The sequence below is a fragment of the Aristolochia californica genome, unplaced genomic scaffold (genome assembly GCF_029961685.1).
Source record: "Aristolochia californica isolate CCGP_79_NKW_82.1479 unplaced genomic scaffold, dmAriCali1.0.hap1 SCAF_3, whole genome shotgun sequence".
In the NCBI taxonomy this organism is placed as follows: domain Eukaryota; kingdom Viridiplantae; phylum Streptophyta; class Magnoliopsida; order Piperales; family Aristolochiaceae; genus Aristolochia; species Aristolochia californica.
This window is the reverse complement of record NW_027181992.1, coordinates 4,296,940-4,431,519: the sequence shown is the minus strand read 5'-3', so window position 1 is coordinate 4,431,519 and position 134,580 is coordinate 4,296,940. Positions and strand designations below refer to the sequence as shown.

The window sequence follows — 134,580 nt, the reverse complement described above, 5'->3', positions numbered from 1 at the left end:
ATCAAGATATGGGTATTCCGATTCGTTGGACGCCATTCCGTCGAAGGACACGATGAGGCTCGGCAGCCACACTTTGTCTCTCACGTATTTTAGGGTCTGCGACGGCAGCAGCTTGTTTCCCATACACGTTATATCAATCTGCAACAGCGTGTTTCTGTTACAGGTCAGGTGATATTTAACTTCCAAAATAGAGAAAAAGATAAAAGGTTCTGTCTGAACTTTTGGCTTCTGGATTAGAGAGGTTTTGGACTCAAAACTTTCATCAGAATCTGGGTGCTTTCTGTGTAATTTCCTTTTTCTTTTTAAAGAAGCATGTTCGTGCAAGACTAGAGATGATAAAAATATGAACATCCTCCACCAAGAAGATCGCAAACAATTAAATTTCAAAACTGTTGCAGTTTGCTCTATAAAAATAATAGAGGAATCACCTTGATAAAGACACAAAATCATACCAAGATACGCAAATTTAACAGTTCTATTAGAGAGAAGCTGAACCATTTGTTATCAAGCTCAGGAGACGACCCTTGCAGCCTTCTCCATTGAAGAACACTGATTGCTTGTTCCGATCTCAGCAACTATCTCAATATATTCTTCCATTAATAGTTTCTGATAAAAAACCAATTTGAAGGATCGAGGACCTTGGAACTAAAAAGGAAGTAAAGTCATAATTTTTCCCTTTGTCTGCCTTATCGTGGAACGTAACGGTACTGATGAAACGGTTAGATAATAACCCATCCACTTCTATTGTCACTTTCTCAGTCAAGGCGAATCAACATATAAGCGTACTAATCCATGAAATACGTTACTATCAATGTTGAAATGAGACACAGATAAGTGAAATCGAGACCGAGACACTTTCGAACAATATTTTTTAACTTATCATTTTTCTACGTTTAGAAGATAATTTATAATGTATTACATGCTGATTTTAGGATCTAAATTGATCCTAAAATCAAGGAATAAAATCACAGGATCAAGGAAACAATCCGTTTCCTACAATCACGCAATAATAAACTTTTTCGTTTTGATTATACGGAAGATTTCCTCTTCTGAAATGAAGCTCAGATAGCTCACGCCAACACTCCCCCTCAAGTTGGTGCGTACAGATATCAGATGCCCAACTTGCCAAGTGAGTAGTATAAGTTCTTGCTGCATACTATGCTTGGTCTGAGACAAAAATACACCATATATTCGCTCTTCTTGAGCGCTCAATTGGGTGTGATCAGCGGAAGTCTATTTGTACGATCCGATTTGGATGTTCAGTTCAGTCCGGTTCGGTAATTTGGTTTGATCAAGTTTGATCCGAGTCAAATCTGGTCTCGTCGTCTTCTTCGTTGAGAGCACTTGTGAATCGTGCTTTCATGGCGAACCAGAGATTAATTCGAGACAGTTTTCGGTGACGGGTGACGACAGAGCTTCTTTGGTGACGGGGTCACGACAGACGTGTTCGGTAATGATGACATAGCGTCTTCGGTAATGTGGTGATGACAGAGCATCTTCAGTGATGGGTGACGACAAAACGTCTTTGGTGATGACAGAGCGTCTTCGATGACGGGGTCACGACAAAGCGTGTTCGGTAATGATGACATAGCGTCTTCGGTAGTGTGGTCTTGGGTCCTGTTTTCCAACTCCCCCTCAAGCTGGGGGTGAGTGAATAACATGAACGCCCAGCTTATTTTTTTTTTTTTTTTTCAACTCCAAATAGTAGAGTTTGCCCCGTCTAACCCCATAACCTAGAATCTTCCGGGTTAGAATGTCCTAGATGGGTAACATTTGTCGTAGGTGGCTGCTGATTCTCTTCCGTGGATGTCACCACAGCTTTCCCAACAATCTTTTTACGGGGTTTTTTGGAAAAATCCCACCACTCCGGATAACCAATAATCTTATAACACCATTGTAGCGAATGTCTTTTTTCTTCGCAGTGAGTACATACCCAGTTGTTACCTTTTTCAGAGGATTGAGTGTTCTTACTGCTTGATGATCTTTGTCGGTTTTGGTTGACCAACATCGCCGAGTTCTCTAAGACTGGACGATAGCTCCCCATTGTCTGTCTCTGTTGATATTCTCGTCTAACATATGCGTATGTACTCTCCAAATCAAGTTTTTTTCATAAGATTTCTCCATGAACTTGATCAAACTTGAAGTCAAACCCACTAAGAAAAATATGAAATTGAAGCCTAGCCATTGCAGAGTGCAACTAGATTAGCCCTTCGATCGTTCCTTCATGAGATATGGTTCTATGATCAATCTCCTGGAAAATAGCAACCAGTTCATTGTAGTATGTGGATAATGGTTTACCATTTTGTTTGGTAGAAAAAGATCTCTGGTTCGGCTCAAATAGACAGGTTTCATCTGATCCATCATAGAACGTTTTTTATACTGCATCCAATATCTCCTTGGCAGTGGAGAGGTGAATAAATCGCTGCATTAGTAATGAACTCATGGAGTTAATAAGCCAACTTTTGACTCTTTGATTTTCAGTAATCCATGCTAAGAGATTGGGATCGCCAAATGTTGGTTTTCTCATTTCGCCGGTGAGATATTCAACTTTGTTGTGCGCGCAAATTCGCATCTCCATGATCTAGGACCATAACGAATAATTGGTCTCATCGAGGATGATTCCAATTGAAAATACAGAATTATCTTGGTGGACTATAATCTGTGGTGATGGGATAAGTTTAGTTGATGCGCCTGTAGTGGTGGCCATCAATTAGGAATTTTTTTATTTTTTTTTGGTCTGGTCCGGTTCGATTCAGGTCTGATCCATTTCTGGTCCGGTTCAGGTTCGATTCAGCAGAATAATAAAATCAGATCTAAATTAAGCGAAAATATGTTTTTTTTTTCCGCATACCTGGTCGTCTTCGTCTTCGGCGACAACAAGCCTTCTGGTTTCGTCGGCTTCCCTCGGCGACAGCGGTGATCGGTGATAATAACGGGCTAGTGGTAAGGTCGGCGGCGGTCGTCTTCGGTCTTCGGTGATCGTCGTCGATCATCGGCAATGTTCTTTTTAGCTACGGGATGGCCGAAATACGGAGTTGCAGAAAAAACAGAGTTCTACAATTCCACAACGATTTTTTTTTCCGGCTTCCTCCTTTGGCAAATACAGGAGCACTTAGCTCCGAATTTCAGCTTCGATTTTCAATGACAGAAAGGAGAAGATAATTCTTCCGCTTTGATACCATGTTGAACTGAGACACAGATAAGTGAAACAGAGACACAAACACTTTCGAACAATATTTTCTGACTTATCATTCTTCTCCGTTTAAGAGGCAATTTATAATGCATTACATGCTGATTTTAGGATCATAGGATCAATTTAGATCCTAAAATCAAGGAAACGATCTGTTTCCTACAATCACACCATAATAAACTTTTTTGTTTTGATGCGATTGAAGATTTCCTCTTCTGAAAGGAAACTCAAACAGCTCACGCCAACAATCATGACATAATCCTCAAATGGATCCAACCTCGTCAGCTTATATCTCATATATTTTAAAGGGCTTCAGCCTCCATGTCGGATATGTCCCATATATTTCAAAGGAACAACAAAGCTATGACAAGCAGCTAGTCTTCTCGATCTACTTAAGGAGAGGTTAGTGCACTTAGTGGTAGAGAGAGGGCCTGTTAGTGCCCAACGTATTTCACTTACGCTGGGTAAAATATGTTAAAAGCCGTTAGTGCCCAACGTAAGTGCAAGGGGAAAGCAAATTACAAATATATTTCACTTTCCTCCGTTTTAGGCATAATGGAAGGGAAAGTGAATTCAGAGGTGTCGAACTCTGAATTCACTTTCCCTCCCCCAATTACATCGGGCTCGTGCTATTGATAGAGGGTTTCGAAGAAAAAAAAATTCTCTCTCACTCGCGACCGACCTTCGGCGATTTCAATCGCCCTCTGTGCGACCTGTCTCTGGCGCTTGACTCCCTTCCTCTCACCGTCCCCAGCACCAACGACCTTTGACGACTTCTCTCCTCTTTCTGCAACCTCTCTGACTCTTCTCTTAATCGCGACCTTTGGCGATTTCAATCGCCCCCTCTGCGATCTCTCCCTAGCTCATTACTCTCTTCCTCTCGCCGTCCCCAACATCGACGATCGTCGACGACTTCTCTCCCCTCTTTGCAACCTCTCCGGCTCAATTCGGAAGAAAGTAGGGTAAAAATTTCTTCCTATAAATCAATAGTTAATTGGCCATCGTAGGTCTTTGTTTAGAGTAGTTAGCTATTAAAAATCATTATTAGTCTTTAATAAAAGCAATATATTTTACATAGTTAAGCATGGATGTCTTTGATTTGCAATAACCTAGTCCTCCTCCGTGGTTGGCTTGACTGAATAGGGAATAAGGAGTTTTGCTGTGGTAACTGTAGTTTACTATAAGCATTGCAGTTTTCTTATGCTTCATTTGTAGTGAAAAGGAGTGTGCTAGTGGATCAGAGCAATTTTTTTTTTTTGAAGCCATCCATGGCTATAGAAAGATCGTTGAAGTATAACACTAGTAATTTTAGAAGAAAGTTAGTTGTTGAATTTGGCAAGTCAGAAACAAGTGAACTGGAAGTAATTTTGTTTGGGAAGCAAGATAAATGATTTCGTATCCAAAAATGGAATGCATAGGTCTTGATCCAAATCCAAAACTCACATTAACACTAAAATCCCTTCACTCCCCCCCCTCACCCCCCTCCCTTTTTTTAATTTTTTATTTAAGAACAACTTATTTTTGATTCATTGTCTACTTGTTATGAGTTTTAGATGCCTGGAAGGAGAAAATGTAAAGACAATATGGATGACACTACAAAGAGAGCATACGACACTTGGACGTGCGGCGAAGACAGTAAAATGCTTGATTTGCTCATTGAGCAAGTCAATACACATGGAAGATTACATGGATTTATTTGAAGATGATTCAAGTGATGATTCTGGTAGAGAACATTGTTAAGATAACAATGAAAGTGAAAATGAAGATAGTGATAGTAGTAACTAGTAAGGATGTTGAAGATAATGTGGACACTGAAAAAGTATTCAAAGGAAGTCTGCAATACAATATGCAAAAGCATCATATTATTGAAATGTTTTAGCAATTCAGATGAGGCAAAATTATTGACTATTATGTTTTAATGCCACTAAATATTTTTTATGTTGTATTTTTGTATGTACAATTGTAATTTTTTTATATTAAAAAGGTGATTGAGTTATATTTATATTATTTTTATTTTTATTATTACGATTTTTTGTGTAGTACGCTATGTAGTACTATGTTTGGATAATTATTTCATATTTAGATATTACAAAATTAAAATTTGATTACAATTTTAATAATATAAAATTAAGCATTTGTTTAATTGTTATATTTAATATATTTTATTTATTAACTAATATTAATTTAAATTTCTAAAAGTCAGATATATCAAAATATTTTATTTAATAAATAATCTATCTGCACTTTACACCACACTTTCCATTGTGCACACTAACACAAACAAGTACTTCACACTATACTTTACATTATGCACACTAACACAAACAAGTATTTTACTTTCCCTCCCACTTTCACCTAGCACTTACATTGTGCACTAACCCCCCCCCCCCCGCCCAAATGTAAAAGTGAATTACTTCGTAAAAGTAAAATAAAAAGTGAATCACTTTTTCGCATTAGTGTGCTCGATATAAAATGCACTGAAAAAGACTTTCTTGTATTAGTGTCCAAAATGAAAAAATATAGTATAGACAAGTGAATGAATTACTTTTTATAATATACCTAAATATATCATATACATAAACAGAAAATAAACCTAAACAAACATGGCTATTTTTATAATAAATAATATAATATAATATTAAATATATTAACATAATAATTAGTTAAATAAAACAGATTATAATTTAGTCTAAATTAATAGAATAATTACAAGTTAAAACTAACTAGTGCACTAATTAATTAAAAAAATAAAATACTTAAACATAAATGTATACTTTTATCATGTCTAGATACTTGATCAAATTCTTACTTTAACAATATTTTAATTATCACTAATTTAAAATAATAATGAATATAATAAATAAATAAATAAATAAATAAATATATTATTTTATTAATAACAAAAAAATAGATTTTAACATAATATAAATTAATAATATAATTTTAAAATTTTAAAATCATTATTTTAATTAATTATAAATAGAAAAATAAAACAAAAATACTCGATCAAATGCTTGCTTTAACAATATTTTAGTTATAGCTCTTAAATCAATAGTTTAATATAGTAATAACAGTAACAAATAAATAAATAAAATATTTTATTCATAGTATAAAATAGATTTTAATGAAAACTGATACAATACGAAAAGCCATTTGGTGCAAAACATTTGAAACGCTATCTTAGTTGTCCGATTATGATCAACGACTATCTCAACCATCTGATCCACAACTATTTTAGCCATCCAATCATGATCGATCAACCAAGATAACCATTTTGCATGTTTCGCACCATATGGTTTAATTAATATAGTGTAAATTAATAATATAATTTAAAAAAATAAAATCATTAGTTTAATTAACTATAAAAAATAAAAACAGGAGTGAGAGGCGAGAAAGGGGAAATAGAGAGGCAAGAGGTGAGAGAGGGGAAAACATAGAGCGAGAAGCGAGACAGGGGAAAGCAAAGAGGCGAGAGGCGAGTGAGAGGAAACAGAGAGCGAGAGGCGAGAGAGGGAAGGTCGATAATAGAGAGGGAAGGTTGAGTGAGAGCAAGACGCTAAGAGAGTTGAGTGAACAACTGAAAGTGAATGAATCGGGTTTAAGGTCAAAAAGTGAATGAACTTTCCTATGGGTGCACCCACCAAGTTTATTCACTTTCACTTTCCTCTGGGTGCACGCACTATCCTAAAATTTTAGGTAAGTTAGAGTGTAATCACTTTCATTTTCACTTACCCAATGAGTACACTAAAGATCGTGGACATACGGTGATCATCTATAGTATTCGAATTTCTTCGATAGCCACCTTACTCTCACCAGTTAAAAAGAGAAAAAAAAACTGCCTGAAACTTTTCTAGCTCATTATGAGCTTGGTGACATCGTCGACGATAGAAGCGAGTCAAGAAAAAGAGGCAAGTGGTAGCATAAAGTTTGGGAAGACGAAAGCCAGATGTGACATCATAGCAGTATGATCTCTACAATCTATGAGGGAAGCAATTCAGAAAGGAGATGGCATTTATCGGGGAGAGGAAAAGACAAGAAATCAAGGAAGTTGGGCTAAAATAAGATGACAAACAAATAAACTAAAAACTAAGTGTAGATGGATGATGAATCGTTCAATAAATCTAGAAAATCTCAATTCTTCGTTCACGAGTTTTCGGATTGACTAAAACAGTGAAAATTCGTTTCAGATCATTCCACTTCCAGTTTCCCAAAATAAACCAATGCAGAATGTTTTCAATTCCTTGATCTTTGTGCAGGTTCACTGGTTGAAAGATGCTTTTGTTCCAGTCATGGCTGTCGTTTTGATTCGCTGAGAGTATTCCTTTTCCCATTATCCTACATTCAAGATTCCTTAATTGCATCCATGCTTAAAAAAAAGACCTCTCTTTTACATTTGGAATCTCGGCCTTGAAACTTAGTTTCGGAGATGTAATTAGTATTTCTTCAAATTCACTTCATGCAGATAACAGTACATGAACTTACGCCCTGAAGAAGAAGAAGAAAAAGGAAGATATTACCTCAAGTTCACTGCTGAGGCCGAGCTTTCTAACCAAGTAGTTCTTCACCATCAACACCGTCGCACTTCCATCTCTTTAAATGCAGAAGAAGAAAACAGAAGAAGATACCCAATTTCGTGAGAAAAAATATGTTATTTCTTGTGGGAGGAGAAAGAAGAGCTGTGATTAATTCTGAGAAAGTTTATGCTTACTTCAGTCTAATATATGCTTTTGGAACTTGTGGTAAAGCTTCCTTGTCCCAACCCCTGCAGACAACTCGAATCAACTCATATTCGCACCGCCTTCCCTCCAACTACTTTCATGATGAGCTCGAAGAAAATGGCTTACCTGCTGCTGCATGAACGGAGACAGAACCAAACTCCGACTTCCCGTTTCTGTGAAGCACGTAAAGGGTTTCTAGAAAAATCTCCATGCAGCGGCCATATCCATGGCGATAGTGATGCCGATGACCGTAAGAATGGCAACGTTGCAGGTGAAGATGATGATGACGACGACGAGGACGACCCAAGCGGCTGAAGCCACCTTTCATGATAGCTTGAAGGTGGCGGTTCAGTACCGATGCCATCATTACTGTACCCCAACCCTAACCCTAGCTCATGTTCGGTCCGTAACTGAGAAGGGTCGGAAATGAGCTGGGGGTGTTTATCGACTGGTCCAAGACCGAGGCGAAGCCGTCCTTCGTCGTCCTCCTCGCGAATGATTCTCAACCTCGACGCCATCCAAACTGTCTTCTTCCCGCTCGCCGGCCGTGGTCAAAGAAGAAGTAAACGCGAGCGACTCCCGATCCTGCCCGCGATGCCGTTACTTCGACAATCATTCAAAGCTTAAAACTGAAAAAAAGGAAAGACAAACAGAGAAAGAGACAGAACAAGGGGGCAGCGTAAGATTGTCGGAGAGAGAAAGACCGTACACCTTTCCTTTGTCTCTTCGGAAAGTCCAACATATGTAGAAGAAGCTCACATCTGGTCCATACAGATGTCCGATGGGATGCGAAGCCGAGATTCATTTCACAAAATTTTACGCGAATTTCATTTCGATTTCTCCACACTTGATTGGGGCGTGCATGGGAGCCCTTCGTGTTGGAGTGAGAGGGCTTGTGATGGATGACCTGTGAAACGATGGCAGATGGAAGAGGAATGATTAAAGAGGGTTGAAACTCGACGCTCGGATAGAAGCAGAGGCACCTGAGCAGCAGGGAACGAGAGAGACAGAGAGAGGCCCGGATCGAGAGGCGGGTGGGTAGGGGGAATCACGAATGGCTATGAGCAGGTAGGGGCTGGACTGGAGTAGAGCTAATGATGCTTTATCCTCTGTCCATGCAAAACAAACAAAGAGATCATCATTCCCGGTCACCCCCTTCCCTTATAATGGGCGATTATAAGACCATTTTAATCAATTTTTTTTTTTTTTTTTATCTTTTGATCAATCAAATAGCGTTTATTCATATTACGTAATAAATTCGACCTGAACCCATTTATAACCAAGGTTAAAGTTTGGTCAAATAAATAGATCAAGTTCGAATTGAGTCTAAGCAAAGTAAACTAATGAAATCATCAAATCCGATTTAAGACTTCTCGAGAAGAGATTACTCGCCAACGAAAGCTTCAGCGAATCTGAGATACCTTGTCTCGTCAAAACGATCTTCATAACCCACCCTACCAAACTGCACGTAACGCTGATGAAATTGCTTGATGAAGAACAGTCTCATTTGCACTTTGTAAAAACCAGATTTCAAATCGAGAAGGATCCAAATCTCATTGTTTGTGCATCTTATGAAGCCGATAAAAAAAAAAAAACGATAGAGAAGAGGAGAAGGATTGAACTGTGTTTCGGGCCAGCGACTCGCATATCTGTTGTAACTGAGTCGGTTTCCTCTTTTGCCTCTATGACGCGAGACGAGAGACGAGAGACGAGAGTCGACTCGAGTGAATCAAATGAAGAAAGGCCGATGAAGAAAATTGGCTCATCTGCTTGTATCTCCTCTCCCTTCCCACCCTTTTCTTTATATGGATGTAAGGGGGTTAGGGTTTGGGAGGCTGTAGAGGCTCCATAGGAGGAGAAGTCCTTCCTCAATGGGGATGACATTGAGCCGATTTGTGAGCAATTCGAGTTTGGCTCAATTCGATTCAGTTTATGGTTTGAGATCCAGATCAGGTTTGTTTAAGTTAATGAACCAAGTTCGACTGAACTATGGTTCGAAAGCTCGTTAACTTAACGAGGGCATGAGCACGGTGGTGGAAGGTGTCTTTGACTCTTCGAATTCTTCTTGGGAATCAGGGGAAATAGGAAAAGTCAGTGTTCGGCAAGGTGATTGGGCAAAAAATGGGGATTAGAAGGGGGGGGGGGGGGTCCATTTCGTCTTCTTATTTTTAATTATTCCTCCCCCGGTTTGCCGTCGCTGATCCTTTGAGCTCCCCTCCCTCTCCCTATCGCCTCGTCTCGCACATGCAACTCAAACGTGCAAGCTTCGCACATGCAACTCAAACGTGCAAGCTTCGCACATGCAATTTTTTTATTATAAATACTATTATAACCTTGTTATGGTAGCAATATTGGAGAATCTGGTTCATATCAATGTATGGTGTGCATAGTATGACAAGTGCCTCAAGAAACTATATTAGAACACTAAATTTGTTGATTCTTGTTGTTTATGTTCCTATAATATATAGTAAAAATATTTTTTAAAGTGGGAACATTTCCTTATACCTCTCCCTAAGTAGGAGGAGTATTTCAGAAATTTATGCTACTCCTTGAAAAATATAGAAAAAGGTCTCTCAGCCTTTACTTGGTTTGTATAAACAATGGAGTTAATATGCTTATACCTTGGTACTTGATTCAACATTATCACTTGTTTTTAGGAAAGCTGAAATTTTTATGAACTTGTCTGATATACAAATTGGTAAAGAAACTGCATGATATAGGATGCAACTGTAATTTGTAGCTCCTCTTATTGTTTGAGGTACTTTCTTAATGCTAACTCTATTCAAGTTTTTCTGAAGAACAGATTAGTAGCGTTTAAGAACTGTTGCTGTATGAATCTATGCTTTGAAGAAAAAATGAAAAATGGACATACGATTAAGTCATCCAAAACCATTTTTCTTAAACTTTTTCTCTGTTTCGATGACTTGGTTTTTAAATCCCTCAATTAGAAAGATCAGATTGAGTACAAATGGATAAAACTAACGTTGCTTTTCAAAGGAATGTTTTTATGTTTGATTATTGAATAAAGGTTATACATAATTTTATGTATAGATATACCGAGTTTATGCCTAATTTAAGTAGAGATCATGCCTAATTTTATGTAAAATGTATGCATAATTTTATATATAATTTAATAGACATTTATTTTATGCAAAGTTTTAAATATAGGTTGGAGTTCGAACTTGGCTCGAGTTTGATTACAATTTTAGGCTAGAGGTTAGGCTCGGCTCGAGCTTGAGTTCGAAATATATCAATTAAACCCTACTTAAATGTAAGCAGGTTTGGGTCGGCTCGATTGGATGCCACCCCTATTCCTAATTTACTCTAAAAATAAAAAAAATAAAAAAAAATAATATTTTTTTATTAATATCTCTTAATAAATGGGTTGCCTTTCTTTTTGTTAGTCACCCTCGTGTGCTGCTTCAGAAATTTCAGACGAGAAGACAGAAATGGTTTTCTGGACCTTTCGGTCCAATTAATTCGAGCCACCCGGGTCTCCTGAACCGTCCTGTAAGTCTTAATGTGTTCTTTTTTAAGCTTTTGCCTGGCCTTAAATTTTGGGTGCGGTTCCACTATGGAGTCAGTAGACACTAGACACACTGTAGGGGCCCCACCAAAATACAAGTTGGCAATTTCATTTTACAATAAGGAGGGGCGTCGTGGCAACGATGTTGGTGAGTTTCGTGAGAGGACTTCGTCGTTGCTGGTTTACTTTCTCGGACCTTCCTCGCCGCAATGCTCCCGTTTCTCCACTGATACAGAAAAACCCTTTCGTCTTTTTTTCCTGGTGTAGCCATTTTCTTTTGTTTCGTCACATGGCGATTCGCTACGGTGGACGGAAGCTCTCTTTTGATCTTCTACCTTCCAGTGACGACGAAGAACATATTCTGTCTCGATCTGTGTCTGATCGGATATTAGCGAATGACATATTGAACTCCCCGGATCGGGGAAAGAAACCAGCTCGGCGAAGGAGGAGAAATAGAGGCTCTAAGAAGAAGATAAAAGCAGTGACGAATTCAATTGCCCAAAATCTAATCTTTGAACAGCTTATTTGTGAGGATGTCGATGATCTGAGCCCCTCGGCCCATCACAATGGTTCTTCCATGGAACAGTTGGACTCACCGGTACCACAAAATGGAGCGATTGTAAAAGATTTTGCCAGATTTTACCAAGATTGTTCTTCTCCTGCTGATTTGAGCCGCGAAAATAGTTGCGGCAAGATTGTATTGGAGTCTCCGGTTTCTGGAAACCAAGGAGATGTGAAATTTTTTCATCAATGTCTTGAAAGACGCGGTTCTACTGTTGAACTGGCGCGGGAGAACTGTTCTGAGGTAACTAGATCGGATTCCCTGATTTCAGAGAATATGCCGTATGCGGGAGGTGTTAATAGTTTGCTTGGAAACATTAGTACTCCGGTTGAGTTGAGACAGAGGAGTGTGAATGGTGTTTCATGGAAAGATGGAATGGAGGAGGAAGCTATTTCGAGGCCACCAAGTTCTTCAGTAAAATGGAAATCTGACGCTGAAAGACCAGTGAACAGACTAGAAACAGCAGTATCGTTGGACTGGAATCGGCTAATGGCCGAAAATTCTAATGGTACCTCTCTGCTAAGTTTCGGTATCAGAAAGTTCTTTCTCAATGAATCAGACCGTTATCTAGTATTGCATGTAATTAGCTAGCTTAAGATAATTAGTCCTGCATTGTCACATTTTTGAGCTTGTTGAAGTTCCAGTCCATTGGTTCTTAAGAGTTCTGATCATCGTATTAGCAAAATTTCAGTTGATCTCAATTCTCAACCCTGCCATTTGCAGTCGCGAGTTATAAAGTTAGTCATATGATATGGATGACTAAGAATATGGTGCTAAAAAATAAATAACTTAACTTTACTGTTATTTTTCTTTGAATAGTAGTATTGTTCACCATTCAAATGAAAGCCTGTTTTTTGTAGAGTTCTTGAGTTCAAGTCTCACCTGTGAGTAAAGAGGGGCGGGGTTTGTAGTCAACGTTCAAAAGAATTTGTTTACTCAAAAGATTTTTTTTTTTTTTTTTTTGTTGCATATTGTTCACTTGTACATTTTGGTGACAACTTTGCAGATCTCTCTTATGGTGAAAAACTGCCTTTGAGGTACTTTTTGGGAGAGATTAATGCCGGTAATGCCTTGCGAAGGACAATATCCATTGGAAATGAAAGGAACCGTCAAAGAGTGTATAATACCATGTTCCATGTGCCGTGGAGATGTGAACTGGTGCACTTTTTATTTGTTTTTTCTTATTTTCTCTTGGAATTTTGAACATTAACATCTCAATTTTATAGTGCTTTATGGAGGTCATATTGAAGTTGTTCTCCCTGGATTCTGGACAATGTTGATCTGTGTTCGTATTTTATCAATGCCTATTGCAAACAGGGATTAGTAAAACTTGTTATGCAGTAACTCAATATATAGGATAACAAGGCCAAATCTGCCCTGTCTGTCTGGTATAAGACCACAGCTTGTAAATCTGGTTCATGCTATCGTGTCTATGTTGTCTTGGGATACCTATCACATGTATGGTGTAAAAGAAAGTTGCTGTTAGCCATCAACTTTATACTTTCAGAAAAGCTGCTTAGTGAACAAGCAACGTTTTTGGCTGTCTTTAAGAAGAAGAAGACAAAGAGAAGAGTTATTATTGGTGGTTAGTGCAATTCAACAAATTACTGGAATCAATGCAAATCACCTCCTACAAATTCAATCTCTTACCTAAACAAAGGAGTTACATAACACTTCTAATAGGGGAAGTTTTATTTTTTTGGGAAAAGAGATTTCGGGTTCTCATGAAATACGGGGAAAGATAATTTGACCTAGAAAACTAAGAAAATTAACTGTCTAGTACTCTCTTTCTCTCTCTTCTGTGTGCCTGTCTTTTAAGTAATCAGTTACAACTGTGGGATGGTTATTTTCATTCTGTAGACGGTTGACAGGAAATTATAATGGTAGAGTGTTTGCCTTATTTTGTGTAAATTGAATTATAGCTGTCTCATCTATGAAGAAAATGAAATTTTTGAAAAGAATGCTGCTGACAATGATTTTTGAGGGAAAGGTGGTACTGTCAGTTTCAAAAATAGATTAATAATTCATTCGAGTAAAAATTGAAATTTTGAAAAGAATGCTGCTGATTATGATTCTTGACGAGTAAGGTGAAAGATATAGCAGATGCTACTGTCAGTTTTGAAGATAGATTGTTAATGCATTTGAGTAACATTTATGCTTTGAAGTAATTTTTTGTCTTAATATTTTTATGTGTCAGCCTTTTTTAAAGTTTGTGTTACATATTTTTTAGTCCAAAATGAAATGTTTGATAGCTTCTGAACTCCCTTTTTAGTTCCATTTGTGCTCAATAGGTCCTTCCTGTTCTTTATTAGTTATGGCATGTCATAACTGTGAACTTCATTCAGTTTCAAAAAAAAGTGTGAACTTCATTCAAAATAACCAACAAAGAAATTGTCCTAGTTTTAGTCGATAGGTACATCTTGCATTTGACATTATTAAATTATTTAAATAATGGGATGTCATGCATCGTGTCTAAATTTGAGGCAGTATGATGCTTCTTTTTTCATGCATCATTTCTGAACTATCACTATTTCTTGTATATTTGATAAATTCATCTTTTTTGCAGCTAATTGATGTGGGCTTCTTTGTCTGCTTGGATTCGTTTTTGTCTTTGCTAACTATCATGCCGGCAAGGATCCTGATGACCATTTGGAGATTCTTAACTATCAGGTGAAGCATCAGATCAGTAAAGTATTTAGCCTTTATTAAGATAAAATACTGTCTCGATGACAAATCAGATGTAATTTTCCTGAATCGGGTATTTTTGCTCCTCTTTTCCCTCCATTATTTTCTGAGACATGGTGTGGAACCATGGAAGTACTTCTCAGCTGTAAGTCATACGTCATAACTTGGCCCTCTCTTTTCTTAATAATTTCTTTTTTTTTGAGTGAAAAAATTTCCCGTTATTCTTGAAAGGAAGAAAAAATAAGGTCCTATTAAATTCGGATTGATTCTAACAAGACAATGAATGAGTTTAGGCAATGAAAAAGGGATTAACACACATATTTAATGTAGGGCCTTGCTGGAACTTGAAAAAAACAGCACATTTACCTCCTCTAATGGCTGGAATTTGATCTCCTTTGCATGCTTCAACACCTCAGAGCACCTTTGTTTAAAGAATCCTAAAATTCTTGCTCCGATACCTTGTTAAATTCTAGGGTTCCATCACTAGAAAGTCTAGGTTTAAGGAGGAAAAGAGAGGAGAAGAGAGAGGGAAGAGTGCAAGGAGAGGAGAAGAGAGGGGATAAGTGTTAGAGAAAACTAGGGTTTCAAGAGGGGCATAGTGAGAGCACGATTTTGAGCTCTCCCCCTCACCTCTTATTTATAGTTTGTGAGGGTAAAAACCCTAATACATGAGTAAAGAATAAGAACTTAAGTTATTACATAATTACATCTCATACCACTCACTCACTTAATTATATATAATGCCATTATTTTCTTTAACAGGTCCATTTGCTTCAAATTGCAAAATTGAAGATTTATTGTCAATTGGTTACGTTTTTTACTTGGCAAACTTGATAAACTCAGTTCCCTTGCTAAGAGAGGCTCCTCCCTCCAATCCCTTATTGTAAAGGGAGGGCCCTTCTAGTGAGGTTTTGTATTTCCTTCTTTCTTTTGCAATAAAGCTCACTTTTCTAAAAAAAAAAAATTGATGAACTCAAGCTGGATCAGATCTAGTGCCGCATCAATACTTCAACTAATTTAGGCCTGTCATTCTCTAAATAAAAGTGGAAGTGTGCATACTATGAAGGTGATGCTTGGGTAATGCCACCAAACCGCATCACTCAGGCAGAATTTTAACAAAGAAATAACACTATGTTTTATAAGAAGTTTGATGGGGCTGGGAGCACGGTGGTTGATGGAAGTTATTACATGCAATTTTTCTGTGGACTTAATTTTTATCCTTTAGTAACTTCTATAAGATTAGTTGGGATCCTCGAATTGGCAATTATAATCAGCTGGGCTTCAGGGAAGAATCCTTCCATGGGTGCTGCATGCAGATTTTTATGAGATCTACCTCAGTCACCTTGACCATCGCTTAGGCGGTACAACCCAAGAAGTGTAACTTGTCGTACTATTCCTTGGGCATGGTGGTGTTTTTTGTCAATATCTGTTGACGGAAGGATTTTCAATTCATTCGTTTTGTTTTTGCTTTATTTTTCTCTGACTTTTGTATATCTTACTCCCTAGTTAGCCTCCCTAAATTCCTGTCAACATCATGCTGAAATTTGTTTGGAATATTGTGTAAATACAATTAAATTAAGGCCTCAAAATTTGATGAGCAGCACTGAATCAACTCTGATCCTCTTAGTTCTGCATAAATGTTCTATTTGTAACAAATTATGGTGACCTCAAAATTGTACAAGTTTGTCTAAGAATGTCTTTGGCAGGCAGTTCCAGAGGCCATCAGCAGCTGAATTGTCTGACTTCGGTTGTTTTGTCGTTTTGGCTGGCGGGGTTGCTTGTTTGCAGGGAACAGGTTAATTACATGAAGTTAGTGCACTCTTCTTTTTGCCTGAATTTTTAAATTCTTGCTGCTAACAATTACGTTTTTGTTCATCAGATATCAGCTTAATTTATCACATTATTCGTGGTCAAGGAACTGTCAAACTGTATGTAGTATACAATGTTTTAGAGGTGAAAAAGATACAATGGAACTGAGTTTTAGAGTTTGCAATTGTCATTTCTCTGATCTAATAATAACTCTTCTTTGTAGATATTTGACAAACTTTGTCAATCTTTTGGAGAGGATGTTGTGCAAGTTTTGTTCAATTCAGCAGAAGGAGTTGCCAATTGTTTACCTGAGGATATGACATTTCAACTGATGAGATTTCTTGTTGAGCAATTGATAGCCGTGCTTGCATTTAATATCCTTATGATGAAAATGAATCAATTTTGTTATGATTTATTTGTGACCATGTTTGTGAAATTTGACTCATTTCCTTAACTTGTCATACTTGTTCATTCATTCATCTTGTTAGCTCAGGCAATTACTTTATCTACAGCCATTGTTGCTCACAACAATGCCTTACTGGCACTTCTTGTGTCCAATAATTTTGCTGAGGTCAAAAGTAATGTTTTCAAACGTCTTAGCAAGGATAACCTTCACGCACTGGCATACCATGGTAAGTTGGTGTAATTAAGTTGTTTGTTAGTGCAACTTGACATTGTTTTCCATTCACTGAAGAATCTGACCATTAGAACTCTATACTGTCCTATGTTATATTTTCTTCTCTAATTTATATTCCTTTCTAATTAAAATTTTTAGTTTTCATGATTCCTGTTGATTTGTTGATCAGACACGGTGGAGAGGTTCCATATCTTAGCGTTTCTCTTATTCGTGTTGGCTCAAAATATCTTGGAAGCTGATGGGCCCTGGTTTGGGAGTTTTGTCACGGTAAGTTTAGGTTGCTTTTAGCTTAATTTGTTTCTAGATTAGAAGTGGATTGAATTTTAATACTTACTGGCAGAGTCCATATTGATTATCTGTGTCATTTGCATGGTTGTCTCAGAATGCCTTACTGATTTACGTGTGTGAGATTTTGATTGATATAGTCAAGCATTCCTTCCTAGCAAAATTCAACGAAATAAAGCCTAAGGCTTATTCTGAGTTTCTTGAAGCCCTATGCAAACAGGTATGATGTTGTTCTAGTCCTGGTTTCCGGTGATATTTTTCATGGATGCACTTCTCTTACACATGTATATGCGGTATGTTACTCTTCACCATCTAGAAAGGCTTATATGCTTGGGAGCTGGTTCTCTGTTAGAGACTCGTTGTAACTGACAAAAATTAATTTAAAAAGGTACATTCTGTACTAGATCATTACAATTAAGTTTGTACAAAAATCTGCCCTCGATCTGAATGGGCCATTTACTTGATATAGGATTCTATTAGTGGAGAAACTTCATCCAACCCAACATATCATCAAAACTTACCTGAACAGATATAAGAAACATCGGCAGAAAGAAGGTTTGAATTTCTGTTAGAGTGACACTAGGATTCTGCTTAGAGGTCTCTTAGTCATATGCGACCTTTCGTGATCTAGGTGCTAGTTGGTGCAAGATATGTGAAGCACTTAACACCCATTCGAAGTGGATCTTAACATTATGTTTGAATAAAAATTCAAAGAATTAAAAAGAATGAAATTGTTTTTTTTTTTTGCAATATGAAAATCTGATACTGATAACCTAACTGGAAACGTTAAATTACTGAGTTGAGCTCATTTTTTTGCAAAGGTAATTTGTCCTTGTGGACTGCTTGACTACTTTTAATTTCCATTCGGCTGTGTTTATGTCTGTACTAGTAATGTGTGGCTTGATTGGCTGTGTAATCCAGAAAGCATTTTGTGGTTATTTTATCCTTGTCATGTTGATTCTACATGTTTCACTTGACAACAGAGAAAATTTGATCGAGAGAAAATGGCATAGCTAGAGTTAAAAATTTTCCTTTTTTTGTGTTATGATTGGCCTATGCATCACCAACCAATAGAATGAACCAAAAAACTACGAAACTAGATAAAGTGAGACCCTGTCTAACAGCTCTTTGCTTTGTCCTCCGAATCTTTTGTATGTAGTATACTGTTTTTCTCATATGTGTGTATATTTTTTTTTATGCAATTTCTCCTTTTTGGACCTTCTTTAATGGAATCTCATTTCTTGTTGTTTTAAAAGAATGTTTATACTCTAAAAAGCTGCATTTATAAACAATAAATTACTATGATAAGTAAAGTAAAAGTCAATGAAAGTGCATGTTTATGTTCCCCATAAAAATGCTAAGGGGAATATAACTCCTTCCAAGTGGTGCTTCACTTGTACAAATGAATATTGTTTGGTACTTGGCATAGTAATGCATGAATATTATTCTTTGCAGAGTATTTGATTATTCGCACACACACACAAACACACCCCCACACCCAGATACTTGTAAGCACATAGTTAGAATAAGCATGGGATCTTTTCAAGTAAAATGACTTGCTGAAGTTGGGAGACATCTTCTCAACTAATAAGCATTTTGTATTTTAAGCCCAAATTAATGTGGGACTACTCTCTCATCATCTACAGCAACTCTTATTCTCAGACAATTAGCTTAAGATGTGGAACAGATGGACAACTATAGATTGGTGGACTTTGAATTTTTTACCTTCCAACAGTCCCCACTTCTAGGACTGAACTAACAAATTGATTCAAGATGTGGAGAATATTCATACATATGCTATAAAGAACAAAAGAAAGGTCATACAGAATAATAGAAACATGGACTTGGCGGCTGTGAAATCACTAGCTGAAGATACGATGCCTCTTCTCAATTAATAAGTGTGAGATGTTTTCAAGCCCAAATTGATGTAGGATTATTCTCCCATACACAACAACTCTCACTCCCATATGACTAGCTTGAACGTGAGTACATGTACAATTCTAAGTGGACCTTTTTACCCACAAACACGCACAATACCCTCTGTCCCCCATGCCTTCAGTGTGTTGGCATTAAATCAAAGTGTGTTGGCATTAAATCAAAGGTCTTATCCATATTAACAGTTGTGCGGTTAATTTTGGTATCTTTGTTTCTCTAAGATGAAAAGACATCAATATCTTCCGGAAAGATTAACCAAAATTTGGTGGAATATCCTTTATAATATCCTCTACATTTGCAAGCTGACACTAGAGTACAAATCCATTTGCACTGCAATTTTTCTTGACCCCGCCAAAAAGGGACTAGTTGCAGAGGTTTATATCTTTCTTGTCTAACTAGTCTTGTAGGTTTTTTTTTTTTTTTTTTGTGGTGATTTGATACTGTGTAATGATTTTTTTTATGGGAGAACTTTTTCTCTGAATGACGAGAAGAATTATGGGGTGGTTCTTTATGGGATCGTGACATCTTAATTCCATGATCAACTCGGAGTTTTTGTACATTTTGTTTTTTTTTTCAGTTTTCTTTGGAAGACAGTAATTATCATTTTTCACTTACCATTTGTTTCTGTCATTCTTTTTCAGACTCTGAACATGGAGCCAGAGACTGGCCAGAAGAATCTAACCTTCGTCCCTCTAGCTCCAGCATGTGTGGTACGTGCACTTACGACTTGTGAGAATTAATCAGGTGTCATAAAATAATTGTAGATTGAGGCACTCCCTTTGCACATGACACTTTCTGCTGCGAAAGGGACTTTAGGCACCACTGATTTGATTGCTAATTTTACTGCTACCATGACTGAACAAATCCCTAGACCCATTAGGCAACAAACTTTATAGATCCTACGCAGTTCTTGGTGGCTTTCTGCACACCCTCTGCCTCTGTCATTTCCTTGTAGGAAAATGGATTATCTTTGCACAAGAGTGCACAAATTTAACTTACATGTCTTTGTATTTTCTGCAGCATTGGTTGTTTAATTATTCAAAAAATTTCTTCCGACAGGTTATTCGGGTAGTAACACCATTATATGCAGCCCATCTTCCTTATGGTCCACTTGCTTGGAGGATTTTCTGGATTTTTGTTCTATCAGCAATGACCTACTTTATGTTAGCTATCCTCAAGATCTTAGTGGGAATGGGTTTACGTCTTCATGCAACATGGTATATTAAAAGATGTGAAAGGAAAAAGCAGCACTTTGACTAGGGTGTGCATCCGAGTTAAAAAAATTCCTTTTTTGTAGGTCGTAAGGTTTTAGAAATTTTTTGGCTGGTAGCTGTATTTTTGAAACTTCAAGAGCTATATTTAGATTCTGACACTGCAATAAACATAAATAGTTGTCAAAAACAAAAATCCGACGTTTCCTGCTTTTCCATGTTTATGATGAGGCTCTACATATTGAGGAAATATAGTTTCAAATTTAATTAATCTCTGCAACTGAGAATGCTATTGTAATGGAAATGATGAGCTGCTTTTTATTTTTTGAAATGGCTATTAGGAATTGTACTCATCTTTCGCTTGTCCTATTGATTTCCCCTCGGAAGACTTGTTTCTTTGTCCAGACGCACGTAGCTGGTTTAGACCATGTTGACACACATGGCTCCAAACTACAGAAGCAACTCGAATAGAATCTTCTACTTTTGTGTCTTTTATTTTCTTTCTTCTTCAGAATGTCGATGCCTAGTTTACTCTGTTCATTTGCAGTTAACAGTAAAATCTTTTCGGCGGTGCAGCTCCTATGAATTGTCTGTCTTCGTTTTCTCGAACAACGTACCCTGTGAGTTATTTCTGACAGCACCGGTAATTTCTTGCCTGTCAACTCCATTTTCTAAGCGGATTGTTTGAAAATCATCTAAAGCAGGCAACAGTTCCTATGATTTTTTTTCTTCTATTTGTTGCTTCTGAGACTAGCATCTTCTCACTTCACCTAACTCCAATTTAGAAACGAGGACTTTCCCTCCATTTGGTGTCATCTTCATTAAAAAATTCCACAGCTCCTCTTGCCATAACTCAATGTACCCTGCTGCTAGTAAGGTTTTTACGAGGGCCATCATCATCTCACGAACTCCCGTCTCTTTTTCCTCCTTTCACTCCACTGGGTGCACCTTAGTCACACGATGCAACCGACGACCTGCTCAGCTTCTCATCTTCCCTGGTAAAACGCAGCCTCAGTTGAACAAACAGCAAGCGTTGACTCCCTCCTAAATTTTTATATTTCTTCGCTGAAACTTACAAATCAGAAACACATCAACAGCACGGAACTGAACAGGACCAGGACTACTCCATGGAATCTCATTCTCTCTCCAAAAATCTCTTCTTCCTCTTCCTCCTCCTCGCTACCAATCTCCTAACCTTCTTCTTCTTCTCCTCTTCCACCTTTACCATAGATACTTTCCCTTCCACCTCTGAAGAAAGCAGAATAACCGCTTCAACTCCTACCACTCTCCCCTCCGAATTCGTGGCGTCCACTGAGCCTCAACTGCTGCCTTTCGGCCACAATTCCAACTTCGACTCCGATACTATCCACCCTCCAGTTGGTCACGCATGCACTCTCTTCCCATCGGATCTCAAGCGCTACATGTCCTACACAGTCGGAGGATACTTTCCCTTCCACCTCTGAAGAAAGCAGAATAACCGCTTCAACTCCTACCACTCTCCCCTCCGAATTCGTGGCGTCCACTGAGCCTCAACTGCTGCCTTTCGGCCACAATTCCAACTTCGACTCCGATACTATCCACCCTCCAGTTGGTCACGCATGCACTCTCTTCCCATCGGATCTCAAGCGCTACATGTCCTACACAGTCGGAGGACCATGCCCCGACGACGAACTTCTGGCTCAGAAACTCCTCCTCAAGGGCTGCGAGCCTCTCCCTCGCCGCCGCTGCCGTCCCCAAGCTCCGGCCAACTTTGCCGATCCCCACCCGCTCCCGGCCTCGCTCTGGACGACTCCCTCCGACACCTCCGTCATCTGGTCACACTACTCCTGCAAGAACTACACCTGTCTTATCAACCGGATGCATCAAAAACAGTTCGATGACTGCAAGGACTGCTTCGATCTCAATGGCCGGGAGAAGACCCGGTGGATCATCCCCGAAGGTTCCCTCAGTTTCACCATTGATCAAGTCATCTCGTTGAAGAAGCCGAGCACCATCCGCATCGGGCTCGACATAGGCGGCGGCTCAGGCACGTTCGCTGCCCGGATGAAAGAGAGAGAGATCACGATTGTCACCACTTCGATGAATTTCAATGGGCCCTTCAATAGTTTCATAGCTTCCAGAGGAGTTGTCCCACTTTACATTAGTGTGTCACAGAGGCTCCCCTTTTTCGATAACACCTTGGACATAGTGCACTCCATGCATGTGCTCAGTAACTGGATTCCAACTCAAATGTTGGGATTTATCTTGTTCGATGTGTACAGGATCTTGAGGCCTGGTGGAATGTTCTGGTTAGATCATTTCTTCTGCTTGGAAGATCAGCTGTCAGAGGTTTATGTGCCCTTGATAGAGAGCGTGGGGTTTCAAAAACTGAAATGGGTAGTGGGATCGAAGTTGGACAGAGGGGCGCACCTGAAGGAGGTGTACATTTCCGCAGTCTTAGAGAAACCTGTCAAGAAACAAAGTTAGGAGACGAGACACAGCTTATTGTTTTGTGTTTCAAGGAATGTAATCGATGGGCCCCATGGCCCAGGCGCCTGTTTGTATATGGATGAGACTTGAGAGTCTCATTATAAGACGAAAGCTGTTTTCCGGAATTTTGTATTTGGCAGCGAAGGAAGCAAGGGCTGTTGAATATTTCCTATACTAAGCAAGAATTCGGGAGCTAAAAACTCAGTTTATTCAAAAATAAAAAATGGCTTACAAATAGCCTTACAAAGAAATAGAAAGTCCTTCCATTTAACATTATGGAAGAAATGGTCTAAGGACTAAAAATAGTCCCCCAGGAATGGTTCCTTCTAACAGTTTTAACATCCTCCCTTAAATTGAATGCTTTTATCAATCACTTTATACTTGGATCCGAACAAATACCCAATAGATAACGTATCTTCAAGAACGTGTCAAGCTTTAAAGGTTTAGTCATTATATCTGTAACTTGCTCCTACATATGACAATAAACCATCTTTACAATTTTATCTTTTGTTAGCTCACGAAGGAAATGAAAACGAACATCAATGTGTTTGCAACGACCATGCATCACTGGATTTTTAGAAAGCTTGATTGCTAATTGTTATCACAGTAAACAGGTGGAATCATGTTGAGCATGACTGAGATTTTCTAATATCATTCTTTTCCATATTGCTTGACAGACACATGTGGTTGCATCAATGAACTCAGCTTCAGTAGTAGACAAAGCGCCTACAGGTTGTTTCTTCGAGGACCACTCTTAACTCTGTGTAGGGAATCAATTCTTCACTTCCTCCCTTCTTGTAGAACAGACCAAAATCAATAGTACCTTTCAAATACCTTAATATCCTCTTTGCTGCTTGGAAATGAAATTCAGTAGGGCAATCCATGAATCTACTGATGAGACTCACCACAAACATAACATCTGGACGAGTGACAGTCAAATACATAAGACTTCCCACAATCTGCTTATAGAAAACATTGTTCATCCTCACTCCATCTCCATTTTTCATGAGCTTGAATCCAGGAACCATAGGATTGCAAACTGGGTTGCACTTGTCCATGTTGAACCTCTCCAACACTTCCTGTACATATTTCTTTTGACTAATAAATATATCATTTGATCTTTGCATCACCTCAATGCCAAGAAAGTATCTTTTTTTTTCCAAGATCATATCAAATTCAAGCATCATGTTTTTTTTTAAAACTCAACAAACATAAACTCATCATTCCCAGTAAATATAAGATCATCCACATAGAGACACATAATTAAGATCTTACCTCCATTTCTAGTCTTGATGAATAAAGTATATTCATGTTGGCATTTATCAAATATTTCTTTCATAAAATATGACTCTATACGACTATACCAAGCTTGTGGAGCTTGTTTAAGTTCATACAAGGTTTTTTTTCAGTCTTAAAACCTTATGTTCATAGCCAGGTGGTTGTTCGACAAGTACTTTTTCACTTAGTTCACCATGCAAGAAGGTTGACTTTACGTCTAATTGATAGATTGTTCATTCCTTTAGAGATGCAAGATAAATCACCAATCAATATAATTTACCTCATGCTTTTGAGTGTATCCCTTTGCGACCAACTGGGCTTTGTACTTACCCACTCTCCATTCTCATTGAACTTTATCTTATAAACCCATTTTACCCCAACCTTCTTTGCTTCAGCAGGTAAGTCTGTCAACTCCCACGTATCATTTCTCTCTATGGCTTCTATTTCTGTATCCATTGTTTTTCTCCACTTCATACTTTTCACAGCATCACCAAATGAGATTGGATCACTGCCTGCAAACAAAGCTTGGTGTGCAGTATTTTCTTCCTTAGAGAGACATTCTCCACTTTCGTAATCTCTCATCCAAGCTGGTGGCCTTCTGACTCTTTCTTCTTTGCCATTACTTTTATTTTCTTTATTTGACTCATATGAATGATCATCCTCTATATCTTTTGTTGAATTGTCACGGTGATCAACTTCAATGTTTCCTCCATTGTTATTTATTTGGAAAGATTTTTTGTAACTTTCTCCCTAGTCCAGATAAATTATAATAGATTTTTCATGACTCTTGCTCCAATCCCAACTGTTTTCTTCTTCAAACTTCACATCTTTGCTTACTATTATCTTTTGAAAAACTAGATCTTACAATCTGTATGCCTTCGATTCCTCACTAACTCCAAGTAAAATACATTTCACACTTTTATCATCAACCTTAGTCCTCTTATTATCAGGAATATGAACATGTGATATGCAGCTAAACACCCTACAATGATCAACTGATGGTTTAATTCCACTCCAAGCTTCTTCCGAAGTCATGTTTTTAACTACCAAAGTTGGACTTCTATTCAGAACATAGTCAGTCCAATTGACTGCTTTAGGCTAGAAAGTTTTTAGAATCTTTCTTCCTGAAAGCATGCTTCGAACCATATTCATAATGGTTTGGTTCTTTCTTTCTGCAACTTCGTTCTATTGTGGAGTATATGCTGCAGTCAGTTGTCTACGTATGCCATTTCCCATACAAAAATTTGTTAACTCGTGTAATATAAATTCTTCTCCATGATCAGTTCGAAGACATCTTATATATGAACTAGTTTATTTCTCAACACAACTCTTATAAGTCTTGAAAGTAATGAAAACTGTTAATTTATCTACCAAGAAATAAACCCAAGTTTTGCGGCTAAAATCATCAATGAAAGTGATTAGGTACATTTTCTTGTCGTTTGAAGTGGAGTTGATTGGTCCACAGATGTTGGCATGCCCCAGTTGAAGATTCTGAGAAGCCTTCCATGTGTTCTCTTTAGCAAAAGGATATCTGCGTTGTTTTCCTACCAAACAGTCTTCACATACCGTCGAAGGAGCTGTGAATATAAGTAGTCCATTCACCATTATTTTCTGCTAAAGAGTTTTTAAGCCATTGAAGCTTAAATGTCCATATCTAAAGTGCCAAATCTAAGCTGGATCCTCTCTAAGAGAATAAAAACTTTTTTTTTTTGTTTCTGGGCAAGTAAGATGAACATTTTGTATGAGATCATTGCAATCTCCATGATCAATCCTCTCTCAGGATGATAAATTTTACGTTTCACATGCTGTATGAGAATTGTAAGTCCCTTTTCTTATAGTTGTCCAACACTTAGCAAATTAATCTTCAGTTTTGGAACATAAAACACCTTAGTGATGACCTGCACAAGTCCATTCACCAGCATTCATATGTTTCCTTTTTCTATCACAGCCATGCTTGAATTGCGAAAACTTTCATCAAGCATGGAGAAAAACTCCTCTTGCCACACATATAGTTGCTACAACCTAAATTAAGGAACTATAACTCTTATTTACTAGTTTCCTTGGAGTCCACACATGCCATTAACAACATTTCTTCATTAACTTTTACATAGTGTGTCTTTGTCTCTATCCCTTTGTTGGGTATTCATATTGAAAGTGTCCAAGCTTATGGCAATTGTAATACTCAACGGTAGACTTGTCAAAATTTTGCCTACCTCGTCCTCTTCCTCCTGATTGTCTTTCATAAGTAACCTTCAATGCTTGTTATTCCACAACATAATTATTCATGCGTTGTTAATGCACTAAAAGACTGCTTTGTAACACATCAATGGACAAGGTGTCTAGATTATTAGACTCTTCAATAAAACACACAACATAGTCGAATTTTGTAGTCATAAATCTTAGAATATTTTCAATGACCACAATATCCTCCATTTTCTCACCATAAACCCTCATCTTGTTAGCTATAGTAAGGGTTCGAACAAAATATTCATTCACAAATTCTCCTACCTTCATGTTAAGCATTTCAAATTCCTTTCGAAGTGTTTGTCATTGTTGCACCTGTGCCGTCAGGAGTCCCAAATATTCTTTGTTGTAACCTTGTTCAAAATAGTATCCAAGACTAATCGATCAATGATTTGGAAGAGATAATATTTAGCCTTCAAAGCTTTGCATCTGCAATCAACTTCTTTTGTCCTTATGTGAGTTCTGTTCCTGCTTCTGTTGTAGAGATCCCTTCCCTCTATTAAGTCCCAATATTCCTTCAGAAGCATAAAATTTTCTATCAGCTTACACAAGTGATTATAGTGTTAATCAAGCTTTGGATTTGTTAGTCGAACAAAACTACTTTCAGTTGTTCGTTTCTCCTCAAAGCAACACGAGGCGCGCTCTAAAGACACTCACTGATCAGTCGTTAGGTCGGGTGAGAACCGAGGTGATGGCAACGTCGGCCCCGACGAAGAAATCAAAGACGTTCAAGAAGCAAACAGGGACTCCGTCTCTCTCGCCGTCTCCGGGTTCCGGGAAGCTCTGGAGGGATCTTTCGTTGAGTCAAGAAGGGTCTCACGAGCTTTCGTTGAGTCAAGAGGGGTCTCGCTCCTACTTCGTCTCTCTCGCGTCTCTAATTTCGGGATTTGCTTCCCCAACAGAATTTTATTTTCCGGAGGAGTCTCACTCTCTCCCTCTCTCAAATTTCTTTTCTCTCTCGCCGTCTCCTCTGATTTCGGGATTTTCTTACCTAACGGAATTTTCCTTTCCGGAGGGGTCTCGCTCTCTCCCTCTCTCAAATTTATTTTCTCTCTCGCCGTCTCTGATTTCGGGATTTTCTTCTCGAACGGAATTTTCTTTTCCAAGGGGTATCACTCGCTCCCTCTCTCATTTTTTTTTATTCTCCCGATGTCAGACCTCTCTCCTTCTACGGCTGCGGCGCAGGAAAACGAGGGGTCGCCGAACGGAATTTTCTTCCCGGAGACCCAGCTCTTCGTATACTAATAAAGAATTCAGGAGCTGAAAAATTAGTTTATTCAAAAATAAAAAATAGCTTACAAATAGCCTCCCGAAGGAATCGTTCCTTCTAACAGCTTTAAGAAGGGCGTTAGTCGTTTGCTTAGTAGCCGCAACCTAATAGTATGAAAATGTTAAGAATTCTTCAAGCTGAGTTTGTCTTCTTCAAATTTCACGACAGGATCCAAGTTTCTGAACCTGCTTTTTATATTTGAAATTTATCTTAGTTAGCGCTTGGAACAAGCAACGCACAAGAGCAACGTGGACTGCAGAAGTCCTGATAATCTGTGGCTTTTCTTTTTTCTTCAGTTCTTATGGAAAGAGTGAAATTCCCGGATTTGAAAAGCGACAAATGAGAGCTTGAACTCGGGAATTTCACTGGGGCGAGTAGCAGTACCTTGGAGTTGACCGAGTTATTTTCAGTGAAATAATCAAGTTACAGGAAGAGTGTGTTTTCTTGCCATTACTAATCCACTCTAATTAAAAAAATAAAAAAACAAAGAAGATTGATTAATTGGCTTCATTGTGGTTGGTGCAGTGGGATGCGGAGTCTAAGTGTAGTGGTTCGCATTCACATCAGCATCGAGCCCCACCCAAAGCAATAACTGTTGAATCTCATGTGTGGACAAAATTTGACCCAATTTTCTCCCTTAATTAAGGAAAGAGTCTTGGATTAGAGTCTAACTCAACCTTTCATGTTTCAAAGTTTTTTACAAATTTTATGTCATTTACAATATTATTTTATCTGTCATAATTATTATTATTTTGTCAATATAAATATACAAAATAAAAAAATCTCAAATGGGTGTTATCATGATCGCTTTCTATCAACGACTAAGAATTAAATAAAAATGAATTTTAAAGTTTTAACTTAATTTGTTAATAAACTAAAATTTTGTGTATTAAGATCCATGACTGGACCATACCAGTTACCTGGTTTTTCATCTTAGTAACTTTAATATTTTCTACTATATTAAGTAATTAGTAGTGGAAGAGTATTTTTTATCAGACAATAATAAGTTTTATTCTTTTGTTTTTTTCATAGGTAAAATTTTTGCTCATGTGAACAAGGATTTTGCATACTGTTTTCTAGCATGAAGAGATGAACTGGAATTTATAAATTTATATTGAATTTATAGTTTTTGTTTGGGTGATTATAAATTTGATATTGATTTTTTATTTAAATTATTTTATTTAATTATTAAATAAAATTTATGCGTAATATTATACATTATATATGAACAATTTTATGCATAGTATATAGATATTTTTATGCAGGGTTTATATACAGAAGTCATGCTGAATTTTAAGTAAAATCTATACATATTTTTATTTACAATTTATTTAATATATATTTTATACAAAATTTAAAATGTAAATTGGAGTTCGAACCCGATTCAAGTTTTTAATGGAACATACGAAAAGTTCGAATTCTCAACTCAAATACCACCCCTAGTCGTTACCTTGTTAAGCGTTCATTAGGTGTTAGAAGGGGTCAATCATGTCAAAAGGCTGATCAATATAACCTGTGAAAAATCACCGCTCACAAGAGTGAATGAAACCACTCTGACACCCATCCCGCCCATTCTCTATCGCCTTGCACAGGACGTGGCATGCCTCATAACTCCCAATAACCTATGTAGACCTGAACCACCTAACTCCAACAAATCAACCCTCTATACGTGATGGAAGGAGGGGTTAGACGAATGGATTTGGGTCGTAGACAAATTTGCCTCACCCATAACGGGGTTGATTATTCAACCCCCACCTCATAACTCCTACCAATCACCTTGTCTCCATGATGAGGTCGATTTTTCAACACCATATTTATATACATCTTTACACATAAAAAAACAAAAATAAAGACATGTTCATTAAAACAAGTGTCTATTGTTTTTTGAACAAATGTGTGCAATCGTTTTTATCTCATTACCATTTTGAACATTAAAATTAAGTTTAATAATATATTTGACTAAAAACTATATAATATAACCATATTTACATGGAAATGGGCTTTTGAGGGACAAGGACCTGAAAAACTGTCCCTACGTTGAACCTGCGTGGGAATTGGGGTTTCACCCCGTCTCTGCCACACAAGCAAATTATATAACCGTACGCGCATTTAGCTAGGTAGGGCAAGTTTTACTGGTCCCAGCTCTTGAATGACCCACTAACTATTAATGGTCATGTAGAGTCCAAGCTAGGGCATGGGTGTTGGGTTGGACCAGTCGAGTATGGGACAAATGGCCTTAATCAATGTCAGAGCTCTTGCCGTATCAGTTGGAAACTTAGTACTCATCTCTTGTCGGAAAATAAATTCATCCGTTAGTTCCCAAATTCTATTGCAGTTGGGGGGGAGGGAAATACTGAATAAAGTACTGAGTTAACTCACAACCAAAATCATTACGAAAAAGAATCTGAGTTAACTCATATCGAACTCACGTCCTTCTCTGAACAAATAGGATAGGGGAGGAGGTTGAGCGAAATATAGAAGAGTTTTGACTAAAAGAGTCAAAAGCCGACTTCAATTGACATAACTTGAGCATGATGGCGATGGGACCTGACTCATTTCCCCTCCGTATCCAATAAATGTGACGGCACAGTGAAAATTCTGTCAAAAATCAACCTTTTGTTTTTTGTCGTGGTTTTATGATTTTAAGGAGAGGTGCGTCGCGACTGAAAATTATTTCACTCCATTCTCGGAGATCGAAGAGGCGCCTCGGGACAATCCGATCTTTGACAAATCTGCGCAGGCCCAGAGGCAGAAGAGACACGAAACAATAGAATACAAAATTAAAGTGAAAAATTATCCCAAAAAACAGAGAGACATGTGCAGCATCATGAGTCCACTCTCACGTCCCCCGGCCACTCGCCCTAATTTTTTCCCACATTCCCATTACTCTGAAAACGCTTTTGTCTGCCACTCATCGCTTGGTTGTTCTCCGTCAAAAGAGCCAACAAACCGGACTGCATTGGCAAACGACAGAGATCACGACAAAGATGGGAGGTTTATAAAATCAGGCATTTGCGGCTGCCATTAGCGGTTAGGAATTAAGATACTTCACTGAACCATCTGGCACAGAATAGAGTATTAATCAATTATTTCTAATCGCTTTTATCATAAGATAGAGAAAAGGATTCTTACAATGCCCCCCAATATTTTAGAAACAAATAAATGTTTATAAAGATGGTAAGAAAAACCCAAGCGGAGAACAACCTTATACTGTACAGTCTGACTCCACGAAACAGGAGGGACCCAAAGAGGCGAAATCGATGACAAAACGGGTCCTCTGGCGCTTCCTTTGTCCTAGAAAATCCCTTGAAAATTATATCGAAATCTTAATTTCAGAAAACCGGAGCTCGGCGGGGAATTCCCTTCCTCTTGTGCAATTGCTTCTTGGGCTTCAGTGAATTCAGCCACGGATCGCTTTCTTCGGACGAATTGGGCGAGCATGGAGGAGGAGAGCAAGGAGGAAGCGGTACTATGACGATGTTTTCTTCATTTGAAGGAAACGAGCTTAAATCTGGTAGTCCAGAAATGAAAAACGGACGAGACCTCTCTGTCGCCATCTCCGCCTGAAATTCGCATTGCGCAGTATTAATTCAGTAATCTATGTTCATAATTAGCACGGAGAATTTTCAAAAACGTTTTCCAAGAACGTTATACTTTACCTTGCATGCAATAGAGCAATAACGATATGGCTCCATCAAGCACCGATCGCAGTTCTCGCAGACCGCTCCGCCATTGGATTTTATCGCTGGCTTAGATGCAGGGCGTGGATTCAGAAAAACGGCCTTTGCGCGGTTTATGGTATATGGCTGCAGCAAAGGAATTAAAACTCAGAATAATTAGCCGCTGAAAAGTAATTGGGAGAAGTAACCAAAAAAAATTATCTAGATAAGCCATTGACAGTCTTTCCAATGGACAATTTACCTATAGATTGATTAGTAACACGAGCGGAGAAAAGCAATACCTGAACTTTAGAACAGTCCAACAACTTCTGAATAACGTGCAGAAGAATTACGTCGTGGTAGACGTATCTTCGAATTTGTATAATCTTGTGAAGTTGATGCGAAGAGGTCAGGCAGTGTTGGCAGATACAACGCGCGCAGTCTATGCAGAATATGTTAACTTCATTCTTGCGGAAATTTTCGTGTTCGAGACAAGAACCAAAGAACTTGCTCTTCAGAAGCTTCTCCAGCCAAGCAGGCCACTTGTTCTTTATCTTCTGACGAGAAGCAAATCCAACCTACAAGAAAACAGAAAAATCCTCCCAAATTCACCAAAATTTCGTTCACTTCTCATAGGTTTACAGCAAATTCAGACGATTCAAACATCTAGACAATAAAAAACAACCAAAATCAGAAGGAAACTCACCATTTTCAGCGAATTCAGAGAGCAGCCACCTCTCAATTCAGAGAATAGACAAGAAAGAAGAAGAAATCATGAGAGAAGCACCGCCGAAAGGGAAATGACCAAATAGAGAAAAGCTTCCATGTAGCCGTGTATTTATGTATTTATATAGAACCTGGCATATCAGCGAGCGGGAAGAAGAACTTCCCTCGAGCGTTCATCTCTTCCAATCGTCCGTCACGATGCGTTGTTTTTGAATCACACAAGCCGTCAGATCGTTATCATTTCCAAAAAAAACAGCCGTCGGATGCGGTTGAGATGAAAACCCTAATTGCATCGCTCACACGTGTCAAAGAGCGATAGTTTTCTGACCGCGAGTCGTGTGAAGGCAATTTCCCGCCAAAGCGAGCGGGATTTACGGAGTCCAAAAGCGCGACAGTGTGGTAGCAGCGAGGCGCCGTTAGAGCACAGCCTCCTATTTTAGTACTAGCCTTTAGGCGGTATATGAAAATATATAAAATTTAAAAGAAATCACTAAATTAAAATAAAGTAAAAATTCGAATATAATCGGAAAACTGTAAATAAAATACGCTAAATCACTAAGGGAACGACTATTTTTTGGAATAATAATAATTAAATTCTTTTTTTTTTTCCGTGAGTTTCAAAAATACCCTAAGTCCACAATTGGTGTAATAGACGCATTACATTTTCTGAACGAATTTGGCCTTTCCATTTCATTTTTTTCCTGGTGAGTATCTCAGTGATAAGATCAGGTGTAATGGAAATCATCTTGATTGATTCTCAGTCAAGGACAGAAGGCTTGTTGGTTAACTGCCCTTCTGTTTAGGACTGTTGTTAGTGTTATTTATTCATGTAATTATGAGAATCAAGTTAAGTACTTGCGCACTACCCTTCATTCTTCAAACTATGGCGCAGTGACTCACCAAATCGACTCACAACTCGGCGGAGTAAACTTGGATTTGAGTATAAATGAGTCAGATGGAAGTTAGGGTCAGAGCTGAGTCCACCATCATGAAAACCTTCACATTCATCAAAGTAATCCACGACATCTTCAAGTTCTTATTGACACTTATCATCAAACAAATCAAATACATCTGTAAGTACCCTAAGCATGTCTTAGTAGTTGCCAATCCACGACAGAGTCAAAGAACGACAAATTTTCAACAATAATAAGCTCCTTTTCCTTAATCTCGGTTCATATTTCTTCACATGAGCAAAAGGGAACTTTTGACTTCGGATGTCCAACGCAGCACCAGCCTCCACATCAGACATAACGACGTGAGGCAATGAATATGAAGGGAGTAAATGAACAATTCCACTTTGATTCTGTCTTTCCAGCTTGGTACAGTAGCGTTTTTATTTAAAAAAACTTTGTTAGTAGAGAGACAAAACGGCGCGGAGGATCTGCCTTGGATTAGTCTTTAGACTTTGCAGAGGAAAGAACAAAGGCAGTTGGATGATAGAAACATGCAAGAAAGCGATGTTAAGAAATAACTTAGAACGAGCCGACCGACATGTCGTAGAAAATCTCTCTTATGTCTGGTCTCATCTCCAAACTGTGCATTAGGCACCGCATCTACATCTTTTTGTAAGCACCGGCCACGGAGGTGCAGCGGGCCTAGCAAAATCCGTGTGTACACGCGATATAACAAGGGCGATAGTCCAGTTAGAACTGTAGGAGAGGGTCGACTTTTCAGAACAAAAACTGGCCTTTCCAGTGTCGTATAACTCGGCCGTCCATAAGAAATAAAAAGCTTCTCAAAATTAAGGTGAATGAGAAAGACTGTTCAGACATCAAAATGCTGGTTGAGGTTTTCCCGGGACAGTTCTTGCCGACAATATTTTGGTTCATTTATTTTGGAGAAAGTCTTCTTTTTTAAATATCAAAATTGTAAATTTTGAGGACTGAAATAGTTAGACACGATTACCAGTAGAGTCTTATTATTTTCTAACATTACAATTCATGTTTTTAACCTCAGAAATATCAATACAGAACTAAAATGTAACTGTCAACAAACACGGAGCACTTGGCCGGATAGACATGAACAAGTTGGTGGTTTTGAAGCAAAATGGGCTTGAATCATACCGCACAGAGAGAAGGGATAAGCAGCAAGTAATTAAGGTCCCAACTTCTGTATCCACGACGACATACTAGAAAAAAGTGAAAAATCAAAGACTCATTGCTGTAGGAACACCGTAGGCCACCTGTAGCTCTAGACCACACGCAGCTAAGAGTTGCCGCTCATTGGACCTGCTTAAGAATCGAAGAACTGATGGCTTAAACAGCAGAAGCCATTACTAACCACCGAAAAGACAACTTGACGATCCTATGGATCATCAAAAAGAAGGCCAGACAGGAGGACTGCAACTAAGCAGTTGTTGAAGATTGAGGAGCTCCTTTGTCCAGATTCTGTATAATTGGATGGTATCTAAAGTGCTGAGCTGCGGCACAAGTACAAAAGGAATCTGTGACCAAGTTTAACATGTTATAACTCTATTTATAACATGTTAACAATTGATCTAAACATGGTAATTCATGAAGGAAAACTTTTGGATTCTAGATAAGCAGTAGAAGGCTTTACCTTTAGGTGATCTCTAATCAGTTGGCAGGGTTCAACAGATATCTTAAGTCCGCATCCTGAAATGCAAAAAAGAAGCCAATCTCATAAACTACTCCCATTAACTGAAGAAGCTACAATGCAAAAAGCTGAACATGCAAAAACTTAGTAGGAGACAGATGCCTACAACATATAAGCAACAAGAGCAGAAGTCAAACTATATGTCCAAAAAAATTCAAGAAAAATAAATAGAACTCAGAATAGGTCTCTTGGGAAAAGAAAAAACATAAACCACAGACTTTGAACAAAACAGACCACAAAAACCAGAGGCAACCAAATGAGACTGCCAAGTTTCACTGAGAAGAAATAATAAATCAAAATATATTCCTTTGCACCAGACACACTGGAAGTACTCAGAAATATTTGCATTGCTAGAGATACTCTTAAGTTTCATTAGTGAGAAAATTTTATTTGATTACTACAAATATGAATATGTGAAAAGCCATCTTCAAGTAGAACCTTTCACATTGTAACCACAAATATGACGATGTGAAAAGCCATCTAATTCTAATGAATAGGTAATTAACACAAAGTTCCGCAGGAAAAAGCTTTTATCTCTTGACTACAATCTGGCCCTGTAGGCCCACTATCTGGTCTGAGGTGTACTCATGGATGCTTCAATGTGTGCCTGCTATTTTAGATGAGAATCTATTGTGCTTGTGGCATAAGATGTATGGATACATACTCAAACACCAGTAACAACCCATTGGTAAAAAACTATAATAGCTTGTTAAAGAGGTAAGTCCATCCTTTTTCTCCCTCTGGTTTTAGTTAACTAATGGAAAAGATGACTAGGTTGTGTGAGAAACTCCAATAATTCTACAGAGGTTACATATAAATAAACAAATGCTTCATCTTTCTAACGATCTCAATAATTCTAACTGGTATTAAGCGGCCAAAAACTTCCAGTCTGAACTTGGGTGCATTGGTAGTTTAAACCGTAAACCCAACTGTAAAATATAGAATTTCAAGGAACTTAAGGTGTTGGGACATTTGTCAACATCTGAACAATTCTGCTATGCATAAATGGTGGATAACAACAAGTATAGGCAGCCCTCTCTTAATAAGGCGTTTAATATGGCTTTCAATCATATTTACCTTGATTTTGACGATGCATGGCTGGTTTAATATCCACTAGAGCTATCCTCTTTCTTCAATGAAGTGTTGGTTGTGCCTGAGACTTTTTGAAGCAAAATAAATATGGAATTTAGGAAAATCTCACTTGCAGCACAGAGTGAAACTGTGTAAAAGAATTTATCCAAATCTCTACAGAAAGTCCATGTACACCTATCCGTCAGTTTTATATGAACTTTATTTCCCAAAATCCTGGTTACTCATGCCGAAAGATTTCACATTGAAGGGTATCCTGTCAAACTAAGGTATAGGTGTCACAGTACACTGACACTAACATGTCCCAAGCTAATTCAAAATCTAGTGAGCATATGGTACCAGTAGATTGACCATGAGATAACTCAATCCATCATCATGAAAAATTGACTGTAAATCTTGTCCAGGCTCATGCAAACAGCATATTAACAAATCAAGGTAAAAGTCCAGTTTTGGGTACTTAGATCAGAAAACAGAAATCTTTTTATTAATGTTGACAGAAACATGTTGAACGTGAAAAGATGGTATGTAACTCACCACTCAGGGAACTCTCTCCAAAACTCTTAAAATCTTCCAACTTGGAAAGCAACTAAGAAATACAATTAAGTACACAAAAGTAAAAGGCAATATACATTGGAAACGTAGTGTTTGCAACAAGTATTAGAAAGGGAATATCAACCAAATCATCAGCAACAGCATAGGCATTCATAACAGCCAACTTTACCTGCTTATTGCGCAAGAGCAAACTTGGAGGTGGAGGTGGCAAGCGTTGATAATTAGAGTTTGAAGAATATGCTGCAATGTGATCCTTCATTAGGATGCTAAATATTACAGGATAAAATTATTAGACTTATTCATTTGCTGTACAAACAGAAGATAAAAATGCCAAGTAAACCAAGTGTCACTGGCAGAAGCATGAATAAACAAAGCAGAGAAGATGAAGAAAAGGTAAACCATCTGCTGCTGAAGCAGATCCCTCTGAACACCTCTGCCTAGAATGGCCTTGTTACAGTGAGTAAAGTTTGTACCCTGAACAAGCTATATCAATTCAAGCCTAAAAAAGGTGAGGTGTATAAAGGAAAGGAGCACCATTATCTTTTGCTAATTGTACTAACAAAGTATTGAAACTAGATAATACCTTCATCTATGTAACTTGGAGGTTCCAAATGATGTTTGATGCTTGTCTTTCCTTTCAAATGGATAGTATCATCGACCTCCTATAAAGTTATCAGAAAGAAATTATATTATAATATGTTCAAAATTCGTCTCTATTTTATCTGGGCACTAGAACTGAATTTTCAGTAGCTTCAATGATCTGAAGAAAGATAAGTAAGTTGATAGTTCTTTGATGAATGGAAGAGTAACAATTTTAAAATGCTTTTTTGTTAAAAAGAAGCAATATTGCACAAGTATAAACTTAACTGTTGTGTTCAAGAAAGAATTATAAACAGTACGAGACAAATGCAACCATCGTTAGCATTGTTTTATTTGAAGTTATAGTTTAAAGCTTCCATTTTACTGACACTAAATCAAAAAAAGTTGAACAACGCCAACAGTATTGAAGTAATCCTAATGCTCTTTCAAGTTGAACTCACCATATCTCCTTCTGTTATGAAAGTGCTTCATTACCTGGTTAAAGTATTTTCAAAAAATCATGACCATTTTGAAAATATACTGCTTAGTCTTCCCCTCAAAGAGGGGGGAGAGAGAGAGAGAGCATACAAGTTACACAAAAGGAATAGAAAGAAAATTAAGCAGCTGCAATGAATTGAATCTTTATGATCTTAGAAACAGGAGCAATCTCATTATTTACCTTTAACTGTTGCTCAATGGGGTAAAACTCTGTACTTGTTTCAGAGAAAAACTGAAAAAGCTCAAGAGTGCCATCTACTCCAAATTCCTATCAACATAGTGGCATTGGCATGTTCAGAATGGGTAACATTTCACTTTATGCATGAACAAAAAGGAGGGAGGGTGAAAAACAATTGTCGAGGCAGTCTAACAGGCAAATATATATTCCACAATAGCAATCACCAGAACCCTCACCCTGCTCAACCTTCCATTGAGTGACAGTTTTCCCACAGGCAGCCCTGTTCTTGATGCTTCATCCTTGTAGCTAAATAAAGACGGAAGGTCCCCCTCATTTATTGCTCTTGGATACCTTGAACACGATGTAACTGTTATAGCCTCCTTTAAGTGTGATAAAGTGTCAATTGTAGCCTGCGAGTTAATGGAAATCACATTGCATAACGACATCAGTGAAAACATTAATATCTTCAAAGAAAATGGTAACCGAGAGCAGTATCTTGCTCCTTTCTTGTTTGATAGATTGGGGTGGGGGAGATTGGTTTGAAAAACTCTTTTTACAAAGTAATACATGGATCAAATGGGATGGTGTCTACTCTGCAAACTGAGAAGAAAATAACAAATAACAACACCTTCATATCAACTTTCAGAAGTTCAGGAAAGCAATACAAAAAATTATGAATGGAAAAGCAATAATAATTGGTTACTTTCTAAAAGAAGACTGATCAGTAACATGATAGGCTTTAGGAACTTGGATAAATTTAGAAGAGGATTCTCTACAAGATACTAAAGAGAATAACACAATAATCTAGTTGGAGTCTTCAACAATATTAGTAACAGAGTGTAGGAAAACGTCTTCCTTCTATTTTGCTTTTGCTTAACATTTACCCTTTTCTTGCTTTTGTCCAACAATTCAAGTATTTATTGAAGACTGCATTTGTCTTTTTAAGTGTATTACATGATATATCAATATCAACTATTTCTATGGTACAAATGATTTGACAGAAAGTTTAGCTGCAACAGTCAACACACCATTGTGAAGATAATGGATGTTAAGGTAATGGTCAACACCTTTTCAGACATTAATTTTTCCTGTGAGGCATATTAATCCAATAAAATGAACGCATTTATGGTGCACATAATATGATTTAGGATGAATCTAATCCTGAGGTGGCCATCCACTGATCCACATCCAAGCCTCCAAATCATAGTAGTCAAGAGCAACATGCATCAAGCAAGGAGAGGAGTAAGTATCATGAGGTTACCCACCATAGTTCATTTAACAAACTTCATGTTCAAATGAAAGAGGAAGAACACAGGGATCGATTTTTTTTATTTTTTATTTATCTGCTTAGCTATTTGCTGTACTATATAAGACCTCAAAAGATAGTAAATAGAAAAAATAGCTAGTAAATGCTGATAATAAACAGGAAGATAAAACCAGATGCATAAGCATATTTATGAGACATGAAAACAAATGAACGTGGAGAAACAAATGTTATCGCACACACACAACTTTTCAGCAGCTGCCGCTCTAGTCTTCAGCTAATCTCTCCAATGAGCCATAGCAAGAAAGCTCTCCATCCTGTAATTCTCTATACCTAATAGGTGAACGTTCCTAGACCAAATCCAGATACTCTTAACTCAAATGAAGCACACCTAAGAGGTCTACCTTCGCCTTATCAATTCTAGCAGATAAATCCGTCAACTTCTCCCGCTGCTCAGCAGTCTGAAAAATGTAGTTGGAAGAAACTTATAGACACCAAATAAATAATGAAAAAGAAACTCGGAGAATGATTTAATCCATACAAAGCTGGAAAGATTTGAGTTTCAACATACTCTTTTGGAAATTGTATCGAATATAAGATCAGCAGCGATTTGCAAATCCAGAAGCGACTGACGCAGCTGCCGATAATTCCAGACGAATTCCTCGCGGCAGCGGTATCCTTCCTCTGAAACGCGCAGCATTTTTCTGTTTCTGATCCTTGCTAAGAAAATGAGATAAACAAAAACAGTTTCAGAGTCCAGACCAATGTATGGATATTTTCCATGATATTTTCTTTGAAAGTGGATCGGTCATTTTTACCAGGAAAATTTTCTCCCTTCCAACTAGTTGAAATGAAGCGTATGTGGCAAGCTAAAGCACAACTTGGCAATTGCATTTCGGTTTACGCATTTATTTAACTGATTATATGCACAATGCAAGGGTATTTAATCGAGGGTCAGTAAACAGGTTATAGAAGGGTTACAACATCTTCAGTTTTTAGCATATATTTCTTTTACCACATATGTAGACTCCTTCTAATCTTATAGACATTTTTCATAAATAATTATATCTAATTAAATGAAAAGTATGATATTAATAATTCATATATCCTTCTTTAACATTAATGACAAAAGAAATATTATTTTTATCATTCAAATAAAAAGAATTATAATTACTATGACTATAATTTATCATGAAGATTCCTTTTACAAAAGAATGTTTAGGCAAGTTATGAACCCGCGATTTATGACATGGATTGGTATTAGCCAAAGCCTTGTTGTCTCAACAACCTATTATTATCTTTCACAAAAAAAATCAATGAAGGGACACTTGAGAAAAAAAGATATGAATAATTTATAAATAAAATTTCATGATTTGATATAACTATATAATATAACAATATTATTTTTATCATAATAATTTTTTTTAATTTTTAATATTTTATTTGTATGTTAATAGGAAAAAAATCATTCCTAGGCTCAATTTTATCCACTTTTAACTTAACCATAAAATTTTAGTTAAATAACTTAAACATAATTTTTTGCTCTATATTATTTATTATATGTACATTCATTTCTGATTTTTTAATTTTTGTATTATTTTATAATAAAAATAGAGATAATAATATAATTATAATTATAAACCATAATGAGGTATATGATATTTTTTTCAATAAATTAAAAATTGGGTTGATTAATTTTTTTTAAAATCATTCTATGTATAATGGCTTAAACTTTAGTCAGTGAACGGGGCCAAGGTTTTTTTACTTGAACCCTAGGCTTAATTTGGATACAAAAACAAATTGAGTCAGAGTCAAGATTAAGACTCACCACTTCATGCTAATTTAGTGGGAACATAAAAATCTAATCTCACTTTTTGACTCGGTTCACCTATTTCGATCTAACTCGGCCGAGTCATGAGTCACCTCAACGAATTAAGAAAACCATGAAACCGAATTGAACGAAAAATAAGGGTGTACGATAAGGGTCCCTTCTTATCCACGAATTACAACAGGACATTATGGTATTTTTATTAAAAAGAACCGGTAAGTTTCCAAGTTTACCCCTAATGGAAAAAAAAACGGCGACCTTGTCGAGTGTCGACAAACTCCCACCAATCACGAATTACAAACTCCGAAAGGGCGATGTTCCCGCTGAGAAGTGATGCCGACGTGGCTGGTAGTTAACAGGACCCGAATTCTCCCTCCCAACATGTAGCGTAAGAATGCCATCCTTGTTTCTGTAAGAAAAATCTTATCGCAGGGAATTTCTAGGGCTGTCTTTCTCTCAGATTCCTGCAACTCCGATCTCTTTTTCTTCCACAAACCTCGTCCATTCGCGAGTTCCAGTGACCTCATTCAAATGTCGGTGAGTTAATTGGTGGCAATGTACGAGATCTGACAGTTTTTCGCGGTCTTCGCATATTTATTTACTCTATGCGATAGACATCTCTATTTGGAGTTACTTCAGGCTGGATGTTGGTTGAGTTGCTTTTGCAGTTTGTATTGAATAGTGTTAGCATTTATTTTTATGTACCTGCATTATACTGGTAAATTTGGTTTGGGATGAGAGGAGACTGATCCGGAAGTAAAATTAGTTTGCAGTTGAATGAAGAGATAGAAAAAGAGTCACACTATTGCCGTAATTATTCATTTGTTTTGGCCGTTGAGTCGATTTCGTAGGATTGTAAAGGCCGTCTTTCCTTGGCAATTAATTCATTGAGATCTCGCTGTTTTCAATTCCGTGTCGGATAGATCTTCATTGAGCGGATTACGGAACTTAGTCTTAGTTTTGATATTTGACTGTGTTATGATTTCTTTTTCTGAGGCGGTTTCACTTTTATTTTACATGTATGGTGGTTTCAAACCTTCAGTAATGGACGATCCCTGGACACTGCTTAATTTACTCTGGTCTTTCTCATGACAAATTTGTCGCTGTCTTAAATGGTCTGATGTAGTCTTTTACTCTTTTCACGTTTCCTTTCCTTTTATATTTCTCTCATAGGTGATTCAGCAAATAATGAGTTCTATATGTATGAGTGAAATAAGCAATAAAATGGAGGTCTTTCTCTGTCCCTCTATCAAACTTCAGTCGTCTCTTCATGTGAAATTTGCATCTTCATTTTTGGAAGCAATCGTGATATAGGATTCTTATTTCAGTTTTTAGTTTCTGAATTTCGATTGACAGGTCGAACACACAGTAGTAATTCAGGGAACACCTGCAGAGGAAGCATATTCTGTTTGAGATTTTTAACAGGCCTTTTGAGCTTGTCTACTGATACTGATACCAGTAGTAGAATCTAGTATTGGTATCCAGTACCATGAAATATTGTCAAGATTTCTGTTTTGTTAAATGTTGTTTGCCACAAGAGAGCAGTATAATGGATTACTGAAATCTTTAAATTGACTTATCTCGTTCAGTTTCACTCATAAAATATTGTTGTGGACAAAAATTTCTGTCGAAATTCCTGTAGTAAGAGATACATAAGCAGGCTCACTTTTACTTGAACACAATAGCTTCTCAGTGTTCAGTGATGTATTTATTCCTTTTGTTTTATTGTTTATATTTCTTCTGAGTCACATATTTGATCTGGACATTAATGAATTTCCTATATTATGTCATGTAGATACACTTGGCCATGGAATTCCTTTTGATTAGATGGTGAATTGTGGTTTTTCTTTTCTCCGCCTTTAGAAAAAACTGATTGAATATGTTATGTGCAGGTCCTAAAGGACCAGGTTGACCAAAGAATGGAATCAGAATCCCCGTTGACTGTTACTCCGAATTGGACAATTACTGTTTCAGATGTGAGACACCAGAACTTACTTGAAACTTCATTAAACCGGTAACAAGACTGGTCACTTTTAAGAACAGAGAGATTGGTCAAATTGGCAGTTTCATCCGCTGCACTTTAGTGTCTTGATTCCATTCCCGGTTTTCAAATTCTTTTTTGTAATTAAAATTATTGAACCCTATGCAATCTGAAGACCTGGGGAAACTTCTATACTATGTCCAGTAGTTACTTAAGTCAATATTTTCATTTATACCAATGGATGCATGATGTGCTGATTTATGAAGAACTCTGTTCTGAAATAGTTTTAGATGTTACTTTCTTTGTGAATTTCTTATGTTTTAACACCTTGTATCAGTTTAGCTTAACTCCATTTTCTTTTATTTTCAAAATTTTATTTAGCTCAGCACCTCTGCCATACAAGTCTTTATTTTTTTGTATCTTTTGTATTCTATACCTGAACAGATAAGAACCGTGAAAGTCAGCAATATTTCTCAGTCTGCTATTGAGCAAGACATTTGGGAATTCTTCTCATTCTCTGGTGACATTAGATACATTGAAATGCAAAGGTCTGTCCTTCTCAACAACTTTTTTTCAGGTTTTGTATAGTAAGAATATCTTAAATGTGTAATTACATGGACGTTTGGCAGTGAATCTGAAATGTCTCAGCTTGCGTATGTTACATTTAAGGAGTCCCAGGGAGCAGACACAGCAATTCTTCTTTCCGTGAGCTACATGTTTCACAATTAAAGATTTATTTTATTTCATGCTCAAGCATTTCTTGATGTTTGATTATTTGTCACTATTTAGGGGCCTCTTCTTTTAGAAATACCTATTATTTAAATTGGACCTTGTTTCAACTGGTATATGCAGGGAGCAACAATAGTTGATCGTTCTGTAAATATTAGTCCTGTTGAGAATTACGAGCTGCCTCCGTCAGCCTTTGCCTCAGTATGTTCACCTACACTTTACAAAACAACGGTTCTATGGTGTATATTTCTAAGTTGTAGTTTTTGCTATAGCCTATGATCTCGAAAGACCTGAGTATGTTGGTATCTCTCATTTTTTTATGAAAAAGGAAATAAGTATGTTAGAAGATTGATCTCTGTAACTTTGGCCATTTAATCTTGCACTTGATGTAAGTAAAATAGTTTTTGGCATAAAATGATTCAATGTGAAGAACATGATTTCCTTCTCTTTCATTTTTATCATTTCTACATACTCGTTTGATACTTCTTGAGGTGGATCATCACTTTTCTGAACTAAGTTTCATGAAATCATCATGTGTGAAGATTATATCTCTTTCTAATCTTCAAAAAATAAATGTAATTAGTATATGGACAAATAGTTTGGCCTCCACATTTGGATGGGGCAGATATACGAATGATCTCTTCCATATTAAGCATATCTCAATTCTTGGTCCATTTCTTTTGATATAGGAGAGGAGGTATCCAGCTGCTGCTGAGTCATTAATGGTTAAGAAGGCTGAAGATACAGTGAGCACCATGCTCGCCAAGGGCTTCATCTTGGGAAAAGGTGCCATTAACATGGCCAAGTCCTTCGATGAAAGACACAAGCTTACGTCAAATGCCTCTGCAACAGTAACATCTCTGGACCGAAAAGTTGGCCTCAGTGACAAGCTATCCACAGGTACAATGCCTGGTTTCACTTCCACTCCTGTAAGGCAAAAGCTAGAGAAAAACAGCCATGCATAAGCAAAGACCACATTCTCCTCTGCAGGTACGGCAATGGTGAATGAGAAGTTGAGGGAGGTGGATGAAAGATATCAATTGTTTGAGAAGACAAAATCAGCCCTTGTGGCCGCAGAGCAGAAGGCCAGCTCTGCTGGGTCTGTCCTCACGAGCAATAGGTATATCTCAACAGGGTCATCATGGATTTCCAGTGCCTTTAACATGATGGCAAAGGCAGCTGAAGATGTCACTACTCTGACTAAGGAGAAGCTAGAAAAGGCAGAAGAGGAGAAGAAGGAGAGCATTTACCTCATGAGGACAGGGATCGTCAATGACTTTGCTCAAATTCATCTTGATGATGAGCCGTTGATGGTGGTAGCACAAGAACACGCTCCAACAATCCCGGTAGATTCTCAGGAAGAGGGCGGACTTGGGATTATCTAAGTCATTGGATTTTAAATTTCGTTGGTCGGAGTTATTCTAGCTCGGTATAATCTTAATTGTAGGTTGCTCGATTGATTGATTGATTGATTGATTGGCTATGCCCGTATTTAGAACATAACCCACGTAAAATGGGTATTGAGTTCAAAGTACAGTATAGGTGAATCTTCGGATGACGATTGTGTTTGTATTCCACCTTTGTGTTCTTTTTCTTTTCTTGATGTTGGCTTTTGTCCTGTATTTTTCAAATGTGATGGCCAGAATGTGTTGTCGGTCAAAACAACTACCTCAAACTCTTTGAGGTCTCTATGGTGGTAGTGTAACACCGTCTAGCTTATTCAGGAATTAAGATAATAATAATAAGTATAATCCTATAAACATGTGAATTATGTAATAAATAATAATATTATATCATTAATAATCATATGTAGAAAGGGTCATTGGAGGCCCTCTTCCATAGGTAGGGTTAAACGGAAACTTAACCTAACCATATATGATTTTAGGGGGGGATGGAGATTCGGTTTTAAGGGGGTTAGCTTTTCCTGTCCAACTTCGAACTCTGTTAAATTCTTTATATTTTACAAAATGTATAAGTGTTTAATAAATGAGGAGATTTTTATTATTGTCCTTGTTATAAATCAATTGATATGTTTGCATAGTCACATCCCATTGTTAGGTTGTGTAATTTTATACTTTAATTTTTATCTTTTTAATAAATTTATGTGAAATACGAAATGAGTCATAGAGTGACGTTGGGATATGGGGGTAAGGTTAAGGAGTAGGGGAATAAGACATAGATGAGGTTGGATTTTTAACACTGTCATGGGTTTTCACAAAAAGGTGAATTTGTGTGTAAGTTCAAGTTTTCAAAAACTCACATCAGAGTCACTTGTACACTTACCTCCTCCTCCCCTCAATAGTAGAAAATAGAGCAAGGGGAGGAGGAAGGCCTCCCCTTGATTCCAGTTTACTGTCGCACGTACGGAGGGATGTAGGAGAGGCTCTCCTACACTTTGCTCGATTTACTCCATAAAAAAATGGAGCAAGGAGAGGTGGGACCTCTTCATCCTTGCCCTCCCTTCTCTATTGCACGAAGAGGGAGGTAGGGAGATTCCTCCTCTCTTTTGCTCCATTTTTGCTCTTTGACCATTGAGCATTATAATTTGAACTAAATATAAATTTAATGTAAAATAAAAATAAAATTATTATCATTTTATTTTTGCCCTATTAGTGTCTTTTCTAGGAAGCGCCGGAAAGGCATTTCTAGTAGAAATATATTTTCAGGGACAATTAGTTTTTAAAACACTTTTCTAACTAAAAATTCTTACCAGGATAATCATATGATTTTCCAGGTAAGATTTTCCATTAAATATGGGCCAGGAAACCGTATGAAATTTTTTTGAATAAGTATTCGATAATTGATGTTGCAATACTCTTAACACATGGGAGTTTTGAATTTGATATTTTATTTTACTGAAAATTTATTAGATAAATATGATAATCTATGAGATTGATTATTAATTTCTATTTATTTTTTGGAAAAAACATTTTAGGTCCAATTAATTTTTTTAAAGAAAATTTTAAAATTTTCCATGTAATTTCCTTGTAAGGCACTAAGGCCATATTAGTGTCATTTCAAGAAAAAGAAAGAAAAGTCTTTCCAGGTAGAAGTGTGTTTCTTGGATTCATTAGTGCCCCACTTTTTCCAGGAAACACATATCTATTTGGAAAACATTTCCTGGAATATCGAATGATTTTCCCAGTAAAATTTTTCGGCCATCAGATGCCAGAAATCTAATACCTAGAAAACTTTGGGTTCCAATAAGTTAGATGCCTCGACCTAATTCGTTTTTGCAAAACCGCTTCTTTTCTGGATTTCTCCCTAACATTCTCCTCTTCTTAGTGCTCTCTTCGGTCCTCGATCAGGTAATAATCTCTCCCTCTCCTCTTCACCAGTTTCCCCTCTCTTCTGTGAGCTTCATCAACCCTTCTCATTATGTGCCTTCCCTCCCTCTCCTCTCCCTTCTCTTTCTCCTCCTCTCCTTTCCTCTTATTATCTCTTTTCTTTTTGCTCATCGTCGGAGACATCTCATAGCTCTTTCTCAATGAAATGCGTTTGAGAAAGTATTCAATGAAAGAAGGGAGCCCCTTGTTGTTGTTGCTGGATACTGCTTCTTCTAAATTTCGAATTGGTTCTTTCAATTCTCACTCTCCAAGGATCCTCTATTTGTTAATACCATTGTTTCTTTAATTTGTTCCACTTAGTGGTGGCATCGAACTGAGCCAAGTTTGAACCAACATATGTTCGAGTTTGGCTTGATCTGAATACTTCGAATTGGAACTCAACCTTAAACCTAAATTTGGAATCGAGCTCAAACTCAAAAATTTTAACTGAGTTTGAGCCCAAACTTGAGTCGGGTTTGAGCTTCAACCTACATTTAAAACTTCAAAAATAAAAAAATTACAAAAATCAATAAAGAGAATATTGTGATGACCTTGGTACCATTGAACTGCAAGGTATCACAAAGTTGTCCAAGACTTTACACTGGAGCATATTAATGTATAATAACTAGCTTAATAGACCTAAAAGAAAGAGCAAACACCTCCATAAATAGTATTTATTCTATTGACAAACAACAACATTAGATGTTGAGGACCCAAAAGGGTTGAACGTGATCATCTTTGAGGTTTAAGGTAAATTAGAGCAATTATCAACCAACTAAAGAGGGAATTAACGAGTGAAATTAGAGTAAAGAGTGTTTTTATAAAAAAATCTATGCTAACGAGTCGGCTCATGTGCTAATAAGTTGAGCTTGGAGAATCTCGACTTTGGCTTGTTATATATACTTAACGAGCCTTATTTAAAGTTTGAGCTTGAACCGAATTCAAATAAAAATTGAACTGAGGAGAACTCGAACGGTTTGCAAGCCAGTTTGGCTTGGTGCCACCCCTAATTCAACTATTACTTTTGTTTTCGGTACTATTATCTCCTCAATTTTCTTCTTCAAAATCTTTTAATTTATGTTTTATATTAGTTATACATAACACATTTCGTTGAACTATGTTTTGTGGTTCATTTTTGGGGCAACAATCATATTTGGTTCTAGGTTTTCAACTTTGTAACATAAATATAAGTTTACTTTCTCTCTAAAGCTGTAGAATAGTACTTATGTGATCTATGTTGAGAATATCAAAGCAGTTAGATTTTTAGAAAATGAAGCTTTCCTGTCTATTCTATCTAAAAGTTAAGAGGCTTGATTTTGAAAGGAATTTTAGTGCCTCTGATGTGCTTAGTTTGTAGTTTACAAGATTCTATTTTTCTATTTCATGGGTTTTTAGTTGGATTTACCAACAAGCTTACACACATGTAAACACAATTGCAGGATCAGGAGTGAGAAATGTGAGTTTGTCATTTTTCTTTTTTAATGACGTTGATGTGCAAGTAACCGCTTTTAAGTTTTCTGTTTAGTATCCACTCAAAATTGGCGCATTACGTGCTCTCTCGAAAGGAAATTGATTCGAAATAATATGGAATTAATTGCAAAAAATGTTGCACTATTGCATTGGCCTTTCCATTGAATGGATCATTAAAAATCTAATACTTTCATATTTTCTTGAAGAATATTTCTATAAATTTATTTTTTTAGATGACGCGTCGAGCTCTTTTCAATCTAAAACTTCTCCCTCAAAGCATTTTATGTCAGATGTTTTCCCTCGAGGACATGATTCTCATTTTTTGAGCATACAAATGATAATTAACCTTTTTTTAATGAGTGATCTTTCTTAAACTCATGATCCACATATGTTGGTTCACATGCATTGTCTCTCTTGCCCCTACCGACTTATGGTTTAGAAATTGACATCCTCGCAATGGAATTGAACGTTTATGCTGTATTTTGGCTTTTGATACTTAACCTATTGCTTAGTTTAATAGAATTATGTTGTTGTCTTCTCAGGTGGTTGCAAACTATTTATTTGCATTGCAAGGGATCTAGAACTTAGAGGCAACTACTATTCAGGAAGCATCGAGTGAGAGTGAGAGAGAGAGAGGGGGAGAGAGAGAGAGAGAGAGAGAGAGAGAGAGAGAGAGAGAGAGAAGCTTTGCTTAACAAGCCAATAATGTCATATGTCCACATTTTCTGAATCGGTATTGATGTTATCAACCTTTTCATTCTACCATAGGTCCATAACTAAGTACCCGAGTAGTCCTGATTTGGTATGAGATGCAAGACATCTCATCCTAGTTGTGAAATAGTTCAACTAGATGTGGACCCGTGTGTGTATCCAAGATATTTTTCCTTAGACGCTAGATATATTAGAAGGAGACAGGCATTATATGGTGATACATTGACTAAAACCTACTGTTTATTTTCTTGAACTTCTTTAGCAAACAAATTGTATGTATGTATATATAGGGTAAATTGAAAGAGAATTTAAAACTCTTTGTGATAACGACTCTGGAGGATTAGTCGCTCTCTTAAGCCAAACATCTTGATGCTTCAAAACTGATGCAATTCCTTATATATTGATGAGTTTGTAGACTTGGTAATTGAGAAAAATGAGCAGGAAGAGTTTAGAAGAACTCAACTTGATTTACTCTCACTAATTTTATTATTGAAATGTGATCCTCTTTGGAATGTCAATCCTTTTATTTGAAACTTTTATAGAAAATTTAAATAAAATGGCATTCAACATCCACATTGATGACACCACATGTATGTTTGGTATTTGTACTTATTTTATATCACTTTCACATAATAAAGTAATTACAATACTGCAATAAATGGCCAATGGAGAAAATGATATCCCATTAGGAATTACAATACTACAAGAAATGGCCAATGGAGGGCATTTTGTAATTTATATCGCATAAATATAACAATATAGTAGCTCAAATATGGGACAATTATGTAGAGTACAATAGTTGATTTAACATGACCTTTTTCGAAAAATAAATTTTAAAATTTTGTATTTGATATTTTATTTTATCGAAGATTTATTGAATAAGTATGATAATGTGTGAGATTGATTATTAATTTTTATTTATTTTCCTGGAAAAAATGTTCTAACAAGTCTATTTAATTTTCCTTGAAAAAATTCAAAAATTTCCATGTAATTTCCTAGTAAGGCACTAATAGGTTTTTATATGAAAGTTTCTTGGAAATGTGTATCCTAGGAAAAATATTTCTAGCTTTTCCTGGGATATAAATTTTCAACCAGGGGCACTAATTGAGCCTAATAAGATTTTATTTGAAAATTTCTTGGAAATGTGTATCCTAGGAAAAACATTTTTAGCTTTTTCTCAGATATAAATTTCCAACCAAGGGCACTAATGGGTCCTTAATATTTTAGTTATTCTATTATGTCTCCTTAACTTATAAGCCATACTTATCTACTATATAAACATTATAAGATCATACATAGAAATATAACATCTATAATTACAATTATAAATATCCAAGATGCCATACCTTGTTGTTGTTGATTTTTATAAATATGGTTAAATAATTACTATTTTATAGATACTAATGAATTTGTCTGTCAATTTAACATAACCTTGTTGCTTATTATTTATAAAATATTTATCTATTTTTAATATCAACACAAACATTATAATTGATTTTGATATCTTTATGGTGGTAAAAACACAAAAAAATTAGGCAATGAGAATTTTACCCAATAGAAATTTTTTAATAAGAAAATTAGTCAAAATAAAATTGATTTTTATTTTATTTTTAATATATTTTCTTATGGCAGCACAAGGGAGACCGAAATTACTCCCTTCAGTTAAGTTATTCATTTTTCTCAATTATGATTAATAAAGATAGTAAAATCTCTAGTGAAGGAATTAGCCTCCCAATTTCCCTATTGAATCACTTATTTTGGTCCGAGTTACAAAGAAAAAGTAAGTTCATTTGCAAGTTGCAACTTTCCTTATGTACAAGCAAGTCAGATCTTTTCGTCCTTGACCAATTTCTCCATTATAAATGGGTTTTATTCAAATTCTTCTAGTCATGGAAGAGACTAAAGTATTGACCAAGCAAATCTGAAATGGTTTTTCAAACTTTTATAAAATTACGGATTCCGAAATTACTTTTAATTGTATAGCGTTGACGGAGCTAGGATTGCTCTCGAGCTACACGCGATGCTAATCAGCTGATCACGGACTCGAAAGTGAAACAATTTATAACATGATTCATAGCAGAAAATAGATGTAAAAAAACTGAAAACGAACAAGGCCTTATCAGGTTACAGGTAAAGTACAGTATAATAGGTTCTAATGGGCTGAGATCACCTTATGAATTTGCCCCTCATATTTGACGGACTACAATGAAATCGTACACGGTTACATTTGGAGAACAAAACTTTAATTCGTATTAGAAGGCTGTACGGAGTTTCACTTTTAACACACGTATTTAATCAACCACTCCAGGCTCTGCATATCACAATCCAGAAAATAAAGTATCTCAGTCTCTTATTCACCCACGGAAAATTAGAGTTGAGGCGGAAAGCTAACAGGAAATAGGAAATATAGCTAGTTGTGCCCGATGCTATCTATATTCTCATACCTCTATGCATTCTGGCAGATCATCGTTTTTGGTCCTCACGTGTGTCTGCAAGCCCGTATTAATTAGCGCATTTTAATTTAAATGGTAATCATGCCGTGTTTAAGAATGGGTTTATGTACCTCAATGACATGGTGACAGGAGGATTCGCAATTGGCTGCTAGGGAAGCTAGAATGACCAACCCAGCCGCAACTGTGGACGACCAGAAGGAAAGCCGCTCGTGGTCAAGTAAGGATAGCAACGCCAGGTATCGGGTGATTCTCTCTACCTCCGTATCCGCCTTTGCGGCCTTAAGATAAAACCTTGTTGAGACAGAAAAAGAATAAAAAAATCATTTGTCAGTTTTCTCGAAAACTGTTTTCCTGATTAGACGCAAGGAAATCCGAGAGGCAACAGATGGGTCTTACCATAAGAAGTTATAAATGGTCGGAAGCAAACATTTGAAATGGAGGATTTCCTGCACCAGCCATTCCATGGCCACTACCTCGCACCTGCTGTAGGTATTGCTCCCTACCTGGAATATCATCTCGCGGATACTGAAACATTCATGAAGACAGCGTTGAGTCGATGTATCTTGCTAAGTTGGTGTTCTTGATAGTAGAAATTAAAAAGAGGAAGGTAAGGATGATGTAATGAACAGCTTTGAGCTACTTCGCTCATAACGGCCAAGATCCGTCTTATTATTGTTGTAACAGAATGCTCTCTTATAGTGCAACACGCTGTTTTGAGCTCGAAAGGCACCGTAGAGGCGCAGATACGAGATGCATGTGTTGACGACACCTAATAGCTAGTTTTTCTTCTACTGTTCTACAAAGGCACTTATGCAGTTAGGCTAACAGACGTCTTCATCGTTGCGTCTCGAGGGAGTGCACAGCGGCAACGGTTACGTTACAAGAGGGAGACTTCACAAGAGAAGTATGCAATGTTCACGTTACCTGACTGCTGCCAGTAAGAAGCAAATCCCGTGACGGGCTGACAGCTGAAAATGACAGAAACAATCTGCACTTCTAACATGCAGGTATCCAGGTAACTACATTGTCGCTGCACAGCTCTCACGCTTGGTTTCCAAATAAATAGATAGCACTCAGAGCCATTGTCCCTTTCGAAGGTCGCAGGATATCGCTATGGGCTATCACGCTGGGTTTCTTTAATGTTAACCGGGTTCTACGGTCATGAGTGCCGTCTATTCGTGTGAGCCCCCGTCCGTTGTAGCCCGGTCACAGAGCGACAGTCTCTAGGGTAGAAAGTTTCGATTCATCTTTTCGGAAAATTTTATTAAAAAGTAAAAAACCATGCAATTCAAAAGAAAACGATAAATATTGGTGGATAAATGATTATTATCTTATTGTCTATTTTCTATTGTCTACTATATTTGAGCAAACTGTGGGAAAGTGAAAAATACCTGTTCAGAGGCTGCTTTTCTTCAATCCTAGTAGCAAGTGTGCAACAAGCAATCCCAAGTAGCTGTAGATTTTTTTTGCTTTGGAAGAATCCTTCCCTTAGAAATCTATCAAGCAGGCTCACCCCCAGGAATAGCGTCTCACAATGCAGCCCGTTCAAACCCGCGTGCTGCCAAAATCCACAATGATTCAGCTAAACGGCAGTTACAAAAAACAATAGGGAAACTAGCAAACTTACATTTCGGGTAATGATAGTTTCGTAAGGATGAAGAACGTGTAATTTCTGTAAAACTCCCGAGGTAGTTCCACCATCAAGAATTTGACGGTTGAAAATGTCTAGAATGAAAGTCAACCATCAGTTTGTGGGGACTTTGATTGGGACCTGAAATGGGAGTCCTACTTGAATAGGACCCACGTGAGTGTGGCCCTCTCGTGCTTCCCTTCTAACTATAGAGAGCAACTGTCTGCTGTAAATATCCGCGAATTGTTTTACGAAGTTGCACAATTCGACGCTGAGATACTGCTATCGTGTGAAGTCACAAACCCAATTTCTAAAGTAACCGCGACATTTCCGCTCTAAACAAACCCGTGCTAAGAAAGATAATGGAACCCGCTAAATGATTGATTTCTTTGGGAAATTGACGCCCAATAATCAGTGACCGGAAGAACAAATTTTCTGCGGTCAGCACTCAGCAGCCTCTCAGCTTTGCCTGCACGTGCCCTAGAGTCCTAGACTACGGAAGGAAAAGAGCAATGCATGCCTCCTGCGAGTACTACGGCTTCACACGTGCGGCTGGCAGAGTTGCGTCAGTCGAGGTAACAGAGGAATAATAAGAGTTCTGCGTCCCAACCTCGAACTCGCCTAATTGTCTCGAATTCATAAGAGAATAACAGTCGTGGAGGAGGAAGAGAAAAAACGTAAATAAAGGCGGCGGTAAGCAATAGCATACGTAGTCCGACACACTAACTTTCTCACCTGTATAATCCAGTGCACCATGAGAAGCCGCTGATGTAGCACCATTTCTCCGTACTCTGGCAGTGCTCTGTAGTCCTCCGTGTAATCGTGCGGAGGAACGTGTCTCCTCTCCCAGCATCTGAACATCTGATAGCTCTCTTCATGCTCTTCCTCTTCCAGCCTCAGCAACTGAGTAGTTTAACAGGTGAAATAAAAAGAGCTAACATCAATAATATCCTAAACACTATAGTAAAGTCAAAAGACTGAATGCGGAAGCTTACAGTAAACTCGTCCGAACATTCTTTTGTCGGTTTCGAGAGACCGGTCAATCTCACAAACTGTTTCGAGAACTGAAGGTTCAAAGAGAAAGAAGCCGATTGGACTGATGTTTCACCGGAGATCTTACAAAGATCTGAAGAAGAGAGTGATGACAACGAGAAATCAGAAAAATAAGTGTCTGCGTCTGGACTCCTTGGAGAAAGCTCCTTCTCGAGATCTGAAGACGTCAGCTCCTCGCATGTTTCATAATCAGTTTCATCTCCGACAGTTAGTTTTTCAGAACAAGCGAGATCAGAATCGCACTCGAAGTTATCTTCTAATTTCTTCTCAATAGTAATTTCGTCGAAATTTGATTGTGTGCTTCCATCAGGTCCAGTTTGGCATACATTTTGAGCAATTTTGTTTTGGCAAGCTGATTCTAGGCAGGAACTTTCAGAAAATGCGATTATGGAAGCAGATTTCCCTTGAATTTGAGGTGATTCCGGAGCTACTTTAATTTGATTGGTGAATGCCTCAGAATAGTCCTTTGCTCTGCGGAGTCTTGAAACGTCCTCTTGACGACTTAGTTTGAGGACTTCCAGAGTACTTTTTTCATCTTCCTCGGCACTGCGAACGATTTGGCAAGGATTCTCGTTCGGCTTCAATTTTCCTTGAGAAAGCACCTTCGAATTGCCAAAATTTCCATCGTCCCTTGCAGAAACCGAATCTACGCAGGAATTTTCCGACAAGTCGACATTGCAAACTTTCTTACCTTTGTTTACAACCGATCTTGCACTTCTCCTCTTTCTGCAGTGAGATCGAGTTCTTGTCCGCAAATCATCTGCTTCCGATTCAATGTCAAGGACTCCGCCTACATCATCATTTTCTTTCTCCTGGCGTGGATTCCTCGCTCTCTTTTTCGATTTCTCAGGTCTCACCCAAATTACGCCGGAGTTACATGACGCGCTCCGTAACTGACTCGAAGTAGACGATGCGGAAAACTCCATTTTCGCTTCTCCGAACTTCTCTTCCGAGGTTCTGTCCGGAAACATGAACTGAGGAACACGTTTCAGACGAGGAATCTTCGAACGTGGCTTTCTCGATAACGAAACTTGCTCGAAATTCCGCCATTTCTTCGGATTCTTTAGTCGAAGAACCAGATTGACGTTGCTAGGCATCGCGATGATTGAATTTTGGAGTAAACTGTTTACAGACAATGAAAATTTGTGGTGGAAAGAGACGAAGCTCGGGGAGCCAGAGAGAGCAACTGCCTGAGGTCGTTCCTTTTGTCTTTTATAGATATTGCGTGGCATCCCTGTTCTACACCCCTAACGACCACGTTGCTTCGTGTGCACAGCTGTTTTGCGTTTACCCTCGAGTTGCAGTCCTTTTCATCCGACGGATGAGATTGCGAGTAAGTGGACATGACATTGGCTCACTATATAGTAATAATTTATATTCAAATCCCAACAAATTACTAAACGGATCCGTCCATGCACGAGGAAGGGCTTCCTTTTAGAATCGAGGATGTTAACGAAGACGTTTATAGGGTAAATTTTAAATATTATATTTGTTTTTGGTTAATTACATACGGTCGTGACTGATAAGTATGTCCTAGAGGGAGAGAAAGCTGGGTTCAAGTCCAATTTAGTCTTTTTAGAAATTTTGATCTATTTACTATCATGACATATTTTTTTGTATTTATAATAATACCATTATCTTAATTTTATTATTAGAATACATTCAAATAAAAATCTCAAAAATACCATGTAACATAGAAGAAATCTGTTATGTTCCTAGGGTTAAGTACATAGACCTTCCGTTCCAAACAGGCCGGTCTTTTGAGTAGTATTGGCTAGGTGCTTAACATTTGGTGTCAGAGCGGGCTCTCACGTCGCGAATTTGAATCCCCAAAAGAGTTCCCCGGTGTGGGTGCAGCGAACCCCGGACGCGGTGGCTGTAAGGGATTATGGGATCTTGACCCGGCCCTCGTCGCTAAGTGTTAAGCCGTTGTGGACGTCGGCTCGCGAAGGTGGGGTGTGATGTTATGGTCATGGGGTTAAATATCTATGCCTAACAGGCCAGTCTTTTGGGTAGTATTGGCTAAGTGCTTATATCAAAATCAATTTTATTTTCTTTTTTACCTATTTATGGCCAAAATTTTACAAAAAAAAGAAATAAATGACCCTTTTTGTCCCTCTCTTGATCAGTATTACATCTAAACTATAGAGAACCCCTTTATCTTTCCTCTATTATTTTGAGTGTAAACGATGTTAAAATTTAAGGGTATTTTGGTTATTTTACCTTCCTCTTATAGTCCTCTAGAAGTAGCAATGAGTTGATTTCCTTTTTAAGAGTACAAGGTTCAATTTTCAGATTATTCTGAATTACATTTAGTGAGTTATGGAAGTTTTAAGTGTTGAAGGGCAATTTTGTAACTTTATTAATCTTCACTTAAATGATAATTAAATAGATAGGGTGTATACTCGTCCCCCATTGAGAGAATCAATGCACTCTTCCCCTCTTTCTCTCTATTTTCTCTTATCAGTTTCCTTTATTCTTTAATTTTATCTTGTACAAGGTAGTCCGGTGATAAGATCCTGTTGTGAAGCTTCTTAGGCGTTCTCTTTCAATCTTCCTAAAGTCTACATACTCCAAAAAAGAGGAGTTCCACAATTTTTTGTTGATTGAAGGTCAAGTTCAATTTTTTGTGTCATGACTCTAAGGTTGATAATTTATACTGCTAATACTTGAATAATTCTAGGTTGTGCCTTGGGTTTTATCATAATCAAAGTCTAGAATCAAAGTCTCCAAATTTATGCTTGGTCATCTTAGTAAATGTTGACTTCACCCTTGTTCTTGGTGACTTTTGGTCTATTTTGTTAAATTGCTTTTGTTGCTCATCTTATTGGATTAGTATGATTGGATTTAAGATTTGGATGCCCTACTTGTTCCTTGTGTGGAACTTACCTTACCCGCACATGCATCATATTATGTTTGTTGGTGATTGTTTTGGTGCCAATTAATTTGGTGCATTGTGGGTAATTCCGGTGAAGTATTTACACCAGTTAAAGAATATGGAAGTTCATGTGGCAAGGATAATATTATGATTGGTACTAAAAAATTGAATGACCAAGATTACTTAAGGGGGGGTAGTCTACAATGAACTTGAAATGAAGTGAATAATTCAATTTATCTTAAACGAATTGATTCAACTTCAACTCATCCTTGGGTGTTAGTGTAGACGAGAGATTCTAGTGTTAGTGCCCCCAAATGAAAAGTATGATATAAACAAGATAATGAGTAACTTTTTATAATATACTTAAATAGAACATATACCTAAATTGATACTTAACCAAAATAAACATGGTTACTAACTTACAAGTGATTTAACGTGTAGTATTAAAATATGTTAATATCCTAATTAACGAAAAATTATATTATATCACTTAATGATTATAGTTTATAATAAATTAATACAATAATTATGTGTGACTAGAATAAATAATTAAAAAAAGAAAAAAATAACATGTAGTATTAAAATATATTATTATCCTAATTAATGAAAAAACTATATTATATTACTTAATGATAATAGTTTATTATAAATTAATACAATAATTACGTGTGACTAGAATAAATTATTAAAAATAAATATATAAAAGTAAAAAATAACATAAGAGAATATAATAAATAAATAAATAATTTTTAAATAACATTAAATATATTTTAACATTAAAAACCACTAATTTAATACAGTAATAAAAAATTAATATAATAAATAAATATATATATTATTTTATCAATAACATAATATATATATTTTTATGTATTATTAATTAATAATATATTGTCACAAAATTTAAAAACATTAGTTTAATTAATTATAGCAATGGGATAATTAAACCAAAACAATTTATCAAATATTTATTTTAAATTTTTTTAATTATGACTATTAAATCACTAATTTAATATATTAATTATAAAATTAATATATTGAACAAATAAAAATAATTATTTTATAAAAAAAATTATAGATTATTTTTTTATGACGTAGTTAGGAAAAATTAAACTTTGTCTTCCTCACAACACGCGTCGTCTTCCTCAACGGCGGGAGACTATGGCGATGGAGGCGGCAGACCAGTGGGCAATAGTGACAGAGGCAGCGCTCCAACGGCACGTTGAGAGGGAAAAGAGAGGGAGGCCAAGAAGTTCGGCCTCTCGTGCTCTACGATGGAGGTCGAGAGGGAGAGGAGGAAGGCGGACATGGGGGGTGCGGAGAGCTCTAAAATTCAATTCTGGTTCGCCGTTCCAGTCGAATCGTGAGCTTAGCTCGACACTGTTAGCGAAGCTCTACACTACGACAGAGCATTTCCATTATTTCAATTATAGAGCCAATCACACAATTCTCTCTTTTCGGCCGTATGTAGAATTGTCGGAGCGAGCAAAGCAACTGCAGAGGGTGCTACCTTTGGAGCTGGAGAGGAGAGGGAGGCCGAGATGGAGAGGAGGAAGGCCGACAGGGGGGAAGGAGAAACGCGTGTCCCACGCTTCATGCGAATGATTCGGAAAAAAAGTTTGAATCCAAATTCCACGATTTTGCCTGATAGAATGAATTGACGTGATTCACTTAAAGTGTGATTCATTCTACACTAATCCCTTAATCTAATGAACTACGTAATACGGGAGTAATTCATCTCACTTCATGTTGGACTAACCCCCCCTAAGTTGGTCAAAGTCTCATAGGATCTATCTCAAAGCTAAGAAAAACAATAGATCTCTTAGAGATGATCTATTTGTCCCCTATTATTGATGATTGGTAAACAGAAGATAGATAGGTAACTATTTTATAACTAAAAATTATGAAATCAAATTTTAGAAGTCAGATTATGAATTATGAGATTGTTAAGGAAATTTGGTCGTCTTTCGAGTTTTTGTTTGCCTAGGAAAGTATTTGTCAAGAATTTATGAATTATATGTCAACTTGTTTAGTCTGAAAAGGGTTCACAAAAAAATTACTGATTATTACAATGAGTTGCAAAGTATTGTAAAGGAGATTAATATCCACCATCCTTTCCACTAATGGGAAAAATCTTCTGAAGCAATAACGACAAATTTATATAGCAAAGTTCTTGGACAATCTAGGATTTGAGTATGATGCAATTCAAACCTAGTTGACCATAGGTTGATTCCTTTCTTGTTTTTTATGACAAAAAACACTTAATAGACCTGCCAAATTAAAAATTAAGTATTTTGTATACTTTACCTTAAAGAGACATGCATTTCATGGTCTAAAGCTTCAAAACGAATCAACCCTACTCACGAGCTCAAGCATCATGGAAAGTCAACTCATGAAGAATTGGACTATTAGAACATACATTGTATTTATACATGTTTTTAAATATCATATACATATTTTCAAACATGTTAGAGCATTTAGGATTACTCGTTCTCATGCTTTTAAAGTTAATTTAAATGAATTGACACTGGAATAATCGATCAACATCTACCAATGGTCGATTATCCAGAAATGCACATGCCAAGGTTATAAAGCAAGATCAATCAACCTAAGTCGATTGATCGATCATCCAGAACATAAACATTTCATGCTATAAACTATGATCAATCATACCACTTGGATTGATCGATTAATACTATCCAAGAAAGTTAATTTTATATTGAATGATTGATCATCCTACATGACTAATTGATTAGACAAAGTATTGCCAATCAGAGACATAAAACTTTGTCAGAGCATCATATGGTCGGTTCAACCTTCTAGTGGCATTTGCAATAAGCTCATCATTAGCCAACCAAATTGATGTAATTATTTTGTCTTATCATTTGGCTTATAATTTCAATCTGATCCTTGTTTGGAAGTACCATCGAGCATCATTTTTTGTCTAGCCAAAATCAAAGTCATCTATTTGAAATAATCATTCAAATGAATGTGGACCTTGTCATATTCTTATTATCTTTGGTTTACCAATATTTTATTTTATTTATTGATGATTTTAGTCGTCTACTTGAATGTATCTACTACCAGAGAAATTTAAAGTTTTCAATTATTTTTGAATTCATACAATGAAATATAGACTCAATTTGGCGCTTCTCTTCACATCTTTCATACTAACAAAGCGTTTGAGTTCATGAACTATAAATTTGGTTCTTTTTTTAGATGAATTATATACAATTCATCAATATTTCGGTGTATACTTCACATCGGAATGAGGTGATAGAGAGAAAGAATCGTCATTTACTTAAAATTGCATGCACTTTCTTCCAAAATCTTATTGGGGTGATATTGTCCTTATTACCCATTTTCTTATCAACAAGATGTCTTCTTCAGTGCTTGGTGTGAAAAATCCTTTCCAAATACTTAAGCTTGCTGGTGAGTTGTTTCCTCTCTATCTCCATGTATAAAAAATTTGGATGTGTTTGTTTTATGCATGTCTTTGGCCAATCTATTGACAAATTATTCCCTAGAGATAATAAGTGTGTTTTTCCTGTGTATTCACACATGTACACAACAATGTTATAAATTCTATCGTCCTTCTACCAAGAAGACGTTTGTGTCTAACAACAACACCTTCTTTTAAGATGTTCTGTACTTCTTCATTAGACAAATCATCTAATCCACCAATTTTTTATGCAAATATTATTGGTCTAAGTCATGTGAAAGATTTCTTTTAGCCTTTGCTAAGTATTACAAAACCAAAGTCAATACAAGTTTATTAGTGCAAAAAACTCCCACGACAATATCAAAAACTCTCTTTCACTACCTTCACAACACCTTATTCATTTGTGGTTCCCGAGGCAAGTGATCTTAACCACTTTATTGGTATTTGGAAAGGTATCCATACTTGTACTAGATATCATATATCTCAGTTATTCTACTTTGCTTATCTGGTTCTTTGAAAAAATTTATGTTATTCTTTCTTCAGTATAGGAAGTCTTTGATAGAGATAGAGATAAACATAATGATAGATATAAAGATAACTAGTGTTTGTATTAGAGTTAGAAGTCTTGTCATCTCCTTAGTGGAATCAGGTTATGGACACAAAGATAGAAGCCTTTTGTAACGGAGGCACATGGGTATTAGGTGATCTATCTCTTCTGCCACTGTTGTGTGAAGTAGTTGATCACTAATGGATTTGTTGACATGCATAAAGCCAAACTTGTGGCTAAAAGAAAATTTTGTGGTTTTTCTATTGTAGTAAGTAAGATTGACATCTATTTGGATTATAGTTTTAATCGCATTGAACAGGGTTGGCCTTTATTTTAGTTGGTAATAAAAAATGCATTTTTATATAGGGGTTTGAAAGAGAAGTTGAACATGAAGCAACCTCTTGGATATTTTACTCATGGTGAGATTGTAAAAGTGTTTAAGTCAAAAAAATTCTCAATTTAAAATATCAAACAAAGTCCTTGAACAAGGTTTAACAAATTCGGTAAGGTAGTTATGTCATTCAAATTTTCTGGAACCATTGTAATCAATTCTTGTTTGTCATGAAGAGGCCCTCTAGAATTGTGGTGTTGATTGTATATGCAAATGAAAAAATAATTGATGAGGTGAAAAAGTATTTTGCCAAACACGTCTAGACCCAAATGTAGGATCACTCTATTGAATTTCTAGAAAAGAGATATACTTCTCTAGCTTATTGTAATTTGAGTACAATGAACCTCTATTTATAATAAAGAAAAACAAGTAGAATCTAATTACAATTAAACTATTCTTATCCCAGTTACACCCAAAGTTAAGGTAGCCAAAAGAGGACCGAACATAAATAGAAGACTAACATAACCAAAACACATTTAACTGAGGCTCTTTAGTGAGTCCTCCTCCTGTGAGATTCCTATAAAACTCCAATATTAATTTTGGCCTTGAGAGACTTCTTATTGTGAGAGTCATGTCAGGCACTTCCTTATCTGTTCTTCAATACTCCCCCTCAAGTTAGAGTTTATAACTTCAGCTTGCAATAAAAAAAATTATTGGTCTTCAATCTTCACTGGCTAAAACTTTTGGAGTTGATGATGCATAAAATACACAACCATATAACAAAAACTTGAAAACAACATCGAAGTGGGAAATTATTGCATACCTTGAACGAGCATGCCATGGAGCAATTAATTTTGAAAAAAAAAATCTGATTAGATGAGAAATTTGGCTAAAAATTTGGGATTTTAGGAGAAAAGTAGACTCAATTCATGCCAATCAATGGAGAGATAAAAGGAGAGATTTTTGGTACAACTGACCATCACAAATTGTTTGTTACTCAAGAAACTAGACTCAAATATATTGAAATTTATATCTAATTTGACATAAAAAGATTCTTTATTGAATCTTTTATGACCTCTTGATTTTCTTTGTTCTGTAGCTTGTCCTTACCGACTTGAATGTGAATATCTCCTTAAATATAGATTAGATTGACATAAAATTTTCTCCTTCTAAAACTAGACTTATATACCTTTCATATAAGTATAATTTCTTCATAAAATATATTTTTTTTGAGATAAAGAATCTAATAGATTTTGGACTCTTTAATTTGGCCGAACTGAGTACTCTTTCATGTACAAAAGGTTGGTAAATATATACTACAATTATGTGACTAAATATATCATTTGTTATGATTGTGGTCAATCAATTTATGGAGTATCCTCATAAGATTATTCTAAAGGGCACTCAAAGAACATTCAGATATTTGAAGGGACACTACATATAGGTTTGTTGTATAAACCACTTGGCCATTTGAAGATCGGGGGATATTTAAATTCAAATTTATGCAAGGTCCAAATGGAATCAAAAATCTACTATTGGCTAGAGTTTTTTTGTTGAAAATTTGATTAGTAGGAAAAACAAGAAATAGAATGTGGTGGTCCACTCTAGGGTAGAAGTAAACTATAAAGCAACATATCTCATCAGCTTATGTGGGTTAGGTTAATTGTAGGAGTTGAGCTTCTCCACTACACAGACCATGATCATGCATAATGATAATCAAGTTGAGAAATTTTTTTTTGGCTAGTGATGTAGTATTCTATGAATGGATTAAGCATGTTAAAGTTGACTATTGTTTCATTTGCAATGGTATAATGAGTGGGGCAGTGGTCACTCCATATATTTGGTCTATTGATCATCTTATTGATATATGTTATCAAGGCCTCAAGCAAACAATAATTTGGGAGTTTTTGTACAAATAGGAGCTTCTGAATATAGACACTCCATCTAGAGGGAGAATGTTAAATTCATGTGAGAAAATTATAGTCATTTTAGCTTCCTCGGTTAGTTGTAGGAGTTGAGCTTCTCCACTACACAGACCATGGTCATGCATAATGATAATCAAGTTGAGATTTTTTTTTTGGCTAGTGATGTAGTATTCTATGAATGGATTAAGCATGTTAAGGTCGACTATTGTTTCATTTGCAGTGGTATAATGAGTGGAGTAGTGGTCACTCCATATATTTGGTCTATTGATGATCTTATTGATATATGTTATCAAGGGCTCAAGCAAACAATAATTTGGGAATTTTTTGTACAAGTAGGAGCTTCTGAATATAGACACTCCATCTAGAGGGAGAATGTTAAATTCATGTGAGAAAATTTTAGTCATTTTAGCTTCCTCGTGTAGTTCTCTAGAAATAGTAGTAAGTTGGTTGTTCTATTAGAATCATAAAGTTCAATTTTAATGTTACTTTGAATTGTATTTAGGGAGTTTTTTTTTTGGTTGGGATTTATTAAAAACAATAAGAGCTTCTAAAAGATGAGACTCTCATTCTCAGTTGTGTATGATGAGTGAGACCCATTCAACCGTAGGAATACGTCCTTCGCCTTAGATGCATGCACACTTGTTCTCTCCTCTCTCACTTTTAAGTCTTCCGCTGATTCATTTGTCACTTCAAATGGCGAGGAATATTCGCCCTGTTCACAGCGAGATGAAGACAAGTCGCTGCACAGAGAGATGAGCACTGGAGTCAAAGCGACCGCTGTTGCTTGCGTACCACGCAGGCACGCACGTCGAATTACGACCGTCTTTCTTTCCATATAAGTCTTCTTCGTCGTCTTCTCCACTTGGTAAGGGAGTCACAGGAGTAGAGCAAAGATTTTGATCAGTACTATCGTTTGCATCTAGTAGATCGATGGCTGAGGCACTCAACACAAGCCACGGGAAGGAGATGCAGTGGGAGAAGTGGGCTAAAGCCAGATCTGATTCTTGCCCTCTCCTAAGCTGTGTCGTGGAGATTATCTCTCTTCTCTGCTGCCACGTCTCCGACGCGGAACCTCAGGAGAGTTTCCGTATCGTCGGTAAAGAAGGCGTCGTAGCGGCGCAGAAGCATTTTCAGCAAGTTCAGCATATTCGCACCAGTTGATCCGAGAATATGGAACAACGGTTGGTTGAAATATTAAAGCTTGGTAGGGTACGATCAAATCAAGGTGTGGGTTTCTTGTTGATGGAGCAGAAAGCCAGAAGCTCTATGGAGGACGAATGGATCAGTTTTGTGGTAAATATTAATATGTGTCGATCGATCGTTTACTTGCATTTACCTTTAGAAAATCATCGTTGCACTGGCCAGTGTGTTTACTATATGTATTACTGAGACAATACGTTTTTTTTATTTTCTGTTCTGAGCGTTTTCTTGAATGTTTGGTTATTTTTTGTTAATATTTGTTAAAAAAAGGGTAATTTAGTAAAATTTTCTGTCTAAGGTCCTATCAAACTAATGAAGATTATTATATATTGGTCATTCGTCATTAGATGACTAACTCGATGAATACAGATTTGAATATCGCGCATATATATATATATATATATATCCTCGACAGTCGACAGGACCTTAGAGGAAGTTATCTTGAAATAACCTCAAAATCTACAGAGGAACCAAAAAAAGAGAAAAATCAATTTTCATCTTGGAGTTAGCTACCGCGAGGCACCTTAGCATATCCCTGCTATGGATCCCTCTCACGCAGAAGGTAACTCGTGTATGTCTCTCACATAAGCTATAGATTTAGTTTTATTGTTTTTATCATTCCCAGAAGTCCTCAGCTTAGGATATAAAAATGGCAGGATGACACAATTATGCTAAAGGTGGGAAATTACCCAACATTTTCTTCATAACGCCTTTGTTACTATGTATGAATGAACAGAAAAAAGGAATTCTACGTTATCCATTTGCAGATGCAGGAAAATACACTTATATTCATATAGCTGTGAGACTTGGAGCCAACATGAAGTGAACTGGCTGCTCTACATCCCTTGTGCTATTGGTCTGGGTTTGGGCTTTTACGTGTCCGAAACAGTAGTCTGAGATTGTTTTTTGGCGCACAAATACAATTTCTGACCATCACAGATCATGTTTACATCGAGTATTTTGCCAGCATCCTCTGATATTATACCAGAAGACGAGCACCCCAACTGTCGATCCGCCGACTCAATGAGCTCTTCTAACGTGTGAGGGACCCAAAGTACCACCCCTTCTTTCCTTGTGTCCTTTGGATCCCATGGATGAAACGGAAACACTGTACATTTCTTTCGATGCATTGCTTCTGTTCAAGAAGATAAATTAGTTAGAAAATTATTTGCCAAAAAAAATAGTTTAGAAATTATGCAACATGTTAAATTGCACCGAGCACTAGCCTTGCCTAATTGGATCAATGGGTCTTAGCCCATCAAATAAAGTATGAGGCTCCCCAAGTTAATCAAAAGAAAAGAATTAACATAAGGGTCGTGCCTCGGGCTTTTGGTTCAATGGTCACATGGAAGGGGTTTCTAGCGTGAGATCTTGGGTGGTCTCAGAATTGTATAATCACCGTTCAAAAAAATTTACAAAGACTAAGCATAATATACTGAGTCCTGCCCGGACTCCCACTATATACCAAGAATGGAACCAGTATCCCTGATGCATGGAACCAGAACGAAAGGCCCAAGAATCAAACCAATATCCATGATGCATTTCTGCCCAGATTTTTAGTGAAAATGTTAACAGCATCAAGCTATAAGTCATCATACCTTGGTTTTCTTGAGGACAATCAGGGATTTGATAGAGCTGGGACTTTTTGGCATCTTCAAGTAGGTTAGTCAAGATATTGCTTCCACATAGCCGACTCTCATCTAACGGGGTCCTTCCCCACCTGTGCGGCAAGAAGAAAATGAATATGAAATCTAACTATAGCATTTCCTGAATTGCAAACTAAACAGGTCTGTTCACAGCTTAATAATATAAAATGACCAGTTGAAGAATGATTCTTGGCATGAGCATTTGATTCTTTTAAATGACACAACGACAGAAGATGGAAATGGCTCCCATATAGAAAAAAAGATTCCAGTTTCAAATGTGCTAGAGTTTGTACATCTATTATGGAGAGAAGCTAATGAAGAGTTGATGGATGCAGTGGCATGTAAAATCCATCAACATGGAGCCACTGGCAATTCATTTGGAAGCTGCTTGAGGATCATACTTATTGTAATAGCATGACTCCGTCTCATCTGTATCTTGATTTTCCAATTGGGACAATAATCAAAAACAAGATAGCATTGCATAAAACCGAAGGAAACTTTTTTTTTGTATTTATTTATACCTGTCCTTTGATAATACACTTGCACCAGCTTCCACTAACATTTTGGCCATCAAATATAAACCCTCTGCAGCTGCAACATGAAGTGGTGTCCGCTGATCATAATTCTTAGAGTTTGGATTAGCTCCATAGGCTAACAGCCTCTTCAAGAAATCAGAGTCTCCCTTTGCAACAGCCTCGCAAAAACAACTTCCTGCATCCTCAATATATAAGGAAGCTCCCTGTCTTACTAGTAGGGAGGCCACTCTATCGTGTCCATGCTTGATGGCTTCAAGTAGGGGAGTGTTTCCGAACGTATCTGGTTGGTGCATTGATGATTTTGTCATTCAACATTGACATGCATAAAGTGTCACTAAATACAAAAGCTCTGATATAGTTTTACCAGGAGAATTGATTTTGACCCCAGACTGGATGAGAAAATTAACGATGTCTTCAAAACCACTTGATGCTGCAAGATGCTATTTACAACAAGTCTAATGAATCAGTACGACAGAAGAAAGAATAGAAAAGATTTGGAACAGACCGCATAAGTTACTTATTTTGTGGATTTCCAAAGCATACATTACCTTCTGAATAAAATATATGGTTACATGAGAATGTTCATCCAATGTTTTAATTGCTTATGGTTTATTCCAGTATGAATAAGTTCATCTCAAGGAAGCAACTTCAAATACAGAATGGTTTTCCTAGTGTTCTTCAAACGCCTCCAAAATGTGAATAACATTAAGAGCCAATGGCTTTATAATGATGAAAGCAACTTGATGAAACAAGAAAAGCGTAATGGTGAATGGCATTACCAAAGGTGATCGTCCATTGTAATCTGTCTTGTTGGGATCAGCCCCAGTCTGAACCAAACCCTTCAAATGATGTAAATCTCCATGATGAGCAGCACTGTTTACCCTTAAAGCAACCTCCGATTCTTGCTTTCCAATATGAAATGAGATGTCTGATTCCAGTTGTTTGAACCGATTGTTAGATTCTCTTCCCTGTCAATGAGTAAATTATTAGTCATATATGTTATTTGAGTAATCTTTTGGGCATTGTTTTGAACAAAAGATATTTTTTTATGAATCATTAATTTTTTGCAGCCACATGAGAGATTATTCATGTCCACTTGCTGTGTGCATGACTGCATCAGTGTAAAGCTTCAGATGGATTGAAGAAAGCAACCTCCTAAGATAGTCACTATTTTCAGCTCTCAAGAAATTTCTCTAACCACAAACTATTCATTTCGATGACTTACTTGTAAGAGGTTGTTTAAGACCTTTCGAGCATCAAAGAAGTATATCTCAAGAATATTTGCGAAAGACTGTTTATCAAGTCTCAGAAGTCGACAGAGTTCCATCACATGAACAGTATGAGGCTGAGGAATGTTGCATAAAATAGCAATTTCTCCAAATGAACAATTAGTTCCCAAAGGCACAGGAATTTCTTCAGAGCCATCTTCAGCAATTCCAACCTCCTCCTGTTGAGAAAAATAACCATAATCAATCACAACTTAGATTTATACAGAATAAATTGTAATAATAAGACATCTTTTTACCAGGATACCATGACAAACAAAGTAGATCTGATCCACTGCATTACCCTGCTCCAGGATCACTTCTCCAGGTAGAAAATATTCTTCATGCAATCTGATCACCTAATTAATCAGATAATACTTCAGTGATTCCTTTTTTAAAGCATCAGTAATTACCAATCGAATAAAAAAATCCCAAAAAGTCGTTACTTACTATTTGATTAATGAATTCTGGCGAGCATCCTTCAAAAAGAGGAACTTTCTCTATAAATGGCTTGTACAAATTTTGTGAAATCTGAAAGGTAAATGAAACAAAAAATGAAAAATACTTCAGACTTTATGAAAATGAATGACATGGCTGCAATTTAGAGGTGATGAGCAACCAAATAGAAAAGAAAACATTGCACTTCCATAATGTGGGTAGAGAAAAATTAGAAGAGAGAGAGAGAGAGAGAGAGAGAGTATAATTTGTAAAGTTAGAAATTCAATGTTTTATATGTTTTTGATATATTTAAGACACAAAAGTGATAACAGTGGTCAAGTGGTGGAGCTGCAACAATATCATTTCTGAAAGGTGATTACTATAATGTCTAGTTTCTCCATTGAAGTAAATCTGCTGCCACTCAATATGTTCAGCTTTCACAAGCATAGAATGCTTCTACTCATACTGAGTAGCAAATGTTAATAGCTGCATCTGATTATTTAGCAGCCTCTTATGCATATTTAGACTAACTCCACATTTTCTTTTCTTCCTCTTTTTCAGATAAATAAGCCTAACCCCAGTTTGAAGTGGAAAGTAGTTCAGAGAAAAGAAACCTTCCAGCATGAGGAAGTCATTATGATTCGTCATTACTTCACTAAGCAGGTTAAAAATAGCCTTTAAAGGTGACAGAAAAATTATGTAAAATTTGTCTTTCCTCATACTTCCCAGTGTAAGACTACACTTTTTCAATATTAATCATTCTATGGAGTATGTTTCATAACTATATTACTATTTGAATTTTATTAGTCCTTGCTCAAAATTATGATTCTTTCATTACCTTCACTAAGCTGGTTCAAAATAAGACTATAAAGGTGACAGAAAAACTATGTAAAAATTTGTCTTTCCTCATACTACCCAATGTAAGTCTACTTTCTTTTCAAATGATACTAGTCATTGTTTGGAGTATATTCAATAACTGGAATGGCACTTTTATAGATAGCATACAGACATCTCTAAGCTTTGCAAAAAACTAGACATAGCTACAACAATTAATTAGGTTTGGGGTTCATATAGAATTAATGCCAGCTGTAGTGCTTGACAGAAGAGTCAGGACCAAAAATTGCAATAAGACCCATGAGTCTTCTTGCGTCCTAGTAAATAGCCAACTAAGATTCTTGAATACCTTGAGGCATGAGTGACAAAATGTGAGGATTGAAGCCTACTTTTTTTTTCCTAGAAAACTAAATGCTCTGAAACTGAAGGCTCCACTTGCTTAATTTTCCAGAGATAAAATTCAATGTACTGCTAACCTAGTTATATCCTTACCTTTGCCCGAATTGAGATTGGAATATCCTGAAGAACAGAAGCCTCTGTATAGTTGCTCTCATATTGTAAACGCACATGCCCTTTGATCTGGTCTCTTATATCTTTTCCCAGTTTATTTCTGTTCATATATTTAATGAGATCAGTCATTTTATCCCTGAATCTTTCTGTTTTTGATCCTTTCACTATCAAGGCTGTCATGTTACCAATCAGATAAGCTCCCAGAATCATGTCAAAAGAAACAAATATCATAATGAAAATCATCTCCCTCAGGTTGACTGCATGGATATCTCCATACCCTGCCCACATGAATCAGTAAACTGAAACGTCAGTCACAAAAATTAAAAGATTATGTTTTATTGACAAGTTGTCTTTAGCAGAAATGCATTTTGATTGAAATAAAACAATTTTACTTCTTCGTATAAAAGCCCATGTAAGCTCTCAAGGATGGTTTCTTAGAATCAATATGCCTTGGGACTAAAAGATAAACCATCAGAGAAGTATTAATGCTGGATTCTTTCAGAGGTTACATTTTTGGTGGGAAGAAAAAGCAGAAAAAAACTTACCAACAGTTGCCATGGTAACTATGGCAAAATATAATGACGTAATGTAGCGCTTAAAAAGATCAATCTTTCTGAAGTTTGTATAGCTGAAGTCCCCCAGCTTCAAACTTCCTATCCAGGTGTCGGCTTCATGAGAAGCAGGTAAAGTTGTAGCCAGATAGTAAAAGATGCAGGCAGCAGTATGAGTGCAGTAGAGCTCAACAACAATAAGTTTCACTATTCGTGTAAATAAGTAATTGATCCGGATATCTTTCTCCATCTTCCTCAAAAACTGTTCTACTTTTATCACTCGCGTTAAGCGAATCCACAAAAGGTATCTCACTTCTTCCTTTCTTCCAGAAGCCTGGTTTAACCATTAGCTTTTAGCCAGGATACAGGAAGAAAATTGTTTACTGAAACCAAGTATTCATGAACCATAAAAACCAGTAGAAATGGCAATTATTCTAATTGCAATGTAAGAATTAAAAAAAAAAAGCCAGACTCAGGATTCAGTTGGCAACATTTGTTAGAGAATCATAGCACAAAAGTTTGGTGGATGTACTCTCCTTCAGAAACTGCAGTAGTATTTCTCTGCCGGCTTAAAAGTATCAACAGTTTCATTTATATGATTGACTCCTAAATTTTGAAATGAACAAACACTCATAGTGAGCTCCGTTATACATGGAGTCAAATTTAACGATAAAGTCTGCCATTCAAATGTTATTCATAGTAGAAAGTCTGAACAAGTTGAAATACAACCAAATAAAGCATAAATAAATCTTGTGTAAAGAACACAAATCACTTAATAAGCCATGGGCATTTAGCAACAAGGTGGACTTTACAGTATAATAATAGTCCCATTGGCTTAGGGAGAGATGTGAGATTAATCAGTTCAACTGTATGAATTACATGTATGCAAAATGCATATAAAGATAAGGAATCTACTCAGTCTGATTTTTTTTCAGAGGACAATAAAATGTTTGAAATAAAACAACGAAATGTGCATGAAGTACAAAGTATTGAAACGTAGAAACATCAACGGCTAAGCAGGCATATGCGTGAATTAAACTTCTTGAAAGAGATGGGTGACACCTCTAATTCTATAATATACAAGAAGCAGCCACCTCAAATTATCTTTACTTGAAACGAGACGCAGAGAAAATGAAGACTGTGGTACAGGTGAGACCTTGTAAATGGCATCCCATGGAAAACACCCTAAGAGATCGAAAACGAAACTCGATTTCACGTATCTACAAAAAAAAAAAAAAAAAAAAAAAAACAGCCGTCATTAACTTGATATAAACAGCATCTAATTTTGGATTGAATAAGTAATAAAGTGAAAGAACTACTTACCGAAGGGCAATGAGGTCACGTCTGCGGACCATTCGGTAGGTATGGCTATCTCTATAAGCAACAAAGAATTGAACGGCAATGTCGATTAGAAAAGCTATCTGTCCAGCAATGTCGAGTAAGAAAAGATTTTCTGGCAGACCTCGAAAGAATCCGAACTCGAGAGGGGTGAAGAAGGAAGAATAAATAGCCCACAACACAATAAAGTTGGTCCAGGCATGATAGAACCTGAAAAGTGCGGGAAAATTGAAAGAATCATAAGAATTCAAATAACAGCGTTGTAAAATCCACACTTCACGGACGAATGGAAATCATACATGGGGCCAAGCGCTGCAAATATCCTTCCATGAGTTTCCTATGTGCGTACATATGATTAATTGACTAACAGATACGGTTTGATCGGGAGACACGCTTGTTAATTATAAGTTGCAGCCATGCTTGTAAATTCTCTTTGTAATTAGTGAATCTGTGTCGTATGACTAACAGAATTTACGCTCTCCCTGACTTGAACTATTAAATTCAGTTTCAGTCGAGATGAGACCACAGAGGTTAGGCAATTCCCGCTTTTCAATCCATTCACATCAGACACACAATCTAACAATACGCTTTAGCAGTAAGAATCGTCTCGGAATGAGTGGGTATCATCATCTGGCACACCTGATAGTCACTGGTAGACTGACAGATGATGACTTGCCATCGTCACTGCTGTTCCGAAAGTTATTTTCACAAGTCAGTACATAAAAAATAATATAAATAAAAGATTATTGGACTCATAAAAAATAATATAAATAAAAGATTATTGGACTCGATCTGAGACTAAGTACAGACGGAAATGTTCGAAGTTCATGGAGTAAAAAACAAATCATCAGCAAAATATAGGCAAAAATCAAATCATCAAATAAATACAGGAATTCAGTAATGGACGGACACGAACGAAGGAAAAGAAAAGACGTAAGGGGGGTCACTATTCCACGAAGTGGAATATGTGAAACTGAGGTCGGTAAAAACAAAAAGAACTTAGATACGCCTCCTGATTCCTACCTTGAGCCTCATGCCTCGTACCTTTTCCAGTACAAAAAATTGCAGGCGGCAAAACTCTCTCGAAATCAAAACAAATACCATCTTTCTATCAGTAGTGCTGTAGCTTATACAGTAGCAAAACTACGATATCCCTCCAGCATACTGAATAATACATGGTCCCACGATCTCAAACTCCAGCACATCATCAACGACCACTAATGAAGCACAAGGTGCGACCTCCCCTAGCACCTCTTATAACTACGGGGGGGAGGGCAAGCGTAAAGGTACGGGCAAAATTAGATTCCCCCGTCTGAGCGACATTTCTAATCCTCGAAAACTCGAGCCTTTCGAGCAGTCATACCTCCAAAAGCGATCCGTTCTGGAAATTGAATCAGTGGAGCAGAGTACATTAATAGCACCCTTTTCTCTTCCAAATCCTCCAAATGAAGATTCCTATCAGAACATGAAACTGGACTGTCGGCATGCACGAACTCCTCATTGATTTCCTGGAGTTTTTCCTTTTGCTTTTTGGGTCTTTGTCTTCTTCCTCTCAGGTTTACTGTGGTACTTACCGGATTTTCCACGAAGATCGGGTATACAGTTACCTTGGGGGAAGTTAAAAAGGAGAATAGCAGCTCGCGCGACCAATAACAGTCTAACAGACCAGATAGATCTGATAGTCCCCTGCCACCGGTTTCCTTTATTACGTAGTGTTGACATTTCTTTTGCAATCGAGCTCTGGAGTTTTTACGCGGGAATAGTGGCTCTCGTTTCGCGCTCACTCACCTTTGAAATCACGAATTAAAAAGATCGGATACATATCGCGATACCACTTTCACTTTTCCTAATCAAGAAAGCTAGCAACGTAGAGATTTCCACGTGAGTCGTGACAAGCATGTTTGCAGTTTCAAACTGCCACAAGCATGGCTGCAGTGAGTGCAAACTACTTTTACAGTCACATATTTTTCGATTTTTCCCGCAACAAGAGCGTTCTAATTTTAAACCGCTACACCAAGGCTGCAAGCTACAGGATTCATATTTACACATTTTCCGTTTCTCCCGCAACTAAATGACTAAAAATGAGATCCGCGCTTGCAGTCCACTTATAAAATCCCGAATCTACAGATACTTTAGACGGAAAAAAGACGCGTTGACGAATTTCCTGGGAAACTATAAAAGAGAAAAGAAAAAAAACAGAGAGAGAGATCTTACTTGTTTTCGGGGTAAATGACGAAGCCCTCGGAACATCCTCGGAGTCCATAAAGAAGGCGATCTCGACTGAGTTTACGGCGAGCAGGATCAAACTCACTCGCTATCACATCGAATCGACTCCCACGCGACGACCCTATTCTATCTTTCAGATCCTCCACTTCGAATTCCTCCTCCACCTCGTCTCTCTTTCGCCGAGGCGCCATCGCTGTCTCGATCTCTTGCTCGCCTAAAAGATCAGCAGCATCCATATCGTCAATCTCAAATAAAAAAAAAGAAATCGACATTAGTGTCAAACTCAATATAATCTATATCATGCTTTTTCTAACACAAAAAATGGAGAAGAACTAAAATAGCTAATTATCTAAAAAATCAAGACATCAAAGTCCTCCGAAATGGAGCCTCAGAAAAGCACGAAGCTCGATCTTTCATGAAATTAGAATTATAAGGCAAACTTTATCCGGCGAGAATCATGGGAGTTTGGGGCGTAAAATCGCTTAGAAACGGAATCAAGCCACTGCGAGGAAGGAGAGTAACGAAAAGGTACAGAAAAAAGATAGTTCTCGGGATCGTTAATTTCATCTGTTGTGAGAGCCGAAGCTCACCAAGCAAACGAGAAAAGGAGAGAAACTCACAGCAGGTATAAGGCGTAAGACTTCGGACGTCGCTCCAATTCTTCTCCTTCAGACGCCGACGTTCTGGGGGGGAGTCATACTGGTAGTATTCTGATTTCTTGAATGAAGTTGGGCTTTTATACCAGGAAAAGGGTTGCTTCTTATCGTGCACCGGAATTTTATAATGGTCTCTGTAGCGTATTTTAAAGGCTGCGCCTCACGATTCGCGCAAATCACCAACGCCGCAGAACAGAAGACAGAACACCGAAGCAGCGTAACATACACATATCAATCCGCCGGCTGAAAAGTTACCTTTTCACGGGACGGGGCCTGCCGGAAATCCGGCATTTCAACGGCCAGGATTGATTTTTTTTTTCTGGCGCAATGGGTGTCGATAATCGCGTTCATTTACTTGGGTGTGTGTCAATGTACAAATTTTATTTTGTTTCAGCCGATTGGAATCTTACTTTTAAGACTCTTAACATATGGGTCCCGTAACATTATTAACCCATCATGTCAGCTTTGTGCAAGGACGCGAAGAGAATAAGAACATCACCTCAGTGAAACCTCTGGTTCAGACTTCAGATACCACTCCATTTGTTTTCTAGGAAACTCACTAAAGAAAACCACGGCGTTTCTGGGGGGAAATTAGTAGTCTAGATTAAGGGCTACTGTGCCTTATTATAAGGAACTGATAGTGGGATTTAGGTAGATTGCGTTAAGTTAATTAAACGCACGACATAAGGCTAGAAGAGTGGCGTTTTTTCTATTACTGTTTCTTCTCCAATTAGTTAGAAGATGCAGAATTGTTGTTAATGGAGCCTCCATTTCGTTTCAGCGCAAATATTGTAGCCTTCCTTCCCCGTTTAAACTTTCCGAATCCCCTTGCATCCGAGTCAGAGACGTATAGATAAGAGAAGACTTCTCTCTTACATGGGATTCCCATCTCTGTATCGTCAAGTGATCGCCAGTGCAAAAGAAAAGCCTCCACGTCTGTATTTTGAAGGAAAAAAATAATAGTAACATAAATAGATTTAAGCTTAAGATTATGACAAGTGAGGTTATGTTGCCTGAAGAACGTACCACGTTTATGGCGTAAACGTCAATGGATGTAATATATATAGATTACTTTAGTTCCAGGGAACTTATCTCTTACGGAGTTGGCATAATCATATCGAGTAATCGGTGACGATGACGGAAGCTCCAGCCGGTTCATGTTACATGGTCTTTTCAGGCCTTAAAAGCCATCCAGGCTTGTCTAAAGTCTTAATTCCAATTAGGGCTAAGGGCACGACTGATGTCAAAATCGGATGACATTGAATATGTACTTATGTGTTCAACAACTTCTCATGTAAAGAGCATTTTCTGCTAAATATAAAAAATATATATAAGAAAACCAAGTTCACATCAAATTGCACGGAAGTCATATCATCTGCGGTTGGTAAAAGTAGACGACTATTTCTTATCGTGCATGGCTTTGTAAGCATTCATTTTCTCCATTTATGTCTTCTCCATGGCCTCCGTGCACAAAATTAAGATTGGCTCTTTACAGTTGACAAGGTGGAGTACTATCATCATGTTGATATGATTTTTGAAAACTAGTGGTGCGCCCAACAGCTCGATCAACTTGTATTCATTTTCTATTAGCTAGCAGCTTGCTTCATCTGAAGCGGGCACGACGGCATCAGCGATTGGTGGATATACAGCCCCTTCCGCAGTTGCACGTGGAGTCGTAGAAGATAGTGGAAAGAGTTTGGACACTTGGGGTTCCAGATTCTTCCCGAAATGTCTGTCCATTCGTAGGTTTTAGAATTTTTTCCCCCCGTCTCCATCGTTACAAGAAGCGAGAGGTACGAAGATTTTGTGTTCGGATTTTTTGGATTTAAAGTTCCGTGCATAAATCTGTTGTGTTGGTGAGAATAATTTCATATAGTTGTGTTAAAAAATCATTCAACCTTCAAACTAATTTATAAGCTAACATCCCAAAACAAAAGTTATTAGTGGTAGATTCAGGTTCGATGGAGTGGAGATGAGTTTCGTATTTTTTATTATGCACTTTAACAATAAAGAGTTTTCTCATGTAAAGAGTAGAGAGCCAAAATGGATTTTTTATTTTTTTTTTGTTGCCTTCATCCCCGTGCATGAGCCTCAAAGCAGGCCTGGCCTTTGTCCAAAGTCCGACCAGGTTTATTTGGGTTTTTATTGCAAATCTTCTAAGTTTTTCAGAGTGAAATTTCTACTGTTAGAAGTGGTGGAAAGGGAAGGAATGCAGATTTGTTAACATATATATCAGTAAAGGTATTAGCCCCCTCCAATTACATGGAGAGGGTGAAGGAAACTCATTTATGTAGATAAACCGAACCTATTTATACTCATTTATGCAGATTTGGTAACGGAAATACTCTATACTATTTCAAATTCTGTCATAGGCTCTTTGCTGATGAAATTGATGGACTGATGTGGAGAAAATACCAAACATAATGAAGAATTCAGCTAGTCCAAATGCCGAAGCCGAATGGTCACTTATCTGTACTTTTTGGTGGCTATATCTTAGCAGTTTAGACCTGACAAGTAGATGTCAAGAATCTGACGATGGTTAGGGAAGCTCAACTTTCTGTGATTTTTTTTTTCTTTTTTTGAAAAGGAATTTTCAGTGATTATCTCTAATAACTTGTAGTGGAATTGAGAGGAAGGTTCCACATCTAACAAGGTAAGTAATCAATAATCTCGGACGCAAGCAAGGGCTTGAAAGCTTCAAGTGTGTAATTCCTCCTAAAGATTTTATTTGAATTGGAATTTTCCAGTAGTGAGTGTAGCTCTATAAGTATGTTAGTCGTGTAGATAGCTAATTATTTGTAGGTTTGGCAAAAATTCTTTTAGTCTCTGTCTTGTTAAGTTTTTTTTTTTAAAGTTTCTCCTAAACTTTGTCAAATGGGCAGGCATTACCTTTTTTGAAATCTCTATTTACTTTCAAAGGAAAGAGGTTCATTCTTTTGTTTGTTGAAAGAAGAAAGGATCTTTCCTTCCACAAAAAGTTTAATTAAAAAAATGCAATGGGATAATTTTCTCTTTTTCTTCTTTAAAATAGTAGAAAAAAGAATTTTTTCCTTTTCTTTGAATGTTGGGTAGCGGTAGTTGCAACAGCATTGACAGTGGGTTTTTGTGAAGTCTTGGACTTTCAAGTTGGGAATATGCCTCATAACATTACCTAATGACTTTGCAATGGAATTTGCCAATTTATCATGGTACTAGAGTTAGTCCAAGTCCAGTCTCTGTTTCTGCTTTTTGCCACATCTTAAGTCTGATTGCCTGTTTGTCCTTTTGGGTCTAAATGTGAGAGAGAGATGTTAGTGGATAGAAGTCATGGACTATGTTCCCATAATTTCTGGTAGTAACTATGTTCATTTTTTGTATATTTCAATGCTTTATGTCAAATTTGTAATCCTATCATACCTGCCAGCATTATTTGGCTGCTAAGAAGTGCTTCTTTATCTAAAAAAGAAACTCTTTGTTCAAATGTAGACAACTATTTGGTCAATAAGTTTGTTTGTCTCTTTGAATTATTTATTTGGATAGACAAATACTCCGTTTTCCTAACATCATTTCCTTTTTTTTTTCTTTTTTTCTTGTGGCAGAGTTTGGTTGCTGCACGTCGTTGAACAGAAATTCTTATGCTTTTTATCTCACTTTATTGCAGGATTAGAGTGCTTACCTGGAAGAGAAATAATAAGAAATGATCTTTTGGAAGATGAAATAGTCCCTGAACAACTTACTAGGTATTGTCTCATTTTGTTAATTAATTTGAAATTATTCTCTGTGTCCTTACCCATTCATCTGCCTTTTTTGTTTTCTTTTATCATTTCCCATTACCATCTTTTCCTAGTCTTGATATCTCCAAATTCTTCAGAGAATTCTGTGTCATGTTCAGAAAAGAATAATGCTACTCACCTGTTTTTATGAGGTTATGAACAGCACGTTTAAATTCAGAAAAAGATATACTGCCCTAATTTAAAATATTTCATGGTTTCCTTTGTCATTCATAGGAGCATACAATTCTTTGGATAGGAGTCTCAGAAGAAAGTGACTGAATCTTTTGTTGTAACATGTCTCGGAGGAGTTGGGAGTCATGCTGCTTCAATGCTTTTAAGATCTGGAATTGGTTGGCTTCGTCTTGTGGATTTTGATCAGGTAGTTGTGTTGTATCTTTCACTTCTTGTAAAAATATTCCCTTTTCCAAGTTGTTAGTACTTATATTTATGAGTTTCACTGCTTTTCAATAAAAAACTTCTGAAAATGAAAAGAAAGACTATATGATCAACATTGATTTCATTTGCATGAAATGTTATGGCCAGTGGCTAATAGTTATCAGAGTCCTGAATCAATTAACTTATTGGTTTTTGGGGCGTCTCATAACTAAGATTTGCTTAGTACTCCATTCATAAAAATTATCATCAGGAGGACCAATAATTTATGAAGAATTGGTAAATCAGGTAGAAACTGAGAGAAGAAATGAAGAGAAGAAGAAAAGAAAGCCAGCAGGTTGATGTTGAAGAGGAGAAAGAAGTATGATCACTTAGTTGGCCCCTCTTCCCCTTGTATGCATCATTTTATTATCCAAGGTACAAGAATGCCCGTAACGTCTCACTTACAACCTTGTTATTCCATAAGGAGAGAAGGAAGAAGGGAGAAAAAGAAGAGAGGAGAGAGTATGATAAACGTCCAAGAGAGAAAAGAGAGAAGAATACGTGAGGGAAAAAGGAGGAAAAAATTAGGGTTTTGGACTTGTCCAAACCATCCCCCATAAGTTATTTTTATAGGTATCAAAAATATAAATATTACAAGTATACCCTTCACCCTAATAAGAGTGAATAAGAGATAGAAAACGTAAACTAATTACATCATACCTTCCAACAAACCTGTTTGTGATAAGTCATCGACTAAAGTACCCTTACTAGAGACTTCTGAATAAAAAATTTATTCTGTCCTCCTAATTACAACTTATGCCACTATTACATCTTAACTCAACAATTTATACAACAATGCTAAACAAATTTGTATCACACTATATACAATGGTCTAATCAGATATTGGATGGTTAGAGAATTCACAAAGTCATAACTTTTTTCTGTAACAGGATGGTTTTTTATGTGATAATGAACATGTTGAATGCTCTCACACTACTTGCTCAACAAACTGCTGAGCTGTCTCTCTGGCTGGAATAGGGTATCCCTGCTGCACCTTACAGTATGGGCATGTCCTCCCCTCCAAAGTAATGTTTTTTTTTTTTCTTTCTTTGTGTTTTATGCCCTCACCCATGTGTTGTTTTGCCCCTCACAATAAAATTTGAATTTTATTTCCTTCAAGAACAATGGGAAAGGTTTTAATAAGGAGAACAACAAAAGCTCCCAAGGCCTTGTCTGCACTCGCATTTTCCTTCAAGAACAATGAAATGGTGCTCTTCTTTGATTGGTGATCAGCACATATTGAATTTATAAAAAAATGGGGTTATACATTTGCCTGTTTTATGATTCTTGCCTAAAGTGGGAAGAACCGGTTGCTCTAGTTGCTTAGATTTTGAAGGAACCAGTTGCTCTTTTATCCATCGGTATGTTCTACTTTATTCTTCTTCTCTTAGCCGCAGATATGAGAGGCATAACATTGCCATTCCATTAAATGATTTGCCATTCTGCCATACTAGAACTTTGCTCCATTGTCTAACAGGTGGGATCAGGCAAACCCTGCCTCTTGTGTCAAATTTGATTCTTCTCACATTCAAAGAGGTATTATTTCCAATAATTTGAACTATCCCTTGAAATTTAACACAGAAAATTATCTCCTAGTTGCAAACGCTTCCAACTATGTTGAAACTAGTTATTAGGCTTTCTAGTTTTCTCGCAGAAAAGAGCATCCCCATCTCAAATTCTTGGGGATGATGGTAGTTGTGGTTGTGGCTTGATTTTATTTTTGCTGTATCTAAGAAGGGGGGTCTCATGAGCGCCCCTTTTTTCACAAAATCAGCCACTCCCTAGATGTCAACTCAGATCTGATCTGAATCTGTTCCAGGGACACGCAAGATCCTTCAGTGCAGGTGGCGAATCCATTTTGGAAGCCTAAACTTCGTGCCAAATTGGCAATGCAAATGCCTCCCCCTGATTTGAACGGCTGCAACCGACTTCCCTCGTAGCTTTCCGACAACACGTCTTAGCAGAGCTCAGCTGTCACCGCTCTCACTCCCCGGACTCTGATCCATATGTCTTAACTACCAAAGAATCACGTACCTAAACCTCTTTAAAAAAATAGAACAAAAATACAAAATTGGGCGTAGGTACCCTACATAGCCTTAAAGAAAGGCAGAGTATACGCATGAAAACAGCTCCAAGGGCTCCCACTCCTTACGAGGAACACCCCACGCTTCACTGGACTCACGTCCTATCGATTCCCACTGCGTCATCGGATTCTTCAACCTTAACCTTGTTTATAGTCAATTATGATTTGATTATTATTTGTTAAACAAGGCTGGCTTCTGTGCTGACACGGAGCTAATGGACGAGACTCCAACCAAACCATTTTTCTCCATCGTTTTTTCAGATAATGTACATAAAGACTTTCTTTTAGCTTTATCGGAATACTTTGAATTTGAGTTCAAGCTTAGTTTTAATCCTAAAATTAGAATTAAACTCGAGTTTAAAGATTTAATCGAGTTTGAACTCGAGTTCGAACTGGGTTTGAGTTCCAACTTATATTTAAAATAATAATAAATATAAATATATATATATTGTGATGAACTTAATAAATATAAAAGACCCAAGAGAGTTGAACTATCGATATCTTTCAGGTTTGAGGTAAATAAGAACAATTATCAACCAATTAAATTAACAAGAATAATTAAAATAAAAAGTATTTTTATAAAAAAAAAATTATGCTAATGAATCAACCAGTTAGTTAATAACCTGAGCTTAGAAAATCTCTTGTTTGAGTCGTTATACGTAACGAATCTTATTTCAAATTTGAGTTTGAGTCGTACTTAATTAAAAATTAAATTGAATCATTCTTTGTTTTTAGCGAACTTGAACTCAAATGATTTGTGAACGGGTTTTTTTCATCTTTTTAAAATATAATATAATTTAATTAATAATTTTTTAATAAGAACAGCCACCGTCCACGCGTAGAACTTATTTATTCATTTGTACGGGAAAAAGCCCCACACAATGAATAAAATTATGAAGATATCTTTAATGGGCCCAGCCTTATCCGGTCACAGTTTTTGGAGGTTAAACTAAAAAGAAAAGAAAGGAGCCGTTTGATAAGATGGATCTTGCTTTATTTAGAAGGTTAAAAATCTGCTGGCCCTTCGACGGCATGTAACGCCGACGTGGGGGCCTATCACCACTTACGTGCCTTCTGCCGCTGCAACTGTATAGTAACCCCACTTAAGCTCGGGAATCACGTGCTGGAAAAACATTAGGAAGTAGGAACCCGACGGGAACAAGACACTGGCGTCGGGTTCTATTTTCCCCCCTCCTCTTTCAGTTTTCCAATAACTCAATTCACCCACGTCACTAAGATGGTCAATGAATCTCAAAACATTCACTCTTTCCTCAGGGGGGATTAGTCAACTTTGACGCAGGAAACTTCAGCGCATTGTTCAATTCATTTTTTTACGTCATTAATGAAGCATCAGTATTTAAGTATATAAATGATTAAGATAAATCCAAAAATCATTTTTATTGTTTAATTTTAAGAATCCAGATTCCGTAATATATTGCGAATCATCCGGATGAAGTGGGGCACAGTATTTTGAACTCGTCAAATTTTCTTTTTGGTCTCTCTCCTGCACCCCTCGCTCTTTCGGTATTCTCTTTTGATTAGTCAACTTTGACACATGAAACTTCAGCACATTGCTCAATTTATCTCTTGACGTAGTTAGTGAAGCAAAGCATTTAAGTATGTAAATAACTAAAATGAATCTAAAAATTATTTTTACTATTTAATTTTGGGAATCCGGATTCCTTAGTATATTACGAATCATAGAGATGATGCAGGCACGGTATTTCGAACTCTCATCAATTTTTTTTTGTCTCTCTCCGACACCCTCGTTCTCTTAGTCTCTTCTTCTTTCGAAATTTATTTTATTTTTTACTTTTCACTTATATCTAAACAAAAAAAATCATATTTTTTTTCTATTTTTTCGCCGGTCCTCCCGAACTCTCCGCTGTTGCCTAACTTTGGAGATTTGTAACGGAAGACAATTTCACGGCCATCGGTAGTTTCATTACGCAACACCTCTGGATTCTCTTATATGAATCTTCCTAATTTGGGTTAAATCAGAACATTGATGGCTGCTATCAACAAAAATGATTTGTTCGGTAAAGTTTCACTTAATGGATAACGACTATATGACTTATCCCTGCTCAAAACGTCAGCTTCGTCTCTCTCCCTTCCGTTGGCACCTACAGCGTGGGTCATGACATGAGAGGCCGTCGATGTCTGCCGAAGTGATAGGTAGGATGCTGTTTGATTTGCACGAGTGAAGGGACCCTTTGCCTTCTTGTTTTTTTATGCCAGATTGATGAAGAAAAATAACTGTCAGATTTTATTTTTCTGAAGGTTTTAAAAAAATTTGGGTGTTTTAAGATTTTTAAGTAGCCGTGGCCCGTGAGCAAATTTGAATTTTAAAATGCCTGTGGAATAAATTAAATAGAGCCATGAAAGTATAGTGATCAGTGACTGTGATTTGTGTAAATGCGAAACTCCTCGGTAGCATCGTTCCTCCACTTGCCTCCTTATATAAGCCAGTCTTCGGCGCTTTTGGAGCTTAGGTGCCCGGAGAGATATGGCTTTGGTGAGAAATCCCAATCTGAAACTGCTACTTCCTGATACTCGCCCTCACTCAGCTCTCTTCCTCCAGCCTTCCTTCTCCTCGGCGGGCCTCGCCGATAAACCCTCCCCGGAAGTCGCCACTATTTCTGACTTGGAAACCGTTTCCACCCTTGGCCACGGCAACGGCGGTATCGTTTACAAGGTCCGCCACAAACGTACCTCCAATCTTTATGCCCTCAAGGTCGTTCAGATCCCCAGCTCCGACGTGGAGTCCGGCTGCCTCCTCCGCAGTCAGCTGACTCGCGAGATGGACATTCTTGCGCGCACCGATTCGCCTCACGTGGTCCGTTGCCACGGGATTTTCAAGAAAGATGTCGCCGGTGATGTGGCCCTTGTGTTGGAGTATATGGATTCCGGCACCCTCGAGTCCCTCGTCCAACAGAGCGGGACTTTGCCCGAAGACGTCCTCGCCAGTGTCGCCAAGCAGGTACTACAGGGGCTTAACTACCTCCATGGCCTAAAGATCGTTCACCGCGACATTAAACCCTCGAATTTGCTCGTCAATAGCAAGATGGAGGTGAAGATTTCTGATTTCGGAGTTAGCAAGATCATGGTTCGTCGCCTGGAGACATGCGCTTCCTACGTCGGCACCAACGCGTACATGAGCCCGGAAAGATTCGACCCGGAGACCAACGGCGGGAGCTACGATGCTTTCGCCGGCGATATCTGGAGCTTGGGTGTCACCTTATGGGAGCTTTATATTGGGTATTTTCCGCTCCTGCCGTCGGGGCAGAGGCCAGACTGGGCGACGCTCATGTGCGCCATTTGTTTCGGCGACATGCCTGATTTTCCGGAGAGCGCCTCCGGCGAGTTCATCGATTTCTTGAGATGCTGCTTGCGGAAGGACTCGATGAAGAGGTCCACCGTGTCGGATCTTCTTGGGCACCCTTTCGTCACCAGAGATGGACCGCGCGAGTTCCCCTGAATCCCCGTTCCTAAAGATCCAGCCGCCGGAATTTTTTAACCGTCGTCGCACATCAAAGATTAATTTGTAGATATTCTGTAGTTTCTTTGTAAGTTTACAAGATTAGATGTAAATGAAATGTCGTTTTCGACCACGTTTCATCCTCTCTTGCACAGTTTTCTGATTCTAATTGAAATTTGAGACTAATAATCAAGATTTAAACATGAATATATGATATATTTCACTTGATTATTTATCTAAGCCCGCTTATAAAGATGGACCCTAGTCTCCAAATGCAGCGAGGACTGGGCCCACTCAATGGTTACTTTGCTTAATGACATTTTGGACATTTGGCCCGTTAGTTTGGTCACGTTATCTATCTGGGTGACTTATCCAAGTCTTTTTTTTACGGATTATTTGGAGAATCTGAAATCGCACGTTTGGAGCTCCGGTGAGATTTATTTGTTCGGGTTGGAGGCTAGTGGGGATATTTTTTAGATGGAAAACCCGGCTCGAATTTGTCCTGTTACGGTTGTCGTGCAGCGACGGCCGCCCTGCGGTATTCCGCGAAAAATCGTCGGCCGTGACTTGGGTAATTTTTCGTTCTTTTTATTCTTACTTCTTGCTCGGTCCAGAAATAATCCACTCCGGCCGCCTAGGAAGTTCGAATCCACAGTATAACGGTACTGCTCAACCGACTCTCTTTATGAGGCAGCCCAATTGCCTGTAGATTATTAGATTAAGCTCATCTGGAGCTCTCCTGAGAGTGAGTGTTGCAGTTCCAGACAGTGTTCGAAAGGTACTTTTTTAACGCATCCTTGAAGAGTTATTCCATATTACGGAACGAAATTACGAATTTACGAAGCCCCGTCTATCTGCACTTTTTTTACATTCGAATTCTACCCACTAGAAACGGCAGTCTATGATTAGACGTCGCCGTCGGGCTTATTTGCTTTTGCTCGTGAGGTGCATGCATCTGTGCGTGTGTCGTCACTCGTCAATGTTGCAAGTAGGACGGAAATGGCGATAGCAGCCACGACGAAGGTGGGGTAACGATGAGTTGCAGCGATTCATTGGCGTTTTGTGGGTCGCTGCGATTGTGAGAGGTGATCGTCATTGACCTCTTGAGGTCCCGTAATTGAATCATAGTTTCCGGGAAGATTGAAATGGACAAATCCCAGCTTCACAGAAAGGGTGAAAGGTCAATGTGGAATGGAAATTGTGATGGAGTTTTCGGTTTTTCTTATTGGAATTCTTGGGGGAAGTTGAAAATACTGGAAATCATCTGAGGTTGCGTGGAGTCGAGCCAAAGTTTGTTCGAGATTATCTGAATATTTTAAATTCGATCTCGAACTCTGTTCAGCCTCGAGTTTAAAATTGGAATGAGTTCGAACCCAAAAAATTTAACCAGTTTGAATCCAATCCAGAGACAAGTATTATTTCAAGTTTGAGTTAAAACTTAAACTGAGCCTAAGTTTGTTTCCAAGCTGAGTTCGAAGTGCTTGCGACCCTGTTTCCCTACTTTTGCTGCTCGGGCATAAAGCAATTAAGCTTGAGAAGAACGAACGCTACTTTAGAGCGTTTGGTACATAAATCCGGAGACACGTATAGTAGTGGGCACCGTCTTAAAGAAGCCGGTTGATGTTTTCGCGTCGGCAGCTCACAGGCGATCTGTGCTTCCACATCACCACGAGTCATTTAGGCTGCAACTTTAAGGTTGTGTATGACGGGTTACATGTGGAACCTATTTGCCCCGTCTCTAAAAAGAAAGATTGGGTAATTGGGGATGGGCACGCCGAAAATTTATAAATTCGTAACAATGCAATAGCCAATAAAGGTCTGTCACGTAATAAAATATATGTAACTAGATCATATGGATCGTTGGTTACCAAAAATATAACATAAAACAATTTAGCACCATTGAAAATGAATATTGAAAATTTATGCATCTACCTTGGTTTCAAATGTATGTTTTAATTAAGCACCCTTGATTTGGGTGTCACTCAAAACAAATTATGCTTCAATGGAAATTTACTAAATTGAGGCACATATGTACACTTTTATAAACATGTAAAAATTAAAAAAAATTACACAAATTTCTACACCATAAAAAGTTTATACCCCTAAGAAATTTATAAAATTACCTCATTATTTCATAAAATATATGTCATTCATATCATTTTAAAGGGTATTATAGGTATAAAACCATGTGGGTTCAATTTGGGGAGACCTATCATTGACCCGAAACCCAATGGGGGGTTTTTCCCCCATTACATCCCCGACTTGCAGAGTGAAAATCTAAAACGCATCTTTGGGTTTTCAGGTCGGATCGAGTCAGGTTCCCTCTAAAACCCAGACCTGAAGCTCACCCTTAATTATGAGAATTCTATTCTAGGTGTAATTAGGACTTGATAGTTTAATTTTATTACGATTCTATGTATTTCCTCTAGTATACAGAGAGAACCAATATACTCAAATTAAACAACTCAATGAATTATTTAATTTTCTAGACATTTAATATGTTACTAGAGTAGGTTACGTGAGTTGACTCAGTCAACCCACATTGAAAATATGATCATTTTCTAATCTATTATCTCTAATAGTTTGGATGTGTTTTTTTTTTTTTCCTTATTGATGTTTTTCAATCCCAGCACTCATTCTGTCTTTGACGTTTTCACTTCTATACTACACTTTCCATACTATAAATTTTATATTGATATAAAGGAATTTGAGTATGTTTTCCAACTTAAAAAGATTTTTTATCAATTGGAGTTTTCTACAAAGATAAATGACATCTAAAACAACAAAGGTTTGACAATAGGAAATGTGACCTACAACAAAATGCTTAATTTTTTTAGGCATTTTATGTCAGAAAGAACGAGATTTTATATAGAGAATTATATCTCTAAATAAATCTATGTATGTCTAGTTTCTAACTCAACATACCATTTGTCAATCCGATATTTCTAAAGATAGATATCGATATTGGAAGACTCAGGGGTTATGTTGGAAATATGTTACTAACGAAAATCAAAATTTTAAGTTCTTTCATAAAAAACAAGTCTTTATGTTTTAGTTTTGGTTGTTTTTCCTTTAGAACATAAATTCTAGGCTTTAAAGTTTTTTTTTTTTTAATTGCATACCTCATCAATTTACAAGCATACACATCATAGTCTTTTCTTCTCTATCAAAACCTTGTTTTGCATGTACTATATAGGAGCCCTGCTTGCCAAAGTTTTTCATTTTTTTATCCTACCATTACCTTCAGTTTGTCTATGGAAGAAAATTTCTTTGAGATTCCATCTTCAATAAACATTTTTTTTTTTATAAAATTAACTTGTCTCCCACATGGAACCCTAAAACAGGGTTTGAGGTTGTTTCAAAAGAGAGATAAAGGGAGAAAAAGGCATGTTTTTCATGTTATTTTCTATTGGACTTTTTCTATTTTATTTTATTGACATTCTCTTAGGCTAATCAAGTCCTTTTATTCAACTCCTTTTACTATCCTTACGTGCTCTTGAGCTTCCCCAAAACATTATTTTTTGGGGTTTAACTGTGTTAAATCTTTTGCTCCCACTTAATCTTACTTCATTCTTTTAAGAAGATTTCAAAAGATATGGTAGAAATTTGGTCTTCTAATTTGTTTTATCATTTTTTGTGTGTCAAGACTAATCATTCTCATTAACCTATGGATTTGATGAACACTTCCTTTTTTGGAAGTATGAGTATTGCATTGTCGACTACTTTGGTTTGAAGTATAGGTGTTGGTATCTTTGTGTTCCTCTAGTATTTCTTTAATTTATTATTTTTATCACTTCAAAGCATTGCATATAAATCCACCACCTGCAAAGTATAAGAGTATACCCAGCATCCAACATGAGTAAAATCTTTTTATACATCCAAGTAGTCTTATTTTTAGCTACATTTAAAAAGCCAGTAGTCTATTTTTCATGCCTACAATTACACTCTTTTTTCATTTGTAATTGAATAGAGTATTTTTTAGATTATGATCATTTTAACTGGTGTATGAAGTTTTATCGTACTATTAGGAGTGATTTTCTTCTTTCATATTTATTTTATCCAAATGGGTCCATATGTTCATCCACATCTGGAGGGGGACAAGTAGAAAAAAAACACAAAAGAATATGTATTTTATTTTATGTGACAAATTTTTTTGCATCTGTAATAAACTTTTTCTGCTAAATAAGATTGAAGACTAAAAATATTTTTCCTTGCAAATTGAAGTTACAAACTCCAATTTGAGGGGGAGTATTGAAAAATAAATATGGAAGAGTCTTACATGACTCTCATATAGATGCATCTCAAAGGAAGGAGCTATAGCCAAGGAGGAAGTTTAATATTTTCAAATTTATACTTTGTTAAAAGATGTTTAATTATTCTAAGATTTATCTTTAAGTAGTTGTTTACTTTGATTATGATTAAAAAATCTATTATGGGTGTAATTAGGCCTTGGATAGTTTAATTTCATTATGATTCTATGTCTATCATTCTATTATAAATAAATGCACAATATAATCAAATTAAACAAGTCAATTAATTATCTCTTTAAAAAAAATCTAAAATAGACAAGCTTGGGGAAGTAGGTGAGGGAGTGATTAAAAAGAAAGGAAGAGTCGAGACGAGAAAAGGATGGTTTTCTCATCCTCTCTTAACACTTGTGAGAGGAGAACAAGCCCCTCTACATGGCAGTCTCTAATGCCAATCCCTAAACCTTAGACCCTATGACAAAAGGAGAGGATAATGGGGAGCCTTGCTCCCTTTTTCTTCCATGTCGATAGGGGATATATACATATATATATATATTAATTTTAAAATAAAACATATTATGATAATACATTTTCTTGTTATTATGGACAAGAATATAAATTTTTATGTAGATTTTCATTATATTTAACTATTTTAAAAAATAATCTCCTAGGATCATATTTATAAATGACCGTTATATTTTGAAAGGAGGAAAAATGATCACTTTCTCATCGTAGAAATTGCAGAGGTTGCCGTTGGGAGATCGAGAATAATTTTCTTATGTAAGTTTTTATTTTTACATATCAATTAAATTGACTTTTAACAACAAGATAACAAAATTTTATCTGATTAAATTTATATATATTTTTTAAATAAAAGACCCCTAGAGTCAAGTTTGAAGCAAGAACATATATTCTTATCCCTGGACCATAACAATATATGAGTTCTTCCCTTAACCATCCTTACCCTATGAGTTAGGGAGAAAACTCCATCCTTAAAAGGTTAAATGGGGTCAAGTCGAGTTCTTGCTTTGACCCAACTTATACCTACCTCTTTGGTGGTACCACTTCCTCTCATGGAGGATACTGATTATGCTCAAGTTATGTATTCGTCTAGTTTTGTTCATCAATAATGATTGTTTACTGTACCGTTTAACGGCATCAAGTTAATTGCTCATTTGGTAACGACTATTGATTTGTAAAGGTCCAATGACGTAAAATTGTTCATGAGCTTAATAGGTTTGAACAGATGGAGGGCAAACGATTCCCATGGGTCTGTGCTCTGTACCGTAGACTGTAATACCCAATCAGACTAATACACCCTACTCGGTTCAAGGTTTCGGACTTCGGCCTATCAGGCTCTCAGCTAGCTCATTCCAGCGCTGCCATGGCCGCGAAACTTTTCTTCTTCTCCGTCGTCGTCGCCTTATCAGTTAGTGTTTGCTTCTCTATCGGCGGTGAGCTTCTTTTAGACCAGCTTTTTTCTTTTCCTATTCCTGTTTATGCGGGTTCACCTCAAACCTCTTGTATTTGGGTCTTCGTGGTTCGATTGACTTAATCGAACCACTCTTGTTAACATAATATTGGAAGTCACTTGTTTTAGTTTTTGTACTTGAGAGTGATATCATTATAGTCCTCTTCATTGAAGTTTAAACTTGGAAGAGCTGCTCGTCTTTTTTGTGAACTCTAATGCCTTTGTCCATATTGGAGCGCCGGTGTCTACATATGCTTCTATCTACATAATTTTCATTGTGGACATTGAGAAGATTTCAGGAAGAGGAAAACACCCCTTGTCTGTAATTTAGAAAACTTTGATCTGCAGTTAGATTTTCTATATTAGTTCTGCTTAAGGGCTTGTGTTGGTACAGTGGTTTTATCTGCTATACTTGGCTTTAGAGTAGGGTAAAGATAGTCTTAGTAAGACAAAAACAGAGCAGCTGTTACATGCGTTTTTGCTGTTTTCCGATGCATATTGGCATCCTATAAACAGAATAAGACATATAATGCACAATGGCAGTGCTTCTAACAATTCCACTTCCTGCCTCGCCCCTCTCATCAAAAAGGAAATTCTATAAAAGGCAAAACTGTTAATTAATTGTTTATTTTTGCTATATAAAAGCTTATGTGGTGGTTGTTAAAAGTTAAATCTTACAACTAAACATTTATTTGTTCAAGTATAATGCCGTCAGTCAGGAAAAAGTAATTCGATTGTGTACTTAAATGGTCTCTAAGAGTGCTGTGCAAGTGAAAGTTGTGCTTTATATTACTGAAAGTACATTGCAGCATGCTACTTTATTTCAACTGCACATAGGAGTTAAAGGAGGAGGATATGCAGCCCTTGTTGTTTCTTTGGACTTCTTTTGAGGATGCTGATGGTTAATCAACAAATTCAGGAAATACAGATTCTCTAGAGTCGGTCCCAGACCTTGAGAAGGCTATGTACTTGGTTGTTGATGGATATCCTTGTGTGAGGCTATTGAATCTTTCTGGTGCAATTGGTTGTGCAAGTAAATCTTCCTTTTTGCCTATTTATTTATCTGTTCTTTTCACTCACAATCCTTTATATATGATACACATATTTCAGTCAATTGAGCTAAATCAAGCAATTTATCATGGCAGATGTTTGCTGTAAATTTGCTTATGATCTAATCGTGACTGATTCCTGCAGATCCTGGCCGTAGTAAGGTTGTAGCTCCCCTTGTAAGACTAAAAACTTCAGAGGACAAATTGGATCGTCTATCTGCTGTTATGGTGTCTTTAGATACAATGAAAGATTTCTTGGCCAGGTATGACAGTTTGCTGTATATCTTTACACTTCCATTTATTCCTTTTTTTTTCTCTAATTTTTTTTTTTTTTGGGTTTAAAACACTTATCATATGAATTTGTTGAAGTATTTTGTTTATTCCAAGACCACTGAGAAAAAGCCATGTGGTAATTGGCTTGGAAAATAGCCATTAAAAAAGAACTAAAGAAAATGTGACTTAGATGTTTTCTTGAAATAGTGAACTGCAGATTAGGGTTACATCCTGGATAGAGTTTTATACTGCATACTCTCAAGGTAGATGACACGGAGGATGGAACTCATAGAGTTGTTAATAGACCTTTGATGTGGAGGAGTGCTGTGAGACCTTGTGACTTAGGATGCAACTAATGCCAAAAAAAGGTGAAGACATTTTTTTTCCACAAAACAGCAGCCACCGTTTGTTCAGGGTGATCTTGGGTGTAAAGAAGCAATGATTTGAAAAGATGAGGGTGACAGATTATACATGAGGTGGTTTTTGGCTCTGACAACACCTTGGTTTGGGGCTGCTATCTTTTGCCATTATGCATTTTTTATACTTAGTAATCTTTGGTCTTTATGTGTCACTTCCCATTATATCTTCATCTTCTTTCCACCTTTGCAGGTCTCCCTCTAATAGTAGCTTCTCGAACTGTTGTATACTTAGAGAACAGTAACAATGAAGAATTCATTTAGAAAGGCCTGTAAGGGCCAAAAAAGTACAAGGAAGACAACAGGGAAAGACAAGGTGTAGCTAAACTACCAAAACACACAATACAAGGGCAACAAGACAATTAAACAGATAGCATCATAGAGGGAGACAGTTGTCAAAATGGAGCTGCTGGCGAGTAACTCCCTCCCTAGCGAAACTATCTGCTACTATTGGCACCCTGAGAACATGGTAGCAGCTGGAAGATTTGGATCTGGCAATGTCAACAATCTCATCAAAGTACTCCAAGAATGCTCCAAAAGGAGGGACTTCTTCCCAGAGGCCCAAAAAATGACCACCTGCTTGTCAATATATTCTGAAATCAATAATAGACAGCGAGGTTTTGGTAAAATTCCTGCGCAGTTTTCTTCCCCGTTCTCTTATATAGTCCCTTAAGTGATAAGCCAAAGAAAGTTACAATAATGCTCCTCCCCATTTAAACTATTATATATATACGATAACATCCCCTCTGTCGAGTCATGGCTTTGGTGAAGACATCGGCCACTTGGAGATCCGAAAAAATATAAGGAAGAGATATCACGCGACTCTCCAAGGTATCTTGGATAGAATGACAATCAACCTCAATGTGTTTGGTGCGTTCATGGAAAACGGGATTGGTGGCAATCTAAATAGCACTAGTGTTATCAGCATAAAAAGGGGTTGAAGTAGTCTGGGGAAACTCAAGTTTCTCAAGAAGACCACGTAGCCATACAATCTTAGAACAAGTAGTAGACATGGCACGATACTCGGCCTAAATATAGGATTTAGAAACACGATATTGTTTCTTACATTTCCAAGAAATTAAGGCATCACCTAAAAACATACACCAACCCATAGTAGATTGATGTGTATCCGGACACCCAGCCCAATCAGCATCACTATAGGCAACAAGTTGAAGAGATGAGCCTGTAGGAAAGAATAACCCACGAGTAGGAAAACCTCGAAGATAGCGGATGATGCGTCGAACTGCAACAATATGGAGATGCCGAGGAGAGGACATAAACTGACTGACCTGATGAACGGCATAGGAGATATCAAGGCGAGTAGTGATGAGACTGCCAACCAGGCGCCTATAGAGAGTAGGGTCATCTAGAAGGTCCCCTTCATCTTTCTTGTATTTGACATTTACCTCCATAGGAGTATCAACAGAAGAAGTATCCTCCAAACCAGCCAAGGTATTAATATCTTGAATATACTTATGCTGGTTTAAGAAAATACCATTGGCCTGATGATGTACTTCCAGCCCTAAGAAGTATGTGAGCTGGCCAAGATCTTTCATATGGACAGTGACATGCAACAACTGTTGAACCTTAGTAATCAAACCACAGTCAGTGCCAGTAATGATAATATCATCCACATAAACCAAGAGAAGGACTATACCCAATGCAGATTTGTGGAAGAAGAGAGAAGAATCATACTGACTTTGTGTAAAACTGAAGGTAAGAAGTGTACTGCGAAATCCTAGCCCAGGGAGCTTGCTTGAGCCCATACAGAGAACGCCTTAGCTTACAGACATCATGAGGTGAAGAAGTAGTCATACCAGAGGGAAACTTCATGTAGATCTCTTCTTGAAGATCACCATGAAGAAAGGCGTTCTTCACATCCATCTGATGCAGTTGCCACGACTGGGAAGCACCAATAGCTAAGATGGTTCAAACCGTGGTTATTTTGGCAACAAGAGCAAATTTATTCTCATAATCAATCCCATATTCCTGTTTGTTGCCCAGAGCTACTAGGCGAGCTTTGTACCGATCCAAAGAGCCATCAAAGTGAATCTTTACAGAGAAAACCCATTTACTCTTAATAGGCTTGATTGTAGGGGGACATGGAACAATATCCCAAGTGCGATTCTCCTCAAGTGCTTGAAGTTTTGTTTGCATTGCATTTTGCCAACACTCATGTTCCATGACTTGTTTGTAGTAAGAGGGAATGAAAATAGAGGATAAAGTAGCTACATGAGAGACAGTGGAGGAGAAACCATATAAATTAGGGGGTCGAGAAGGACGAGTAGACTGGCGAAGAGTGGTGGAAGCAAGAGCAGGAGTAGGAGCAGGCGCCAGGTCAAGATTGTGGGGGGGCACAAAGGAAGTGGAACCAGACTCATGTCAACTACATATTCCATACACAAAACCAGGTTTGAACCTTTCCACAATTGTCAGGGAATTATAAAAGCTAGGCAAAAGAGATAAAGATGCGGATGACAACTCAATCTGAGATGGAAAGAAATATTGATTTTCAAAGAAAATCACATTCCTAGAAACACGTATACGACGAACATGTGGATCATAACAAATATAACCAAGAAAAACACACTTAACAGATTGAGCTGTAAGTTTATGTCGTTCATGAGAAGGGAGATGGACAAAACAAACACAACCAAATGTTCAAAGATCAGAATATGAAGGAGAATAGTCAAACAACTTAAACAAGGGAGAAACATGATGTAACGTAGGAGAGGGTAAACGATTGATCAAATGAACCGAAGTAGAAAGTGCTTCACACCAAAAACGAGGAAGAACAGATGATTCAAGTAAATGGGTTCTTACCACATCTAGAAGGTGACCATTTTTTCTCTCAGCAACACCATTTTGTTGTGGTGTCGAAGGACAAGAATATTGAGAGATGATCCCTCTGCTTTGAAAAAAGTCCTGAAACTCATTAGACATGTATTCGCCGCCAAAATCAGAGCACAAGACCTTGATGTTGGCAAAGAATGGAGTCTCAAGAAGGGCAAGAAAGTGCTTAAAAACTAAAAAAACTTCGGCCTTAGCCTGTAGGAAGTAAACCCAGTAAAGCGACTAAAGTCATCAATAAAAGTAACAAAGTACTTGTAATGCACATGAAAAACAACAGGTGTAATCCCCCAAACATCACTATGAAAAATACCGAAACATTGTAAGGCATGAGATGCATGATGAGGGAAGGTAGAACTTTACTTTTGCCAAGTTTGCATGATGGACATTCAAAGAAAAGATCAAGAGAAGAACATGTGTTATGTCCTAATAAACCAGAATTAAATAACGTACGAAGTATATCAGAGTTTGGGTGGCTTAGACGTTTATGTCACATCTTAGTTCTAGAACCAACAACATTGCATGCAAAAAAAAGTAAAAGAAAACTAGGAATAAAGGTGGAAGGAAAAATGTGAAGAAGAAAGAGTCGTCCCACTTTAGGCCAAGTCACGATCATCATCCTTGACTCTTGATCCTGCACGACACAACCGGAACGAGAGAAATGGACATTACAATTATTATCAACCAATTGACCAACAAAAATAAGATTTGTGGAGATGTCAGGAGACACAAAAATATCAGTTAAGGAAGAGGAACGATGACCAACAACACTAATAGACAGAGAATTGCCATCAATGGTGATAATTTTCAGTTTTTCATCATAATTTCTGACATTGGAAAGAGAAACAATAGTATTGTTCATATGGTTAGAGACTTCGGAGTCAAAATACCATGACTTAGAAGAAACTTTATGATTACCTGAGAGCCCAAAAGCAGAAAAAACAGAAATGATCATCTATTGTACCATTTCAGGAGTGAGTATGTTCGGGTTTGCTAATGTTGTAGGGGCAGGAATAGGAACAACCGGCTAGGCAGTAGGCAATGCAGTAGAACTAGAGGCACCAACGGAGGCATGATAAGCAATACCCTATTTCTTTTCAGGTCGAATGAGACAAACAAAGATGATATGATCCTGTTTCTTGCAGTAGTTACAAACCTTCTTAGGGCAATCCCGAGCAATATGACCAAAAGCTTTACAACTAAAGCACTGGACAACACGCATGTCTCAACCCTTATTCCTCCCCTGTGCTGCATAAGCCACAGTAATAGGGACACTAACATTAGCCCGATGTTCAATGCCAGCCTGAGTTACTATACGCTGCTCCTCACGAAGAAGTTCACTGAAACAAGCATCTAGAGATGGTACAGGATGACGATTCCTCAGATTAGAACATGCAATTTCAAAATTGGAACAGAGCTTCATAAAAAATTGATCTCTTTTGCTAGTTTCATGCATTGCTTGAACAACAGAGAGAGCTGCAACGGGAACATTAACATAAACAATGCTTGAATAGTCAGCCCAAAGATTTTGAAAACTAGAAAAATATTCCTCAATGGAAAGACTTCCCTGTGTGAAATTAGCCATCTCATACTCCAATTGAAAATGCCAAGCCGTGTTGTCTTGATGGTAAACCTTGTTGAGGTAATTCCACATGTCAACGACATTTTTATAAGGCCTCAGATTGAGAACAAAGTGAGGTTCAACCAAGCCAAGGATCCAGGTTATGACCCTAGCATCCTTGACTTTCCATTTGGACAAAGCCTCGGCCTCTCGAGGTGCGGGATCATTCCCATCTATACGACTCCATAACTCTTTTCCCATAACAAATAAACGAAACTGAAATTCCCAGGCAGTGTAATTTTAACCCGCGAAACGAATAGGGAACGAGTCTAACTTATCAGATGACATGATAAAATTCAGATGACACCGAAACCTCTCTGGACAGAAACCCATGCCGAAATCCACAATAATCCACAAGGAAGTCACGTCGATGACACCGAAAGCCACAAAGAACTCCACACTTCAACCAGACAGAGCCAAGAACGTGCATGGAAAGCACCGAAAGGGCTCCAATCCCATAACCTAGATGACGCCGAAGAAGAACCTTGCTCTGGTTTCGAAATCCACTCCAGACAGCACCGAAAATGTCGAAGGAGTACTTAGATGGCGCCGATGATCTCTGAACTCAACTCAGATGGCACTGATAATGCAAGAGAGGTAAAAAAATTCAAAACTATGAACCTCGCTCTGATACCATGTCAATATATTCTGAAATCAATAATACACAGCGAGGTTTTGGTAAAATTCCTGCACAGTTTTCTTCCCCGTTCTCTTATATAGTTCCTTAAGTGATAAGCCAAAGAAAGTTACAATAAATCCCCTCCCCACTTAAACTATTATATATATACGATAACACTGTTGTCTCCCTCAACCTCTCGAGGGCTAGAAAATTGCTGAACATAGAGTTCCTTGTACTGTTATAATGTATATATCTTTAGATATATTGATGTATAGAAAATAGTGCACTGACAAGTAGAGCTTATTATCATTGGTGGAAGAACTGGTAAGAAGCAGAAAAATGGAAAACAATGGATGGAACTACACAACAAAGACTTGAAGAAGGCTAATGGAGCAATGAGGGTAGCACATGATATATTGTGAAGGAGGTTGATCTCAACCTAGTGGGAAGAAGGATTTGATGGTGAATTTTGTAAACATACCTTTACCCTTTGTAACTCTAGATGGTTACTGCCCCAATTGTATTGTTTTCAATTTCTTTTTTGTGAATGCTGTTACCGTATACAATTTGATATGTATTTAGGAATTATAATAGTTAAGTGGGGAGGGGTATTATTGCAAATATCTGTGGCTTATCATTTAAGGGATTGTATAAGAGAAAGGGAAGGAAACAGGGGCACGGGATTTTTGACCAAAAAAACTCTCTCGAAGCATTATCGATTTCGAAATATTTTGACATGGTCTTAGACCAAGGTTCATAGTTGATTTTTTTTACCTTTCGTGCATTATTGGCGCCATCTAAGTCCTCCTTTGCCATCTGGGTTATCTTCCCCCTCTTTCTCAGTTCGTCAGTTCTCGGTTTGTCTTTCCTCTTTGCATCTCCTCTGCAGTGAATTTCAGAGGTTCTTGCGGCGTCATCTGGGTTTGGCAGTGGATTTCGGAGGTTCTCTGCGGAGGTCCTCATTCGGCGTCACCTGGGTTTTTGGATAGGAGCCCTTTCTGTGCATCTTTCTGTGTTTTTTGTGCACGTTCTTGGCTCTATATGAGTTGCAGTGTGGATTATTGTGGATCTCGGCATGGGTTTCTGTCCAAAGAAGTTTCGGTGTCATCTGAATTTTATCATGTAATCTGATCGGTTAGACTCGTTCCCTATTCATTTCACTGGTAAAAATTATACTACCTAGGAATTTCAGTTTCGTTTATTTGTTATTGGAAAAGCGTTATGGGGTCATATAGATGGGAGTGATCTCCCACCTCGAGAGACCAAGGCTTTGTCCAAGTGAAAAATCAAGGATGCTAGAGTCATGACCTGGATCCTTGGCTCCATTGAGCCTTACTTTGTTCTCAATTTGCGGCCTTATAAAAATGCCACTGACATGTGGAATTACCTTAACAAGGTTTACCATCAAGACAACACGGCTCGATGTTTTCAATTGGAGTATGAGATGGCTAATTTCACACAGGGAAGTCTCTCTATTGAGGAATATTTCTCTGGTTTTAAAAAATTTTGGGCTGACTATGCAGACCTTGTTTATGCTAATGTTCCCGTTACAGTTCTCTCTACTGTTCAAACAGTGCATGAAACAAGCATGAGAGATCAACTCTTGATGAAGTTCTGTTCCGATTTGAAATTGCATGTTCTAATCTGATGAATCATCATCCTGTGCCATCTCTAGATGTTTGTTTCAGTGAACTTCTACGTGAGGAGCAGTGTATCGTAACTCAGGCTGGCATGGAACATCGGGCTAATGTTAGTGCCCCTGTTACTGTGGCTTATGCAGCACAGGGGAGGAGTAAGGGTAGAGACATGTGTTGTTCAGTGCTTTAGTTATAAAGCCTTTGTCATATTGCTAGAGATTGCCCTAAGAAGTTTTGTAACTACTGCAAGAAATAGGTTCATATCATCTCTGCCTGTCTCATTCGACTTGTAAGGAAGCAGAGTACTGCTTATCATGCCTCCGTTAGTGCCTCTTGTTTTGCTGCCTCGCCGGTTGTTCCTATTCTTGCCCCTACAGCCTTAACAAACCCAAACATACTCCTGAAATGGTACAACAGATGATCATTTTGGCTTTTTCTTTTGGGCTCTCAGGTAATCATAAAGTTTCTTCTAAGCCATGGTATTTTGACTCTGGAGCCTCCAACCATATGACCAATACTATTGTTTATCTTTCCAATGTCAGAAATTATGATGAAAATCTGAAAATTAACATCGCTGATGGCAGACAGTTCTCTGCCTATCAATGCTGTTGGTGATCTTTCCTCTTCCTTAACTTATGTTTTTGTGTCTCCTAACCTCTCCATAAATTTTATTTCTGTTGGTCAATTGGTTGATAATAATTGTAATGTCCATTTCTCTCGTTCTGGTTGTGTCGTGCCGGATCAAGATGATCGCGAAGGGCCTAAAGTGGGACGACTCTTTCCTCTTTACGTGTTTCCTTCCCCCATTATTCCTAGTTTTCCTTTACTTTCCTTTGCATGTAATGTTGTTGGTTCTGGAACTAAGATGTGGCATAGACGTCTAGGCCACCCAAACTCTAATGTACTTCATAAGTTGGTTCATTCTGGTTTATTGGGACATAAAACATGTTCTTCTCTTTATCTTTCTTTTGAATGTCCATCATGCAAACTTAAAGTTTTACCTTGTCTTTATCATGCATCTCATGCCTTACAGTATTTCAATATTATTCATACTGATGTTTGGGGGATTGCACCTGTTGTTTCTCATGCACATTACAAGTACTTTGTTACTTTTATTGATGACTGGAGTCGCTTTACTTGGGTTTATTTCCTACGGGTTAAGGCCAAAGTTTTTTTAGTATTTAAGCGTTTTCTTGCGCTTCTTGAGACTTAATTCTCTGCCAGCATCAAGGTCTTGCGCTCTGATTCTGGTGGCGAATACATGTCTAATGAGTTTTAGGACTTTCTTCAAAGCAAAGGGATCGTCGCTCAGCGTTCTTATCCTTCAACACCGCAACAAAATGGTGTTGCTGAGCGGAAAAATTGTCACCTTCTTGATGTGGTAAGAACCTTTTACTTGAATCATTTGTTCCTCCTCGTTTTTGGTGTGAAGCTCTTTCTACTTTGGTTCATTTGATCAATCGCCTACCCTCTTCTATGTTACATCTTGTTTATCCCTTTTTTAAGTTGTTTGGTCATTCTCCTTCATATTTTGATCTTCGAACATTTGGTTGTGTTTGTTTTATACATCTGCTCATGAACGACATAAACTTACTGCTCAATCTGTTAAGTGTGCTTGCTTTTCTTGGTTATGCTATACCTCAAAAGGGTTATGTTTGTTATGATCCACATGTTCGTCGTATACGTGTTTTTAGGAATGTGGTTTTCTGTGAAAATCAATATTTCTTTCCATCTCATGTTGAGTTGCCATTTGTATCTTTATCTCTTTTGCCTAGCTTTTATGATTCCCCGACAATTGTGGCAAGGTTCAAACCTGGTTTTGTGTATGAAAGACGTAGTTGACATGAGTCTGGTTCCACTTCCTCTGTGCCCCTTCACGATCTTGACCTGGCGCCTGCTCCTACTCCTGCTCCTGCTTCCACCACTCTTCGCCGGTCTACTCGCTCTTCTCAACCCCCTAATTTGTATAATTTCTCCTCCACTGTTTCTGTTGTGGCTACTCTATCCTCTATTTTCATTCCCTCTTGCTACAAACAGGCCATGGAACATGAGTGTTGACAAAATGCAATGCAAGCAAAATTTCAAGCACTTGAGGAGAATCACACTTGGGATATTGTTACTTGTCCCCCTACAATCAAGCCTATTGGGAGTAAATGGGTTTTCTCTATAAAGCTTCGCTCTGATGGCTCTTTGGATCGGTACACAGCTCGCCTAGTAGCTCTGGGCAACAAACAAAAATATGGGATTGATTATGAGGATACATTTGCTCCTATTGCCAAAATGACCACTGTTCGAACTATCTTAGCTATCACCTATTCCCAGTCGTGGCAACTACATCAGATGGATGTGAAGAACGCCTTTCTTCATGGTGATCTTAAAGAAGAGATCTACATGAAGCTTCCCTCTGGTATGACTACTTCCTCTGTTCATGATGTCTATAAGCTAAGGCGTTCTCTGTATGGGCTCAAGCAAACTCCCCGGGCGTGGTTTGAGAAGTTTCGCAGCATACTTCTTACCTTCAGCTTTAAGTCTGTATGATTCTTCTCTCTTCTTCCACAAGTCTGCATCGAGTATAGTCCTTTTCTTGGTTTATGTGGATGATATTATCGTTACTGGCATTGACTGTGGTTTGATTACTAAGGTTCAACAACTGTTGCACGCCACTTTCCATATGAAAGATTTTGGCTAGCTCGCATATTTCTTAGGATTGGAAGTACATCATTGGGCCAATGGTATTTTCTTAAACCAACATAAGTATATTCAAGATATTATTACCTTGCCTAGGGTGGAGGATGCCTATTCTATTGATACTCCTATGGAGGTAAATGTTAAATACAAGAAAGATGAAGGGGGCCTTCTAGATGACCCTACTCTCTATAGGGGCCTGGTTGGGAGTCTCATCTACTTGACCACTACTCGCTCCGATATCTCTTATGTTGTTCATCAGGTCAGTCAGTTTATGTCCTCTCCTCGGCATCTCCACATTGCTGCAGTTCGACGCAGCATCCACTATCTTCGAGGTTCTCCTACTTGTGGGTTATTCTTTCATACAAACTCATCTCTTCAACTTGTTGCTTATAGTGATGCTGATTGGGTCGGGTGTCTGGATACCCGTCGATCTACTATAGGTTGGCGTATGTTTTTAGGTGATGCCTTAATTTCTTGGAGATGTAAGAAACAAGATCGTGTTTCTAAATCCTCTACTGAGGCCGAGTATCGTGCCATGTCTACTGCTTGTTCTGAGATTGTATGGCTACGCGGTCTTTTTGAGGAGCTGGAGTTCCCTCAGACTACTTCTACCCCTCTTCATGTTGATAATACTAGTGCTTTTCAGATTGCCACCAATCCCGTTTTCCATGAACACACCAAGCATATTGAGGTTGATTGTCATTCTATCCGAGATACCTTGGAGAGTCGGGTGATCTCTTATTTACATTTCTTCGGATCTCTAAGTGGCTAATGTCTTCACCAAAGCAATGACTCGACAGCGGCATCAATTTTTGGTTGGCAAATTGTTGCTGGTTGACTTACCAACATCAATTTGAGGGGGGATGTTATCGTATACAATTTGATATGTATTTAGGAATTATAATAGTTTAAGTGGGGAGGGGCATTATTGTAAATTTCTGTGACTTATCACTTAAGGGACTGTATAAGAAAAAGGGAAGGAAACAGGGGCACAGGATTTTTGACCAAAAAAACTCTCTCGAAGCATTATTGATTTCAAAATATTTTGACAAAGGCTTCTTGTATTTGTAAAGCCAAGCAATGCTTTTAAGGAAGACTTCTTTAAGGAAGGTGGTGCAAATTACAAAAACACTGTTGATTGCAATATCTGAAGACTTTTGAATTGCCTTGAATTAGCCTGTTCTATGTAAAATTCATGCTAGAGCAAACAATTGAGTCTGTCTAGATTTTGTTATTCGTTTGTGCTGGAGATTGCTAGAAACTTAGCCTTTAACTGCTTTCTTGAATAAAAAGATGCTCAACTTGATCACTTGTGGGTTGGACAAAGTGCTGTCAAGATGTTAACCAAGGAACTGCTTTCAATATTTATATCTATTGACGTTTTCATTTGGTAATTCTTCTCATCTTTTATTCAGAGTCTCCAGTGATTTGGATTTTGCAAAAAAAGTAGCGGGAGTTTTGGTTGAATCAGAGGCTGAAGCTCAAAATGAGTTAGCAGGTCTGCTTGTTAGTCTTTCGCTTTCTCCCTGTTATTGCATTATGTGGTAAAGTTAGGAGCATTCTTTGGGATCATGCACTGATCATCTGTTAAAAGTATCTTCTCCAGGGGGGTTCTCACCAGATGACAAGTTCCCACAAGCTGAATTTGCTCCATACAAGAAAAATAATTATGAATGGAATCCTGTTGTAAGTCACTTGTGCTAGTCACTGAAGGTTTTTGTGGGACTGCCCATTTGACGAACTTGCAAAATCAACGCTTTTGTCAATCATTTCAGGGATCTGGTATTATGTGGAAACGTTATGATTTTCCAGTATTTTTGCTCTCTAAAAATAGCACTTTTGTCCTGCAAAAGGTAATCCATTGATCTATACTCCTTACTTTCGTTTGTGGCTGTGTGAAATTTGTTTTATTTTTATTTTTTATATTTTTTGTACTTTAGTTTGTCTTCTTATGTTTTGTGCTAGTTACTAATTGTACCTACACTACTAACTGGATTTCCTTTTCTTTAACTGGGTTTTCCCTACAGATTGCCGAGAAGAATGCTAAAAGAAACAAAGCTTATCCCACAGATGTTGCAGAATTTGATTTTGTCATGCAGGTAAAGAGTGTTCTGTTTTCCTTCATACGTCATCCTTTATATCTTAACTTCTCCCTACTTTCATGTACATTTCTAGATTTTTACATGAGTATGTAAATTTTCAATGATAAAGTGTTACGAACCCCATTTCTCAACCCCAGAGAGCTCACATGGGCTGTGGAGGATGGTAGAAGGATAAGGCAGGAATGCCCCTGCATGGGTCCAATAAGATCGAGTCCTAAAATACTAAGTCAGTGGGGCTTGATTTTCAGCAAGTATTTGAATTTATGTTTGAGCAGGAGATATACGATGTAAGGCTCAAGGAGTCTTCTCCACCAGTAAAGCATCGTGTGAGTACGAGAGAAGTGTCTAAATCTAGTGTGCTTGGGAGGTAGAGTAGATCACAAGTCAGTGGGCGTCCAAACTATTGGGTCCACAGAGAGTAGAGAGTAAAAGTTGCTCAGTCAATCAGAATAGACAATATAAGGTCCCTGAGCTTTTTAATCAATCAATCAAATACAAAGTTCTTTTTATCTAGTTTCGACTAACCTAAGGTGTTGGACTGACGATTTAAAGGTCATGAGGCAGCCAACCCCCGATTAATAGGGTATTTATTTGGTGTAACCAGTCTCACCAACTGAAGCACAGCCTAAGGAGGATGACCCTTGGCAATGATAAGAGTCCTTGGCATTATCTTCCTTTCCTTCCATTATTTATCATTAGCCTTTTTCATTCATTTGTCTAGCCACCCTTCCTCCCTCTATAATCTGACTAAAATTCGGTCTACCCTAATTTCCGTTTGTAGTCCATGAGTCCCTTCACTTCCCTTCCCTCCATTTGAGTCCACCTTTACCCCATTACCAAGTCCCCATGAGTCCCACCTAACCCTAAAGTCACGAGTTCTAGTCTCTCTAACTATATACCCCCACGTCTAGCTTAGAATAGGAAACGTAGTTTGGTTAGGAAATTGGTAATCTCCTTTCTAGACTCATTTTCCTATCTAAACTATTCTTCTCCTAGTTCCTCACGTCCACTGTAGTCTACCCTAATCCCCACTCAGCTAAATGAGTCCTAGTTTCCCACAATTCTTTCCTTCTAACGTAAGTCACCACATACTAAATCTAGTCTCCCTCTTACACGCAAACCCTAATCATTCTCTCTTTGCTATTCAAACCCCTCCTTTCTTCTCTAGAGAACTCCACTCCTCTCTAGAACTTTCCTACTACGTCTCCAATCCTCTGGAGTTTATAAATACCCTTCTCCTCACACCCTAGAGTCCCACGAGTCTCTCTCCTATTCGTTCTTTTTTCTCTTAACCCAACCGATCCCGACTCTCCCTAAAATTCCCTCCACTCGCCCTAACTCCAGAAAGCACCTATCCTACTGTCTTCTCTAAACCCTAAACTACCTAAAATGAACCCTAGAACCCCACCTCTCACTCTCTCCCTCGTTCCCCAAGCCTAAACATCCTAAAACCCTAATTCTGCTCTATTGTTGTCTTCACTCTCCCTCAAAATTCCACGTAAAAACCTTTTCAAAACTCACATGTGAAACATCCATTAGTTCCCTAGGCTTCTCTCCTAGCCTTTGGAACCTTTACATGTTATCGAAGTTGTAAAATAAAAATATCCTAAGAATGCTTTAGGATTTATAAAAAGTTTATATATTTTTCTAGTTCAAGTTTTTTGTCAGCAAAAGAATATCATAACAAAAGAAAATGGGAAAAGGACAAATAAATAAAAATGAGGTGTCAGCCTGAGACTTTTTTCAGTTTTAGGATTTTCAGGTTGTGTTACTTGTGCTCTTGAGTTTGTAATTCCTAGTATACTGTGATTAAATCCAGAGAAACCAGTTTTTGATATTTGAAAAACTATACTGAGATTTGTAACCATGGTGATGGTGCATTTTTTTGTTTTAAATTTTAAAAATTTTTATGGTTGAATTTTCTCCCAAAATAAAAGACTTATGTTCCATTTAATGAATGTCCTAATTAGTAGATTTTGAATCTTAGACTACGACAGCTGGATCACATAATTCCGAATCTTGTCTCAAAGATCAGTCTTGTCTTCCCCTTGGTGGATACAGGTGAGGTTTCACAACTTTTGCATCATATGTTACTATTAATGTTTCCTTCTGGCCATTCCTAAAGAAATTCTGCTTTGTTAAAATTCTTTGTTCTGCACAAAGTCATATGTAGCTAGCTAGGCCTGTTTTTGTATCTATCATGTTCTGTGTTCTGAAAATGTAAAAATTTGCGGTTGAGGATCTATCCGGATATGCCCCCATATTGTTAGAACTAAACAAACTATCATAGTGGTGGCAGAAAAGACAAGGACTTGTGAGATCTTGCATTCAAGCTGTATCTAATGTCAGTTATGTAATGCAGATTTTAACTTTTATCTATTTTACACTACTGTTACCTTGTTGGTTTGTCATGCGTCGTTTATCAGGTTCCTTTCTTGTTTTTTATATGCTTTCTGCAATAAATCTTTTGGTTTCAATAAGTCTCAATAGGTCTTGATTTTTATTATCCTCTCACCATAATGTTCGGAGCCAAAAAAAAGTGTCATCATCTTACTAATAGCAAAATTTCCAAAACTTTTTTCTCTCCCTTGAATTTTGCATGTCTGACAAGGAAGGTTCAACGATTAGCCTTCTGTTGTATATTTCTGACATCTGAAAGACAGTGTCTGGTCTTCTTTACCACCAATTAATGTTTCGTCATCAAAAACATCCAAGCCTATCCTCTTAGCTGTGGCATCTCAAGATTCTTCATCATTTTTCCATGACAAGAGTCTTGGTGCAGATTCCTCTTTATCTGTAAGTCTGACCAGGTGGATGACACAGTTGTTTTTTCCTGTCTGGTGGTATTCAAATGGGGAAAAATGTTTCTTAAAATGTTATTTGACTAAATTTTTCAGGGAATGATTTCACTCTTGGCAGCAGTTGATGCTCTTAGTCGTGTTGATGGTTTACATGAGCTGAAAAAACAGGTATTCTTTACCTTCTCTCATAGCAACTATACCATCAAAATGTCAATCTCTGGTTACAAGAGACGATTTAATGCAATTCTTGTAAGTTTTCTTTGTTAACATCATTTTTATCACTAACGGGCACCTTTTTTCCCTTATTATATAAAAACCTTTTCTGAGTGCTGTTGTCTGTGCTGCTTGACTAGTGATTGTACTCATGGTGGATTTGATATGGTTTGTATCTAGGCACATAACTTTTTTTATACTTGAATAACTTGTCATGTTCTACAGCTTGTTTTTCTATTTCCTACTGGAGAATCCTGGGGATACCTTGGAAGCCGCAGGTTTCTAGCTGAATTGGATGCAGGTACAGATGCTGTTACTGGTCTTAATAGCACACTTATAGAACAGGTATTTCCTGTACTTTTTGAATTCTGTTGTTTGGAGCTTTTGTCAGTAGCTTTAAACAGTTTTTTTTTTTTTTTTTTGTGTGTCAGCACCTAGATTGCTTTCACTGATACGTAGCTGTTTGATCAATGGTGGTTTATGTTTTCTTGGCTGTGTCATTGTTTTCTTCCTCAAAATCTGTCAACTGTTATGTCTTTCTCTGCAATGTCATTACTCATGAATTTAAAAATGAAGGGGTTCATTAGAGTGAGTAATGCTACGTAAGATTATCTGTCTGCTGAATATGTTGTTCTCCTAGCTCAGAGAGACATGTACCAAAAATGAAATTGGATTTATCATACCTTTATAAAAGAAAATCTATAACCAGCGAAGTGAATAATGGGCACTACAGCAGTCATATCTTGCTCTATTACATTACCTAGACCACTGAAGATTTGAACCAACATAGTAAGCTGATTTTTCTAATATATTATTAAGTGGCCATTTACTAGGCGTTATTTTGTTTGCGGTGATGGATCCACTCAGCAGCATTTCTGGTGGCCTAGAACTGCTTCAGTAAATAGGGGTATTTTACTATATGGAGGTAGATTTTCCATAATTATGCTTCTCATATAACCTACTTCTTTGCAAACAATTGCATGGGGTGATCTGCTTCTTGCCAATTGGCCATTGCTTTCACAGTTTTCTGTTTCTTTAATTTAGTTTTGTTTATTAAACTTTATGACCGCCCTCTTATGTTGTATTTTGTGATGCACTCTGCCCACCGTCCACATCTTTCTCTCTCTATCTAAAGACCCTCGTCCATTTAAAAAATAATGTATTTTGTGCATTTGTTTCATATTTTTAATTGTTGATTGGAACTTAACAAGCTTGCTGCTGAATGAATTTTCCATAGGTATTGGAAATTGGTTCTGTTGGGAAGGGTTCAACAAAGGAAGCAACCAAGTTTTTTGCTCATGTTGGTAAGGTAAATGGCTCTATAAATGATTGTTTTTACCGAGCATTAATGTGTTTTTTTGGTGAATATCATGAGATTCAACTAAGGTTAGCATTTTTTTTTTTTTGTGTGGAAGACAAACTATTGATAAGGTATATAGCAAAAATGGACCGAACCTGGTTATTGTGATCATTGGAGCTTTTTATTTATTTATTTTTTTGAGAAAGGCGAGTTTTATTCCAGAGCAAACAACAAGAGGAACAAACTAGGACATCCCATGACAACAAGGGAATAGGTGGCATTTGCTGAATAGAGGATGCCAATGTAAGGATGGAATACAGTCAGCTCAATAACATGCCCCAGCAAGTTACTCTTAGGCTGAAAACGTTCTCATGTTTCTTTCCAGCCATAGATTCCAGGATCTTCCAAACTTTTGGAGGGGCCAAGGGCAGCACTGATTGATGAAGTTTGAGAAGGATTTAAGAAAGCCTATTGCTATCCCAAATTTGTTGAGTACACACCTGATATGTATTGGTGATACGACAAACTGTGAACGTTAGCTTGATCTTACATATTGTGAAACTCTTCTGTGCTCTCTTCCATGTGGGGCTTGTAATTGTCTTCAACCTTTAGTGATCATGAATTGTGCGCATTAGTCTTAAGGGAAATGAAAATATATCATGGGCACGCCTGGAAATGTTAGGAACCAGGAGGAAAATAAACTCTTTAACTATAAGCAGAAAAAAAACAAAGAAAACCTTGTTGAAACGGTTCATGATGACTTGTTTGATGCATACTTAAGTAGATCATGCGAATTTCTTTGATAAAGGAAACATGGGAAGAATTTTGATTATCACATTTAATTATAAAGTTCAGAGTAGTTTGAAATAAGAATTACTCAAAACATTTGCATGTTTTTAAGCATCTTAAAAAGAACAATTGCATATTCCTACTCCTGGATGAAATTATACATTGGAAAACATGTTAAATATTATAGAAAAGTAAATTCAAACAAATATGTCAATTATTACTTTTTTTGACAGATGTAAACTTATAAGTTGCATATATAATTTGCATTGCCTTAAATTCAACAAAATAGCAATTTTCTTTTGTATAGCTTTTCAAATTTAACATCTTTTGCCACTGAATATCCAAAACACATTTTTGAGGTTATTGGAAAAATAATGTCTTCAAACAAAATTCAAGGTTATTGCACAAATGTTCTGTTGTTGATAGCTAAAGGTAGAGTTGTACTATGTTGGATTAGAACATCAGCACTCATGGATACATCAGGCCAAAATCACCAAATGTTTGAAATAAAAACTGTGAGCTCTCTTCTATAAAAAATATTACAGGCTGGAACTATGCAGCTAACAGTGGCAAGAGAGTGAGAATGTTAACTTATTTTCTAGGTGAAAGTCGCTGAGAGAGAAGGCACTGTGCTCGCTTCAATGAGAATGAGAAATATACAGTAGTCCATTTCTTTATTGACTTACATGTTTATGAAGTCTTTAGGGTCACTTACCTTAATTATTGATGAGGTAGAATTTTCATTTCTGCACCCAAATTTCTTGATTTAGATATTTCATTGTATCTGATTAGCTCTAATTACGAACAATTATATTTATTTGATGTGCATTTTCTTCTTTACCCCTCCTCTTAGATCTCTTACATAATAGCCACTTAATATAAAATTATTGCTTGTCATAGGATTTATCTGGAGCAAAAGATATGTTGACTGCCCTGCAGTTGGCTTCAGATTCACTTGGACCAGAGGGAGTTAAAATAGAAAAGGCTAGTAGTTCTAATCCAGGAGTACCTCCATCCTCATTGATGGCATTCCTAAGCAAGGTATTGGAAACATAGCCTAGGTGTTGCTGCTCTGTCAACTGCATAGGGCATGATTCATATATCAACAACCACTTCGTATGTTTAGCTTTCCTATTTATATTCCTTGACTGAATATGTGTTCTAAAGTATGCAAATTTCTAGGAAAAGCTCTATTAGTGGACTTGACATGTATTTTTTTACTATTTGCAATTGCTTGGCATTTATTTCCTTTCTTTTTCCTAATGGTCATCGGTGTTACCCTTCTACCAAATTGACCCTGGCTTCTTCCAGGTATCAGTTAATCTATCTTGGTAGTAATATTCATACTCAACTGTTACAACTGAAAGCGTGTAAAGTCATGAGCTTGAAAGCCACCTACGTTTTAAGCTTTGTTCTATTTTCCAAGACCAACACTTTTCGAGGCTTTTGTCACCTATCTGAAGGCAGGCACAGTTGAATACGAGTTTGTTGATGGTTCTTGTGATACAGGTCATTCTATGGTGATTTTGGTTTGGGATGATGGTACCACAGTGATGAATGGTCGCCAAATTGATAAAACACAATTATGCGGCTCAGCTACTCACTTTTTATATCCCAACAACAAGCTTTCAAGTGTTTGCAGGCCAAGTTAAAGATTCTGTTTTAACATTTTAGGTTTGACAGCTTGAGTCAACTTGTACCTAATCGCCTTTTTAGAAAACTAAAAACTCTCATAATTAGGTAAACCTAACAGACAAGATTATAGTCCGGTTCAAGCAATGGATCTTTCTGGGTTTTACAACTGTGACTTTACTTGATGTCTGTGAAATCAGAGAAAAATAGACAGTAGAAGAAGTAAGACATAGAGAGAGGAAGAAGGAGAAAGAGAAAGCAGCGTTGAGGCTGCCGTTCAATCAGGGGTGAAATTGACCCCTAATCCGTTTTATTAACTCAACTGAGAGAGGGACTAAAAAGACAGAAATGCCTCTCTTCTATACTCTTACATAATACACTTAAAACCAATTAACAAAAGGATAAGAAAGAGATCAGATATTAAGATAATCTTGTAAGCTAGCTCCTGCAAGATACCTGGCCACTAGAGATATTATTACATAGGTAAAATTACCAATATGCCACTGTACCATGTTTTTTAATGCTTCCCGCATGCTGGAGTGTAAATATCTAACAACTCTAGCTTGTTACAAAGCTTAATATGCTCTCATCTCCCAAGGGTTTTAGTGAAGCTTATTACAATCATGCCCAAATAAAAACATTGTCGTCCACATACACAACTAGAATCACAATACCAACTTGTCTCCGTAGTATAAACATGAAATGGTTGCAATGGCTCCTAGTAAATCCAAACCCCGTAACCACTTTATTGAATATCTCAAACCATGTTCTGGGACTTTTTTTAAGGTCATAAATGGTTTTCTTCAACTGACAGAAATGCCCCTCAAGCATAATATGCTCGCCATGGTGGCACTTGTGTTGGAAGAAGGATTGACGTCTTCGGAAGTAGAGGATGTGGGCATGGACATCAAATGACCTAGACGTTGTAGCAACTGCTGAAGACATTATAGATTGTAATCTCTTGTCTAGTCTAGATAGAATTAGCCTATACTGGTTTACCAAACGTCTCCCAGCATTGGTTTGAGAAATGATTTATTTGACCACAGTGAATACATTTCCTATCTCCTCTATCACCTTGTCCACAGCCTCGAGTGGAAGAGTCTCTTCCACAACCTCTACCATTTCCTCTATTACCATGGGATTACTCAAATTTGCTTTGGGAATGATTCAGATTGAGAGCAGTTGAATTAACAGTCTTTGCATCTTTCTCACTTTTAGGAATCACTTCACCTTCTGTACGATTACATGATTAATTGCTTGCTCAATAGTTGACATATCATCAATTGCCAACAATTGAGCTCAAACCGCATCATATTCTGGTCTGAGACCATCAAGCAATCGAGTCATCTGAATCTGATTTTTCTCTTTTTGAAGTTTATCAGCATTAGTAGTAAATGGATGATAGACAGTTGTTTCCTGTAGAACCCCTCACGTCACAGTAAAATAATCAGTAACTAGTTGATCATCTCTTTTCATACTGAAATATTTTGCATACAATTCATATACTTTTGATAAGTTGTTTTCTTGAGATAGAATAGAGGTGAGTTTAGTCTACATAGCTTGAGAGGTTCCACAACTCTTAATTTGATAAAAAAAACCTGGGCTCCATGCTATTCACTAACTAGTCATAACCTGATTATCTTCAGCCTCCCAATCCTCAGTTATAGAGTCAGGAGGGTCTTTTTTTCCTGAGGTATTTTGCCTTTAAAAACATGAGTACTAATCTGGACCAATTTGCATAATTCTATCCATTTAATTTCATCGAAGTAACCTGAATTGAGTGGGACTCTTTACTCTCTGAAACCTCAATTGGTTTAATAGAAGCAACAGTCTTTGCAGAGTCAGCCATTATACTGCTTAACAATCCCAAATGCCACTCCCACTCGATGCTAGAATAGCAAACTCAACTAAGTAAACCTTATTTCCTTCTTAACTCAGCCTGCGCACATCAAGTGGGCCCCACAAGCTGAAAATTAGGGCACTTTCCTTCTAGCTACTGTCCATTCCTCAAAAAACTATACCAGGAGACTGTAATTCAAATATTCAGCATGCTGATGCATGCACTGAGATGATAACACAGGCAGTATCTCAGGGCAAAACGTAGAAATCGACCCTCATAGGGCAGTAACAACATGATAGGTAACTCAATGAGCGGTAGTGGTCATTAATGTAACAGTTATGGCAGGAAAAATAGGAAAGATCTAACCGTTATTAACTTAGCAGGACAAATTTCGAAGAAAAACCTTCTTGGAGAGATTGAATCTTGAGAAGAAAGAAAAACTCCGCACAGAGGAACTCCCAAGCCAGTACCCTGTGAAATCAGGGAAAAATAGATTTGGAGAAGAAGTAAGAAGAAGAGAGAGGAAGAAGGAGAAAGCAGCGATAAGGCTGCTGTTCAATTAGGGGGGGAATTGACCCCTAATCCCTTTTATTAACTTAAGTGTGAGAGGGACTAAAAAGACAAAAATGCCCCTCTTCTACACTCTTACATAATACAATTAAAACCAATAAAAAAAGAGATAAGAAAGAGACCAGATATTAAGACACTCTAGTAAGCTAGCTCCTACAAGATACCTGGCCACTAGAGACAGTATTACATAGGTAAAATTACAAATATACCCCTGCACCATATTTTCTAACAATGTCCATATGCTGTTGTAGTAGGTAGGATAAGCTAGATTGAATCATTATGCAATGTGTTCGTTCTTTGCTATTTGCTCTGTTGTTTTATGTACAATATCATTTGAGTATGAGAAGTTGTGGCTTTCCTCTAGAATCTCTTGCCATGAGCTAAAGTAGACCATTCTTAATTTCGAGTTTTGTTTTCTTGGTGTTGCCTTCCAAAAAAAAAAAAAAGTTTTTGCAGCTAAAACTAGTCATATTTGCATGTACTGATCACTTTGATTTTCTGAGAATTTTTTGTGTTCATCTAAGCTGATTTTGTACTGATCACTTTGATTTCTCAATTACACCTATCACAACATCTACTTGTGGACGTTGCTCATTGCATTTAAGAACTCTTCAACTTCTGGAATTGTCCTTGAAGACTTTGATTCTACGTTTACCAACAAATTCTACCACAGCCATCTTGATAGCCTATGTGAGTGGTAGTATTTCAAACTTCCATGCATTTTTCTTCCCATCAGGTTCTCTTTATGACAGTTTTACTTTTTCTGTATGCAGCCAATATTAACTCTTCGTTGATTGTGAGGGCAGCATCAGTGGTTGCCCGGGCCCTGTACATTCTTGCAAATGATGGTTCACAATTGAATACCCAAGTCTTGAACTTGATCAACATTAATGCCACTTTGATTGAGGAATTACTGGAATGCTTTTTGACTTGTGACCCAGGCTTAGCTTGTGGATTGGTGAAGGACTTCATAGTTCCAAGTAGTATTTGCTCAAGGCACTATGTGGGTGTCCTACAAGGATCCCCTTCACCTTATCCACAATATGTGGATGATACATCTCGGTTTATTTGGAACTTTTTGTCTGATAGGACCTCTATCTGGGGGAAGAATGTAACTTCTTGCTCTCAAGGTTGCCAAAATCCTGGTGAAGTTTGTGTCAGGGCTGAAATTGAAGGCAAGAGTTCTTGCATGATCTCTTCGACCAGGTGGGATCCCAATTTTATTTGGTCTGTGTTTCACAATTTTAATCCTTTATTTTGACAGCAAATGACCTAAAGAAAATAGGTGAGCTGATCTGAGTGCTGGTGACACGGAGAAAGATGAAATTGTTTTTTGGAAATAAAGAACATTTATTTTATTTCATGTTTATTTTTCTATTTGTTTCCTTATTAGTGAACCTTCTTTTGGTTCACTAAGACCAAAAGTGCAGTGTATATCGAGTATGAAGTATTGACGTTGAAGATGGGTTTTTGATCTTCATTTTATGTGTCTCGTGTAATTGAAATTACACTTGGTCATACTCTGGTCCGACTCTGAGCTCTGACGAGTCAGTATTACCAGAAGTTTCAATAGTGGGAAATTGGACAACCATGGGCCACAGATGGTTGAATTCTTACCAAGGTAGAATTTCTTGGGGACTGACTTCTCTCATGCAAGTTTTTGGTCAGTGATCTGATAGACAGGTGGGTGGGTGATTAGCCATTTACAGTTCTGGCTGTTCAAGGTTTTCTTTAGTTGAGATACTTGCTAGAGTGGGAGTTGATAAGCAAACTCTTGTTGTGTGGCAGCCGGATCCTCCTCTGTTTTCTGTGCTCTGTTTTGCTGTATTGCCTCCCTTCGAATTTTAGTAAAGTTCTCATGTCTAAAAAAAAGTGTTCTTTTAGCGGCCTTCAGAGTTTGTAGATGGATTTTGCCATCAGTAATCCTTTGGTACTGCTCATCCATTTAGTGGATATGGGATAATTCAAGGCACTGGGTTCTCGATACTGTTTTGTTTGACTAAAATATTTGACTGCTTTTAACCTGTGAAACTATCTTCGAGTTATGTGACTGAGGTTTATGTATTACAGGTATGTTCCAGCTTACTCAACCCGGTTAAAATTTGAAGGATCTTGGAGATTAATGCCACCTAATGTTTCTGATGAAATGGGAATGGTTGACCCCGTATGGGCAGAGAGCTATTGGAATACATTAGGAGTACGTGTTTATACATTGCAGAGTTCATCTTATGATAATTTGGTTCTTCTGTGTGGAGTTGGCATCACTGCCCTAGCCTACCTTTTGATAGTAGCTGTAAGAGCACTCTTCCTGAAGGCCCTGAAACAGGATTAGTAATTCTGGCATGTTGTGGTTTCTGCTGAAGATCTGTAGCCTTTTAGGCTAAAGGGGAGGTACAAAAAGTGCCAAACTTAACTGATCCCAAAGAAGAAATTATTTCTTGACCATGTTCTTCTTCTTGGAAGCTCACATTTACGTTCTAATTCTTACCAGGACGATGTAAATTCATTGATGAGAAAGTGTAGTAAGCTTCTTGTATAAATTTAAGGTCACTATGATCCTTCCAATAGGCAAACTACGGTACAGTCCTGGGTGGTCTTGGATAAGTCACTCACATAAAAATGTCAAAGTCTATTGCAGGAGCAAAGTTCAATGTTATTTGGAAGTTGATTCCAATTTTTATTTTATTTTTTATAGTTCACGTGGGAAAATTGAATGCCTATTTGGAAAGGAGTGGTCTCCCTCTGCCTGAACGCAAACAAAGGACCAGGAAATTGTTAGAGCTAGATGTCTCTATTTATTAGTATAATATATAAGGTAATAATACCATAAATCAAGGTATTTATGTAATTGACTTTAGACAATGTTTATTTATTTTAGACTCTGTTAGTGCATTTTTCTAGGAAATGTTCGAAAGATACTTTAGACATATTTCTAGTAGAAATATATTTTCAGGAACTATCAATTATAAGGATTTTTTTAAAAATAAGAATGATAATTAATATTGTAATACTTTGAACACAAAATAATTTTTTTATGGTTTTTTTTATTTTAAAATTTATTTTACTAAAAATTTATTGCATAAGTATGATAATGTATGAGGTCGATGGTTAATTTTTATGGATTTTTATAAATAAAAAATACATTAATAGGTCCATTTAATTTTTCTTGGAAATTTTTAAAAAATTTCAAATAAAAAATACATTAATGGGTTTGAAATATTTCAAGAATTTTGAGTAAAATAAGGTAGTAAAACGGTAAACAGACAAAACGTCCACATAATCACCACTTGATCAATATATTTCTATTGAAAACTACCGCCGGATTGACCGTCAGATTAACTAATGCTGAATCATTTGGTAAACGTAAGGGCCTAATCGTAACTGCGGTTCCCTCCGAATTCTCGTATATATACTTCTTGCCGACTCTTGCTTCTTCACTCGCAAATTTGCCGAAGTTCCGATTGTTGCAGGGCGTCAGACATTCGGTGCGAAGAAAAAAAGGAGGGCTTGCTGAATCGGTTGTGATGGGGGATGCAGGAGTTTCCACCATCAAGAGTTCACTCCTTGATAACCACACGGAGAACCATTTCACGGCCGGTGAGGTCGTCCGGGACATCATTATTGGCGTATCGGACGGGCTGACTGTCCCTTTCGCCCTCGCTGCTGGTCTCTCCGGCGCCAGCGTGTCATCCTCGCTAATACTCACCGCCGGCCTCGCTGAGGTCGCGGCCGGTGCCATCGCCATGGGATTGGGCGGGTAACTGTCTCCAAACTAATATGTTGTTTTCCGGTTTTTCTTTTACTTTCGATCTGGATTTGACACGCGAGGAGTTGGAGGGACTGATTGTGATGCCCTTCCAGGTACCTGGCCGCTAAGAGCGAAGCCGACCATTACATGCGGGAGTTGAAGAGAGAGGAGGAAGAGATCATTAATGTGCCAGATACTGGTCAGGCTATTTTCTCTCTCAATTTAATTTTGTCGCTTTTCTTGTTAGCCTTTTCCGATTTCTGTTTGTTTTCAATTTTCACTTTACTGCTATCAATATGACAATAGCGTGCTTCAACTGCAGAAGCTGCTGAGATCGCCGAAATATTATCTGAATACGGATTGGAGCCGCACGAGTATGGCCCTGTGGTGAAGGGCCTCAGGAAGAATCCCAAGGCATGGCTCGAGTTCATGATGAAGTGAGTCGTCTCATCTACTGCCTTTATGTGATTTCACTCATGATTTTAATTCGTTCATCTCCCGTGTGGTTAGGTTACTCTAGCAACCTCCGAGCTCTAGAGTTATTTGTTTTTGAAATGTTCATTAAGCAACTCTTTTTAATATTCTAAAGACGCCGGTTCGTTTCCCCTTCGTTACAGAAGGAAAACCGCCATTTCTTATCAAAGAAATCATCTGAAACTACCTACCAAGGTCGATTTGCAGTTTTGCGTGCCTGCGTTTTTCAACTCTTAGTTTAGGATTTTCAGGTGGGCAATTCAGAATCGAGATCCTTCCCGAATAAGACGACTAATGAGTCACCGCACACTAGTCTTGTGCAAGACAGGTGTACAAAAAAACAAGCACTTTATGATGCGGGGCATGTGCCCAACATACTACGCTCCTCTGAATCTCCATGTTTTTTTTTTGTCCCGTATTGCTTGACGTGTCTAATCTAGGTTTGAATCCTCGGAGGCAGAATTTGGACTTTTATTACGTTCAGACCGAAAAGAAGGTCGAAAAGGTTGACAAAAAGATTTTGTGAAATGTGAATGCAGGTTTGAGCTGGGGTTGGAGAAGCCGCGGCCTGGGAGAGCGCTGGCGAGCGCATTCACCATTGCATTCTCGTACATCGTAGGGGGTCTTGTGCCACTCGCCCCTTACATGTTCTTCCCAACAGCCCAGGAAGCACTCCTGACGTCGGTGGGCGTCACCTTGGTGGCCTTGCTCATCTTTGGCTACGCTAAAGGTTATTTCACCGGCAACAAGCCCTTGGGAAGCGCCCTTCAGACAGCCTTAGTGGGTGCAATGGCCTCCGCCGCGGCCTACGGCATAGCCAAAGCTGTTCGACCCTGAAAGAGAAAGAGACGCTCGTCCATCTTATTCCAAGCCGGGACGGGTTATTTGGTAAGATTCGTTAGTAAAGTGACACATCTGTAGTTCTGTACCCTTTGCTTTATGCTTGAATCATTCTTTCTCAGCATTATTTTTGGCTTTCTCGTTCACTTTTTTGGCTGCTTTGAATGTGAGCGCTTCTCTTGTTGCACGCGTGATGCAAATTGGTGTCCGAAGAAAGAAAAAAGGAGGTACTTTTTCTTTTCCCTGCGTCTCATGTTCCCACTTACCAGTTCCCACTATGCAAATAGATAAAGGGCGTCGGAGAGAGGCCAAAAGAGTACTTCTATTGATAAAATATGCCAGGGTCGTGTAAAAAATATTATTTTTATTAGTATATGAATATAAAATGGATTGAATACGAATCTGAGCCGTAAATAACTTATTTTATTATATTAATTTTTTAATATATTAATAATTTATTTACATTCTTTAGAGAATGAAGTAAATGAATTCATGACTTCTAATATTTAGATTTCGAAGTAATCTGACCCCATCTATAAGATCTGTGAGTGAATAATTTTTTTTAACTAAGCCAACCAAATCCAATTTGCATTATTGTCGGGGTAAAAAATTCTTAATACCCGACCCACAATGGATCACATCTAATCTTACGATTCCCCAACATGGCTCAATCTATTTGAAGCACTACCCTACTTCATTTGCATTTAGACAACAAAACCCGAGTTTAGATACGCCTGGAAATCCTGACTCAATGAAAAGAGGCCTTAGTCCTTCCCAAAGTCCTTCATCTACAATTTTTTTTAATTCTTAATTGTATTCATCCAGTTGACAACCTGATTGAGTTGAGTTTGACCTCATTCGGTGGGTTCCTGACCTGATTGGGTTCAATTAGATTGGTCTAAAGATGCATATTTAACATTTACAGTGAACTAATCTCAAAAGAATTTGTTTGGTATGTGCATCGCAACAAGAAAATTCTTAAACTCATATTAATGAACTTCTAATCTGCTAATTCATACCCTACCAATCGTAGATGCCAACCATTTATTTGTTTATATATGATAATATCTTGGAAAGTAGACAATTTTTTTTTTTCGTTCATCCTAGTTGATTTGAGTTGTTTTATCTTATTAGTTCTAAATAGAAGATGGCAGAATGGAGCTAGAAGGAATGCAGGTTATTTAAAGGCCGGTTAGGCCTTCCAGCAAAGAACTTGTGTTGTTTAAGATTTTAAATTGCAAGAACAGGTGATCATCTATATGCTCTTTTTACCTATCCAGGGGGACAACTCGTGTCTGCAAATCTAATGAATTGTGGAACTCACGTTTAACAGTCATATATCTATCTATACATTTGGTAGACATGCCACATATGTGAGAAAGAAGCGAATTTTATATAGACAGAATAGACCAACGTGATTATGTATCATATCCAAAATTTTGCTTACCCTACGGTGTGTAAAAGTTACCTTTCATTTCTGATGCCACAAGTCCTGTCTGCTCTGTGAGATCCAAAGGCCGATATGTTTCAAACAGATTGGCATTATATTTAGTTGATTCAATCTGCATCGCACTACCAAAATGCTCTGGGGAATCTGACCCACTTTCTTCATTGTTCTCCGACATTGACACATCCAGAAGAAGCTGCTCCCAAAAATTGTTTGGTATATCAGCAACTGTTATCATCTCGTCGGACTCTGAAAGGAGCAACTCTTCCCCTAATGGAATGGGTAAGTCTATTCCTAGTGATTTCAGATCCAAATTTGTGGACATATCACTGATTCCATCTAAGGATGGCCCAGATTGTGGGGGCGTGGCAGGATTTGGGTCTGGCAAGAGCAGAGGCTTGTGGCTGTCATCTGTTAGAGGCTTGTACTTCACTATCGCCCCACTGGAATTGGCGTCATGGTTGTCCGTGTCAGTTTCTATTGTTGGCATACGCCTTTTCTTGGTAACTTCCACTATATGCCTTTTAGCTCCGTTTTGCTGCAATAGCTGTGCCAAAAACCCAGGCTTTTGCATGGCCATAGCAAAAAACGACAGCATCTGTTGCTGATTCTGTTCCATTTGTCGGAGCTGTTCTATCACAACACCTAACTGGTTATCTACATTCTGCTGGTGCTGTCTCACTTTTACCAACTCCTGCATGAGCACATTCTTATCCCTCTTGAGCATTTCAACTTCCTTTTCTAGCCCAAAATTTCCAACCTCTACGCATGGGTTAGTGTATGGATACTTTTGTTGAGACTGGCTCTGCTGGACATGGTGGTTCTGAGCAGATTTTTTGCGACTAATGGTTTGAAGTAAATGTCTTTGGCCCTTCTGAAATCCATCATTTGCAAATTCCCAGCGGTCTGGGTCAACTTTCCCAAAGCCCTGAAAAAAATTATTGAGAAAACTATAAAAGTTGAATGTAATTTGATGTGGCATATCTCCAAATGAATAAAAGGATACCTCTGATTTTGTATAAAGTAACGTATATAAACCAGTGGTCTCAAGTATGCTGAAAATATGTGAGGGAAGAGGATATCCCTTTTTGCCTTTATTTGAAATTAGTTGCACAAGAATTAAAAACTAACATAAAGACAAATCCAATAATGCATGATAAAAGAAAGGGTAATTCCTTCAGTTTAAGTGTGTACAGGGAGTGTGGGACAGCCTCCAGTTTCAATAAGCCTTTGCAGTTTTGAGGCCATATTTCAGATCTAACAAAATTATGCCAAGGTTTCAGTTGCATTCTATGACAGCATCTAAGAAGTTCTCCACAGTGAACATGAGAGAACATGATTTCATTTAAGATGGCCGAAAAGATATACTCTGTTGAATAGAGCAACACTGGCTTTCTGCGTGTTGAATAGAGGAGTACAAATTTAGAAAATCCAAGTGCATTGACCCAACAAGGTGCAAATGTAGGATTCATCCCCCCACTTTTGTTTATGTACTCAAAACTTAAACATCCTCAGCTATTCTGTAGTCTAGAAGAAGACTAGCTTCATAAAATAATCACAAGGAAAAACACTATCAAGAATGTGAGAAAACAGATACAAGTTTTGACCAACTTCTTTCTTGCGGAGTAAGAAAACCTGACTAGATGCAGTTAATTGTGACCCGAGAAAATCGTTCTAAATTATAGAAAGAGAAGATTGGCAGAACTTGCAGTCCCTGATGTCATTTATTACAAGAGAAGGGGAGTTTGGTATGAACCAAAGCTCTGATACCAACTGATATGAACCACATCAACCCGTGACGAAACCCGATATCAAATCTGGAAATCGTCCCCAAGACCTTTCAAGTTGATGGAAACCGCGACCTGTTGCTTAGCAAAGCAAGAACCTTGGTATGATGAAGATGCCACAAACGGGGATGAAAATCCGTTTGATAAGTCGTTTGAACGCCACAAGGAAAACCCTGATAAGTTCGAAAAGTTTCTTCAAGAACTCAAGAAGAATAACTCTCAATATGAAATAAAAATCAAAGACCCCTAATCCGTGTACCAGGTCCTCTATTTATAGTGGAGAACGTGGTAGAGAATCCATGTATAATTAAATTCTTTCTCCTAATTACATTCAATAAGCTTAAGGCAATTTGGCGTAAATAGAAGTCTACTATAATTCCAACATGACCTCTAGGATAAGTTGCTAACTCGTGGCTATCCTTGTGGGTCCCACGAAATCTTCTAACTACATGCCCTTGCTCAATGTACGTGTATGGCTGCTGGGCTCTCTTCCGGATCAACTTTGATGAGTAAAAACAACCTTTGTTGTAGAACTCTCCGAACTAAGTTATTCAGCATTTCTTTGAATCTTTTAGTTCGCGCCCTCATCACAGGACCAACTGGAACTTGAATTGGTTCGTGAGTATTCCGTGCAACCTCGATGTCCTCATCAGAATTTAAAACAGCAGTTTCTTAAACATGGCAAAGGCCAAGTGATAGTATTAGTGGCATCATAAGGGATCAGGGCTTGGTCTCACATATGCCTCTATAAGAAATATGAAATGTATATTTGAATGCTTAGTGCTGTGGCTCCACATCTCCAATATATAAGGGCAATCTCTAGTGTTATCACTTATCCTTTTACTATTGAAAATTTTTCCACCTTTGATATAATGTATAATCTCGGAAACCACTTGTCAGTATGCTATGAGTTTGCTTAATACTACTAATTTGCTTCAAAATGTAAACCAATATCTACTGCAAGAAAAAAAAAAGTACAATGAATAATTTGAACTCCTTAAACAGCTCAATCTCTTAGACAATTTACCTACTCATCCATATCTTTTCAAAAAAAGACAATTACCTACTCATCCATATCTTTTGCTTAATATAGCCCATTCAAACTAAAACCTCATCTTAATGAAATTACCTTCTTGAATAGAACTCTTTTCCTAAAGGTATTCAGAATGTCTAACTTGGAATATGATCTTTAAGGCATAAAACTAACTCAAATCCAATTTCTTCATAGAACCAGGGAAACCAAGTGCATTCAAAATGTTTGGAAAGTAAGAACCAAAGAGGAAGTGAAATATGTGGAGAAGAATTAAATAGAAGCGGCAACACAAGGGCCACAGATATTATCAAATAAGCAGCTACAAGGTCATCATTTGCAAATGTCTTTTATGTCAAACAAAAGTAAACAGAATGACCAAAGCAACCTTATAAACAAAACCTTAGTCCATCTAAACCAAATCGACTCAAAAGAAAATTTTCTATGTTAAAAAGATAGAGCCAGGAATGGCCTTACCAAGAAAAGTAGTGGGCAAAAGTTGTCTGTGACTGTCTACCTTTTGCTTTTGCTATTTCTGCCTAAATGTATTATCAAATTTAGCAAACACCTCAACAAATACTTACACTGCTTTTAGAGGCATCACCGGACAGACCATTGAAAAACCATTCCAGAATAGATATGCATAAGAAAGTAGGAAACCTAGCTGATGCTAACAACCTAGGTTGCAATGTTCGCAATGGAATTTGAAAGTGTCATGAACATGATTAAAGTTAAGTAGCCACTCAGTGTGAAAAGATGTTAGCTTCTTCCAGTCAGATATGCTGCAGAAGTGAAATTGCAGTTGCTGAAAAGCAAGAAGCAAATGGAAAGCTGAAGACTAAAAAAGGATAAAAAAATAAAAAAGAAACTTTCATATTCTGCATGCTGGCAAACAAGAAAAGAAAAGAAGTTCTGTTTGCTCTCAATCTTCATTCTGTATAGTAAACCATTCTTTTTCTCATCAAATCCACCAATTACTATATTAATGTGGTTTGAGGTACATGATGCTTCACATGAATAAAAAAGCAACATGGTCATAAAAAAGCTGCACTTGACCCTCACGGATCACATGCCAGAATGATAAAGAATATGAAGCTAAAGATTCCAAATTATGTTGGATAAGTGGTGGACATTAACGTGTTGCTTAAGGTGCCAAGAAGTTTCCACCTTCTACAATAGAACAATCCTCCCCAGAGGAATCTTGTGGTAGAGCCGCTTGTTTCCATCTTCCAACACTTTTCAGTGGGTAATGCTCTGGAATACATTCCAGCTAAAAATTTAATACGAGGTTTGAACAAGCTTCTACTGCTACTCATTTTTAACCCAAGCCCGGAGGAAACAGGGAAAGAGTAAAAGGAAAAGGGAAATACGATAAAATTCTAGCGTGTCTATTGATGCGAATATCATTACTCATCATGTGGTTCCTGGCCCTCGAAAGACTGCAATTCTTTACAAACTAAATTAATGTCATGAACAATGGCATGGGAAAGAACAAAAAGAAGCTCGCTTCGCCATCAAACAACCACGTTATATCAACGTGCAGGAGCCCGACATACGGGGGTATTCAAGACGAAAGACTTACATAAGTATTGAGCTGCCTGACGAAGCTAGAAAAATTGCTGTGCTTGAAATATTTAGGCAGCAAATCCCTCGAAAACGAAGGCGGATCCCACACCACGAAAGTGTCGCCGGTGGCACTCCATGAGATGATGGCGTCAGTGGCCGGATCATTAACCACGTCGTAGCACTTGCTCAGAAAGGGCGTCGGAGAATTACCGAACCCATTCGACCCTTCTCCCATTAGCTCCCGCTCGAGAGACGATTGGAGACGTTGTTGGAAATCTTGAACTAGGGCTTTTGGTCTACTTCAGGCCCATATCCTACAACAGAATTCTCAGTTTTTTCCTTTCGGGCAGTATGGAGCAAAATTTGAAATCCGATAAAAATTACCCCACCTGAAGAAAATCTAGATACAATTATGAGAAAACCTGAGCAGAAATCGAAAACGAAGGTGCCGTGAAGAATCGAGAAGGAGACTGTAGAACTGTGATGCTTCCGCGAGGCCGTTAACGTACACCGACCTTTCCCACCGAAGCTGGCGGGCGTCTCCAATAAAGTAGAAAAAGAAGAAAATGGACAGTCAAGACCTGGGGATGATCGTACGGTCGTACATTCCGTTTGTGTGACATCCATCCCACATCAGCCGGACCAGATCACTCCTCTAGGTTTGGTTATATAACATTTTTAACTATTAATTCTAAACCCTAAATTAGTTTAGTGATCCTAACACAATTCGAAAGTGTTCTTGATCAAACCTTTACAAAAATGAAATGATCTAACAATGCCAGTCTTATGACTAGGGGTGCACCAAGCCAAATTGGCTTAAAAAAAACTCGACTTGTCATCTAAACCGATTCGTTAGCATATATTTTTTTATGAAAATATTTTTTATTCTAATTATTTTGTCAATTTCCTCTTTAATTGGATGATAATTACTGTTATTTACGTCAAACATCAAAGATGATTAATCGTCCAACCCTTCAATATCTAACTAATTGTAGTTTTTCAACATTTAATATTGTTGTTTGCTAATAGAACAAATACTATTAATGGAGCTATTTATTTCTAGTTTCTTCTGTTCTCTATGTCATCAGGGCATTTTCAAAATTTGTTTGGATTGGTTAGTTCCATGCATTTGATGAAATTCTTTTTTTGTTCACCATAGTGACCTTCACATTATCCATCTAAGGATAATAAGACTAACCCAAAAACAGAGAAGGCTTCAATTGTACTGATCTCCCTATGATAATTTGCATATTTATTTTCCTTTTCATTAGTAAACTTGCTTTTTCATGAAGAAGAAATAATGCTAATAATCGAAGCTTACCTGTCTGCAGCTGATAGCAAGCAAGATAAAATGATTCTCTCCTAATGGCTGGGTGGAACCAAAATTTTTAAAATGTATGGACAAGTTCATGCTCCAACTCAAAAGGTGTTACAAACGTGAAAAGCCAAGATGCGGTCTGATAATTTGTTAGTTATTGTCAAGGGTATATAGAATGGGCTCAGCTTGTTCAAGCTTCAGGGAAATATCAAGACTCAAGCCTCTGTTCTGGGATCTCTGTGATCCTGAATTCACCCTCAAATTCTTCCATCTGAATGGTTATAAACCAATGAACAAGCTCCAGGAAGATCATATGAGATTGATGGTCAGCAGTGTGAAGTGGATGATTGGATCTTCGAAACTGTTGGAAGAATTGCCATGTTTGCAGAACATTAAAATGTTGAGATTGTTTATCTTCTACAGGCATACTTGGAGGAAGTTGGTTCTTCATTCAAATACCTCGATTGCCATCTGTGAAGGCCAACATTTCAAATACAAACTCCATTTAGAGATTACTAAGTGGCTTCAATTGTATTGATCTTGTTTAAGGAATCAAGGTTGGTGTATAGTTCCTCAAACATATAGCGATCCTGTCTAGTACTAGAACATGGAGGAGAGTAGCAAAACATTTAGGACAGAAGAAATGACAAAATCATGAATGTATAGTTCCTCAAAATCATGACAAAACCCATACTAATTCTTCTTCTTTTGATGTTTTTTTTTTTTTTTTATCATTTCCAGCTGAAGATACATTCACGAGATTGGACACTTTGGTTGGTGCCGTAGAAGCTGTGGCAACTGGCCTGGTACAAATAATCTTCAAGAGAAGAATTTGAATATTCAATTCAGCAACAAATACCATTATTGGCTTAATATGGATGTCTTGAGCATCTGTTGCTTTACAGCCTCGAATCAACCTCAACAATGCCGCAATGGGTAATACTGCATCATCTTCTCTTTCAATGAAAATACCATATAGAGGTTCCTCAGAGTTCTCGTACGCTATTTCCCTTTCCGTTGTGTTTCAGGACATGAGATGGATGGTTGGACATAGGAAAGATTGACTGAACATAAAAATTGCCCTTTCAACGTCTTTCGGCTTCGGTGGCCTTTACTTTACCCCTTTCCAGGAGTGAGCTTCCTGATCTTGCCAGAGCTAATCGTGTTTCAATGGGTGAGATTTTTCTTTTTTTCGAGAGGTTAATATTGGAACAACTGAATCTCAACAAACAGATAAAGCTAAACAAATAGATGAGGATGAGGATTATGGAAGATAATCCAAGATATAACCAAATCTGTTCAAATTTAAATATTTTTCAAATATTTGTAACAGATGTATCTTATCTACAAAACTCCTATAAATACAAGTGCTTGTAGTCCTCCAGAATCAAGGAAGGAAAACATTGTTTCTATCTATCTTGTTTTACTTTTACATGGTATCAGAGCTTCCAAAGACATACGTCGCTCATCCATGGCTTCCAACGTGTCCTCTACAAGCCAACCTTCTTCCAACAGTTCTTCTTTGTCTACAGCCAGCTCCATTCTCCCCACCCAACTCCATCATATCATTACAATCAAACTCACCAAAGACAACTATCTTCTTTGGCGAGCCCAATTCATTCCATACCTCCGTGGTCAAAATCTCTTTGGTTATCTCGATGGTTCCATTCTTTGCCCACCTCTCACAATTCCTTCATCTTCCAATAGCTCCATACACATCCCCAATCCTGCATATATTCACTGGTCACAACAAGATCAAACCATTCTAAGTGCTCTCCTCTCTTCCCTCACCGAATCTCTTCTCACCCAAGTTATTGGTCTTACAACTTCTAGAGAAGTCTGGCTTGCATTAGAAAAATCATTTTCTTCCACTTCCTCTGCCAGAATCCTCAGTATTCGATTCCAATTATCTACTCTTAAAAAGGCCTCCCTCTCAATCACCGATTACTTCACCAAAGTAAAACAACTTTCAGATACTCTCTCCGCTATTAGTCATCCCCTCAGCCCCTCAGAAATCACCTCCTATCTTCTTGCTGGTCTTCCTTCCTCATATGACCCCCTTGTTACCTCTATAACCACCAGATTAGATCCAATCTCTATTGATGACCTATATGGTTACCTGCTCACTTATGAAAATCGCCTTGAGCACCAAAATCACTCCAATGACTTCACCTTACCCTCGGCCAATATTGCCACCTCCTACCATGGTCGAGGTCATCGTGGTTCACCTTCAAATAGAGGTGCTCCTCACTCTGGAAATCGGTTCAGAGGTAGGGGGCGTGGTTTCCAAAATACCTCACCTCACCATGTGTCAAATTCAAACAGACCTCAATGCCAAATCTGCTCCAAAATTGGCCATACAGCTACTACTTGTTGGTATAGGTTCGACCAACAATTCCAACCTCCCTCCACACCAAATCCTCAAGCAAACATAGCTCAATCACACCCACCTCCTACTCCAACTCCTGCACTAAAATATGATCCAAACTGGTACCCTGACACTGGTGCAACAAATCACATTACCTCCAATCTCGACAACCTTTCCCTCAATGCAGATCCCTACCCTGGATCGGATCAAATTCAAGTGGGCAATGGTCAAGGTTTGAAAATTCTTCACACTGGCTCTTCTCTTCTTCATTCAGCTTCAAAATCTTTCGTTCTCAACAAAATCTTGCATGCTCCTGAAATCAAAAAGAACTTATTATCAGTTTCTCAATTCACAAATGATAATAATGTTTATTTTGAATTTCACCCGTCCTTTTTCTGTGTCAAGGATCCATCCTCGGGAGCTATCCTCTTTCAAGGACCGAGTAAGAATGGTCTTTATCCGCTGCATCCTCTCTCATCTCCCTCCACCAGTCCAGCTTCTTACATTGGCGAAAGAGTCTCGGTTTCACAATGGCATGCACGCCTCGGTCACCCTGCTTTACGGACAGTGAAAGCAATCCTTTCCAAGCATCATCTCGCAGTCACCAGTAATAAAAGTTTTTCAGTTTGTCATGCTTGTCAATTAGGGAAAAGTCATAAATTACCATTTCATTTATCCCCATCTAGTTCCTCTACTCCTTTTGAGTTACTATTTATGGACGTATGGGGGCCCTCACCCACCGAGTCTTTTCATGGAAATTTCTATTACTTAAGCATCATTGATGATTTTTCTAAATTCATTTGGCTTTTTCCTATCATTGCAAAATCAAAAGTTGCACATACCTTCATCACTTTCCAACTTCAAATTGAACGCTACTTTGACTGTAAAATCAAAAGCGTGCAAACTGATTTTGGAGGTGAATTTCAGGCTTTAAAATCACATTTTCTCACCTCTGGCATCATTCATCGTCTATCATGTCCCCACACTCACGAACAGAATGGTACTGTTGAACGTCGTCATCGTCACATCGTTGAAACGGGTCTCACTCTCCTGGCCTCTGCGTCTGTTCCCCACCAATATTGGGACGATGCTTTCACCACTGCCGCCTACCTCATAAATCGCCTCCCCTCTCCCGTCATTCAACACAAAACTCCACTTGAACGCCTCTTCAACCAACCTCCCGATTATACATTCCTCCGTACCTTCGGGTGTGCCTGTTGGCCCTATCTTCGCCCATATAACTCACACAAAATGTCTTACCGCTCCGACCTCTGTGTCTTCCTTGGTTACAGCCCCAATCATCGAGGATATCGGTGCCTGCAACAATCAACAGGCCGAATATTTATCTCCAGGCACGTAATCTTCGATGAATCCCGTTTCCCGTTTCAGCAACCAGATTCTTCCTCTCCCGCATCCCAGACCCCTCTCCCATCACTACCCTCATCTCTCTCTCTTTCAGAATCTAACTTGTCACAAACACACCCCCCATTGCAAAATCCCCTTCTGTCGCAAAATCTTCTTCAGTCAACGACAAATCCCCTTCCGTCGCAACCTCCCCTTCCATTGACGGCAAATCCCCTTCCGTCGCAACCTCCCCTTCCGTTAATGGAAAATCCCCTTCCGTCGCAACCTCCTCTTCCGGCGCACAACAACCTCTCATCGCAAAATACCCTTCCGTCGCAGAATGAATTTCCGTTGCAAAATCCAAACCCGACGCACATTCCGAACCCGTCGCCACATAACCCTCCGTCGCAACCAGACCTACCGTCCCGCCCAAAATCTCAACCCGAACCCCATGTTGAAAATCAAAACTCCCATCCCATGATCACACGATCCAAAAATAATATACACAAACCCAAAAGTCTCCCCCCAGATATGACTCCCCCTCCACGGGCCTTAATCACTGAAACCCAGGAAATTGAACCTACTTCATTCTCTACTGCCTCGAAAAATCCACATTGGAGACAGGCCATGATTGAAGAATTTCAGGCCCTCATCGATAATGGCACATGGGCTCTAGTTCCTCCACAACCCAACATTAACCTCGTGGGCTGCAAGTGGGTTTACCGAATCAAGAAACGGGCTGATGGGTCCATCGATCGCTACAAAGCCCGCCTCGTTGCAAAAGGCTTTCATCAATTGCCAGGTATTGACTATGATGCTACCTTTAGTCCAGTGGTCAAGGCCACAACCATTCGCACTGTTATCTCTTTTGCAGTATCACACAGTTGGCCTATACGACAACTAGATGTCAAAAATGCCTTTTTACATGGAAATCTACAAGAAACGGTTTACATGACCCAACCTCCTGGTTTCTCAGATCCATCATGTCCTGAGTTTGTGTGTCATCTCCAAAAATCTCTTTATGGGCTCAAACAAGCACCCCGTGCTTGGTTCTCACGACTCAGCAATAAACTAGTAGAAATGGGTTTTACTGGTTCCAAGGCCGATACTTCCTTATTCATTTTCAGGTCAACACATACTGTTATTTTCTTACTCATATACGTTGATGACATTATCATCACTGGGCCTCACCAATCTTTTTTACACTCAATCATCACCAATCTTCAGCAAGATTTCGCCCTAAAAGATCTTGGGCCGCTTCACTATTTTTTGGGTATTGAGGCACTACATGATGATCGTGGACTTTTTCTCTCACAACAGAAATATATTTTTGACCTGCTCAAGAAAACCAATATGCTACAAGCTAAGCCAGTTAACTCCCCCATGTCCACAACAGCCAACTTATCAATATTCAAAGGTGATCCTTTCAGTGATCCTACTCTTTATCGCAGCACAGTTGGCTCTCTCCAGTATCTCTCTTTTACAAGACCCGACCTCGCCTTTGCAGTCAGCAAAGTATGCCAGTTCATGCAGCGTCCAACTACAGAGCACTGGACCGCAGTCAAACGCATTCTTCGATATCTTAAGCAAACTATTCACCATGGCATTCTCATCCGCCGTAACTCATCCACAGAAATACATGCTTTCTCTGATGCCGACTGGGCCGGTTGTCCCGACGACAGACGATCTGTAAGTGGTTATTGTGTATATCTTGGTTCTAATTTAATATCATGGAGCTCCCGCAAACAACCAACGGTTTCACGATCCAGTACCGAAGCAGAATATCGTGCCATTGCTAATACCACTGCAGAAGTTATGTGGCTCCGCTCTCTTCTCATTGAACTCGGCATCTCAAGTCAACGTACAACTACACTCTGGTGCGATAATATAGGGGCCACATATCTCACGGCTAACCCTCTCTATCACTCACGCACAAAGCACATCGAACTAGACATTCACTTTGTGCGCGATCAGGTTGCCCAACGTCAACTACAGGTTCGGTTCATCTCCAGCGCAGATCAACTAGCTGACTCATTCACAAAAGCGCTTCCCACTGCACGTTTCTGCCAACTTCGAGCCAATCACAATGTACACGAGCTCCCATTGCGATTGAGGGGGCGTATTGGAACAACTGAATCTCAACAAACAGATAAAGCTAAACAAATAGATGAGGATGAGGATTATGGAAGATAATCCAAGATATAACCAAATCTGTTCAAATTTAAATATTTTTCAAATATTTGTAACAGATGTATCTTATCTACAAAACTCCTATAAATACAAGTGCTTGTAGTCCTCCAGAATCAAGGAAGGAAAACATTGTTTCTATCTATCTTGTTTTACTTTTACAGTTAAGACCGATCAGAAATCCTCCATTCTACATTGAAACCAGAGGAGGATTATTTTATTTTTCATAGTTCATGCATTAAAATTTTGCAAACTGCAGGAATTCTGCAAAGGAAGAGGATCAGTATAACAGAGGTTTTGTACAATCATGCCAGCAGCATTGTTAAGGGTGGAAAAATGTTTAAGAGCCAAGATTTCATTTTTGAGTAAGCCCCGAGATTTAGATGCAATTTATTCTTAGCTCAACAACACTTGAATGATATAATGGCAGCCAATGAGGAGCAATGAAAAGGCAAATATACAATGAGAGACAAAATTTATAGAACAGCTCAATCAAGTTCATCAAACCAATCATCCGAAGAGATTCGCCATTCACCACACCTGTACAAATTCCTTTAAAATTTATGCATCTCTCAACAACAGGCCACGTGAAAATATAGCAATTATTGGCCTTAGGCTAATGGTACAGAGAACATAAATAAAAGACCCAAACAAGCAAACTCTGCGACAGACATCTCATCTCTAAAAAAGGTCTAGGACTAACGAAAAATAAACACTATGAGAGTTGCTCGTAACGCTCAACAAGAAGCTCGTCAAAGTTCCAGTCTCTAACGAGGTCACGTCTCACTGCATGGCTCCGAACCAAACGTGGGGGGCCTGTAATAATACCTTGTGTACTTGCCATAATAGGTTGCGGGGTCACCTTGGATGTCATTGTCGAGTTTGTGGTGTCTGACAGAGCCTTCCGGTTCAAGCAGTTCACAATTGCAGAACATCGACCCTCATTATCTGAGTAGCTTCTAAAAGATTGTGATGGGCTATCCACACTATGACAGACAAGACACGCCAAGCTCATGGTTCTCAAACACTACTCCAGTCCCAATTTAGCTGCAATTCCAGAAGAAGATACAATATAACATAGGCTATGAAGATGCTGTGACCAAATGAATTTCTTAAGTCGGCAGACTGCTACAAAACTTCGTTTCATCAAGTAATGATTTTGGAAGGACCTAGTAGTTTCGAGGGGACCAATATGGAAGGAAGTTCTTTGCATTACTTAGAAAATGAATTGGAGTAAACAAGGAAAGCTTGGTTTTTTATGTGATTTAACAACCAAATAGCTTCATCCTAGTTGAAGCCAAGGAAAAAAGGGAGACAGGCGCTTTTGAAAGGAACAGAAACTAATATAAAAAAGATTTCCAAATCTGTCAGCAAATGGGTATGTGTCCTTGTATCATCTGCCTTCTACATGGCTTCAAAGACTGAGATCATGTCCTCACGATATTATACCAGAGTCGCATCTTGTTGTGTAGCATAAATGCAATAGGGGATATCTACCTCCAACTTGTAGTCATGGAGCCCATCATTTGCTGGAAACGGTTGCCCTTCTGCATTCCCAATATAGCCTTCTATCTATTGAACACTTTTTCTTCGTTTTGGATTTAGGTAATGGAATCCAAAGATCACCGAGCACCCAGGAAAATCAATGAGGCTTATGCATCTTCCAGAAGAGTCAAAAGGCATGCTAAATTCTTTCAGTAGATTATTTATCTTCAAAAGCGTAGAACTTAATTTAAAGGTATAAATACACTTATGCAGTATGATACTCATAAACATTTTGTGACAGAAGATCTGACCACAGACAAGAGATTGTTATTGAAACACAATCACATCAGTAACACAATAGATCATCATACTTTCAGAGTAAAATTTGATAAAGACGTGAGAGGGCAATAAATTCTTTAATAATTGAAGTTAAAAAAAAATACTAGTTGTGCACAAATATATATAAAATCATCTATGGGAACAGCTAATATGGATTATAAAATTGAGGAATCAAATGTATCCAATGGTTAATATACAAAATTCCCTTCCCATTATCAGGTCAATTATAACTTTTCCCCATCTCCTTCTCCTTAATCCAGTCAACTTCAATGGTATATTACTTTGCTTAATTCCAATCCATCACCATCAACGGTATGTTCTCAAAAAAAGTCTTCTAGTATATTATTTCCACACCCTTCTGTTCTCTCTCTCACCCTGTTTCAATGCCTTCTAGTACGGTTCTATGCATCAGTTCATCTGCAAATACAAGGTATGGGAATATAATCTATCTTAGTGCATCATGAATTAATTTAGATTAGTAAGGCCTCTATAGGCTCCTTGGTCATGACATCTTTCCATCTCTCAGTTTCCAACTTTTCATTAAAAAAGGATTTTTATGTTAATTTCATCTGTCCACACTGAGTTAAGTTTCAAAAAAGCAACCACACTATTTCTCAAAATTCATCCGATTCAAGAACATCGTCTCATTCCTCACTTGAGCAGCCCTTCCCAAGTTCCGACCACTGCATTCATAACTTTGAAACTCCTTTGCCTTGAATTCTCTTCATTTATCAGTTAAGCAAGCCTAGTTTGTAACAGATCTCCAAAACTTTTGGTGTGGCACAGGCTCTGTTCCAGGATTCCACTACCATGGATAAGTACAGTTTACTAGACAAGAGATGTTAAGGAATTCTTACTATTTCACAGTACTCACTTGAAAGTCCCAGTAAACCACTGACCCACTTAAATTGACTAAACCGAGAAACAGCCATCGGGAATTGCACAGACATATCCTTTTTTCAAAGATTACATTGACTATTATTCTTCGAGCAGGGAAGCACAGTCGATGATCAAACCGAAGGATCAGGAGCCGAGTCACGTCAGGATTAAAGGAAGAAGAACTCACAGAAATGTCTGCTCACAGGATCTCATACCCATATTTTAAGTCCAGATCTTCCAGCACGTACTAAAAAAGTAAAAAATATTAACCTGTTTGCCTAAAAATAAAATCTTCAACTTGACTTTAAAGGAGAAATCAAGTCAATATCATCCACATGGGAGAAGCAAAATATCTACATGAAAGCAATTAAGAAAAAGTACTTAGTTTCAGCATTAACTGCAATTCTAACATGGAACGACAAAGTTCCCCTTAAAATTCAGACTCTTCAACAGATCTCCACTACGGCAAAGTACAAGAATAGAACAGATTAAGGCAGATCCGTCACCAAATATTACCATTGTCGAATAACACACTGTCAGGGCGATATTACCAACAAAAACACTGACGACATCGACATGAATTTCACTAAACAGTTCTAACAAAACAAAAACAAAAGAAAAAGTAAGTAAAAACAAAAGGATGAACAAACAGGTTAGAGAAGACGCGCTACATAAAGAACGCCACAAACGGAAAAATGAAGCCGGTCTAGAATAAAAAATATATCAAAACAAAAAAAAAGAAGCTAAAACAGCTAGAGGAAAGAACTTCTAACACTGAAAGAAAACTAAGAATAACGGCAAGCGCTGCAGGAGCGAAATTCCTACAGGTTTAGAGGCGTTTGCAAGAGAAATTTGAACAAGCCGAAGAACAAAGAAATCGAAGAATCGAATAACATGAAGAAGAAAAAATACCTTTTTGCACTGAAACCGTTGGAGACAAGGGAGAACAGGAGACCTCGGAGGAGAATCTTAGCCCGTTGAGAAGGAGAGGAAAAACAGTTTAGCTCTAGTGTTTTTATATTAGTTGACACACTTCAACGCGTCGTAATTACATACGTGACCGCCAGAAAATTGTCATACGTGTATGACTATGAGAGTCTTACAAAGTCTTCGTACGTATATATATTATAAATAAGAAATTAAGAATCTTCGGTTATTCCATAAGAAAATTAATTTTCTAACTGCCTGCAACAAGCCTCCGCCTTCCTCCGATAGGGTGCATCGGCGTTACGTTATGTGTAACGTTTGGGAGACATTACGATTTGCGGGTATCATATAAGGTGTATGTGAGTACGAATCATCTGTAACATAATATCAGCTACGTGACCTGTTCCAATCCTACTCGTTCCCTAAACCTCCCAGTTGAACCCGGGTCAATAAGGGTTACCTTTGGTTGGCTCTCGGAGGATAAGAAGAGA

General features: G+C 37.7%; 12 protein-coding genes and 1 long non-coding RNA gene across 24 annotated transcripts; 7 read left to right on the top strand and 6 right to left on the bottom strand.

The window, feature by feature from the left end:
- Nucleotides 1-7,477: 7,477 nt before the first annotated feature.
- LOC137958641 (uncharacterized) lies at nucleotides 7,478-8,426 on the bottom strand. The gene is made up of 4 exons (XM_068805718.1): nucleotides 8,035-8,426; nucleotides 7,899-7,952; nucleotides 7,708-7,780; nucleotides 7,478-7,525 (listed from the first exon to the last, which is right to left on the bottom strand). Exons 1-4 carry the CDS (start codon nucleotides 8,424-8,426, stop codon nucleotides 7,478-7,480), a joined length of 567 nt encoding a protein of 188 aa, XP_068661819.1.
- A 3,174-nt stretch (nucleotides 8,427-11,600) lies between these two features.
- LOC137958880 (protein POLLEN DEFECTIVE IN GUIDANCE 1-like) lies at nucleotides 11,601-20,735 on the top strand. Of its 2 annotated transcripts, XM_068806073.1 has the most exons (11): nucleotides 11,601-12,504; nucleotides 13,003-13,154; nucleotides 14,563-14,666; nucleotides 16,388-16,476; nucleotides 16,561-16,634; nucleotides 16,714-16,864; nucleotides 16,955-17,122; nucleotides 17,297-17,394; nucleotides 17,510-17,632; nucleotides 19,989-20,057; nucleotides 20,407-20,735. In XM_068806073.1, the coding sequence occupies exons 1-11, from the start codon at nucleotides 11,724-11,726 to the stop codon at nucleotides 20,605-20,607; spliced, it is 2,010 nt and encodes a 669-aa protein (XP_068662174.1). In that variant the 5' UTR covers nucleotides 11,601-11,723; the 3' UTR covers nucleotides 20,608-20,735. The 2 variants fall into 2 exon arrangements, with proteins under 2 accessions (XP_068662174.1, XP_068662175.1); XM_068806074.1 differs by lacking the exons at nucleotides 17,510-17,632; nucleotides 19,989-20,057; nucleotides 20,407-20,735 and adding an exon at nucleotides 17,633-17,775.
- A 936-nt stretch (nucleotides 20,736-21,671) lies between these two features.
- On the top strand, nucleotides 21,672-23,130 carry LOC137960588 (probable methyltransferase At1g29790). Its single transcript, XM_068808242.1, has 2 exons — nucleotides 21,672-21,864; nucleotides 22,031-23,130. The coding sequence occupies exons 1-2, from the start codon at nucleotides 21,686-21,688 to the stop codon at nucleotides 23,022-23,024; spliced, it is 1,173 nt and encodes a 390-aa protein (XP_068664343.1). The 5' UTR covers nucleotides 21,672-21,685; the 3' UTR covers nucleotides 23,025-23,130.
- Nucleotides 23,131-30,889: 7,759 nt separating this feature from the next.
- On the bottom strand, nucleotides 30,890-32,273 carry LOC137960552 (protein RGF1 INDUCIBLE TRANSCRIPTION FACTOR 1-like). The gene is made up of 4 exons (XM_068808204.1): nucleotides 32,185-32,273; nucleotides 31,781-32,056; nucleotides 31,479-31,625; nucleotides 30,890-31,382 (listed from the first exon to the last, which is right to left on the bottom strand). Exons 1-4 carry the CDS (start codon nucleotides 32,185-32,187, stop codon nucleotides 31,152-31,154), a joined length of 657 nt encoding a protein of 218 aa, XP_068664305.1. The 5' UTR covers nucleotides 32,188-32,273; the 3' UTR covers nucleotides 30,890-31,151.
- A 1,844-nt stretch (nucleotides 32,274-34,117) lies between these two features.
- On the bottom strand, nucleotides 34,118-39,717 carry LOC137960447 (uncharacterized). 4 transcript variants are annotated; one of them, XR_011114164.1, is made up of 9 exons: nucleotides 39,552-39,717; nucleotides 39,385-39,441; nucleotides 37,953-38,126; nucleotides 37,720-37,806; nucleotides 37,045-37,123; nucleotides 36,631-36,701; nucleotides 35,898-35,979; nucleotides 34,764-34,819; nucleotides 34,118-34,647 (listed from the first exon to the last, which is right to left on the bottom strand). XR_011114164.1 is itself a non-coding variant. In XM_068808078.1 (8 exons), the coding sequence occupies exons 1-7, from the start codon at nucleotides 39,678-39,680 to the stop codon at nucleotides 34,781-34,783; spliced, it is 636 nt and encodes a 211-aa protein (XP_068664179.1). In that variant the 5' UTR covers nucleotides 39,681-39,717; the 3' UTR covers nucleotides 34,118-34,647; nucleotides 34,764-34,780. The 4 variants fall into 4 exon arrangements, 3 of the variants coding, with proteins under 3 accessions (XP_068664179.1, XP_068664178.1, XP_068664180.1); XM_068808078.1 differs by lacking the exon at nucleotides 35,898-35,979; XM_068808077.1 differs by lacking the exons at nucleotides 34,118-34,647; nucleotides 34,764-34,819; nucleotides 35,898-35,979 and adding an exon at nucleotides 35,988-36,495.
- Nucleotides 39,718-41,157: 1,440 nt separating this feature from the next.
- Nucleotides 41,158-45,121, top strand: LOC137959746 (binding partner of ACD11 1-like). 2 transcript variants are annotated; one of them, XM_068807084.1, is made up of 7 exons: nucleotides 41,158-41,345; nucleotides 42,701-42,784; nucleotides 43,234-43,337; nucleotides 43,419-43,494; nucleotides 43,642-43,719; nucleotides 44,208-44,418; nucleotides 44,509-45,121. In XM_068807084.1, exons 1-7 carry the CDS (start codon nucleotides 41,340-41,342, stop codon nucleotides 44,901-44,903), a joined length of 954 nt encoding a protein of 317 aa, XP_068663185.1. In that variant the 5' UTR covers nucleotides 41,158-41,339; the 3' UTR covers nucleotides 44,904-45,121. The 2 variants fall into 2 exon arrangements, with proteins under 2 accessions (XP_068663185.1, XP_068663186.1); XM_068807085.1 differs by lacking the exon at nucleotides 41,158-41,345 and having other exon boundaries at nucleotides 42,737-42,822.
- A 6,025-nt stretch (nucleotides 45,122-51,146) lies between these two features.
- On the bottom strand, nucleotides 51,147-55,258 carry LOC137958628 (cyclin-SDS-like). Its single transcript, XM_068805701.1, has 7 exons — nucleotides 54,104-55,258; nucleotides 53,844-54,011; nucleotides 52,870-53,036; nucleotides 51,875-52,003; nucleotides 51,589-51,769; nucleotides 51,470-51,514; nucleotides 51,147-51,336 (listed from the first exon to the last, which is right to left on the bottom strand). Exons 1-7 carry the CDS (start codon nucleotides 55,256-55,258, stop codon nucleotides 51,304-51,306), a joined length of 1,878 nt encoding a protein of 625 aa, XP_068661802.1. The 3' UTR covers nucleotides 51,147-51,303.
- A 9,940-nt stretch (nucleotides 55,259-65,198) lies between these two features.
- On the bottom strand, nucleotides 65,199-74,560 carry LOC137958736 (potassium channel KOR1-like). Its single transcript, XM_068805836.1, has 14 exons — nucleotides 74,449-74,560; nucleotides 73,817-74,042; nucleotides 71,588-71,812; nucleotides 71,421-71,484; nucleotides 70,259-70,598; nucleotides 69,696-69,991; nucleotides 68,382-68,462; nucleotides 68,192-68,290; nucleotides 67,892-68,113; nucleotides 67,446-67,634; nucleotides 67,031-67,106; nucleotides 66,652-66,946; nucleotides 66,083-66,204; nucleotides 65,199-65,619 (listed from the first exon to the last, which is right to left on the bottom strand). Exons 2-14 carry the CDS (start codon nucleotides 74,017-74,019, stop codon nucleotides 65,357-65,359), a joined length of 2,475 nt encoding a protein of 824 aa, XP_068661937.1. The 5' UTR covers nucleotides 74,020-74,042; nucleotides 74,449-74,560; the 3' UTR covers nucleotides 65,199-65,356.
- A 1,566-nt stretch (nucleotides 74,561-76,126) lies between these two features.
- Nucleotides 76,127-79,872, top strand: LOC137958737 (uncharacterized). The gene is made up of 4 exons (XR_011114009.1): nucleotides 76,127-76,277; nucleotides 78,125-78,203; nucleotides 78,471-78,615; nucleotides 79,562-79,872. It is a non-coding gene; the product is annotated as an uncharacterized lncRNA (long non-coding RNA).
- A 3,348-nt stretch (nucleotides 79,873-83,220) lies between these two features.
- Nucleotides 83,221-84,407, top strand: LOC137960448 (mitogen-activated protein kinase kinase 9-like). The gene has a single exon (XM_068808080.1). It carries the CDS (start codon nucleotides 83,261-83,263, stop codon nucleotides 84,230-84,232), a length of 972 nt encoding a protein of 323 aa, XP_068664181.1. The 5' UTR covers nucleotides 83,221-83,260; the 3' UTR covers nucleotides 84,233-84,407.
- Nucleotides 84,408-89,771: 5,364 nt separating this feature from the next.
- LOC137959775 (nicastrin) lies at nucleotides 89,772-115,046 on the top strand. Of its 2 annotated transcripts, none has more exons than XM_068807124.1 (16): nucleotides 89,772-89,933; nucleotides 90,870-90,983; nucleotides 91,145-91,262; nucleotides 102,519-102,601; nucleotides 102,698-102,789; nucleotides 102,879-102,956; nucleotides 103,131-103,202; nucleotides 105,193-105,266; nucleotides 105,869-106,001; nucleotides 106,103-106,174; nucleotides 106,445-106,564; nucleotides 107,457-107,528; nucleotides 109,209-109,349; nucleotides 112,956-113,040; nucleotides 113,124-113,556; nucleotides 114,421-115,046. In XM_068807124.1, the coding sequence occupies exons 1-16, from the start codon at nucleotides 89,864-89,866 to the stop codon at nucleotides 114,680-114,682; spliced, it is 2,019 nt and encodes a 672-aa protein (XP_068663225.1). In that variant the 5' UTR covers nucleotides 89,772-89,863; the 3' UTR covers nucleotides 114,683-115,046. The 2 variants fall into 2 exon arrangements, with proteins under 2 accessions (XP_068663225.1, XP_068663226.1); XM_068807125.1 differs by having other exon boundaries at nucleotides 89,774-89,933; nucleotides 102,710-102,789.
- Nucleotides 115,047-115,800: 754 nt separating this feature from the next.
- LOC137959952 (vacuolar iron transporter 1-like) lies at nucleotides 115,801-117,654 on the top strand. Its single transcript, XM_068807383.1, has 4 exons — nucleotides 115,801-116,107; nucleotides 116,212-116,297; nucleotides 116,421-116,535; nucleotides 117,112-117,654. The coding sequence occupies exons 1-4, from the start codon at nucleotides 115,875-115,877 to the stop codon at nucleotides 117,407-117,409; spliced, it is 732 nt and encodes a 243-aa protein (XP_068663484.1). The 5' UTR covers nucleotides 115,801-115,874; the 3' UTR covers nucleotides 117,410-117,654.
- Nucleotides 117,655-118,740: 1,086 nt separating this feature from the next.
- LOC137958425 (heat stress transcription factor A-1a-like) lies at nucleotides 118,741-134,142 on the bottom strand. 6 transcript variants are annotated; one of them, XM_068805429.1, is made up of 3 exons: nucleotides 134,075-134,126; nucleotides 123,259-123,556; nucleotides 118,741-119,787 (listed from the first exon to the last, which is right to left on the bottom strand). In XM_068805429.1, the coding sequence occupies exons 2-3, from the start codon at nucleotides 123,475-123,477 to the stop codon at nucleotides 118,861-118,863; spliced, it is 1,146 nt and encodes a 381-aa protein (XP_068661530.1). In that variant the 5' UTR covers nucleotides 123,478-123,556; nucleotides 134,075-134,126; the 3' UTR covers nucleotides 118,741-118,860. The 6 variants fall into 6 exon arrangements, 5 of the variants coding, with proteins under 5 accessions (XP_068661530.1, XP_068661529.1, XP_068661533.1 ...); XM_068805428.1 differs by lacking the exon at nucleotides 134,075-134,126 and adding an exon at nucleotides 123,632-123,752 and having other exon boundaries at nucleotides 118,742-119,787; XM_068805432.1 differs by lacking the exons at nucleotides 118,741-119,787; nucleotides 123,259-123,556 and adding exons at nucleotides 130,952-131,506; nucleotides 133,350-133,409 and having other exon boundaries at nucleotides 134,075-134,139.
- Nucleotides 134,143-134,580: the final 438 nt, after the last annotated feature.

What these genes read in the sequence shown, in the direction of transcription:
- LOC137959775 (XM_068807124.1), top strand. Translation starts at nt 89,864, where the DNA reads ATGGCCGCGAAACTTTTCTTCTTCTCCGTCGTCGTCGCCTTATCAGTT. An exon ending in GCACTTTTGTCCTGCAAAAG is followed by an intron (nt 102,957 to 103,130) that starts GTAATCCATTGA and finishes TTTTCCCTACAG; the next exon opens with ATTGCCGAGAAGAATGCTAA. An exon ending in AATTTGATTTTGTCATGCAG is followed by an intron (nt 103,203 to 105,192) that starts GTAAAGAGTGTT and finishes TTTGAATCTTAG; the next exon opens with ACTACGACAGCTGGATCACA.
- LOC137958880 (XM_068806073.1), top strand. Translation starts at nt 11,724, where the DNA reads ATGGCGATTCGCTACGGTGGACGGAAGCTCTCTTTTGATCTTCTACCT. An exon ending in TGCCGTGGAGATGTGAACTG is followed by an intron (nt 13,155 to 14,562) that starts GTGCACTTTTTA and finishes TCTTTTTTGCAG; the next exon opens with CTAATTGATGTGGGCTTCTT. An exon ending in GATAGCCGTGCTTGCATTTA is followed by an intron (nt 16,865 to 16,954) that starts ATATCCTTATGA and finishes AACTTGTCATAC; the next exon opens with TTGTTCATTCATTCATCTTG.
- LOC137958628 (XM_068805701.1), bottom strand. Translation starts at nt 55,258, where the DNA reads ATGCCTAGCAACGTCAATCTGGTTCTTCGACTAAAGAATCCGAAGAAA. An exon ending in AATGTTCGGACGAGTTTACT is followed by an intron (nt 54,012 to 54,103) that starts GTAAGCTTCCGC and finishes TAAACTACTCAG; the next exon opens with TTGCTGAGGCTGGAAGAGGA. An exon ending in ATCTGCCAGAATGCATAGAG is followed by an intron (nt 51,337 to 51,469) that starts GTATGAGAATAT and finishes TGTGATATGCAG; the next exon opens with AGCCTGGAGTGGTTGATTAA.
- LOC137960448 (XM_068808080.1), top strand. Translation starts at nt 83,261, where the DNA reads ATGGCTTTGGTGAGAAATCCCAATCTGAAACTGCTACTTCCTGATACT.
- LOC137960552 (XM_068808204.1), bottom strand. An exon ending in TGGACTGTTCTAAAGTTCAG is followed by an intron (nt 31,626 to 31,780) that starts GTATTGCTTTTC and finishes CCTTTGCTGCAG; the next exon opens with CCATATACCATAAACCGCGC. An exon ending in ATTGCTCTATTGCATGCAAG is followed by an intron (nt 31,383 to 31,478) that starts GTAAAGTATAAC and finishes TGCGAATTTCAG; the next exon opens with GCGGAGATGGCGACAGAGAG.
- LOC137960588 (XM_068808242.1), top strand. Translation starts at nt 21,686, where the DNA reads ATGGAATCTCATTCTCTCTCCAAAAATCTCTTCTTCCTCTTCCTCCTC. An exon ending in CTCCCCTCCGAATTCGTGGC is followed by an intron (nt 21,865 to 22,030) that starts GTCCACTGAGCC and finishes TGAAGAAAGCAG; the next exon opens with AATAACCGCTTCAACTCCTA.
- LOC137958736 (XM_068805836.1), bottom strand. Translation starts at nt 74,019, where the DNA reads ATGGCGCCTCGGCGAAAGAGAGACGAGGTGGAGGAGGAATTCGAAGTG. An exon ending in TCTTAAACAACCTCTTACAA is followed by an intron (nt 67,635 to 67,891) that starts GTAAGTCATCGA and finishes ACTCATTGACAG; the next exon opens with GGAAGAGAATCTAACAATCG. An exon ending in ACAATGGACGATCACCTTTG is followed by an intron (nt 67,107 to 67,445) that starts GTAATGCCATTC and finishes TGTTGTAAATAG; the next exon opens with CATCTTGCAGCATCAAGTGG.
- LOC137958641 (XM_068805718.1), bottom strand. Translation starts at nt 8,426, where the DNA reads ATGGCGTCGAGGTTGAGAATCATTCGCGAGGAGGACGACGAAGGACGG. An exon ending in AAAGCATATATTAGACTGAA is followed by an intron (nt 7,781 to 7,898) that starts GTAAGCATAAAC and finishes CTGCATTTAAAG; the next exon opens with AGATGGAAGTGCGACGGTGT. An exon ending in GCCTCAGCAGTGAACTTGAG is followed by an intron (nt 7,526 to 7,707) that starts GTAATATCTTCC and finishes TCTTGAATGTAG; the next exon opens with GATAATGGGAAAAGGAATAC.
- LOC137958425 (XM_068805429.1), bottom strand. Translation starts at nt 123,477, where the DNA reads ATGGGAGAAGGGTCGAATGGGTTCGGTAATTCTCCGACGCCCTTTCTG. An exon ending in TCAGGCAGCTCAATACTTAT is followed by an intron (nt 119,788 to 123,258) that starts GTAAGTCTTTCG and finishes AATTTTTTTCAG; the next exon opens with GGCTTTGGGAAAGTTGACCC.
- LOC137959746 (XM_068807084.1), top strand. An exon ending in ACACAGCAATTCTTCTTTCC is followed by an intron (nt 43,495 to 43,641) that starts GTGAGCTACATG and finishes TGGTATATGCAG; the next exon opens with GGAGCAACAATAGTTGATCG. An exon ending in CAGTGACAAGCTATCCACAG is followed by an intron (nt 44,419 to 44,508) that starts GTACAATGCCTG and finishes TCTCCTCTGCAG; the next exon opens with GTACGGCAATGGTGAATGAG.
- LOC137959952 (XM_068807383.1), top strand. Translation starts at nt 115,875, where the DNA reads ATGGGGGATGCAGGAGTTTCCACCATCAAGAGTTCACTCCTTGATAAC. An exon ending in CATTAATGTGCCAGATACTG is followed by an intron (nt 116,298 to 116,420) that starts GTCAGGCTATTT and finishes CTTCAACTGCAG; the next exon opens with AAGCTGCTGAGATCGCCGAA. An exon ending in TGGCTCGAGTTCATGATGAA is followed by an intron (nt 116,536 to 117,111) that starts GTGAGTCGTCTC and finishes ATGTGAATGCAG; the next exon opens with GTTTGAGCTGGGGTTGGAGA.
- LOC137960447 (XM_068808077.1), bottom strand. Translation starts at nt 39,680, where the DNA reads ATGCTGCGCGTTTCAGAGGAAGGATACCGCTGCCGCGAGGAATTCGTC. An exon ending in CTAGAATTGATAAGGCGAAG is followed by an intron (nt 38,127 to 39,384) that starts GTAGACCTCTTA and finishes ATTAACTCGCAG; the next exon opens with GCTACAATTGACACTTTATC. An exon ending in TCCAAGTTACATAGATGAAG is followed by an intron (nt 36,702 to 37,044) that starts GTATTATCTAGT and finishes ATCACATTGCAG; the next exon opens with CATATTCTTCAAACTCTAAT.